The sequence below is a fragment of the Chlamydotis macqueenii genome, chromosome 13 (genome assembly GCF_036417535.1).
Source record: "Chlamydotis macqueenii isolate bChlMac1 chromosome 13, bChlMac1.mat, whole genome shotgun sequence".
NCBI classification, from domain to species: domain Eukaryota; kingdom Metazoa; phylum Chordata; class Aves; order Otidiformes; family Otididae; genus Chlamydotis; species Chlamydotis macqueenii.
Window position 1 is genome coordinate 5,230,696 of NC_141568.1, and position 138,187 is coordinate 5,368,882.

General features: G+C 39.6%; 7 protein-coding genes across 12 annotated transcripts; 3 read left to right on the forward strand and 4 right to left on the reverse strand.

Moving 5' to 3' along the window:
* Window positions 1–1,222: 1,222 nt before the first annotated feature.
* On the reverse strand, window positions 1,223–40,914 carry BCO1 (beta-carotene oxygenase 1). Its single transcript, XM_086758339.1, has 13 exons — window positions 40,899–40,914; window positions 18,091–18,163; window positions 16,945–17,103; window positions 13,513–13,641; window positions 12,646–12,775; window positions 11,050–11,197; window positions 10,137–10,284; window positions 9,245–9,465; window positions 8,151–8,408; window positions 6,913–7,015; window positions 5,975–6,069; window positions 3,798–3,909; window positions 1,223–3,134 (listed from the first exon to the last, which is right to left on the reverse strand). The coding sequence occupies exons 3-13, from the start codon at window positions 17,006–17,008 to the stop codon at window positions 2,962–2,964; spliced, it is 1,581 nt and encodes a 526-aa protein (XP_086614465.1). The 5' UTR covers window positions 17,009–17,103; window positions 18,091–18,163; window positions 40,899–40,914; the 3' UTR covers window positions 1,223–2,961.
* On the forward strand, window positions 27,308–66,930 carry PKD1L3 (polycystin 1 like 3, transient receptor potential channel interacting). The gene is made up of 43 exons (XM_086758451.1): window positions 27,308–27,695; window positions 28,261–28,425; window positions 31,178–31,363; window positions 31,448–31,558; window positions 31,982–32,129; window positions 33,803–34,023; window positions 34,682–35,086; window positions 36,191–36,289; window positions 37,009–37,058; window positions 38,181–38,298; window positions 38,933–39,140; window positions 39,869–39,989; window positions 40,243–40,384; window positions 40,864–41,064; window positions 41,280–41,425; window positions 41,893–42,087; window positions 42,945–43,070; window positions 44,462–44,644; window positions 45,704–45,828; window positions 46,629–46,755; window positions 47,928–48,062; window positions 48,757–48,982; window positions 49,392–49,585; window positions 50,013–50,243; window positions 50,464–50,565; window positions 50,778–50,956; window positions 51,291–51,437; window positions 51,916–52,115; window positions 52,237–52,454; window positions 53,010–53,226; window positions 54,210–54,438; window positions 55,200–55,413; window positions 55,865–55,961; window positions 57,339–57,479; window positions 58,192–58,377; window positions 59,226–59,553; window positions 60,236–60,369; window positions 61,284–61,411; window positions 61,753–61,913; window positions 62,644–62,854; window positions 64,494–64,595; window positions 65,716–65,847; window positions 66,685–66,930. The coding sequence occupies exons 1-43, from the start codon at window positions 27,308–27,310 to the stop codon at window positions 66,793–66,795; spliced, it is 7,488 nt and encodes a 2,495-aa protein (XP_086614577.1). The 3' UTR covers window positions 66,796–66,930.
* Window positions 66,931–67,212: 282 nt separating this feature from the next.
* GCSH (glycine cleavage system protein H) lies at window positions 67,213–73,179 on the forward strand. Its single transcript, XM_086758364.1, has 5 exons — window positions 67,213–67,449; window positions 69,409–69,488; window positions 70,676–70,739; window positions 72,328–72,459; window positions 73,050–73,179. The coding sequence occupies exons 1-5, from the start codon at window positions 67,323–67,325 to the stop codon at window positions 73,145–73,147; spliced, it is 501 nt and encodes a 166-aa protein (XP_086614490.1). The 5' UTR covers window positions 67,213–67,322; the 3' UTR covers window positions 73,148–73,179.
* A 13,424-nt stretch (window positions 73,180–86,603) lies between these two features.
* Window positions 86,604–87,920, reverse strand: PPP1R3E (protein phosphatase 1 regulatory subunit 3E). The gene has a single exon (XM_086758201.1). The coding sequence runs from the start codon at window positions 87,603–87,605 to the stop codon at window positions 86,655–86,657; it is 951 nt and encodes a 316-aa protein (XP_086614327.1). The 5' UTR covers window positions 87,606–87,920; the 3' UTR covers window positions 86,604–86,654.
* Window positions 87,921–98,080: 10,160 nt separating this feature from the next.
* ATMIN (ATM interactor) lies at window positions 98,081–113,280 on the reverse strand. 5 transcript variants are annotated; one of them, XR_015259998.1, is made up of 5 exons: window positions 113,067–113,212; window positions 107,743–107,868; window positions 106,567–106,766; window positions 103,625–105,595; window positions 98,081–103,403 (listed from the first exon to the last, which is right to left on the reverse strand). XR_015259998.1 is itself a non-coding variant. In XM_086758014.1 (4 exons), the coding sequence occupies exons 1-4, from the start codon at window positions 113,094–113,096 to the stop codon at window positions 103,765–103,767; spliced, it is 2,187 nt and encodes a 728-aa protein (XP_086614140.1). In that variant the 5' UTR covers window positions 113,097–113,280; the 3' UTR covers window positions 98,081–103,764. The 5 variants fall into 5 exon arrangements, 1 of the variants encoding a protein (XP_086614140.1); XR_015260000.1 differs by having other exon boundaries at window positions 98,081–100,592; window positions 103,324–105,595; XR_015259997.1 differs by having other exon boundaries at window positions 98,081–101,368; window positions 103,324–105,595.
* Window positions 113,281–114,049: 769 nt separating this feature from the next.
* CENPN (centromere protein N) lies at window positions 114,050–122,195 on the reverse strand. 2 transcript variants are annotated; one of them, XM_010123512.2, is made up of 11 exons: window positions 122,075–122,195; window positions 121,666–121,855; window positions 120,512–120,557; window positions 119,718–119,774; window positions 119,258–119,334; window positions 117,585–117,761; window positions 116,766–116,867; window positions 116,167–116,224; window positions 115,622–115,734; window positions 114,854–114,977; window positions 114,051–114,564 (listed from the first exon to the last, which is right to left on the reverse strand). In XM_010123512.2, the coding sequence occupies exons 2-11, from the start codon at window positions 121,834–121,836 to the stop codon at window positions 114,449–114,451; spliced, it is 1,041 nt and encodes a 346-aa protein (XP_010121814.2). In that variant the 5' UTR covers window positions 121,837–121,855; window positions 122,075–122,195; the 3' UTR covers window positions 114,051–114,448. The 2 variants fall into 2 exon arrangements, with proteins under 2 accessions (XP_086614141.1, XP_010121814.2); XM_086758015.1 differs by lacking the exon at window positions 122,075–122,195 and having other exon boundaries at window positions 114,050–114,564; window positions 115,622–115,731; window positions 121,666–122,058.
* A 270-nt stretch (window positions 122,196–122,465) lies between these two features.
* CMC2 (C-X9-C motif containing 2) lies at window positions 122,466–136,163 on the forward strand. Its single transcript, XM_086758248.1, has 4 exons — window positions 122,466–122,541; window positions 129,255–129,391; window positions 132,347–132,418; window positions 134,544–136,163. Exons 2-4 carry the CDS (start codon window positions 129,311–129,313, stop codon window positions 134,616–134,618), a joined length of 228 nt encoding a protein of 75 aa, XP_086614374.1. The 5' UTR covers window positions 122,466–122,541; window positions 129,255–129,310; the 3' UTR covers window positions 134,619–136,163.
* Window positions 136,164–138,187: the final 2,024 nt, after the last annotated feature.

A 138,187-nucleotide genomic window follows, 5' to 3' on the forward strand; every position in this document is an offset into this window, starting at 1 on the left:
TTAGAGCGCCATTTGTAACATCTTTTAAATAATTATATGTACGCATACGCATGGCCTGATTCTCTTGCCCAACTATGTTTTTTTCCTTTAATGGAGCTATCTATCCTTATTTTTATTCACAGTCACTAAATCTAGATTCTTTTTTATGCCTTTACAATAACTCCACTAGTTTTACTGGACCAATTTATTACTTAAGATGGTGCAAAGGAAGAATCAAACCTTTCTGTCCCTCCAGATTTCACTCCTAGCGAAGGATGTCAGAGAAGCAAACCAAATGACAGGCTCATTACCGTGTGTCACGTTACCACAACAAAAAACCCCACAGGCCCTGCAGCCACTTGGCAAAGCGTACATGCATTCCCCCTTGCTATTGTCAGCCCAAAAGATACAGTGCATTGCCATATTCAAGGTAAATGTTTCATCAGGTTACTGTTGTAACTGCTAAAAACATTCTTGAACAAATTTGTGATTGGCCATATGGTTTTATCCATATTGTCTCTGCCACAGGAGGATACTGGGATTGGCAAACCCAGATTTACATCACTGTTTTTCTCTTCAGGTCAACTACAGCGTTGATGCTAATCAAATCCTGTGTAGTGCTGACCAAGTGAATACAGCACACTTGGTTTAAAAAATCATACCAAATGCAAGTTCTTATTGATTTTCTACTGTGTTTCTACATAGAATCATAGAATCATAGAATGGTTTGGGTTGGAAGGGACCTTCAAAGGTCATCCAGTCCAACCCCCCTGCCAGGAGCAGGGACATCTCCAACCAGATCAGGTCGCTCAGAGCCTCATCCAGCCTGGCCTTGAACGTTTCCAGGGATGAGGCATCAACCACCTCTCTGGGCAACCTGTGCCAGTGTTCTATAACTCGCATTGTAAAAAATTTTTTCCTAATATCCAATCTAAATCTACCCCCCTCTATTTTAAAACCATTACCTCTCGTCCTATCACAACAGGCCCTAATGAACAGCCTCTCCCCGTGTACATGAACATAAACAACACATTTGCTTTCTTAGACTGCAGATAACAAATCTGATTTGCTTTTATGATGAATATTTCCCTATCATGCCATCTCTGCCAGTAAGAATTAGCTCCTCAGGAATCAGGTAACTCCTGCATCCAAACTCATGATCATCCAGGAACATAACACTACGTTCAAGGCCAGGCTGGATGAGGCTCTGAGCAAACACTGAAGATGACTATTTCTGCAGACACACCTTACTGAAGTGTTTATTTCCATTTTATGGAATATATAAACATTTGAATGCCCAAAACTGCGTATCTTAATTCTAGATCTGATGACAGTGACTTTTTAACATTAAAAATAGCCTGTATATTCTTTACACTTACAAACTGCAAAGACTTAAGCAGATAAAGGGAGGTATAGTTGTTACAGAGCAAAGAACTGTGGATGATGTTGGTTCAACTCCTGCTGTGCCATAAACACCTTATGTAATCATGAACAAGTCACCAAAGGCCAGATTCTTATGTGATGGGGAGACAGTAAATGACAATGATTTAATTCTCTTTCCTACCTGTAAAACAGAGTGAGGACCAGAGATACTGCAAGAGCGCGTATGTAAGAGTAAGAGATACCCGAATCGTGTGGTGATACGTACAGAGCAGATGAACACCTGAAATGGACGGATGGATTCCTAGTTTGCTCCATCAGTAAAGATGCCCCCAACAGCAAAAGTAGCTACAACAGGAAAATGCAATTCAAAGAAAAAAAAAGCTCTAATTTAAAGAAAAATCAGTGTCCCAAATCAGAAACCAGAAATATGCTCAGGGGATTAGGAAATGCCATTCCTATAACAAGAAACAGTCGCAGTATACCTGGCATTTGAACTCGATGTTGAAACTTGCTTTTAAATTGTGCCTACGAATGAGAGCTGTGCACTTTTATTAGGAAGCATCTGTTACAGGCAACGACAAACCCGTGTCAGAACATGGACGCTCCTAAGCAGACAGTAAAGCCAAGGCTTAGCTATAGCAACCATAGCGTGTAGTTTCAGCTACTGTGTAGTTCAGATGAGGCCTAAATTAGGTCTTTCACTCTTTCACCTAAACAATTTGTTGACCATGTGTATTTGAGTTCTGCTAGAAATATGCTGCTCTCATTCGTATACATACTGTTACTAACAGAGACTATTAGGAATATTAATAAATACTACATTCCTGTTTATCTTTTACACAATGTAATAATCTAATTACATGGAATGTGATGTCAGATATTCTCCTCAAGGAAAACTTACTTAAATACAAAGTGCTTAAGATTGCATAGAGCTAAGGTATAACTGAATGACAGACAAAACTATATATTCTATTTCAAGTTACTTGGTTTTGCCAACATAAAAGGGAAAAATACACCATGAAATTATTAGCAAAGCAAGTTTTTTTAGGTTCTAAATTAGAAAGTTGTAGCACCTCAATGTAATACTTTGGTTATAGTGGAGAAATCAAGCACCAAGAGAATGCATTGCCATGAATTATTACTATCATAGCAGATAGTTCAACGTGAGGTTTTCTGGTAGGAGACAACCTGCATACTGAGCTGCAGTCTTGAAATAGTCCATGAAAGTTGCATGAGCTGTAGACATGTGACTCATGCCATACATCACCGTCTGAATACATATTTCATTTTCTCAGAAAGCTATATTCCATTCAAATAAAACATTTCTTGTTACCTTTGTCTCCTATTCCCTGCCTCGTGAGCTGTATACAACATTAGTACTTAATACTGATCATTCTTCTTTTGGAATAGTCATGTTCCAGTTGTGCATATAATTATTTGCAATAAAAGTTATTGCTATCTCTTATAAGAGATTATATACAGTTATTGAAGAGATTATATTTTGTCATTTATTGTAATAAGATAAGGTTGTTCCTGAATGATATTATCCCACACTCAGTAGAAGGTTGTCTCATTCTGTGTAATAGGACAAACAGAATTTTACTCAGTCTCAGTCTTCAAATCTTTCTCCGGTATAAACATTCCATGCAGGTCCAGGTGCATTTCTACATCTACTGTGGCTCGGCCCAATTCTTTGAATGTTTTAGCATCCAAGACAAGTAGGAAGGGCGCTCGTTTTGGATCAGACATCACAACACAGGTCAAAACAATGCCTGTGACATACAAATGAAGAATTAGAAGCACGTACTAGTTACGCCAAACAGAAAAAATAACACAAACAAAACCAATTCTTGTTTCCCAAGAATTTTAGGACACAAACTGCAAGTGCTTACTAGATCAAGAAGTCTGACTGAGACTGCTAAAGAACTAAGGAATGCTTCTCTTCTGTGCTTTTTTCTGGTCCACTTGCAGTTCATTGGGAAGGAGAAAAGTAAACCAACACTAAATCATATGCCTGGCAGTCTTGGGACTTATCCTTTCAGCTATTTGCCGTGTGCCTTTGCAAGGAGTCACCTGAGAACAGAACTGGATTGAGATTACAGGGATACTTGCCACTTCACGTTCTCATCTGTAACAACACTGACTTTCCACAGCTTCAGCTGCTCCAAACGATTGATAAATCCAGCTCTGAGTGGCTCTCTGGAAAGTCTAAGCATTGGTTTTATCGTTTATGGCTACGTTGGGATGTTACGCAGGCTGATTTTGGTCTATTGTTGCTTTGTTTTTTTTGTCTGCAGGTGTAAAATGGCTGGTGCTAATTTTAATGTCACAGTGGAAGCATCAACCCAGCTTTCTTGACTGAGAACAATGAAACTTGTAAAATTTAATGCAAAACTCATGTAACCCCAGCTTTCAGAATGTTGTAATTATTTTACCATCATCCTCTTCTCTTGCATCAGGCCTGGGAACGAAAATGGGCTCAGATGGCCAGCAGTGGTCCTCTCCCCAGTGGAGCATCTCCTTTGTCTCAATATTAAATTTGACAATCTGAATTGTTGTGACCAGAAAAGAAAAATGTCAGTGACCCAGACAGTGGTTTATTCCAAAAGTACAACATGAACAGACTGCTGGCATGGGGGACCAAAGCTAAGAGTTAAGGAACAAGGTATGTGTCATCACAAGAAGGATACACCTGAAAAATGTTAAACTTTGGAGTCACTTTTAGTGGCTGCATAATCACACAATGTTATTTTCATTTTATTTCATTAGATTACAAGTGCATATTTCATTTATGGGCTTTAAGTATTTTACAAACTACTAACAGATCATAAATAATGCCCTTACTATATAGAGTAAGAGACCAAGGCCCAGAAGATTTAAGTGACTTGTGCCAAATCACTGCAATTCTGTAGTAAAGCAGGAAACAGAATTTAAACTTTCCCTTTTCTAATCCTGTGAATTATTTTCCCTTTATTGTGACCTCAACGTTTCTTAAGGTCTTCTATTGTTAAGTAAGGTATATATGCCAGAAAGCTATTAATAGTGATGTGTAAAGAGTAAACCAATGGGCCAAGAATTCCACACAGATACTGGTATTACCTGAAGTAACAGAGTACAGATTTACACCTCATTGCTGAGTCAAGTGCCTGACCAAACCAGTCGCCAGTGGGGATGCAAGGCATTTTCAGTTCAATTCTATTAAGGCCTTTCCTCTACCCATACAGATGCATTTACATTCTTTTCGGTTGTGACTTCTATTAAAAAAATAAGTTTACACAAAAATGAAACTATTCAGATTGCTGGAGAAAGAATTTGGAAGAATTCTCCCTTCTAACCAACATGACAGCAATTTTGCTGACAGACTTTACCTAAGGATTACACATGGCTGTTGCGCCTGCATTCATTAAAGAGCAACTGATGCGAAAAAAAAAAATCTTCTAATAGCATTTTTTATTATATTTAAGTCAAGCAGGGATTATCTGCACTGGAAATCACAAACTTGCAGATTTGTTTGAGCTACTGTCAGATGTGCTGCAATAAATTTTCTTGCACCATGCAGAAATCCAGCTTTATTTTGTAATCAGTTGTGGTAATTGTATATATAAGAACCAACTAAATTTGCTCTGCCTTACAATCACAGAACAAAATTTTGAAGAGTGAGTTTCTCTGTACAGTATCCTTACCTTCAACTATTAATACTTTTCATCTTAACCTACTGGTACTGTAGGCTGTCTCCTGAAATGTTGGCATCATGCACACAACTAGCAAAAGATAAAGCTTTCTGAAAAATTAGATATTGTTTTAATATTTTAATTTATTAGATACTATTGCAATAACTTATTTTTTTAGTTAGGTTTTCTAAGGGGAAAAAATATAATAGATGTATGTCTGTTTAGTACTTCTTTTTCCTACTCTCTCCTGCATAGCTCTTGGCACATTACAGAACTTCAGCCTAATTTAGCAGAAAACCGAGGGTCTCAGTAACTATTGTGTTCAAGGGACTTTGTGGAAATGTAAAGCTTATCAAATATAAGAAGCTGGAGTTTATTAATACTTTATAGGGGAAATGGTACAACATGAGCTTACCCTTAGAAGAATTTAGGCATTTCATGTTTCTTTGCATGTGAATGACCCACCAATGGGAAAAGTTTTGACAGAAACTCATTCACACTTGAATACTTGAGATCCCAATCTCAAGTCACATCTGTAAGAAAGCATTTGTTCTGCTGCCTATGGTAGTAAATGTTTTTAACAGCTGATAATATGTTTCAGATTTTCAACTAGTAAAATTAAGATATATTTTTTCCTACAGTTTGGCCCAATGAGGCTGTTTTAATTGTATGTATGTCCAACTTTTCATCTCCCAGCTCTCAAGTGCTGATGTTTATGAACATAGTACCCAACTGCAGTGTCACCATTCAGAAGCTTTAACTTGATCTTGAAAAAAGAGTTCAGTTTCTAGCCTCAGAACCATATGCTTTGAAGTTGCATGTGTGAATGCAAATTAGGCTACATTTTAGGTCAAACTAGAAAAACGTGGTCTACTGTAGCTGCTTAAATTTGAATTGTGTTCTATAAATACAGTTTCTGACTCTGTAAATGTTGATTGTACCTTTGTAGGAACCGGACTCCACTGGACTCCTGTTGCAAAGAAGTACTTGTATTTTTTGCTGTTGTAGTCGTAGTTGATGCGAGGCAGTTCTATCCCTGGGTAAAATAAAGTTCAAGACTTAGGAACAAGAGAAGAAAAATAACTCAAATGTATATTTACATATGCCAGTTTCAGGAAGTTTTGCTCTGGGAAAAACTTTGCCAGTATTTAAAAACAGGTGTTGTATAGGTTTTGTATGTCTGAATTTCTAAAGAGCTGCAGATGGACATTAACACAACATAATTAAGCCGGAGTTGTTAGTTCAAAAATGTTTTCATTCTTAGGGATTCATTATACTAGAATTTATGAGAGTCTGGTTGGTTTGTTTTGTTTTGTTTCTTCATAAATACATGAGATGTGAACATCTGAGATAAAACTGTAGGCTACTATTCTAAGAAATTACTTTCACTTTAGGTAAATACCTATTTATCTTTACCTATTCCTGTTACTGCCCCTCAAAAAAGTTTAAAAATCCACTTTCAAAGGCAATCTTTTTAAAATACAGCAATAACTGAAGTTACTATTTTTAACAGACCTATTTAACTAAAATTACTCTTCTAACAACTAGATTTGCAAGCCATATTAATAGTTCTAAGATCAGACTTGGGATCCTATATTAATATAAAACTAATATAACTTCAGACATTTAAAGGATTTCAGTCTTGATAAAAATACATCTGGGATGTTCAGGGCCCTAGATTACTGCATAGACTCAGAGGAGGGAAAGAAGGAAGAGAAAGAGATTGTCAATATCTACACTAAGCATATTAATTAAAATTTTTGTTTCTTTTAGCTTTATACAGATCTTACATATATGAACAGCTATTAGGCATTATTAGAATGCACCTATGTGTGTGTAAGAGAACACGTTTGAGGTTTGTATCATGGGTGTGTCTCACCTTCACAGAGTATTTCAGGCTGGCAATAGATGCTGCCATCTTTCTCTTTTACAGCAGTTGCAGTAGATGGAAATGTGACTAGATTAGAACCTACTTCGGCATCCTGAAAGAGACATATGCTGAAAAAGTAATGTGTGTCTAAGAATATGCTTATAATTTAGATCTTTCATCAGGTTTGGTATTAATATAGGCAATTTGAGGATTAAACAAATAATTCAGCTTCAAGAAGTTCCTTCGTATCTTGTAACATTAGATTCTGACCTTTTCATTAAAAATCTTGTTTAATATATCATAGTGTAATCATTCTGAATCACACTGAACCTTTTGAAAGGTTTAGATAGACATGGCTATGTTCCAGAAGCACAATTAATGGATTACATAGTTTGCAAATTTAATTAATGAAGATGGGTCTCAAGGAATTAGGTATCGAATTCCCGCTAAAAGTCCCCAAGGTTAGGGTTTTTTTGCACCTGCCGTAAATCAAGTGCAAAAATAGGTGTAATGCACTCTTGTTTTTAATATGCTCTTGCTGAATTCTTAAGATTGCAGGGAAGTTTGGATAGCTGGTATGATCCAACACATCTTTGGTCACTGCTGTGTAACTATTTTTGAGACATGAGCAAAGCAGCAAGATTCTAGGATGTAGAAAGAAAAAGTATTATGCATTCCAAATGTATCAGGCAGAAACTTGCCCAAGTTGCTGGGCAGTATAAAATCTGCCCTGCAAACAATGATGTAAAATGATGTTTTAAATTAAACTGAAAGATAAAATCTTTCCTCTTCCTGGTAAATCTCACACTTAAATTAAATCTTCTAATTTTAATAAAACCATTGCAACAGTCGGGAGCATGCGTATGTTATATATAGGCTTCCAGTAAAGTGGAAGAAACAGATTGTGCAAAACCTCACGCATGCCCTTTCAGTCAACAGCCAAGTTGATATATCTGCTCGTATTTGATAGCATCTTACAAGTAATCTCACTGGTAAGGAAATTACCTATGCTCGATAGCCCTGTTCCTCATAAAGGATGGTATCAGAACCTAGACCCATGTAACTCATTGCCCTTTCTCACAATACATACACAAAACAAAACTCCTGCACAACTTGTATATATGTGCTTTTTAAAGAATCAGAAAATTGCACATAAGGGCTGGCAACTAATAATTCACCAATTCTTCACACTGATGTATTTTAAATTACCGATCAAAGAACAGATTAAAAAGCCACTTTCTTTCTACCTTGTCGTACTGCAGAGGAACAACAAATCGCTTGCAGGTTGGTATGGAGGTAAGCTTGTTGTTCTTTTCAAAGTCTTTAGTCAGGTTTTTTAAATAGAACATATCATATAAGCTATTGTCTGTATAGGCAATAATATCAAAAATAATGTGTCCGTCCTCTTCATAAGCATTTATATGGTGAAAAAGCACCATAGCATCGGTATAAAACTTAGTGGATACTTCTTTTTTAGTCTTCTTGTCTACAAAGTGAAACCAAGTCTGAAAAACAGGAAACATTATTTAAAACCATTAATGATCAGCAAATAGTTATTTAGGAAATGGTTTTCTATTGGTAGCCATCAACATTCTATGTATTGTCTGTTTCTACTGAAGCATATTAAGTATTCAGGATTTGCTGCTAGGAGACAAGAGATTCCAACCTGAACACCAGAAAATACAGGAGTGAAAAAATGTGGAAGTGCTTTAAACTCATCTTACTGTTGCAAATTACTGTTTGGACTAGGGTGAGGATTGAAGTTTTCCGGTAAAACCTGGAAAATCCCTTGCTCTATTTTTAACTTAAATACATCTGCCTTAGTCCAGAGTTTCTGTGGTGGTCTGTGCTGCTGCCCTCTACCCAAGCATGCCCCACTTATTGATGGACAGAATATGTGGAAATAAGGTCCTTAGAAAATAGGTTTTTTTCCTCCTTTTGCTGGATGCAAGCTTTTCCACCAGTTTGGCTCTCCTATCTGATGCAAAGGATTTAGAGCTGATCTCATCCACAATATACAATGTTCTGTTTGGTCCAGGAGCAACTGTATGTGTCTGGGATGCTGGTGCAGTTTGGAGTTTCTCTGCTGGCAGACAACATTTCTAACAATGCCAAACTATCCTCTTTCTCAAGCACTTCAGCATCAGATATTTATTTGTGAAATTTTTAGGTATGGGAGATAGTATTAAAAAATATACTTCTAAAAGAAATGTGTAACATGAAAGTCAAGGGTTGAAGAAAAATGAGGGATTACTGAAATTAATGAACCATATGAAAAACAGAACAGCGTGGAAGAGGTTACTGGCCTGGCTGACTCCATTGCTCAGCGTTAGGAAAATACCTTATCTTCCTTATTGTAGACTAGGCAGGAAGCCCAGTTCACGCCTCGGATGTAAGCAGTTGCCATTTTGACAATATCCAGTTTGAATGGCTGCTCTACGAAGACAATGTAATTTTCTGTGATCCCAAAGCTATGGTAGTAGCTTGGGTGGAGCAGAGAGCGAGAAGGGATGGAGCACACCACTTCCAGATGTTTAAAACAAGATTTCTTCTTTTCTTTTTCTGAACATAAATGATAAGAAATACAATTATATTTATAATAAATGCCAATCCAATCTTCTTGACTGTTCAACCAAGAAGACAGACATCACATTAGCAGCTGATTTTAAACAACACAAAAAAGACGATTACCTTGAAGGAAAAAGAGCAAGTTATTTGCTCTGTGAACAAGGGACAGTATTTCAGCAAGGTCCAGTCTAGTCCAGGTTAGAGAGGAATTAACTCTATATTAGGTATTATTTGGTGTTATGCTTCCCTGTATTCACAGTATCAGCATTTTAATTTATGAAGAAAATTAAAATTTACAACTCCAAATTATATATACTGCCCTATAGATAAAATTGTTTCTGTTCACGCTCACTCTACACATCACAATATAGGGAATGGAAATTCTTCTAAAAGAGTTAGTTCACTCTAGTAATATTCTAAGTCAAATTCTTTTAAAAGCAATGTTCATCATACTGAAATACTCTGTTTACACAGTATTCAAGATGAACTTTTGTAATAGTACATGCCTGGACAAGGTAAGCAGTTAATATTAAGTTCACACTAAGTTAAAATTAAGAAAATGAATGCCATCAGTTTCCATAAGAGCTTTATCACCACCCCTGAACCTCAGAAGAAAACAAATTGCTAACAAATTTCTAGAAAATGCTGATGAATACATATCTTACCCGGCACAGGGGGAGGAATCTTAAATAGAATGTATTTTGTCTTCCCTTTATCAACTATTGAAGTACCCATGTTGAGAGTATTGCCAGCGCTGTCATAGTGGGGGTGAGAAGTTGCCAGGTTTACAGCTACATATTTGCTGTAGTCAACCTGGAAAATGATACAATTTTCAGAAATGTGTAAGAGAATTAAAATTTGTCTCAGCTAACACCACAAAGCCACCAGTTTTTTTAACACTGGCAGCCTTTTACTGGTACCCCATTTTCAAAAGGCCTTGAAACTGAAATAATTAAGCCAAATGAGTTGTGTAGGTACTCGCATGATTTCCTAATTCAAGGCTAAAAGAAGTTACAGAATTTGAATTACCTCCACCTCTCCCTTGCAGTCACATAACATAATGAGAGGATTGGCTACAGAGGTTACTCTGCAAATGCCCAGTTCATCCTGAATGCAGTTTATTTAGTAGGGCTCCGAGTCTAGCAATCTTCTTGAGCAAAGATATTTCTATTTGATTTAAAGCTTGGAAATTATACTCAAATTATACTGCATGCCAGAAAAAAAAAAGTCATTGCATATATCAATATGTCAAGATTTCATTTTAATTAGTAATATCTTGCATAAGGTACTTGAAAGTTATGTAAATCACTTTATAACTACAGATGCGTAATAATGGCAATCATCCAAAATAATCATGTCACAAGCTTAGCTTTTCCCAGACTACTTGGGAGTTAATTGGGAGTTAACTCATGAGTTCTTAAGAGATCTGATATCTTCACTATTTCACTTTACCATGATTTCAAAAGTAAGGGAATAGTAGAAGAGTCTCTTTCCAGGCTTGTGTCATGTTTAAGGAGACAGTCTGAAACTGTATTCATTAGCAGATAAGGAACCAGGATGACAGACAGTTGTTTATACCTTCTCTAGCGTCTCCAGAGTCTGCGGATTAATTTTCCTGATGAAGTTTGTCTCACTGGTAGCATAAAAATCATCCCCAGTTTTCATAATGTTGATCAGGCAGTTGTCTGTGAACTCAGGAATGGTGTGAGACAAATATGTGAATGCCCTGTACAACAGAGGGAAATTTGGTATCGGTTCACCGGCGCGGCCGAAGCTGTATCAGCTTTTACCCCAGGCAGAAGTGCCCCGAGCCGTGGGGGCTGTGCAGAGCAGTAGGGTCAGGGAGCTGGCTCTGCCTCTCCCCCGCCGCGCGCTCCTCTGGCCGCTCTGACATTGCCTGGGTGGGAACGGTGGAAAAGCAGAGGAGATGGACTTCTTCAACGCCCTTGGCCTGGGCGAGGGTTAAGGACATGCATGCACCTGTTTTTCCATATGCAAATAAGCATCCAGGTCCAGTCCTGCTGTCAGCTCTAACTTATCCACTGGTTTACTGGGACTGGGCTAATTACACGCTCTCCTGTGCACACACTGTGAGAATTTGACTTAACAGTTTCTGTCTAAAAGCTGGTAGGTTTTTCAGAGTATGCCTTCACAAAATAGATGGATTCATATACTCCCTGATGGAATATTTTTGTTCCCAGTGTTACCCCATATCACCATTATGATTTCAAAGAAGATCCAACTTCACATACGGGTTTGACAGTTTTCCTGATTAGCGTAGGATTTTATCAAATTCACTTGAAACTAAGGCAAAGTTGCTTATATCCCTTTTGAACTTAAAATGCTAGTGTTACCCTATTACTGCTGGGAGAGGGAAGAAAAGCATCTCATCTCAGGGTAACAACTTACATCAACTGTTTTGCAACGTGCTCTTACCCAGGATCCACGTGCTCTTACCCAGGATCAAATTTGAGGTCATTAGAGGCAGTTCAGACGGGAAGAAGAGATGGGTAAGCTACTTGCATTTGTCAGGGAATATTCACAGGCAACTTTGCACACAAGAGAGGCGATAACATGACAGCTTACACCTTGTCTCTCATGTGCAGCCTATCATCCTTTCTAACGGTAGGAAAGCAGCTACTGCAATCATCCCAAGTGGTTCTGATGTTGAACATAAGATTAGCTAAGGCTTATGGGTGCAGTCCGTTGAAGCACTTCTCATGACTCAAGAAACAATTGACATTTTTCATCACTTTCTTTTCTTTTTTTGTAAAAATGGTTTTTAATCCAGAAGTTTTTCTATTTTTTTTAATTATTGATGCTTTTCTTATTTTTGTTGAATTAACTTTGCATAAATTCCTTCCCCACCTCTTAATCTTTTCCTTGAAAAATAAAATATTTGCTTTTTCAAAATTACAACAAAATCTACTTGCAATAGTGAGCAAAACAGCCAATACTGCTGACAGAATGAATTTAAAATATTTGCCTTAGAGTAGCCCATAGAGCCTACAGTGCTGAATTCATCTCTTGGCCTTGTCAGTATTTGGCAATTGTAAATCTACAAAGTGAATTTCTGGTTTGTAAAGACATGTCAAGGGCAAACAGAAAGACATCTGTGCTGCAGAGAGAAGTAGATAGAAGTATCTTATTGGAAAAAAAAAAACCATTGCTTACTTGGCAAATATGTTTTTGCATGGATCTGGATAAGCCATAGTTCCAAACTCAGACACCACGATTCGATTTGCTTCTATATTGCAGTTGTATGTGTCACTTCGGAGATACTTACTTCTGTAGTAAACTTCACCTGACAAAGGCCAAACAGGTTTCAATCACATTTCAATCTGAGGTCTTTAGAAAATCATCATAGGTGAAGTCAGAAAAAGAGTTTCTCAAGCAGATGTATTTTAGCTGAGAAAAGTTTGCAATGAAGCCAAGAACACCCCTAACTCCCTGGTTTGGAAGGCTTTTTCAGCTCTCTGAGGAACCCAGGACTGTTCTTGTGACTGCTGACATTGGTAACAATTTGTCTAGCTGCTTTGATTCCCAATACATTTGGATAATTCCCATCCATAAAGATGAGAAGTAGGAGAACTGCTTGCGGTATACATAAGTCATGTTTGATATGTGAAGTGACACAGTGGCCCAGTTTCATTCCTGGCAGCTGTTATAGCTGCAACCAAATCCCAAAAGGGGAATGTTAGTCTTCCCTGAAACTAGGTTGTTCATCCACAACAGAAAAGCTTCCGGATATTACAGTACTTTTGGTTGATCCAGTGTGAAACAATAGAGGTTTTCTTGCGCTGGGTGGAAGGCAAAGGCTGCCCTGCAGTGCCCTGCTCAGAGCCGGTTGCGGGCTATCCTGCAGTGCAGCTGTTATTGAACTTTGGCACTCCAGTAAAAAGGACAACATAATCCATCTCTGATAACAGCCCTGCAGACACTCCTGCTGCTCCTGTGGAGAGTGAGGTGTACATGTGTTTGGAGAGACTTTCCCCAAAGCAGTCACCACCTCGCCTTTTAAACTGCGGTGCTACAACTTACCGTTTTTAAACGTAAAGCTATGCAGCAGAGCCAAGCCATCAAACCAGTGGTTATACTTAGTGTCCCCTATGGTGTGCATCCCTGGGCCATTTCGGAGAAGTGTCCCTTGCAACCAAGTGGGCAGCTGGCCTATAAATAAAAAGGAGATACAGTATCTGTTAATTTAGGTGAGGGGCGTGTTGCAGGACAATTTTCCTTGGGCATAGGCTTTGTATAAGCAGACAGACTATGGGTGTAAGTCAAGATTTGTCACAGCATATAGTTGTGTTGGTGTTTAGGTTAATGAAAATATAACCTGCTTAAAAATGTGGCAATAGTAATATAATGCATGAATATTGCTATATGAGATTACTGTAAGAAGATGAGGTTGCTGGAATGTAATTTGCAAAATATCACAAATTAAATAAAGTTGGACCTTTCTTCTCCACACTCAGATTTTAAAGTGATACATTTAAACCCTTTTACTCATGCCAGGAAAAGCTAGAGCTTATCAGAAAGAAACATATTTTATAGGTTATGACTTGCATTGGCCTTCAGCACATCAATTTAAAGTACAGGCTAAATGAATTCCAGTAAAAATTTAATTAATGAAATTACACAACATAACGTAATGTCATTTGGGGAGTGCTTTTGTGACACTAGTCAGAGTGTTGGTGGTTTGAACACAAATAAAGGGTAGGCATATTATACTGAAAACATATAAGTACTACTGAGGTGTGAATATGAAATGTTCCTCATCAAATCCCTGCAAGAAATATATTACTTACCATTGGAAACACAGAATAACAATTAAAGAATGTCATTAGAGCTGAACAAAAGCATATCAGAGATTAAATTAAAAGCTTCACTTCTTTGTGTGTATGCCTCCTGAGGGAATATTTAAGATCACACACTACTTTTCCACACAGTTCCTTCACTGAACATTGTCTCTGCATGAAAAGCTATTCAGAAATTTTAATTCTCATTATTTAGTTTGTGACCTCATGTTGAACATGTTGACACACTTTCTTACTCCTTTTACAACAGATAGAAATGTCCTCCCATGGTCAATTTTGTCAAAGCTGAGGCAGTTGCAGAGAGGTAACAATTGTTTTGCTGTAAGACTTTCCGAGATCCTAAAGGGCCACTCTCTAAGAGAATATTTCCTGAATTTTGACCTTTTTAGGTAAGGGAGACAAGGGCATTTGCCATTTCTTCAAACAAATTACATTAAGGGTACAAGAAAAAAACATCCAAATGCAAAGGAAGGATTTGGAGTAAATATCAGCTTTACCTAAAGCACATTCTCAGTCAGGCTAACCAACTAATACTGTATGCCACAATACTCACACAACTTCATTAGGGTTACAATTCTGGAATACATGAGGAAGATAAAAAATTATTGACACAATGGATGGACTATATTATTATTATTATTATTATTATTATTATTATTATTATTATTATTATTATTATTATTATTATTTTCTAGAAAAGCCTTGGAAACCAAACCTTACTTGCCTTTCTAACACAAGATGTTCCAGTGCAATAATTAGAGTACTTTTTAGTATAAGATGAAAAAGGTTTAACCTTTAACAGTTAATTGCACAAAACTCCAGTAACTAAAAATAGTTGGTGAGAAGACACTGAGGAAATCATAAGTCAGCAGAAGAAAACAATCCTTCACAGAGAATAGGATTATGATCTTAAGAAAGTATATATTAAAAATAGATAAATAATTTTTGTTTAGCTTACTGTTGAATTAATTGCTGAACAAGTTTAGTGTGCTCATGTAGCTAATGCAAGACTGCAGAAGATTGCAGGCTCTGCTATTTCTCCGGTACTATGGGCAACTGCAGTGTAGTGAGTGTGGTCTTGCGTGCTCCTGCCCTTCCACCGACGCTATTTATAAATGTAAATGTGTGCAACGAGCATGAGCTGCTGTCATGCCCCAACATACCTCTTGCTAGCCCTGAGCTGGGGCTGACTGCATACGGTCTTGCTGCAACCAGCTTTTCTTTCCCCGCCTTCTGTTTAAAGTGCTTAAAGCACTCTAAAGTGCTTAAATGGCTTTAAAAATGTGGACCTTGTATCTTTGTTGCTTCAGACTTTTATCTGAAGTGGAAATAATGATACTTTACTGTACCACATGAGGACACAAAAAAGTGACACAGTAGAATCTCCAAATATCTGGAAGTTTATTGCATCGTAGCAGCGGAGCCTCATACAATCACATGGCTGTACAGCATTTAGGAGAGCATGGGTTAAATTATGGCTGATGTTAGAAGTATGGGGTCATATTTACAGTGTACATATTGAGTGACAAGGAGCCAAAATACTGGCAGAGCTCAGGGCTAGCAAAATATTTAAAAGGGTCAAGGTTCTCTTTAGTTTTCATAATTGGTAAATATTGAATCATCATTACTGATGAAGGAATATTTTGTTGGCTTTTTTTTTTTATTTACTGCAATATGCAGTGTTTGTTCAAACAAATCATTCCATATCAGGTCTGATAAATGGTTTGTTTGCAAACAACTTCAAATGTTTCAATAATAAGTTTTTATCTTGACCAAAAAAAATGGAAAGGCATAAAACCACCACAAATCATAACAAAGCTCTTTGTTCGACTGGAAACAAAATCTTTTCCAGTTCAGCCACCGAACTGAAAAACAACAACAAAGTCATACAAGTTTTAATTGTCATCTTTTTAAGTGTCGTACTTGGGAATTGACTTTAAAATTGGTATTAGACACCTATCATTTCTTGGATTACATTATTACAAAAAAACCACAGCATCTATTTAATAAATAGGGGTCCTCAGCAACAAACTTCTCCCATAGCTGTAGCAAAAAACCTATTCTTTAAAGCAAAAAAAGCAGTAAACATAATAGATTGAGCAAGCATTCATCCCTAGAGAGCTGGTTTACACTATCCCTCCGAAGGATACTCTGCAGGTTTACTGGATTAACTTCTGAACGCTCTTTTAACGGTACACGATGGCATCCATTGCTGCTGCTTTTCTACTTAGAAAATCTATTATTGAAGAGTCTCGGGTTTAGGGACTCTCTCCAGGAAGCAAGGAAGAGTGTGAGCAGACAGAGGGAGGCTAGGGAAGGGTTACCGAGAGGAGAAACCGAAAGCCCAAGCATAGCCGTGGGGGAGGGGGTGTCACGAGATTAAATCCGACTTCGTCCCTCGCCACCAACTTCAGTGAATCCTGTTCAAATAGACTTAGCGGAAAAGTACATAGAAATGCCAATAGAGTGAAAAAAATTCCACAGTTGGGGCACAAATATTATTTGAGATCAGTCCTTTAAACAAAATTTGCTTATGTTTCTCACTTTCTGAGTTTCCCTTTTCAGTGCTGTCTTGGGTGAACAGATGTTTCGGTGTTTATATATTTCAAAACACCAAAGTAACTGCACATATTAGAACGAATTTTCTTTTCCTTACCTTGCACCTCAGCTTTTATGGGCTCTGGATGTTCTTCTTTATTTCTACCAAATATCATATCCATCTCTCATGTAATAAACAGTTCCCGTGTCCTCCACCCAGCTCCTGCTGCTGCAGCCGTAGCGGTCTGCTCCTGTCTGGGCTAAGAAGGGCTCTTTCCTGTTACATATAAAGATAAGGTCAAAGTGCAATACGAGCTACTGGCTAGTGGTTTATAGATTGACAATTTATAATAGCTGATCTTTAATCCCTAGCACATACACTGTAATTCTTGTACAGTCTCATTAAAGTTAACTCTTTCACTGATTCAAAGAAGAAGGAAGAAAAACGTAACTCGCCTTTTAGCTCCTTCAGAACCTGTGTGAAGCAGCCAGGCACACCCAAGGAGTCAGGTAAAACGAATCTGAAACATCACCTTCAGCATCTCAGAGAAATTTTTAGACACTGCGTAGTGGTGCTTGCCCCATTTGGCACGTAGGGAAGGAAAAAGAAATCTCTACCCGCTGTTCTGAATTTGGCTCTTCGAGAGTGAAAAACATTTCACAGCAGAGTGTAATGCTTTTCTTTCCATTCTGCGAAATTTAAACTGGGCTAATCTATTAATTAACAAAATATTATCACTGAACAGTCATTCAGTCATGAATGAGCTGTGGCACATCTTTGAATTAAACATCTTTTCACAAATAATCACTAGAACATACTCACGCATATGTGACCTGAATGCACTCTGTGAAAGTATGGCAGGAATCATTAAAAAGAAGGGAGATTTTTAACTTCACACTTTTGTTTCTAGATAAGGTACTTAAATGAGTTCAATGTTGTTAATTTTAAAATCCTCTGGGAAAAGAATTATTTCAATATAAAGCATGTGATTGCAGAGCAAATCATAGGCTCTATTGAACGCGAAGGATAAAAAGATTCTTTGCACAATTATATATTATGCAATTATATATGAGGTTACCCTGAAATCTGATTTTTTTTTCAGCTAAATCATCATCGCTCCCAAAATGTTTTAGCATCACTTCTTAAGGCTGACTGATCTTTTATAAATACATGTTTATTTTATTTAAAACACCATTTGTGCTATGCTTGACTGTTTCGACACACTGGTTATGCACGTACATTGCTCCTCTTTTCCTAACTTACTGTCTCTTTGATGGCCTGTCTTCACTTCCGGAGAACATCAAGACAGCATGCCTTTGTCTCTGTTTGGAAAGCACTGACAGAAACAGGTGATAACAAAATAAAAGGTCAAATTAAAAAAGAAAATATATGGGCTTTGTTGGAGTCATTAGCATTAATACACAAGCAGCAGGCTTGAACCAGAAGGCTTTAGGAGATGAAGGGTATCGAAGTGCACATGCACATACAATATTTATGTACGTATATCTATATACGCATATATGTGAAACAGAGCGTGTGTGTGTATTGAGATGTAGACTTGCACACACAAAGCCAAGTAAGGGATTTTTCAGCAATTTAGGGACTGAAAAGGATCTGGCAAAAAAACAAAGCCGTCTAACTCTACTTCCACTAAGCCATGGGGACATGTTCTCTGTCCATTCGGTTCTGCTTTGCTTTAATATGTTCTCTTCAGCATATCTTCATCCATGGCCACAGCTCTTAATGCTGCAGTTTTCATTATCTGACCTGTGAGTGGTCTAACCTGTAGCAGTACTAAAAAGATTTCCACAGAGCAAGCAAGCAATAAAAAGATTAATTCAGATCACTTTTGCCCTTCTCCACCATGAATGTTCATGTAGTTTAAGGTTCAGCCAAGATGAGATAACTGGAAACCTCGTTAAAAGTTGTTTTAATGGAAGAACAAGGAGTTGCAGACATCCAACAACTTTTGAAATCAACATAAATGTGTTTTGGTAGCTAATTTCAGGTGTCTGTGCCTGAAAGTTTTGTCCCATATTTTGTATAACTTAAATAAGGAGGCCTTGCAAAGGTACTTTTTCCTGCTTGTCAGTGAAAGAGACTTTATTTAGCAGTAAAACACTTTTTTGTTGTTGTTTTCATCAAGCTAATGACAAATAAGCACTTAGTAAGGTGCGGAGAGATGAATTTTCTGTCTAACTGTAATTTCCCCCATTTTACATTGAAATGGAGAAATATCAACATATTGATTTATAATTATAATGTGTAATTATCAGCAGAAGTAGATGTGGATTAGATGACTTTTCTAATTTTATTATTTCACAATGTTTGTTCTCTCTTTGTAGAAATGTGTTTGGTGGGAGAGAGTGGAGACGGTTATAGAGCTCCATGTTCTAGAGAACACAGAGAAAATACAACCCTCTCTGGAGAGACTACGCCTGGCTCTTTGATGCTGGCTTTACCAGACACATTCTAACTCATATATACAGTGTTTACCAAAAGATTATAAACTCAGGGAGACTGTGCCATCTTACTCTTCGCAGTAAGGAACATTGAAAACATACGCCTTAAGGCAAACGCTCCGGTCCCATGGTTTGAACAGCTTCTCCTGATGCTTGGCCTTATTTACAAACACTGTCCAGGGGCAGAATCCTTCAAATAGAGATTTTCCCCCAATCAAATCTAGCATTTCTCTCCCCAGTTTCCTCTCTCTATTCATCCCTCATGACAACATTTTTGAAGTTACCAGCTCCCCATCTAGGTAGGTTTTCTTCACTGTATTTTTTTTCTGCTTTGAACAATTCTGGTGAAAGCTACGAGCTGTTTCCTCTTGGATTCTTTTTGTTTTCACTTCTCTCCAGTCTCTGAGTGCCTTGAGCTTCTCTCCCAAATTTAAAAAGGACCATGAAGACATCTTTGGAGCAAAGCATTACCCTGCCCAGCATTGGTCCTGTGGCCGTGCAAGGCTGGGGCTGACATTCAGGGTGTGATCTCAATCAAAACAAAATTTCCGAAGGCAGAGGAGCTGGTTAGCTACGTTTCTACTATAACAACAATGTCATTGCCATGTGTCTACCTTTGTACTTTTGGTTCCCTTACACAAGAAGCAAATAATTGCCTTATAAATCAGAGAGAGACCAATATAATTCCTTATCTCTACGTTGAATTAATCTCAACCTTCCTATTATAAAATTTTACTTCTAATTAAAGCTCATTAACAAAGGTCAAATTACCTGAATATGACTTTAAGTTGTGCTAAGAACTTTCAGCTATCAGCTATCAACTGTTATCTGTTATTACCAAATAAAGACTCCAACAGTAAAACTGATGCGAACTGAAGAGCTGCTCTTGCTGAAACCACTCTGGTTGCTGTCTCACTGTGCCAGAGATGTACCTCTAATCTTTGCTAAATCCTGTCTTATTGGCACGATCTCATTTCAACAGAAATACCACCAGCGGTATCTACGAGTACGTCTCTCGCACTGTTCAAGTATAATTGCAGACACAAACTACTAATATTGTTTGTTCAAATTTAAATAACAGTAGTTTCCATATTTTATTCTGACCAGGTTTTGTTTGGATCAAAACAGTTTCAATCAAGTACTGTTTTGATCAGTATTGTTTGGATCAAAATAACTGGTTTTGTGCAGTTTTAATTTTCCTGATGAGATTTTAATTTTTGTGAGATTTCAGTATTTTTTTTGTGACAAACAAAAATATTATTTTCTTTTACTACAGTAATATTTTAATAGATATCACAAGAAATACTGATTTGTTCATTTAAATTAAAATAGAATGTAACTTAGTATTAAAGCACTTCAAGGGCTGAGGCACAGAACTGCTGGCCCATCCATGCCAGTATCTAACCGGCTTGTCCACTCATCATAAAGCCCAAGCATTTAAATGCCCAAGCATTCAAACAAGTAAACAGCCAGAGTACCCACATAAACTTCCTCCCCATAAGACTTTTATAATCTTCTCTGCGCCTTTCAACATCCCAGGGCTATTTACATGTTTTAATATTTAATACGTTACACAGTTTGGTTTTCAAGTGGGCAGAATGACGACATGAAGGTTGGCGCTCACTTCCGTGACTGCAAGCGTAGGAATGGTGTTACAGACGTTCACAGCGACAGAAGTTAATGCTGCTACATGTTGTCCTACATTTTAGCCTGTACATCTCTGTACATCTGTACATCTGTACATCTGTACATCTCTGGGAGAATAGAAAAGAAAAACTGATTTTAGTCAGGTGGCATCTGGGTGTAGAGTCCCTAACACAAAAGCAGTGTTCTTCAACAGAAAGACTACTGGACCTCCGGTCTTCTCATTATGGGGATAGTGGAGCTGATCTCTTCTGTAAGGTGTTGGATATCTTCTGAGGAGAGACATTACTAATGACAACAACTTGTAACACAGCTTTTTTTGATTTCTGTTTGCATCTCTGGTAAGATCAACAATAGCTTATAACAAGCAGAAGAAAAATGTGTAACAAAATTAAATGAAACAAACAAGAGGTAGAAACTGGATTGCCTTAGAAATCTGACCAGTCTTATGCTTACAGAAATCTGGAGTGGCTGCAGAGACACCAGTAGAGTTGTGATGGCTGTAGATTCAGATCTAAGCAATATCTTTTTGCCTCTCTGCGTGCACTAGGAAAAGTTCTGCCATTTGTATCTACCAGTTAATGTTTTACCCAAAGAGGGTACCTTTAATCCTTAGAACAGTTCTCTTATTAAGATATTAAGGTAATGGCATATCTAAATTGTGCCACTTAGTCAGCCATGATCATAAGAACACATGAGGTGTCAGCAGATGTTTCAGATAGTTCTGCTGCCTTCTATGTGAATTCAAGGCTAACCTCAGCCATCAATAACCCTAACTCTGATGTTCTTACAGAGCACACTTATCGTCTTCTTCCCAACAGTTGAAATTCTGCTGTGGAAGGCAAAAAACCATAGGAACTAGCTGGGAAAGAGGGAGATACTGAAGCATCAACCGCGTGGCAGGTGAGGAAAGCCAAGCTGTAAGCCCAGAGGCAATACTAGATGCTTCTGAAGGGACAGTTCCTAGGGGAAGACCCTCAGGGACTTATCCAGGCAACATTTGTGCCAGAAGGTAACCACACCATCCTATAAACAGAAATTATGTCTGACCCAGCAACTCCAGAATGTAGTCCTACTTATCTTCATCCTGACCCCATCATGCCAGGCATGAATGTCTAATTTAATTATTGCAGCCTGTAAAGATAAGAATTGTTTTCCCTGTTTTTCTAAACAAGATAACATCAACATTGAAAGTTGGCAGGCCTCACTGGTAAGTTCACTGTGTTGCCACATGGAAAATTAGATAGTAGAGCAACAACAAAAACAAACCCTTTTGAGGCAGCAAATAACTGGGTCTCGCTGTCAGGACAAGCAGCCCAGGAGAACAGCAAGGAGGGAAGTGTGATTCTGATCCATCTTCTTAAACTAATTGGTAGATGGGCTCTTCTAAAGCCAGCTGGAGAGATGTGGGTGCACCTAGGGGCTTTTCTCCATCCCTTTCTGGACAGTCTGCTCAGTACTCAGTAATAATGAAACAGATCTTTTCAAGAGGCAGTTCTGCATATTGCGGAGGCGTACGTGATGCACTGAAATGGATCACTCACAATCTTGTCTCAAGTTAATGACACCTGAAAATAACCTTTTTTCTACCTCAAAGCCAAAGTAATAGAAATAATTTTTTCCATGTATATGATTATTCAAGTAATAGAACAGAGGTATTTCTATTCCTGATAAAATCTGTACATTACATTCAGAAATATTCAGGAATGTAAAGATGGTAATATCCTCCTATAGAGAGTAAATTTACTCACTCTTCCTCAAGGCAAATGAACAATGGCCAAAATGAATGGGGGTGTGATTTTTTCCTTCCCATTGGCAGCTCTTCACTTCCTTAACTCTTCAAGTCTAGTACTTTCTGGCCTCTAGTAAGAATTGCCAAGCTATTCTTCTGTGCTGCAATGGCCTTTTGAATCACAGGATGTTCTTAGGCTGTCATGGTGCAGTTGAAATCTGCATTAGAGTGCAAATCCGGACCGCCCTGAGGTCCGTGGTGGCACCATACCTCTCCTCCTTGTCTACGCACCAAGCTCTCCAATAGCCCAGTGAAATTCTGGAAATTATCTTTCTCAGGTCTGGGACACCAAAGTCCAGAAACAGAAAAGTCTTGTGAATGAGCCATGCTGTCCTAGTAGCAGCAGTTGGTTATGGAGAAATTTGCAGTTGGATTCAGGGTGTCCTGAGCTACAGAGGTATTGATTATGTTGAACAAGAATTCAGGCTTGTATTTTTCCAATATTGCAATCCAGTCCTTGATGCCGAATTTGGGGCATGAAAGACTGATTTGCAAAGGTGTCAAGGCAAGCCTACAACACCCAAATGTGTTAGATAAGCATTGTGTGTGCTCATCTCCTGCTGTGTAAGAATTTAGGCATATAAAGCTAAACTTTCCAAATGACATATCATTTACAGATATAAGCTTAGATTAAAAAAAAATAATTAGTGATTTTGAGTACTTTGAGACTTGGCTACCAAAACTGCGCTGGTTTTAAGGGATTCAATTTTTAGGAGTGGTGAACACCATCTAGAAGGCTCCCTTACAGAACCTCAGTGTAGGCCACCATGGTTTTAACACCTAGTAACTTTTTCAACGTCATAAACAAAATACGCTCCAGATTTCTTTTTCTCAAGAGCTTCCACGTGCGACAACAACAAAAATTAATATACCTTGAAGGATCCATTTAAAAACTAGTAATAAATCATTCGTCATTGTCTTTTGTGATGTTTTATACAGCCTAATGCTTTTCTGAGTAAACTTGCTCTTGATGGGCACCATCAGGGCAAGTTCGGACTCTGTAAGAGATCTGCAGGGCTCCCTAAAACGTTTCTGAGAAAACTGAAAGACTTACTCCAACAGACGCAAGAGAGCTCACAAACAAAGGAGTTATTCATAGCTTTATTGCAGCTTGGAGTGAGGGTGTGAAAATATTGAGAAAGCTTTGTCACTGATTTCTAGTCGAAGCTTGCAAAACACAATTGCTTTGCAAGCCTTATTTTAGCTGGTGAGCACGGTTTAGTTTAAGTCACTGGTAGACAACACGTGCTGTAAGGGTGGTTGCTACAGCAGCCTCTCAGGCAACTGAACAAGGATTAACAAGCCTTGGCTATCTGCGAAGGGCTCACAGTTCCTTGAAAACAATGCTTATGTACAGTCCTTTCTTTTGTGAGTCTGCTGCAGTTCTTCAGAACTATGCAAAAGGCAAACAAAAACCCCCAAGTGAATGGGTTTGGTGTATTCAAAATCTATACAGCTGACATTATGCTTGACGCTTCCCTAAGATACTGGAGTGCCTTTACAATACCTGGCAGGGGTCAGTTACACTCCTGTGGGCAGCCAGCAGAGGAGAACTAATTGTAATTGCCAGCCACCCCCTTGAGACGATGAGAGAGGCTTAATTAAACACCTCTATGACTCCCTATTGAAATATGCAAAATGAGATTACGCAGCTAGCTGCACCATTTTGTCTCTTCCACACTAGCATATGTGACTATTTAAACAACTTCTTAAACTAGTTAAAGTATTTAAATTCAACCAGCTACAGAAAGGCAAATAGCAAAAAACAATTAATAAACAATTATCCAGTGAATCTTCCATGTGGTCTTCTGGCATAAGAAAACTACTTTTAAAAGATGTCTTTCTGCTGAGGAAAAATACAAAAAGCATATTTCCTACAAAATAGTAGATTCAAGGAGCACTGTTTATTTGCAATCAAGTCATTTTTCAGTTATGCATGAAAAGGAATTCTCTCATGAATTTTCTCTAGTTGCTAATATTGCTGCTTCTAAAGCAGTATTTTCTTTTCTATAAATGCTTTTCTCTTCCTTGTGGTAAACAGAATAAAAGCTAACATACTGCTTTACTGGCACTAAAATATATGAGGCCAACAAACTGCAAAAGAGAGAAACTGTCTTTCCTCCCTTCCCCATCTGCTGCAGGCAGTTGAAGAGTTACTTATAGCAACCGCAGACTGGGAAAAAAATTCACACTGCTGTAGAAATTGCCAGTAGCCTCTCTTGGAGAGCTTGGCTTTATTTGTAGACATTTCCAAACATTATTTGTTCTTTTTCAAGGCCTGTTTCAAAATCCATCACAGCCAGAGACAAGACTTCCATTAATTTCAGTGGCTTTGGAGCAGATTCACAGATAGCCTGTGGCACCTCCAGCTCTGGCATTTTTAGCAGTGTGTCCATGTCGTCAAATTCCCAGTTGCAGAGAGAGAACTGGATGATGCTACAGAATCCATTCATCACAAATATGAGTCAATGGCACCTGCTGGAAATGCATAGTCTGTATCACTGAGTCAGATACATTTAACTACCGTCTCCTTCATCACACCCATGTTTTCCGAAACAGGCTGTGTTTCTCCTATCTAAAAGGACAAAATGGGAGGGCTGGCTGCCAGCCTCTGCAAAGCCTGGCAAGTCAGCACAGCCTAACAGTAAGCAAGGACTCTGAAGGAAATGTCATTAAAACATACAGTGGCCAAGTAACTGACCAGCAGCTGCACACAGCTCTGACTTCTGCAATGGCTTGAATATAAAACAGTTGGGTTGGGGGTTCCCAAACTGAAGCCTATGAAGTTTTGTATGCAGCCCAAAAGGGAGTCCTAATTTGCAGACATCCTCAACAGAATCCATTGAGAATCACAGTTATGTGGACTCTTCCAGGAAGAGGATGGGTGTCTGGGCACTTACTTGGCCAGACTGGCCTTCTCCAGAGCTGGGAAACCCAGTCCGAATATTCAAATCTCAGCTGCTCCATAAGTCCTCCCTCCTAGTCAGTCAGAAATTCATGTGGGATCTGCTCCAAGGGTTCCATAGTTGAAATAAGTCTTGATTTTCAAGTGTGGTGGGAAAGGAGAGATCCAGCATAGTGTCTATCCCTCCATCACAGTGCATTCTCTTCCCCTTTCCTCTCCTCCCCGACAATTCTCCTCCCCATTAAACACTTTCCCATGAACTTAATCTTGAAAACCCTGATGATAGGCCTGCTTTACCCAGCTGGGCAAGGTGACTGTGAACTGGAGGTCCACAAAGGTCTTGGGACTGAAGATCACAGATCATTCTTAAGTGCTTACTGGACACAGTACATATACTTCGCAAGAAAGCTGAGTTAGAGTTAGAGTTAGAGTTAGAGTTAGAGTTAGAGTTAGAGTTAGAGTTAGAGTTAGACCTGGACTGGCGTACTGTGCAATACGTGCATTACCTTCAGCTCTGTAGTGCAATGCAAGTGGCATTTCTGCAACATAGGAATTCAACCAAACGTCACCACTGCCTGCATCTCTGTGATGCAGTAGCTGGCTCACTGCTCCATGCCTAAATATAAATGCATGTTCTTTCAGTGTCAGGTCATGGTGGTATAAATTAGTAATAACCGCATCAAATTCAGTGGAGCTAATGCTATGGACAGGAGGATCACAATAGCTAAAGATCCCTATCTGTACTGTATTTCTGCTAACCCGGTGGCCTTGTAAACCTGACGGGTATCTTTTGTAAGGAAGTTCAGAAGCTTTTAGGGATTTCAGCTTCTCAGTGTTGCTGGGCTGGCTTTCCAAAGTCCACCAGCAGCCTTTGGAACGTGCACTTAGGGCTCCCAAGTCTTTCTGATGATTAAGGCAATACTTTCGTCCTGTCTAAGTCACTGTTTTAACTTCTAGCCTTCTCTTCTGCCCCCTGGCAGGTATGAATAGTGTAGCTCTATGCCATTACACAGCTTAGCTTTTAAGGGATGATGGGAGCATTTCACTTTCGGTGTGGAGTTCTAAACACATACAATGCTTCAAAATGAAGCTTACTTGGGACAGCTGAGATTGACCTGCGTATGTGGAAACAGGGGGACAGGATTCATATGATACAACAATTATAGACACTGCATTAGCATCTAAAAGAAGCACCTCAAAGAATAATTATTGAAAACAAAGCAATTAAAAAAAATTAAATGTATCTAGAGGAGCACTGTGTGTTTTCCCATCTCATAACTCCTTGTGTTTCGCATTTTCCTCATTCTCCTCTCATTCTTACTATTGTATCTCTTTGCTGTTGTTGTAAAGACCTCCAGCTTTAATGTTCAGACAATGACGCCTTTGATGCAGGAGCTTTATCTCACTTTCCCGTATGTCCCATGGCACCATATATCAACTTTATCTCCTCTGCTCATGAGGAATGCAGATGTCTTCTCTTCAAACTGACTTCACATGGAATGACATTTATACAATAGGCCTCACAATGGCCATTGCAGTGACTTAGCATCAACGCTTGTTGTGTGTATCCTCCGATGCAAGCACCATTATATATTAGAAGCAATCTGTTCCGTGTTCTGCTGCTGCTGTTGTTGCAAGCAGCAAAGAGGAAGGAGAAATGCTGATGACATGACAAGGATGACATCTCAAGCTTTTGAAGAAGGCAGCAAAAAGAGTGGTGATGTGGTAAGCAAGACGAGTGCCACACAGGGCACTGAGCTGAGAATGTGGCTTGGGATCGCAGTTCTGATTTCTCTTGCTGTATGTTTGGCTATGGAGGAAGCAACCATTGATGATGGAATCCCTTGCTCAAAGTACCAGCTGGCTTTCAACCGTTCATGCTATGAGTTTGTTAGACTTCAGCGTACCTTCCTAAGTGCCCAGAGGTGGTGTGAGAGAGGAGGAGGGCACCTTGTCTTTATTGAAAATGCGGAAACTCAAGAGTTCTTGCAAAAACATATTGCTGAGGATCAGGAATGGTGGATAGGTCTGATCTCAAACTCCTTGCTGAATGAAACTACTGACGGTAGGTGGTTTTGAAATCTTTTAAAACTCTAAAACTGTAATAACCCATAGTGCTTACTTAACATGACACCAAATGCAATTAGTCCCTCTGTAGACATCTGCTGAAAGGCCACTGTATTTTGTTGCTGTAATTTCAGCTTTATATTAAGATGTTTTAATTGCCTGCTTTAGTTCCCAGTTGCAGTTGTCATCCTTTCCATCAGATCTTCTGGCTGTGTGAACACATGGTAAATTAGACCTGCTTGCTGACCCAGTGAAAAAAATGTACTGGGTTAGGTCTCCAGTGGGAGAGCAAGCTGAGCCAATCCATCACACTAGGGAGTGCTGCAAGATCTGATGCAAGCAAAATGGTGGAATCTTGAGGCTGGGAACACAGGGGGAAGTGGCGGTGTCTCTTTTAGTGGTTATATCAGGTTAAATATAAAATGTAATTGAAGATCCCTATGCAGACAAACCCACTTCTGCTTCAGTGGGAGCAAGGCTACAGTCTTGCTCTGCAGGCTCTGACTCTGTAATTGTGCTACTGTGGAAAATAAAGATTTGGGACATTATTACTTTGTTCACAGGGTCAATAACTTGGCTGGACACTTCAAATATAAGCTACAGTAACTGGTACAAGGATCAGCCATGTCCCTTCTCATCCACATGCGGGTACATCCTGAAGAACGCCAAGTATCAGTGGGGTATGACTGAAAATTGCAGCCAGGAACTGGACTTCATTTGCGAGTTTGGTAAGATACACAACAGCTGGAACCGAGAAGTGAGCATGCCGTGTTCACAACTGTGCATGAATTGCCTTATTGTTTTCAAAGTGGCTGCGCAATATCTTAATAAAGCTTGTTAAAAGTGAACGAGCAAAAAGCCATATAACCCTAGCAGGTGCTCTTTTTCCAGTTTGCTGATGTAAGATCTGATCCAAAGAAAGGAAGAACTCTGAAATCACTGGGTGATGTAGGGGCAACTAGCCATTAAGGTCCAGGAACAAACAGTTCTGGAGAGGAATGCTAGCAATATCGTCCCATTCAGCACATAGATATGACTGGAATTTGTGTTCCTCACACTTTGCACGTAAGCCGAGCACTCTAAACTGTGACTACAACTAAGGTCATGAGCACTGGAAGGACATTCTGGCTGTAGGCTCACTAATATTAAAAGTCTTTAAATCTGGTGTGCAATTACAGGTTTCCACAAGCCCTAGAATTGCTACTGCCATGGTCCAGTACTGTACTACTTCTGACATAATCATTCCACAATTAGCAAAACTAATACAGTTTTGTTTCCTGTCCTGATTTTCTTTTCCACATCCCCTCCCTACCCTCCTCCTCAGTCAGCACTCCCAGTTCACTCCCATATCCCCAGTGCATCCCACCTCTGCAAATACTTTTCCCTTCCTCAGCTCCCTCCCCTGCAGTTCTGCAGCTGCTCCAGAGCTCCAGCTGTATGTGCCGGACAGCTGAATCCATGTCTGCTGGACAGCTGGCTCTCACATCGTGGACTAGATAAACATCAGGTTATAATCCCTTCTAACAGACACACTGATGTAGCTCTTTCTCTTCTACTCAGCTATTGATTTTAATGAACTTTTAGGGTGTTTTGAGGTTTATATCTACACATCAAATTTGGCTGAAGATGACGAACACTAAAAATGATTGGGGGAGAGGAAATTGGCAGACAGCACACTCCCTTAAGCTTATTTTCCTTGCAAAAACAGACTAAAATTATTTTTCGATTACAACCATGGTAGACAATTGTCTGTTTCTAAGGAAGCTATCATCTGTTACCATAGGATCTGACTTGAAGTACATTAAATTCAAAGAGGTTTCATTATTAAGCAACCGTGTCCTACACTACATCCATCATTCCATTACCCATGAAGCTGAGAACGGATTGAGGCAATTATAGCCTGGTTTTCAGAATCTATAGCCCATGCCATTAGTACACATACATATTTTAATAACAGAGTAGATTCCTCTTTTATCAGCTTTGCATGCAAGGAATTAGATCTATTATCTCAAAGAAACAGGGACGATATTTTCATTAGTTTCCCTGGGTGTTGAATGTTTGGATGTTCCCGCAACCCAGCGGTGCATCAGTTTGTCTCTCCGTAAAACGGGCACAGCGATACCTCACACCTTCACGCACAGCTGCTGTGAGGCTTGGTTCACATTAACAGAGAGTTTGAAACTTCAAATGAAACATACAGGTAGATCCAAATGGTTCCACTATTTGAATGTAGTATCTCTGATTCCTGATAACTTATCTCACCAGTCATCTGACATAGGCATACATGTACAAACTAACCAGACAGTGTTCTGCCTTCATCCTTTCTTTGGTCATCTATCCTAGCATTATTTGTGTTTCTCAACGCAAGTAAAAGCTTTCCTTATTATTATTTGCTGTTATTCTGTTCTACCATTTGATGCTCTGTAGGTTATCAATTTGTTGTACCAAAAATACATGTATTGGAACAGGGTTTGTACATAGGAACACGAACCAGGTTCTGTACATTTTTCCATGTAAAAGTTGCTGAGATAGCAAATGCTAAGGGAACCCTCTACAAAGTAAAGAACAAGAAAATGCATGAGTTAATAGTCTGTATTAGAATTTAACAGCAAATTATTTGTCAAGCTTATTTAGAGAGCTCTAATCTGTAAACTGATCATGTTGCTATAGTTACAGCCAGGCTTAGATTTAGCCTTTAAATAATAGCACACAATTAGAGCAGTGTGCAACATTGGCACTGTTAATCAAGGTACTTATAAGGGGAATGATCAAAACAGCAACTGGAGTACAATGTATTTAAACCTGAGACAGCCGAAACGAAACCATTCTTTTGCAACACTCCCATAAGAGAGCAGGCTTTTGCATCCTCCTCTGCAGAGTATTAACTAGCCTGATTACTACAGGATACCAAGAATTATGAAAGATAATTCACTGTCCCAGATTAATCACAGATTGAGGCGTATGCATTTAGAGATATGGCCTTACTCATTTGAGCAGTCCTGCTGAATGAAGGCAGTCGAATATCCCAGAGGAACAAAGGTGTTTCGGTAGCAGAAACGGGATCAGGTCCCACACTTAATATGCAAACTGTTCTCCAGAGCAATTACCTGAATATCATGCACACACCTCCACGAGGCTCTTTGGAAGTAAGGAGTAAGTTTAAACCTTCCAGTACTGCAGGTCAGTCAAATGTTAAGTGTTTTCCACAAAAATATGTTTAAATTAAAATATTTTAGTTAATTAAAAATGTTCTATTTTTTTGTTTGTTTTTGTTTAAGGCAGTAAAACCCATAGATCTAGACTTTTGGATTTTAAAAATAGAAAAATATTTTATCTGTTGTTGCTTTTTCCATTTTCTTAATTGTTTGGCTTAAAAGGGAGAAAAAGGAAGAGAAACAAAAAAAATTTATATGCAGGAGAACTGTAGCAGAATTTTTCAGAAATTCAAAAAGTTACATTGGATTTTTTTTCTTCTGGTAGAAGCTGGCCAGAGCATTGCTTGTGACAATTACAATGCCACTGTACAGTGCGGATCAGGAGAAGTTATTCAAATTGGAGAGAGCTTCTATGGACGGAAAACCCCTCACTACTGTGTATCAGAGACTCCTCTCCAGTATGATACAGATGAAGACTGCAGCTGGATCAGTGTCAAAGACGAAGTAGCAGGTACTATCTTACGGCACTGCTTTTCAGAAGCATGCAGTAAGTGCCGAAACCCGTTAGTTCATATAAAACGCTCCTTCTTTCCAGGCCAGTGTCATGGTCTTCAGGCCTGCCAGGTGGCAGCAGATGGCACTTTCTTTGGAGATCCTTGCCCAGCATCCGGAAGCTATTTGTCTATTCAGTACCACTGCAAGGAAGGTAAGAGGGAGGGGGCTGCCAACACCAAAAGTCTGTTCTGCTCTTTGCTGTAACACTGTGACCGTTGATATTTATCCTAAAAATCACTGCTCCATCCTCAGGGAGGAACCTAGAAGAGTGGTGACCACTAAAAATAGGCACAAAAATGTAGCTTCCCTGTCCTAACTGAGGGTTTTTGAAAGGATATAGAGCCGGGAAATTAGACACATAAAACACACTTAAATGAAATTATGTTCCAACAAAAATCTTGACCAGTAGGTATGGAAAACAATCAGCTCCCTGTCACACCACTAATGCACTCAAATTCGCAGCAGTAGCAACTCTGTTTTGGAGAAGGCCTGCTCTCAATACATGAAAATTAATTGAATTGCGTAAGAAATGTAGACAAACAATGGCATTGAATTCTGTCATTATGTTTTGCAGGTCTGCAGCTGGCTGTAACAGATGTGTGCTTTGTCCTGGAAAATATCACGGTCCGTTTGAACTGGCTGCTCTCTCCATACTCTGGCAACCTCTCCTGTATCATTAGCACTGGAGATGGCCGCACTATCGATCCTTACTACCCTCCAGCGTAAGATAAATCCTTCGCGTATCATCAGACAACTGGTTAATTTCACTTCTGGCATTTTATTGAATGCTTCAAGTCTCTTAAATGAGATGTGAAAAATTAAGTAGATTAATAATAGACCATCCATACAGTACACTCGGATTCTGCAGAAACTTGTTTCGAAATGAATACAAAATTTTAAGTCAAGCTGCCAACCACGATCTTTCTTCTGCTTACTGACAAGTTATTCCTATTTCTTACTAAGAGAATTTATTCCAGATCCTAAGACACAAGATTTCTGAAAATGTCAGTAATTGCCAAAGAAAAGACAAGCACTATTTTCTTAAGAGTGAAGAGGATTTTCTGATAACATTTAAAATAATACAATGGCATTCTGGAGTTTTGCTTTTGTTTTAATTGCAAAGAAATTGTGTCTTTAAAAGATCAAACATTTTTCTGCTGGATTTAAAAGTCAGATTTTGTCGTAATCCTAGGAATGCCAGAGAATGGCTCTAGAAATTTGTCTACTAATGGAATCCTACCTGAGTCAACTTGAAAAATAAGAGCAGAAAAATGAAAACCAAAAAGGTAGTAATGTACTAAAACCAGTAAACATTATTTCAGACCTATAGACACATGCCTGTAGCTGTAAAGAACTAAAAAAAAATCTTTTATAGTAAACCTTTAGGTAAAATATATTTGCTAGCTGTAAGCAGAGGCTTGCTGGTTTTACGGGAAGCCCTTTTACTTCACCTACTAAATGGCTCGCAGCCACGCTCGTCTGTTCCCTGTGTCCACTTTGACACCCACTCTTACAGGAATTGCCTTTTCTGTTCCGATCTTGTCATTGGCATGTTTTTGAAGTCCAGTTAGAATGAAACCTTTTTCTTCATTAAAACAACTAATGAAAAAATGCATTATCAAGGATGATGCGTCCTGATCTTTGTTTGCATTTGCTAGGTGGTACTATGATGAGAATATAAATAGTTTAGAGAGAATAGTATCAGGAATATTATTTGCCTTCCATGGTGTATGTCATTCAAGAAAGATATCCTTAGGTTCTTTTCACCATCTCCCTATGCTTGTTAGTAATAACAGCAACTACCACAGACTTCTTCATATCCGTTCATCTCCTGTTGCTGTAATGAATGGACCTGCACCAGACCCAGGAGTGAAGACACATTTTTGCAAGGATGGGCAAGTACAGAAGCAGCTGCACATAAAAAAAAGAGCAAGGGAGTGCTCTGACAAAATGTTGAGTAGCCTCAGCTTCCACTGATCTATCTAAGAGAAGGTAAATCGTGAATAAAAGAAAGAATAGAGAATTAAGGGCACTGTTACAGGTTTTAATGTGCACAGTCACGTGTCTGTGCTCAGAGCCAACAACTCTCAAACTAGATCTAATGCCGCATGTTACTGAGCTGTAGTCTACTTGCTTTACAGCAAAATGTACCCACCCTCACAGATACGCCTTGAGAATGACCACTGCTGACAGACATACTTAACGACACCGTAGCTGGAACAAAGACAACCTTCAGCTCTAAAAATTCTATGTAAATAAATGAAGGTGACAGTGATTGCAGGAGTCAGGTCAGAAATTCGGGAACTGTGGCCACTGTTACCACGTAAGGCTAAGGACTGCCCAGGACAGTCTTCCACAATAAGCAGCTGTCCTCTTTCTGTTCTAGACTGGTCAGCAATGTCACACACAGATATTCATCTCCTGGGGAGTTCACTGTTTTTGTGGAATGCACCACCAACGAATGGCACGTGACGGCACAGAAGCGCGTGACTGTTCAAGACAAGATGGATCAGCTACGCATTACTGGGTGCTACAGCCAGTACGACTCTGGGAACAGCTCTCACTGCCGTACGCTGTATGGGGAGCTGTTGTGGATCCAAGTTGAACTCGATGGAGGTGAGGGTAATTACTCTGCATGATTTAAACGGCAGGCTAAATATTATGGTACCAAGGGTATAGAAGCAGAATTTTCATGATGCAAAACAATACTTTTTAGCGAATGCTTTCCCTCTAATTGTTGCATCCCTGCAACTGAATGCTCTCCGCTCCATTGGAGGGGTTCTTTCTCAGAGCAAACGTAAGTATAAACCCTTTTTCCCTCTACACAAAGCTGACAAAACATGTGCATAACTTTAGTCACATGAATCCACATGAAACCAGTAGGAATATTTCCATGTTTGAAGTTAGGAATCCACAGAAATGCTTCTCTAATTGAGAGTAAGAGGATTTCACGCTGAGCTGGTCACATTTGCTGATGTATATTTTGTTCTCACTTTAAGTTTTTGGAATCCACATGCACAGTTAAAAAATAAACTTCAGTAGTTTATGTTTGAATTCTCTTGACTGCCCTTACACTCCCAGCAGAAAACACATTTGGTAGACTTCTATAGGGAGCCTAAAGGGGCACAAAAGCAGTCAAAGTGACTTTATTAAAAACGACTGCATTGCTGCAGTGTTCTCATGACTCCTTTATAAATACCTGAATGCTGCACAAAGCAGCTAGAATTGGATGGCCTATTATGCAAGCTGTGAGAAATTTTAACTCTTTTTGCAGGCAATGGAGTCACCTACATTATATCAGCAGATAACATGACACTCACTGAATCTAGTGCAAAGGAAGGAACTGTCCCTCACAATCTGACACTCAACAGTGCCTCTCAAGAGCTGCTAGGTCCAGGGATACATCAGCTGGAAATCCGAGCATCCAGCAACACAACCGCATCAGAGATCTCGGAGAGTATTGCCGTTCACTTAATTGAGCCAATATCTGGTCTTCACGCTGCATTAGCTTCTCACACTCTGCAGCTGGGGGAGAATTTGGAGATAAATGTCTCTGTGTCTCATGGTGCCCCGGATAAGCTGAAGTTTGAGATGACTGGATTTAACGAAATTCACTCTCACGAAGAAGACAGCCCTTACAGGGAACCTCGAACGTACATCGTTCCCGTGCACTCTGAAGGTACAGCATGCTGGCGCCTGTGTTTCTAGGACACTCACAGCTGAGTAGAGGAGTTCACATAAACACTCACAGCACCCTAGGGTAGGGGACAATAACATACAGCTGAATTTGGTAGCTTTTCTAGCTGTTCAAACTTGGTCTGCAGAACACTAAGAACAGCACAGTCTTACTGACTTGCAAGTGAGCTAAAAAATTTGAACTGGCAAATGCTCTTCATGTGGAGGCTGAAAGCAAGGCTTCAACTGATTTTTGCAATAAAAAAGACATAGTGAACCAGAGTTTATTTTTTCATTGCACAATCTAATTCAAGTACAAATGATGACATCTTCCTGAATCACAAAGTCTTTTCCTCCTCTTAGTTCATATGTATAACTTTTCAAGTTTACACTCCTCTTCATTTTACGCTGCAGTAATTAATAATCCGAGTTCTCAGTAGAGATTACAAAGAAAAGGGGAGCTTTTCTGTGTGTCATTCTCTTAACACATCGTTTTTGTTGGACATACTTATGAATAAGCTTTTTAGTAATTTTTTATTTCCATTATTAAGAAATCAAAGCCTTTAAAATGTGGGATTAGGGAGATTGTCCTTAAGAGTTAATTCAGTGGCAGAAGATAAAAAAATTTCTCCCTCTAATGAACTATTCAAATCCCATGCCAAAGTGGGAACACTAGAAGCTAATTATGATTTCATTTTATGTTTTAAAATTATTAAATATTAAAAGCTTTATTGGGTCTCCCTATGCCCATTTGAACATCCCTTCCCTTCAGGCAGAAATTTTCAAACAAGACAGCTGCTCTCTCAAGATGCCTAAACTCCTCTGGACTCCAGTATTAGCACTCCTCTAGTTTCCTGTGTGGTAATATCATAGCCAGCTGACAAAGAACAGCATTGCAAGTGCTAGGACAAAGCAGCTGAGTTATTAAAAAGATGAGATAAAGGAAAAGAATATTCCTTGAAAAGCCTTTCAGCAGTGGAAACCATCAGAAAAACCCCAAAGCTCTTAGTAGAAAAGAGTAGGATTTTCTTTATGAATTGGGTTTTATATTCCAAACATGATGGACTGGTTCCACTGCTATTCTTAACTGGGCATTTGTTTTCTCTAGGTACTTTCCTAGTGAAAGTGGTGGCCATGAATGCCTTCTCAAACATGAGTCTGGATCTTGGGTTCATCACGGTGTTGGCAAACAGTTCTCATAAAGAAGGTAATTGCATAAATCTGACAGTGCTGGTTTTGATCACGTGTGTCTTTTTCCAATCAGCATTTCATGGAGTGTTTATGGTTTGCATCTAGTAATTGCTTTCCTTCCAGCAACAGTGCTGAAGACTTTTGTGGAGGCTTCTTCCTGATGAAGGCAGATTCCTTGCCTTTGAAGTAGTCATAAATTAGCATCACGCTGTATATGTTACACAATGCACATTTGCTATTTGTCCTAGAAATAATTACTGAAGTTTATGGCTCAGGATATAGCTCTGAAACCAGGAAATATTTGCATCACAGCAGTCTCATAAATTGCTGTCAGTACATGCTGCTAGATGGCTCATCCTTACATTTACAAAAGCAGATTATACCAGGAATAAAGTGACTTTAGTACTAATCCCATTGAGAATTTTCCAGTGCTTTCCCTCAATTTTTCTTTGTACATCAGTGAAACTCTATCACCTTCTGTGAATTTATTTTGTTTTACACCCCAATGTTTGAAGAATCAGGATCATCATCTTTATAGTATGCAACTAGCTTGTTGGTACAATTTTACCTATTGTAATTAGACTGTTTATCACACTCCTACAATCTGATTCTCATAGCCCTGTCTTTCAGACTGTCAGTAGCCAAATTCTGTGTATTTAAGTCATATTCACTGAGGATGTCTGAAAGCTTTACAGCTAGCACTAAAATATTCTGCTCTTTTTTTGTATTAAACAGATTCTGCTAAGGAAGAAGGCAGCTCCAAAACAAACACCCAAAAGACAAATGTAAGTATTATTTAAGGATCTTTCTTTAAAATCAAAATGCTTAGAATTTTTTCTTACCAGTAGAAGTGCTGCATAAGATATTGAAAAGAAGTATTTGTAGCATATTAGATTACGGATTATGTTTTCTGTGCCTCATATGGTTTAACATAAAATCTACACCAAAAGTCTCTGAGACAAATATGTTTACAGGCATTCGATCTACAATTTGTAAAAGCCTGCAAGTAACAATTACATGATTAGAGAAAATGAACTTTTCACAGTGATTCAGTTTTGGAAGTTGAAATGTGCTTAGATGAATTTTTAAATTATCTACTTGACTAATGTGGACCTCGCTTTGAGGGGCTGTCCTTCAAACAGAGTTTAATATATTTTTATATTGTTTCTAAGTGTTTTCTGCTTCTGTATTGAAATGTTTCAGTTACTTTGCAAAGAAGATATTGCCAGTTTATGGCAAATGGACAAACTAATGATACATCAACTGCTAGCAGCTGCAAAAATTTAAATAGTAAAATTGCCAGATATAATATTTTGTTACCATCTTAGAGGTCTAGTTTTTAACCATAACACTAGCAGACAGATGGCTGCTACAGGAGATGCACTGCTTCACAAGAAGGCAGCATGCTTTACAGATTGCCTGTAAGAATATATTCCATTGGAGGAATATAAATATAAAGTTTGTCACAATTTATGGCACAGAAAGACAAATTCAGCTGCCTTCTTCTTCTCTTTATCTATGGCTGTAATGTATCCAATTCAGATAAAAAAGGAATGTACTAGAAGATGTATTAGAATGCAAATGAATGGCCAAGAGTTAAAAGTCTTGGTCCAGAAGTGGAAAACTAATGGGAATTAGTTTCCTAAGTACTTGCATTAGTTTTGAAAATGGGAGCTGGGCTCCTAAGCCACTTACTTACGTGTTTGGGAGTATTTTGCCACACAATTTCTCTGTGCCATCTGCTTCTATTCCCATAGCTTCTACTTCCATACTACCACCGATCAGGGAAAGCTCATTTAAACTACAGATCTGCATACAGTGATTTGGGGTCAGATCTTAATTGTAAAGAGGCAAGACACAAATGTGTTTGTACATGCTCCTAACTGATGCATTTACTTATTATTTAGGATCACAAAAGAAAAAACAAAATATATATTAAACCGAGTCGCCATGTGGATCCTTTCACCACTGTAAGACTTGGCTGGTCAGATAACAACAACAATTCCAGTTTTCTCTGGTCCTGTGGTATGTGCATTTCCTGAACTTTTCCACCAACTTCTATTTGATGAGTAACAAACTCACTGTCACGTCAGACTAAGTGGTGAAAATCTCACTAAAGGATGGTTTACTCTCTGGCTTTAAAGTTTGCCACTCACTGTACCTGAAGAATGTCCTTCTACCTTACCCTGGTTTTAATACAAAACTAATTATGGTATATAATATGGCATAGTACACAGTTTTGTCTTTTCCCGAAGGCGGCTATTCCTAGGTTTCAATTTTTTGAGATCTGCCCATCCTAAGCCCTCACTCTCATAGCCAAGAACTAATCCCAAGTGACTTGCATAGTTAGGCATTTGCAAGGTACATGTATCTCAATAAAATAGCAATAATTAGCATCAAACATGATGCAAAAACATTTATGGCTGAAAACTGGATTGAGATTCAGGACATCTGTGTTCTGCCCCCATATTTATCCCTGACCTCGTACATTACTTTGAAGAAGTCGGTCTGTACACTGAACTCTGACTACCTACTCTTTAAATTGGGTTCAGGAAACTTGTTTGCTCTATAAAGTTCTTTGAAACCTATGGCAGGAAAGTCTTTTATAAGAGATGTGGGATGTTATGACTTTTCTAATTATAAAGGAAATGTTTTGCAGGAGCTTGCTGGCCTGAGTGGAACGAATGTGTGCAGCAACAGATAATCCTAACAAATCAAACTGAGGTGCAAATCCCACCTTCCTGCCTTCCTCCTCCAAAGTCAGTAGTGACCGTCAGGCTTACAGTTCGAAACCATGGCCATGAAGAGAGGCAGGATGAGCAATGTCTCTATGTGACTGCAAAACAAGAACTGCAACTAGAAATCAGGTCTGTTTTTAAACCATAGTAGTCACTGGTTAATATTATTGCTAAACAAACATAGTACAAGGCCACAGTTTTCAATAATAATGATAGTAAAGTGATAATGTACTTATTGTTGTAAATCTATTTATACCTTACCATTATAGGAATTACAGACAAAATTAGTCTTGCTGCACTTTCCAGTCCACATTTCTGAACATTATTCTTTTATAAACTAAATAATATTCTTCCCAAAACCATTTAGGGGTTTTGGCCCCATTACATCCTTCCAATGTTGAAGGTTTCCGTATGCAAACCTAATTGAAACAATGGGAACAAATGCCATAAGATATGTCTGAAATTTCTACTGGACACCCAAATATACATTACTGCTGTAAAAAAAAATCTGTTCTTCAAGATTCTAGTGCCTCATTACAGAGCAGTGGCATTTTAATGATTTGTTAATACAATCATTTCAGGAGCTTAAATAGAGGCAGGCTTCATTTGAGAGCCTGAATCAGTTTTGCAACATAGTTTGCAGGTCCTGGGCCTTAGTCATGTTGAAAATGGAGATGAAGGATCCTAAATCTCTTGCTTTAAGATTAAGTATTCTGCTATATGTGAGTCAGATGTTACCTGTTTCATACTGCAGGGCTTTTGCAGATTTTAATCAAATAAGACTAAAGCAATCAACACCAAAGACTATGACATCTCATACAGTTACTCCCTGTAACTCTCATCTTACTTCCCTATAGGTGTGAGGCAAACTGCAACCCGGTGAATGCTAGTGATGAAGTTGTTTTGAGTGTCTCTGGAGAGAAGGACTCCCAGGCCATATATTATAACTGGTATTTAGATAACACGTTCCAAACCAAGGTGAGAGCATCAGATTTGTCAGAAATACTGCACACACAAAATTAAACATCCATTCTAAGGGAAAGCCACGTGACCTCAGAGTGATACTTGGTCACATGGATGCTTTGGAAATAATAGTGAAGACTGAGACAAGGGGATGCCTGGCTTGGGAGGGGTTGTAATGAAGGGCACCAAACTGCTCCTGATAAATCACAACAGAAATCACGGCAAAGAGCCTCTACTCTCATGTTTCCTTTCCTATCTGGTTTTCCAGTCTACGCCCCTCCCTCTAGCCTGTGGCCTGACTAGTTTCCGGCAGAACTCTTTGAATTTGCTCCAAAGGAACACATCCATCTTGAAAATGAACAGCTCCTTCTTGCAGACACAGGGAGAAGCTTTTCAGATTAAAGTAACAGGTAGGGGCAAGCAGGGTTTTTCATCTCCTTTGAGACAGTCTTTGCTGTTGTGACATTACACTGACGTTACACACACACACAGACTCACTGAAAAATATGAAGTTAAATTAGGCCACAAGCTGAGAGCTGTTACTTTATATGTGAGTTCCTTAAAGTAATTAAGAGTTAAGTTTGTTCTGGGCTGGTGCACAGCAGGACAAATTCAGTTATCTTACTCCAAGCTGTTAATAACTTTGTTAAGGCTCACCTGGAAATGAAGTTATGCTAAATACTTGATCAAATAATACAGCTTTGCTTTATAATGCAAACACTATTATGTTTTTAAGTTCTTTTCCTCTTATGGCTCATTTAGTAATGGGACCTGATATTTCTGGTGCCTGAACAAACAGCATCGCTGCTAGAGTAGGCAAGATTAATGTCTGAAGATCAGTGCTGCCAGGGCACAATTACTGCTGACATTCTGCTCCCTCCACTCCCAGCAATGACTCAGCGTGGCTACGGGGAGGAAACATACCTTGTCAGCACCATGCCTCCGCCCGAGATCCCCAGATGTGCCGTGTCTCCCAAGCAGGGATCGGTGCTCACCACGTTCGCAGTCTCCTGCAGCGCTCCTTGCTTGGCAGATTCATGCCAATCCAGTCATAACAGGCAGCTCACATACTGCTTCTATCTGAAATCAAGTAAGTCCTGAGGTGAACTGTTTGGTTAACCACTTCTCTGCGCTTCTGGCAAGCACTGCTGCTAACAAAAGCAAAGGTACAACCTGCTGTGCTCCCCAGGGAGATTAATAACGAGTGAATTGGGCCTGCACAGAGCAAGCCCGGGTCCTCTGTTCTTAGAGAACGGGCGGTGTCTGTGTGGTGTCTGGTAGGTGATCCCTTCTTTCCTGTTTCAGATTATCTCCTGCACTGTGGTCCGGATCCTGAACTCTTCCCAGTTTATCTTCCACGTGGAGAAGAGGAAAATAATTTCATTTTACATATGACAATTACTGTTAGCAACAACTTTGGTGATACAGTTCAAACTAATGCTTCAGTGAAGGTACACAGTAGAATTGCTTTATTTCAAGATCTCTCACGTTGATATCTAGCCTGCAATTCACTTGGGACTTCTTCCCATTTTTATTCGTATTACTTCCCTCTGAATGTGCCGTAATCACCGATTTCCTGGCTACCAGAGACTATTCTCTGTGGACTCAAGGTAGTCAAAAGAATCTTCCACTGTCCATTTTCTAGGACAGAAGTTTAAAAGATGAATTTGGACACTGGGAAGCTGAAGCTGTATTTAGTGTGCCTGGAGTTACTCTGTGTAGGCCCCAGAAAACTCCTGCTTCTGCCCCAGTGCCCCAGAAAGGAGATCCTTATCAGGCCACTAAAAATAAAACATTAAAAACTGAGAACACAAAGTGTTCTCTAGCTAGGCTGTCAATTAAGATGATTGCGGAAACTGTTAAAAGATAATTATAACAGCGTTGGCAATGTTAAGAGCATATCTGATTTCTTCATCAGGTTGGACACGCAGTTATGATCGATGGGAACCTGACCCTGCAAGCTGTTGTATCTGAGAAGGCAAACACCATCCTAAGAGATGGGAACAACAGCATGAGTCTTCTCCAGCTGTATAAGTCGGTGACTTCAGTCCTGAACCAAGAGATCCAAGAGGAAAGCTCTAACTTATCTTTACAGATGAACACACGAAAAGAGGTCAGCCAGACCCTTGTTTTCTGGCAGTACAGTGCAATATAATGGACTCTTCGCATTCTTTGTCAGCTCTTAAGCAATAAAAAGCTCATATATCGCCCCCTGAAATCCATTGAGGTTTCAAGTTTTTAGTACCCATCTCAGTGTTTGGCACAGGTTTCAGCTATTTTTCACTATTTGCCCACATAAATAATTTGTTTTATCTTCCATCAGTAAAAGAATTCATTCTCAATTGTTATTGCATTAAGTTAAACTCATTCGGGCAGTGTTTTAAAACTTAAAGCCAACCTGATTTTCCACAAACAATCTAAATATTAATAAAATGGCCTCTCCTGTGGGAGGAATATCCTGTCCAATTTTCCCAAAAAGTACTAAATGGCAGGTAATTTCAGTTTGTTTATTTCAGGTACCAGCTTCCGTTTCAGTTATAGGCTTATATTTGCATAATGCTTTGAGTGCCTCAGATGAAAAGATCTAGAGAAATGCAATGTATCCTTCAATTATGATTCATTATTTGAGTAACATCAATCATACATGGCTCTGCTTTCTCTGGAAGTGACATTTATGTAGTAATTCACATACATGAGTACAAATTCTCACAAGTAACTCTCCTTGCTGTTAATGGATGTTAAGTGTATAAATGCACTGTGTTGGGAGGTAACGCAGAACGTGTGATTACACAGTTACTAAGGCAAGTGGCATCTTGTCAGTAGACCTCGTATCAGTTCAAGTGATCCTTGTTGCAGAGTCTTACACTACCGCAGAATTTACGGCAAGCCAGGCTGTCAATATACAGCACTACTTGCACAGTCCTAATTAGCATCTTATTCTTTTGCCTAATTATCCCTTTTCATCCCAAGCTCCGAGGGCTGATGCTGACAACTCTCTCTGCTGTTAACGTAACATCAGTGCAGACTGCTCTTAAGATGTCAGAAGTATTGAAAGAAATCACGTACAGGAGTGAAGAGCTGTCTGTCTCAGCACAGGTAGGAAGTAATTCACCTTCTGTCTCCTCTCACTAACAGTATAGACTCTATTGCACCCCACCGACCTTGGAAGAGTTTCGGTGCCTTACAGTTATCTGTTCTTTACCCATTTTTTCAACTGTACCAGCATGTGTATTTTGACCAGAAGGGAATACATGTTGCTGTTTAGAGTAAGCAAATTTGTACTCTCAGACATTGCCTGAGCAACCACCACAATCCAGGCTATTGTAACTACCCATCTGGCCAGTTACATTTTATGACACATCTTTAAGATGGAAACCTTACATTTTAGTCAGAGGTATGGTGGGAGGTGTATTTTGTCTTGTAAAGCACTCTTAGAATCCTGAAGAAAAAGAGCCCAGGAGGGTTTTTCTAGAATTGTCCAGATCCATTAGTCCCTGATCCATGCACTCTCACAAAATGCAGGTAGGCATGCTGTCAGCAAGGCAGCACCCAGAGGAACTGGGCACAAATTTCAGATTGGCCTCGCAAAATTGTTTCTTGGATCTGAACTGGCAACATGACATTATTAGTAGATGATGCTATTTATGCATAAATAGTGAGCAATGGGAAGACAGAACAAACTGTCACTGGGGAAGTTTCCCAAGTACACTGGCAATAAAAAGAGCTGTCTTGATTTCTGATGTATTACACGGTTGCAGCCAGACAATGGCTTGGGACTGTTTCAGCAGTATGCAGTTAACTTTGGCAAGACAAGAACACAGCTCAGATGCAGCACTCACCCTACAGTAATGCTGCCAAGTGTTTGCAGACTGTGGGAATGGATACGTCCAAGCTTGCAAAGAATTTCCTTGGCTCCATCACCATCCTGGGCTAAAGCCTGGCCAGTGTTTTCACAGTAACAAAGTGATCACTAGCTGCATTCAGGCACAAAATAAAAATTGTAAAACTCATTTGCCTTTGGCATGTAGCACAGCACAAGGACAAAGGTATTACTTGCTGATAATCCAATAGGGTTTGTGGAAACTAAGGCCGAAATGTATACACACTTCACAATATGGTAGTACTTTTGGACACATCACCCAAAGTACAGCCTAATTTACTATTTACTGTATATCGAAACTGTATCCCTGCCCAGGGTTTGACAGACAAGCTTCCTTCAGATGTTATTAATGTTTTTTATGGATTAAATCTTTAGAAGCAGGGTGCATTTTTCAGGTCTGTATTACATGTTAATATACCATCTGTATATAATCTTTATTGGTGTTTGAGGTATTACACCAGCACAAATAATTATAGTAAAACCAGTGTTAGCCACAAATAGTCCCATGAGATTACTTATGTTGCAATATTCAGTCAATGACACAAGTGTCACTTCTGTCATTTGCAGCACCAACACATACAAACTTTTCCCCTTGTTTCCCACGCAGGTGGAAGCTAGCAACACTCTAAAAGATGTCAGCGCTTCCTTGCTCAGTGTAAACACAGAGGACAGCAGAGATGATCAGAAGTTAAAAGAAGCAGCCAACTATCTATTTAATGCAGTGAGCAATGTCCTCAAAGCTTCCGTAGACATCAGAGCTGCAAACGCTTCAGTGCCAGAGGCAGAACAGGTAATTTTGGTTTGGTCCAGTTTGTAGTGTGTGAACATTTGTTTGCTTCAGAAGGTTTTTAAAAGTTCTGCTGCCTCTCATATTTTTAAATTGGCATTGGATAAGGTTCACTGTGACACCATGATGGACTTGAATATCAAAGGAAAATTCTCTCTGGTTAGACCTGTTAGACTGAATCGTCTGCTAATGAAGATGATAGAAGCCGCTTAAGATTTGTTACATCTAAACCTGAACAGGACAGAGCACTGGAGAACACAGCATCAGTGTACAACCTCTAATGGATGACAGGAACACAGAGATTTTTTCAGATTGGATTCTATCCCCTCCTTTTGCCCTATAATTCAAGGAAGCCACAGGTATTCAATATTCGTTATCAGCTCCACGACTTCAAAGCTGGAATCAGCTCTGGTTGCTGAATACACTTTTCCCAGAAAGCCCAGTCTGATTTTCTACTCAGAATTATGCAACATGTTTACTTGGTCCTATCTTTTCATATCTATATGTGAATTGTCACAATAGCCTTTGTACCCTTCCTGGGCTGAATATACCTTAATTTCCATGACTGGAAGGGAGTAGGGCATGGAATAAACCTAACCTGAGAGAAAAGGTTATAAACTGTTTGAACTCCCCCAGGATAACACACTAATAACACACAATTAATACATAATTAGGTCTTGCTTTTGTAAGTAACTAAACACTAAAGTGTGCAGCTAAAGGGTATTAACGTATAGAAGCGCAGGAATATATTGCATTACATTGATGTCATGTTTGTGGTGCTTCAACTTTCAATGTGTAGAAGTTATAAATAATAGAATACAAAAGTAAAAGCTGTAAGATATATTTATTTGCTGTCTGCAATGTTTTAATGAGAATCATAGAAACTGAATTGCTGATTAGAACAACTTTCTCTGAGGTTAAGAAGCACAACACCAAGTTTGCCAGATCTTAACGACACTGAAAATTAGTATTTTTTCTTGAAAGGAAGTAAAGGGCAATAACATGCAACTTGATGATTCTGAGGAGCTTTTTTGGAAGTTTCCTCCTCTAATCCTTTTCCAGAGTTCAGTGTCACACCAGCTCCTGAATACAGTTGAAAATCTACAGAGTGCCCTTCTGTTTGGGAAAGAACCAGATGAGGAACCTACAGTCCTTACCACTCCTTCTGCCACGATGTATATCCACAGGTAACAGGAACAGTGTCTCCCACCTAGGCTGCCCATAGTTAATCAAATTTGCCCCAAATATTCATTACATTGTCCTTAAATGGAACCACCCAACTAAATACTGTAGCATAATGACAACTTCAACAGTGCAATGAGGCTGTCATTACTAACTGATAGTAAGAACAGCTTGGACTCCAATTAGCTTCAATAAAGCCACCTCAGAAATTCTCACGCTGTGTCTTCATTGACCATCAGAGAATTTACTACTATTTTCTGGACGAGGTAGTAGCTGCTGAAATTATGTGTAAAACTCACATCATGCCAGTTAAGGGTTTTTTTTTTTCCAAGTTGCCAATAATGACATGTGATATAGAATTGTAACCAGCTTGGCAGAAGCAAATACAATAATGAGGAGCCTAACGAGCATTCTCCATTCCCTATAATCACCCCTAAATCATTCCCCAAGAGCCTAGCTTTCATCCACATTTAACGGTGCATTCAAATCAGGAGCATGTTCACACAGAACTCAGGTACGTATTTCACGTATGTACACCTAGTTGGGTACAACTTCCTACCCAGATACTCCAGTTCCACCCCTTTTTTTCTATCGTAGCATTATGTGGAGTACTACGTCAGGGATAGATAATGTACAAAAGTATTTACTGGTGGAGTTAGAAATAGTTTTCCAGCTAAGTTATATTCATGAAGTGAGAAAGCTTTTTCTCTAGACATTAAGTTCACACTGTTGATGTTTTTTTTTTTTTCTTTCTTTCTATTTCTCTTTTATTCTGTTTTGCTTGTGTCCAACCCTAATTGGACAGACTACAAACAGAAAACATGGATGGCACATCCATTAATATCTCCAATTCCAGCTCTGCCAGCTTTACTCTCCCACCTGCTTCCTCTCTCAGTGTTTCAGGAGTTGATGATGAAACAGTGGATATAAGGGCAAGTAAACAGCTTTTACCTGACTCAATCTGATCTATAACTTACATTCTTGGTCTAGTGGTTTTAGAATCCTTTCTCCTTTTACAACAAATACACAAACACACAAGCCATCCCTCCTGTTATGCCAAGAAAATAATTTGAAATGTTTTTGGTCAAAGAAGCCTTCACTTATCTTAATTGCATGAGGTTGGTTCAGTAAGCTAAGGAGGACTAAAAGCTTAAATTCACCATTCCATCAAGCCCCTCACGTACACTCCTGCTTCATACTCGCATGGCTAGAGAAGGCAATGGAATGAATCAATACCTATAAATCTATTTGCTCTTTGTTTACATCTAATGCTCTGAGGAGGATGCAACAGCTCAGAGTCCATATCACCATTAAAACTAATGCAGCAGTCCTGTTGCATCCCAGCTAGAAATAAATTATTTTGAAGCATCCAGGTCCTGTAGCAGACTAAAGGCCTGCAAGTGTCCTGATGATAACACATCCCTGACCTGATTTAGGATCTGGTGGGTTTTATTGTTTTCAGAACAACAGATCACATATTATTGTCATACCTTTATAATAAGTTTTCTAAAGACCTCTCTGGTTGATTTGACACTCTGAGGAAACCCTTATAATACCTGCAAAATATACAGATTTTCTCATTCTATCTTTTCCAGCTCTGCTAAAAAATGTCCAGAGCCCACTGAAACCAGTGGAAACACACTCATTGTCTTACCTGAGCGTTAGGAGAGGCTCCCGAATCCTCTAATTGGACTGAGGACTCTGATATACTCTTCCGTGCATTGCGATCGTAGTAGAAATAAACTTCTATTCCTAACTCCAAGAGGGGTGCCACAGCCCAGCTCTGGTGGAGTTAACTTTGAAAGAGGCTTATGCAATTCCATTTTGGTATCTGGTGTCTAAAAGGCAAGAGGGTTAGAATTAATGAAAGCAGTATACGTTGTTGTGCACACATCACATGTCAGAATCAAAATCACTTTCAAGGGTTGTTTTTGGCTTGCCTTAGAGATAAGGTAGCTTCTTTTTTACATCTGTGTGCAGGCTTCTTTAAAGTCAAGTACTGTTTGGGTCCGAGTTCAAGATTTATCTATTCATCAATTTAGAGTGTGAATATAATGAAATATTAGCAATAGCTCACAACTGTTTGTTAATGTCTTGCAAATAGATGGTGAGCTTTGCCGTGAATCCCTTTTTCTCCAGTGACACCAGTTTTGACATCAGTGGAACAGTGGGAGGTCTAAGTCTTACTGATATGGATGGCTTGACCATACCAGTCAGCAACCTCAAAGAAAACATTGAGGTAAACCCACTATTTTCTATCCTTCTCCCTCTTTTCCCTTTTTTCCTTTCTCTGTTTACAAATGGTCATTTTTGCTGCCTTCTGATAAGTGATTGCAAATAGTGGTCATGTTCATTGCAGCATATAATGGGATCATGGTGTCTGCATTGGTGATGGAGGGATTTCTGTGATTTAAATAATGAAGTAACAAATATTTATGTATTTTCTTAAAAAAAGAAGTATCATTCTTCATTTAAATGGATGTGAGAATGCTAACGGTTGTGGAAAATGACTCCAGATTACAGTCATCCTGAAACATGGTGCAATGTCTGATTTCATCATCCAACAACCGTACGTTCATATTACTACTGCTTGGGCTTCCTAGCCCGTGTATTAGCTGACATCTAAATCATTCAGACATGCACTTCATGTAGCCGCTATTTCACTTATAATCTCATTTCACTCCTAATCTCATCTTTCAGACATGCACCAAGGGTCATGGACTTTGTGATGAGTCTACATAGGTTTCAAATGAACTTTTCAGAGGTTAGCTGACTGTATCAAGAAAATAACTTTGAAGTAAATATTTTTTGCTGGCTATGCTTTCCCTATGTTATGAAAAACATTATCCACTATGTGGCTGTATTGTGCTTACAGACAATAGAAGCAAGATGCTTTGTTGTTTTTAAAGCTATGTCTTTCTGTTTAAAAACAGATAATGTTACCAAGGCTTTCAGCAGCTCAGGAAGATAGGATTCTGTTGAATCTGGGCAATTTTAGCACTTTCCAAGTCAATGTTACCTCTGAAAACACATCTATAGTGATCTACCTGGAATCTGAACATGATGTTCCACTAATACTCTACTTAGGGTACGGTTATCGTCCAAATGAAACTAACTATGATATGAAAAATCATCTGTTCTATCAGAAAACTACTGGAGGTAAGGCAATTTGTTAGTGACCCACGAACTTGTGCATTCTGGGCTTATGTAACCAAAAGACTTCCACCACCCATAGCAAGTTAAGGGCAGTCAGTACTGGGAGTGCTCATCCTCAGCTTTAGAGCGCACGCATGTATTTGTAGAACGAGCCTTGACCATGAGTTCAGACATCTAACTGGAAAGAAACCTCTTACAAGGAGTGTCAATCTGTCATGCTTCAGGGTTCCAGTCTCTAGTATACAGGGATCACTAACAGGAGCAAAGAGTGGGATGCTTTGAACAATGACTTGCTAAGGATTGTTTCATACCTGTTCCTTCAGTTTGTTTATTTGATTATATGCAATACAGATGCATACTTCTGAATTAGCATTTCTATATAAACGTTGAAACTAAAATATGTATGTTCAAGGTGAGACAAACACATGGGTTCTTAGCCCAGAAGAACTCATTTTTGGAGAGGGAACCTACTATTTCATGGTTTTACAAGATGTGGGAATGGATGCCACAGTCTACGACAGGCTAACCATAGCTGTCACTTGCTTTGCATCCCGCTGTGTATTCTGGGATGAGCACCAGCAGAACTGGAACAGCTATGGATGTCACGTAAGTAGAGCAAAACAAAACAAAACTATTTATATTATATACTTCAAAGCCAGCCCTTATAACCACCATCCTGTAGTAAACTGATAGCATTGAACTCACACCATAAAACAAGATTATTCTCAGATGTTTTGATAAACTCAAATTCAGTCATACTGGACTTCAAATGACATTTCCATTTCAATTTCTTGGGATGAGCTTCTATAAAAGAAGAAATTGAAGCATTCTGACAAGGCTATATTATATTATAATGCCTGTTTCTGGCTAGACATTAGAATTAATATTCCTTATTGGAACTTGAACGATTCTTTTCTGTATAGCAGCTCTCCACACTACCTTAGCAATCCCAGCACTGTCTTTTCATTTGCTTGGTAAGTTATCTAATACTCTGAAGCCAAATATTTCATAAGGAAATTTTGCCACTTTTCAGGTAGGACCAAAAACAAATCCTAGAAACACACAGTGCCTCTGCAATCATCTCACCTTCTTCGGAAGCTCCTTCTTCATCATACCCAATGCCATAGATGTCAGCAAAACTGCAGAGCTATTTGGTACATTTGTGGACAATCCTGTGGTGGTGACAACTGTAGGATGCATCTTTCTGATATATGTGCTTGTAGTTATTTGGGCTCGAAGGAAAGACATCCAGGATGATGCCAAAGTAAGTCTTGAGCTAATAAAGACCGAATCAATTTAGGCCAATTCCCGCTTTGCCTAGCCTGTTTTAATAGGAAGTTTTCAACCGATCCTACTCCCTTCCCTGTAACTCTGCATTTCCTAGTAAGCATATGCATTGCTCACAAGATGACAAATTCCTATCCACAGCTTTAAGGAATCCATACTTACAGAACAGCTAACACACTGTATTGTGTGCTCTGCAGGTGAAAATCACAGTACTGGAGGACAATGACCCCTTTGCTCAGTATCGTTACCTTGTGACAGTTTTCACAGGACACCGCCGAGGGGCAGCCACAACCTCCAAGGTATCGATGGCACTGTGCAGTAAGACAGTTTATACACTCATTTAGAGAACTGGATGAATAATGGAGCACCCGAGGCTATTAAACAGGATGGCTCAAATGAAACACCTAAGCCAGAAAGTCCTTAGATTTGATGAAAGCAGGAAGAGTATGCCAGAGGAATTACCGTACACAGGATTGAGCTGTGCAATGAATTTTGACATCTTATTCTCCAGGTGACTCTCACCCTCTATGGACTGGAAGGAGAAAGTGAGCCACATCATCTAACGGATCCTGATACACCAGTCTTTGAACGTGGCGGGGTGGATGTTTTCCTACTCTGTACCTTCTTCCCTCTTGGGGAACTGCAGCGTATTAGATTGTGGCATGATAATTCAGGGGACAGTCCATCCTGGTAAGTGGAGATCTGGAGACCCTGGGAAGTATCCACCAATACTTTTTATAAAGATAACGATTTTCCTTTTCTAGCATTTGAAAATTATCCTTTCTACAGTTCTAGAAAGGAAGGAAGTGTTAGTTTCTCATTTTTGCAGATTAATAATAAGTGCAGGACCAGGAGTGCTTCCCATATCCTGCGTCCAGTACAGGATGGGATGTGTTCTGTGCCTTACAGTTTAGACACAACTTAAAAAGCCAAAGGCCAGAGATTGTCCTCCATAGTCCTGATGAGTCTTGAATTTCATACCACTCAGTTACATGTGAATGTGCCCTGTATGTTTTTCTGACAGGTATGTCAATCGAGTACTGGTCTATGATCTGGCATGGGATCAGAAATGGTACTTCCTCTGTAACTCTTGGCTAGCCATTGATATTGGAGAATGTGTCCTTGATAAAGTGTTCCCAGTAGCTACAGAACAGGACATGAAGCAGTTCAGGTACCTTCTGTCTTATGGACTTTTTAAATCTTTATAACAATCAGTCTAGAAAGGCAAATACATAAAAAAGATCAAAGCCTTAGACAAAAATTAAAACAAAGGAGGTCTTTCCATTGCCCTCAGAAGGCTCTGAACAAGGCAAAGAGGAATGACGGTTAGGTAAGTCCAATTGTTACCCTAACAAAACACTACTCTGGAAATACTGGTGTTAAAGGAGGACAGCCTGACAAGACACAGAAACCCAAGCACCTTATCTTCTCTTATGTGTAGTTTCCCTAACAATTTATATAGAAACTGCTCATGATTACCTTTCCCTCCATAGTGTGGTCAGAAGGAAAGGACATAAATAGCTATGACGATTCCATGCAAATCAAGCCATGATATTTTGTAATTTCTCATAGCTATGAGCTGAACTTTATTCTTCCCTTCTTCTTCTTCTTTCTAAGCATCTACTTGATTTTCCTCTCCTCCTTCCCAGCAATCTGTTTTTCATGAAGACCTCCAAGGGTTTCCAGGATGGGCACATCTGGTACTCGGTTTTCAGCCGCTCCCCACGAAGCTCCTTCACACGAGCCCAGCGTGTGTCGTGTTGCTTCTCACTGCTCCTCTGCACCATGCTGACCAGTATCATGTTCTGGGGAGTGCCAAAGGATCCAGCTGAGCAGAAAATGGATTTGGGTAACATTGTTCATCATTGCTTAGGCAGGGGAACAGAAAGCAGAATCTGGGCTTTTTCACAGGAAAGAAATCTGATGGTCCCTGGGGTTATTTTTACTCCTCCCCTGTTTGATCTTGACAGGTAAAATCGAGTTCACGTGGCAGGAAGTGATGATTGGCTTTGAGAGCTCCCTCCTCATGTTCCCCATCAACCTGCTCATTGTGCAGATCTTCAGGAACACACGATCCCGGCCAGCCACACAGGGGAGAGAGAAGAAGCCAGGAAAAAATGGTCGAGTGTCCCCAAGCCTACCTCCTACCCCACAGGTCACCCAGGCTGTCTCACTCACTCCAGAGGCGGTGATAAAGGCAAGTCCCTGTGGCTGCTCCCCAGTGAGCCCTGCACTGCCCTCTGCTGCCATGCACCACTGACACCCCCACTTTAACAGCAGCAATCTTCCCTGCCAGAGGCCCTTCAGCTTGTCTGAAGTGAAAAGCCAGTCACACGCTGGTGCAAAGCACTCAGTTACCCGTCTACATGGAACCCTTCCATGGGCCAATGGGCCTCATCAAGATCTGCCTATGTACATCCCAGCCCTCGCACAATTATTATGTGCGACCAAAACCACTGCGTTCAGGGGTCAAAAGCAAACATGAAGCAAAACAGTGAAGATAAAAGGTATCACAGACCTCATCTTTCTCAGCTTAGGCCCTCAGGCAAGTAAGCTGTATTTTTGATTCTTGCTGAACTCATTGAGATCTGCCTGTCACATCCAGCCCTGTAGGATGTGCTATCCTTATCTGTTCTGGAGATTTTAGCAATTGGGGCAGCTCCCAGCCAGTGGTGCCTTCAGATCACATCACCTTAAGTCACCGCAGCCAGGGTCACTGCTGTGTTGCTGCTGTCTTTTCTAGGACATAAGAAGAATTGCAAACTCACTCTTTAAAGCCCTGAAGACTCCACTTCTCACTTCAGTATCAGATCTTGGAAAATCAACTAACATCAACACACTTTTGGCACTGGTTGAGGACATCATCTGCCAGCAGAACGGAGTTGGGCAAGAGTTTTATGATGAAAGCAAAAAGAAGGATGACTCTATAATTGTCACATTAGGTGCTATGGATGTACAAGGTAAACACCACCATGTGACATGCCTACTGAAACCTTTGTAGTGAAATGATGGTAACACTGGATGTGATGACCCAAGCTCTTCTCACATTCTGACTCAGAGGCAATTACAGAATCACAGAATAGCTGAGGTTGGAGGGGATCTCTAGAGATTGTCTAATCCACCGCTTGCTCAGAGCAGGGCCAGCTGGAGCAAGTTGCCCAAGATCACATCCAGTCAGATGTTGAATATGTTCAAGGATGGAGACTCCACAAATTCTCTGAGCAACCTGTTCCAGTGTCCAACTGCCCTCACAATACAGAAGTTTTTCCTTATGTTCAGACAGAACTTCCCACACTTTAATTTGCGCCCATCACCTCTTGCCCTTTCACTGAACACCACTGAGCGCTCAACCAAGACACTGTGAACTTTCTGTTTCTTAGGCTGTAGAATTAAATGTTAGCTACCAGCCTGGCCTGGCAGCAGGATCAGTATTTAATAGCATAAAGATTCACAACTATCAGTTTTTTCACAGTCTTTTTGTCCTGTTTTTTTTTTAATTCTTGGCCTTGTGCTGTTGTTCCTTTCAGTCTGACTCTTAACTTAGACATTCATTTATTTTCAATTAAACAATAATGTATGAGTAAACAATCACACTGATTTAAGACTTGCATTTGGCTTTTCCAATGAGCATAGCAAGCTACTAATTGCACAGGTAAACTATGAACAAATTAGCACTTGATCTTATCTGACTTTTCTATTAATGTTTAAGACCTCTGTCTTACTAAGTTGCATTCTGGCAACAATTCCAGCCCATTCCAGCAGAAAACCGTTAAAGCTCTAGTACTAAAGCTGCTTTTACATGTCCCTTCAAATGTTACTCTTCACTTTGTCACATTCATAAGCTTGAGTTCCAGTTCTGCTAACCTTTGTACTAAACAGTATTTTAATCTGGGGATAGCTATGCTGATTTTCTTAAAAAAAAATATATATTATTTACCCGCAGAAAAAACGAGAACCCCAACTCCAGAGAAAGGAATGTGTGAGCGACTGAAATACAGTGATTACAACCGCTGCCTGTACATGCAACTCCAGCATGTAGAGATGGAGCTGGAATTACTGGGGCCCCATAAATTTCAGATGCCTCAGAGTTACACACAAGCTGTTCGGCAGGTTCAGCACATGAAGAACCTCCTGGAGAACCGGATCTGCTCATCAGCTTCCATCAGTGAGAGGTAACCTAGTTCTCATCTCATTCTCAGTATAAGTAAATTCAGGTCGTGAATTAAAAACTGGTCAGCATGGCGGAGCCCAAATAATTACTGCTTAATATCGGCTAGATAACCATTATTATAGCTGTAGAAACATGTTTTACTATTATATTATTGTAGGAGCAACAAAGAACTTTCAATGCACTGCAAACCGCACACAAAAGCAATAATGACAGATCATCACTCTTTGTCATTTTTGCCTCCAAAATTGAATGTTACAATACAATGCCACATGGCAGTAAAGGGCTGAGATAATCACTGAGCTCCAAAGTCTCAGATGTTAATAAGCAGACAAAAATATTTCAGTGAAATACAAAAATTAAGTTGGAAGTATTGAAAACAATAGCACTGATTATCTCTCCGGCCTTTATGGTGATCACAAGAGATGTATCCAGCAGCTAAATTGCAGTCATGGTTTTATTTGTCAATATTTCTACTGGAGGTTCAATCACGCATGAACTGAGGAGTAAATAAGCCCATCATATTTGTTTTGATTTCAGCTGATCTCTGCACATCTCCTCATATTTTTGCTCACTGTACTTTTTGCTATCCATACATCCTAGATAACTGCATCAATTAAAAGAATTTAGAATAGTTTGATTGTAATTTTAAATCACAAGGTGATGATTTAAGCTGAACCCAAAGACTGTGATTTCGGCTTCTGTTCCACTGCAGACTGATTTTTTCTCTTCTGACTGACTCTCAAGGTGGTCCCTTACTCCAAGCTTCTCTGGTGACGGCAAGAAAAGTTCTTCCTCCAAAGGGCTGCCTTGGTGGTTTGTGTACATTGCTTGGTTCCTTGTTGCAGCCACCAGTGGCGTATCTGGGTTCTTTACCATGCTCTATGGGCTGCATTACGGCAAGGAGAACTCCATCAAGTGGCTGATCTCCATGGCCATCTCCTTCTTGGAAAGTCTTTTCATCACACAGCCTTTGAAGGTGAGATCCTCAGAAATACAACCACTGGCCAATATGAACTCATTCTGCTGCCATTTCAGGATGACAATGTCATGTGTTCTAAAGAACCACAGGATTTATCATGTAAAATGAGAAGTCTTTGCTCTTAAAACAAGAGCTAGCAGGTGGTTTACAGAGTTCTGTTGTCTTTTGCTGACATTAACTCCGTTTCATCTCCCTTGTTTTGTCAGAGTTTAATAGGTGATGAGGTTTCTGACCAGGGAAGATGTGTCAGATGGCAAAATCAGTTTAGCTGGCTGGACCCCAGCACCGTGCACTGTTCTCTTGTTTATGAGCTTCAGCTGCATGAGTTCAGCAAAGCCGAAGCACAGTTATTCTCCTGCAGTGCCTAGATCCAAAGGGATCCGGGTCAAAGCCTGAGTTTCTTTATATGAAATGGGTGTATGGTGAATCTATGGCTAATTCCTTCCAGGTGCTGGGATTTGCTGCTTTTTTCGCTCTGGTTCTGAAGAAGGTGGAACATGAGGATGAAGAAAACACAGCTATTGATGGGCCTTTATCTGTGCCAGGTAACTACCTGTAAAGTGAGACATTATTAAAGAAAGCAAAGTGTTCTCCAAGCTTTTGGAGTGCTTTATGCACAAATACATGACTCAGCTCAACTGAGAACTTCACTGGTTCTCTGTATGAACCTGATCTGAGCTGACAAGGTTAGCAGAAATCACTAAATTCACAGGTACTCTGTGTATGTGCCTACCCATGAGGATTCCCAAGACCAAGGTGGAAGAGGAAACAAACCTAAATATCTGATTTTGTGCCAGCTGGAGAAAATATAATGACCACTGTACATTTAGGTTGGATAAATCTTGCAGAACATTTAATGAAAGAGACCACAAGTTCAAGAAAATATAAGAGAAGTTCTCCATCAAAAGAATAACACCTCCTTGTTTTATCTTTTTACCACTGCAAATACAAACATATGCACAATCTCACCTAGCCCTGTTGTAAGATTGTTACTGGAGGACCTACTTGCTGCCAGGATACTGATGTTTGACTCATTCCTTCCCTCCATCCCTGGCTTGCCTGTGTCAGGAAAAAAGAAGTAGTCTCCTATATTGATTCATACTAGATCAATAATTGTGCGAGTGGCTAGTCAATCACGTCTCAGTCCATCAACATTCAAGGAACATTTAGAAAAGAAAATAATAAAACATGGCAAACTGACCATGTGGCAAGCCAGTATAATAAAAATTAATGAATCAGTGCTATTAGTATGCAGTAACCATACTTAAATATTTTAGTTCTCATGCCAGACGTAAGAAAAATCAGATATACAAGGAGGCTTGTTTTGGCTCTGTGCAGACATCTCAGTATTCATGGCACGGCTTGTAACAAAACTTGTAACTATTCCACAACCAAGTGAAAATAAACACCTGACTCGGTGCAAAATGCACTCTTCATCTAGATTGGCAGATCTTTATCTGACAAGCATATCTAAAACTCTCTCTCTAGGAAATTTCCCACCTCCTTTAAGTCTTATATGAAAGTTATCAGTTTACATACTTTTCCACAACCACAAACCAAACACTGGCTTCTGCAATCACAATCATGTCTAAAAAAAAGCTGGGAGCCCTAGGCCATGGCAAAAAATCCTGATCTACAGCTTCCTCCCTGATCAGCCTCAGGCTCTGAATACATCACCCTGGAGATGCTCAGCCTAGAGAGAGAAACCTGGACTACACCTGTGCCTAAACGTAACACGCTGTGCTTGTGAGCTCCTCCTCCCTCCACAGTTTGCTTACCATACTGATTGTTTAAATCACAACCTCTGTCTTCCTAAGGGAAAGCATTAAATAGAAATGTTTCCTTATAATCTCCAAAGAAACAAAAAGCAGGATATAGACAACCTGTGGACTAATTCTGGGGTTCACTGCTCTCACTCACAGGTGATTCAAACCCTCTCTTTGGAGCCCGACGAGACAGTAGAAGCAATATTTACCGGCCACCTCCCGCAGCTGATGTGGAAAAAATGAAAATCAGCTGCCTGAAGGAGCAGAAAGCATTTGCCCTCATCAGAGAAATCCTGGGTATTATCCATACGTAGATTATCTTGGTTTATTCAGTAGTATTCATCAGTATTTTTACATCAGTGAAAATATTTTTATCTTAGGTGAAAAGGTTTTGGCATATCTTTAGCTTTCTGCCAGCCATTACGGTGTAGAGACAGGCTGTTCCTGTCAGCTGGAGCTGAAAGGAGGTGGGAACGTCAGCTGGAGATAAAAGTGTGGCTAAGGCTTAATTTTATGGTAAAGAAGCACATTACAGACACATGAGAAGTTAAAGAAAAGTTAGAAGGTGTAGAAGGACGAGGTCAACAGTTAAATGAAGTCAAAATCAAAAGAGCAGATGGAGGCCACCTTTCTAAAAGCAGATAGTATCTATAGACAATGATTTATATCCCAGTTTTATTTCTTCTAAAAACAATGGAAAAAATTACCTCCACTTCACTTGGAACAAAGCCAGACTACTCCTTTTATTTAGAGCTGTCATCACTACCAGTTTTCAGCCAGCCTTCCCACTTATTTGCTCGACCACTACTCATATTCCCAATGCGATGTGCTTAAGCTGCAGCACACTGAAGTAGCTTCTGTAAATTCATTAGCACTGGTCAGCCAGAGTCCAGCAAAGCATCTCCTTAACCTAATAAGTGATGACAGTAGAAATTATTCATGCAATCTATTTTGAACAGCGGTGTTAATTCTGAGCTCACATGTGCTGCCTCTTCTTGGTTTTTTCCAGCCTATCTGGGATTTTTATGGATGCTGTTACTGGTTGCCTATGGGCAGAGAGATCCCAATTCCTACTACTTAAACAAACACATTGAGAACAGCTTTACAGATGGATTCCATGATGTCTGCAGCTATCGGGATTTTTTCATGTGGGCGAACACTACCTTAGTCAAAAACCTTTATGGATCATATAAAGGTGCAGTCACATTGTTTCACTTCAGCTTGCCAGATTCTAAAACATTATCTTTTATACATCTCCCTAGCTTGCACATGCATATTTGACTGAAGAAAGAGACTGAGGCGAGTGTGGATTCTTATGGATACCAGTGGATAACAAAGACCCCACAGCCTGACCCCAAGTTTACTGTGCCCTGTCATTTTCCCTATCTTTAACATAAAGTGAAAGTTCTGCACTGTAACTTTACTTTTTTTTTTAATTTTACATTACTTATTCCAGATATTTAGATATATGCTTCAGTTTTACACAAGTTTCTTCCCATAATTAAAAAAAAAGAGTGGTGGATAGGTGCCACTATAAAGCTTTTCCTCAGGAGAGCTCTGTTTGCGTTGACTTAGGTCAATGCGAAGGCTGGCTACACAGTATCACCATGTTTCTATCCAGCCATATCCAGTAATAAATATGACCCATTTTCCAGCTCACATTCAAGAGTAAATATTGCAATACTTTAGCAGAGTTGTTCATTGGACACGACCAGCCCTGACCAACTCTGGCCAAGTGAACACTGCATACAGCTACTCTGCTGCGTGACTCAAAAGTAACTTTTCTCCTCTGGGCCTCAGTTCCCTTCTGTATAAAATACAGATATATAATGGTGCTGCACTCTGTTATCTATGGATGTTCTCTAAGAACTCAGCTCACATTAACATGAGGGCTTCATTTTCATGACTATTTTGCTTACAGTGTTTTTTAGAAAAGAATTATAGCAAAATACTACTGCATCAGTGCATCACAACTGAGATGAAGAAATATTATTAGTAATTCTGTCGTATTGCCAGTGCTGCTCTTTTCCATCTCCCGTTTAGGATTCATTACAGATGGCAATTCCAAACTGGTGGGTAGTGCTCGAATTCGCCAAGTAAGAGTGAAAGGAGACACTTGCCCTATTTCTCCCACACTCCAGCATATGATTCAGGAATGCCATGCTCCATACTCCCCACAAACAGAAGATACATCAGATTATGGGGAACACTGGAATACTTTGGTCTTCGATAACTCCTCTGACTTGAGCTCAGCATGGCAGTACCAAAGTCAGTCCAAACTGAGAGGACAGCCCAGCTGGGGAAAACTTGCCATCTACAGAGGAGGAGGATACGTGATTCAGTTGGGAACTGATCCTAAGAATGCCTCCAGGTACCACTTGTATTCTCATAAATTATTAGTGTATCTGCTGTAGTGCCAATGATGCTCTTTCCCCTACCCTATTTAAGATTCATTTCAGATTGCATCCTGAGTTTTCCTGCTGTGCATTGTGCTGGATATCGTAGATGGCACTGTTGTGCCGTCATTGTAGTCTATGTTCCTATCGTCTTGCCCCATGGTAACAACCAGGATCTAAAATTAGAACCTTTTTCTCCTAACTTACATGCAGATTCCAGATTTACATAGCTGCAGAAATATATAATGTTGTAAAAATAGCAAAACAATCCTACAGATGTATCAATCCAGTGTTGGATCTAGTCTAGCCTTTAACTTCTAAAATACCGAATTTCTAAGGGGATATCAATGGTTGTGAAAAAATAATTTAGCCTAAACCTTGTTACGTTAACCTTACGTTATCTTGTTACCATGCTTGAACTATGTCTACTACAATATCTGGTACCTGCTCCTCCAGAGGGGCCAAAAAGAAACTTACCACCTAGACTCATAGAATAAATATCCCCTATCTCCAGACTTGACAGACCAGACATCCTCCTGAACATCTTACCTCTGGTTTACTCTTTCTCTATTATAATATCCAAACACTTTTAACTTCCATGTGATACTGTCTCTCTCCTGTATGAGTTAGATCACTGGCTATACATTTTTTTGGCAGAATTCTCCAGTACCTTTTCAACAATGTCTGGCTAGACACCTTCACGAGAGCAGTCTTTGTTGAATTTACAGTCTACAATGCCAATGTGAACCTGTTCTGCATTATAAACCTGATGTTTGAAACCAATGCTTTAGGTGAGAACCTTTTTGAACTTACACGTTTCTGAAGACAGCAAGCAATGCACCTACAGAGTGCAGATTTACATGCTGTCAATGTTTACCTGGTTCTTTATTCAGTAAACAGAAGTGTTTTAATAAATCTAATAATGACAGAATCAATGCAAAATTTATAAACAATTTAGGAAAAATGTAGCACCACAGTAACACAGACAACAATGGAATATCTTATGTTTGCTTATGCTGTGGGCATCTGCTGGTGAAGAAAATACGTTACTGAAATTTAATCTCCAGAATTTACACAACAGGAACAAGAAAAATGATGTTTCCTAATCTTTTCACCCAATCAATACAATATTAAGACAAAAAGTACAAATAACACAGTCTGTCTTTTTTTTGTTCTAGAAGACTTCTGATATATAGTCATGTAATCATATAATACATAATCTGGATACAACAAAGAAAATAGTGAAACTAGATTCTGGCTTGAAAGCCACAGAAAAACATTTAGTCTGAGCAGTAGCCTCAGGTCTCTCCTGTTGGAAAACGCCCGAACCAGACCACAAAACTGAGCTTATTTTCTTTTCAGAATGAGATTCAGATTTACATCTCCAGGTTCCCCTGCTACATTTCTGCATTTGCAGTCCAATCCAAACTCAGCCCTGCTGGGATTAGTATCATACTATCATACAAGAGAGCACCAGCACTCTAAAAGCCACTGACTGCCCAAAATTCCTATTTGAGGAAAATTTCAAAGAACATTTATAAGGCTGTTCACATAATCAATTCCAAACTTTAGTTTGATACTGGCATTCAGTCTCACATTGATGTGAATGTGAGAACGGAAGTCTTATTGGTAAACTAAATAGTTTGAATGACAATAGAAAGATGTAATTATTAGAGCACTGAGGTGAACACTGTTTGTTTTTTAGGGGCCTTCTTCACAAGCACAGAGCTGCAAAGTGTCCGGCTGTACCCGTACACCAACAGTCTCCACATCTTTGTGGTTGCAGCAGAAGTAATTTATTTCCTCTTCCTTTTGTACTACATGATAGTACAGGTGAGACCCAATGGAACGCTCAGCTGACAGCATCACCTTGTGTCTGGTTTCGATTTCACTTACAAAAACTTTAGGACTGTACCTGGTTTCAGTAGTACTGCTGCTGACTTGCACCGATGGAAGATTGAATCAGATATGGTATCTGTATTAAACAATAGGAAGGCAACATTTTATTTGGCTGGAATGCTTCTTTTGAGAAGATAATGAGAAATTAGTGCAAGATGTAGTTTTATTGATGTGCAGTCGTCTGCTTTATTGCAGAGAGGATAGCCCTGGCCTTTAGAGGATATTGTATGATATGGAGTCACAAGACTGAAACAGTAAAACTCCTCTTTTCACAGGGAAAACTGATGAAGACTTTGAGATGGAGATACTTCCACAGCAAGTGGAATCTCCTGGAAACAGCCATTATATTGATTAGCTGGAGCGCCCTGTCAGTGTTTGTGAAGCGGACAGTCCTTGGGACCCGAGACATCAGCTACTACCAGGAACACAAAGAGGAGTAAGCACCAGTGCTAGTTAGTGCATCCTTTCTCTGTGCTACTTATGCAGAAACAAATCCATTTTTCTTCTTCCCAGACAGCAGCTTCTCTGTGCTAGATAATGCTACCCTATATGGCTATATTCTTGAAGCATGTAAGTATTCCAGGGCTTAGATGTGCGTCAGCATAGGATTTTTGTTTGGTATTGCTCTAATGAAATCCAGCAGACTTAAGCACCAATTTCCCTAGCCTAGCTGCTTGTTCCCTGTCTGCATCACTCTCTTCTGAATCAACAAGCCTTTCTGCTACAGGACATCCATCCAGATAGTACATAATCTACCTATGATGTACTATGGGTTATTTTATACAGAATGGAAAATTATAACATCTGTTAAAAAACGAACTACACATGCATAGAAGAACCCGTCTTCCTTTCTATGGGTCAGAATTTGATAGTAAGTTTGCATTAGCTACCTTTAAACTGTGACTTGCTAAAAACAAGCAGCATTTGGGCTACAGCCTAAACCCTCGCTCAGCTCTAGCTAATGCTAGTAACAAAACTCTGCCATGTACAACTGAGCTTTTTGTGTGCACACAGCAGGAAATACAGACAGGAACGTTCAAGCAAGAACTCGAGTCAGCTCTCCACTGAAAACAAGGACAGAGTGACAGGCTTTTCCAGCATACTCATTTATGACTCCAAAGGCTTCTGTGTGCACGGTCTATTACATTTTTTCTTTTTTCTAACAGCTGTATAAGCTTCAATGAAACAGCAAGAGCTGATGCAGTTCTTGGCTACCTGATTGCGTTCCTAGTGCTTCTCTCCACTGTGAAACTGTGGCATCTCCTGAGGCTCAACCCTAAACTGAACATGATCACTTCAACTCTAAGGAGGGCATGGGGTGATATCTCTGGATTCATCACTGTTATTGCAATCATGTTCCTCGCCTATTCCATTGCTGTGAGTACTACTGTGGTTTCTGTTGTCTGCAGGATTATCTATGTGTAACAGCTGTGACAAAGAAAAAAAAGTACAGAAAAAATAATTTTCTGGATAAAGCTTAAATTGGTGAGAGTGCAGCAAGTGCCATTTTCTGTTTGGCTAGTTTTTAAGTGGGAAATAATTTTTCTGCCTATTACAGGAATACTTATTATGCAAATAAAATTATATTTTCACTCTAATGAGATTAAAGAATTATTGGACTGCAACTATAAACGTATATTTACTGTTGTAACCAAAATGTTTTGTGTAAATCTTCTGGCAGAATGATGTGGGAAATTCAGCACATCTCAGTTGCAAAATCAGTGGAAAAGCAGAAACCATCAGAGCCAAATACAAACTGTCCTGTAGAAGGCAGTCCTGTGACAAATGGGACCTGCTGCAGTCTCACGCTACCTGGTTTCATGTTCCTTATCTCTCCCTCCAGCACTGACACTCTAGCAACTGAGTAGCTTTAGGCACTGGTGTGGCCGCAAACTTAACAGGTAAAATAAGTGATGAGACCAGTTCCATGATCCAACCTGTTGTCACATCATGCGAGTGATGGAGCTGTGAAAGAAAGAGGCAGCGAGATGGAGAAAAAGGCAAGAATGTAGCAACTCCCATTTAAATCAGACAGAGTAGGCCACAAGATACAAATTAAGAAAATGGCACCTTGGTTACTGAGGGCAAACAAGGAGGTTCCCTATTTGGAAGGATCCATACACTGAAAGACAAGTGTTTGTGACTATGATTAATTTGGTAAATTATGCAGGGATAAAACTGCTCCTTGGAGGTGGGCTGAATTACTTTCACAATTTCGTCACGTATTTGTAAGTTTTTTATATATCTCATGGCAAGCTGAGCAGGCATGAGACATTCTCATATCCATGATAAAAGATCTTACAGCTAAACACAGTGAGAAAGTGTGAATCCAGTTCTTAGCTGTAGGCTAGTCTCCTGTGACCTTGTCTGGTGTTTCCCCTGTGTCCTAGTTCCGGCTGGGATCAAGTTAATTTTCACCTGAGCTGGGAGAGGAGCTGGAGCTGGTGGCCCTGTGGCTGGGGGACACAGCTGGGACAGGTTACTAACCAGCCAACAGCTGAGACAGCTTGCCCAAATTGGCCCAGGGGCTGTTCCACACCCTGTGAGGGCTGCTTAGGGTATAAAGTGGGGATGGTGCTGAGGGGCAGGTTTTGCTGCTTGGGAGGGAGCTGGGCATCAGGATCCATGGTGAGCTATTGTACTGTAAATTACATGCTTAACTATATTACGTTATTATTTTTGTTTTCTCTTCTTCTGTTGTTCTCTTAAACAGTTTTTATCTCAACTCAGGAGTTTTGCCTTTTTTTTTTTAATTTCCCAATTCTTCTACCCATCCCACTGAAGGGGCAGTGAGGTGGGAAGAGAGTGAGCTACTGTGTGATATTTTGTCTGCTGAGTGGGGCTAAACCATGACACTCTGTCTGTAAACAAAAAAAAAAAAACCCAAACCACAAAAAAAAAAGCTTCATTGCTCTGATAGCAAGCTAGGAGGGCTTTTATGAATACAGGAGTCATTAGCTGATTTTGCAGCGAGGACTCTGGTCATGACACAAGATATGCCTTCTTTCCTCTGCAGACAAACTTGATATTTGGCTGGAAGCTCTACTCTTACAAAACTCTGTTTGATTCAGCAGAGACCATGGTCAGTCTTCAGCTGGGAATCTTCAACTATGAGGAGGTACCACTTCTAATTTTGAAAAGTTTATTGCTGTATAATTAATATCTCAGCTATCAAATACGCTTTGACACAGCAAATAGACTTTCAATTAGTGTGAAACTTTAGTCTAATTTTGCAAGCTCCACGGCTTCCTAGAGCAGCCACCTTTTCTCATCAAGGAGAAGACAACAAGTGAAATATATCTCGCATCCCATTTTGTCCATCAGTAATGACCATAATGAACCTTTCATTAAGAAAGGTGCTCACATTTTAACTAGATATGTTACTTATTGATTACAGGAAGTTTTGAGCAATTTCCTTAGAAAGCTACAGACAGAAATGTGAGCGATGCCCTGCAGTTGTTTTGAGCACCATCCCAAGAAAGGGATGCTGGGAACTTCATGTTACATTTGTTTTTATTATTCTTGACTTTTTTATTAAGTTATTTCAAATATTACAATATCCTTTGAACAGCTGCTTGTGAATTAAGCTAGTTCTCTGCTGCCTCTGACTGTTAGGTCTTCTTTGGTGCATGTTTTTAGGCTATGGATCCAAGAGAGTATGGGTAGCTTTGAAGACTAGCTATTGGACACAAGGTTTTTCACCTCTACATTCCACTCATGTTGTTAATAATGAAAATATGTTCCTATGTTATAGCTTACATGAAAATTAGGTTTTTGGATTTTTACACAACCCTTAGTTTATCTGTGTCTGTGACAGTCTGGCTGCCTTTGTAGAGCATACAACAAAATAAAAGCAAACAAGTTCATCTATACTTTGAAAGCTGAGGCATGATGGAGCTTCAGCTATGCTGTGGATAAACAGATCTCCAGGCTTGTCAACTTTCGTGTGAAACTTTCACACCATTACAATCAAATGCAAATACTTAAAAACCCCCAAAGATTGCCCATATGCGTGTATCAAATATATGAAGTATTCTGTCATCTTTGTACTATATTGTGTCAACATACGAAAGCAACTAAAGGAGAAAATTTATATATAATACATATAGCATAATTTATTAGCCACAAGGGTTTTCAAAGAGACAAACTCCTTATTGTGTCTTAACTGTTCATATGTATGCTTTTTTTTGTTTGCTTTTACAATCAAAATATGATGTCTTACCTTATGAATACTACAGGTCTTGGACTACAATCCTGTTTTAGGCTCCTTCTTAATTGGATCCTGCATAATTTTCATGACATTTGTGGTGCTGAATCTGTTCATTTCGGTGATTCTGGTTGCTTTTAGTGAGGAGCAGAAGCACTACCAGGTGTGTTCATCTAAGCTCTCCTGCTGTTTTTAACATTTATTGTGCGGTGCTTACTCATGGTTTAGGTATTCCACCATGGGATGAAACCCGTGTAAATTCAGCCCAACTCAGTAAGTCAACATTTACTCATAAAGCATACTTCAGATTTTCCAGATTTATGCTGTCCATTCCTGTTCAAACGAGTCCCTGTTCAGATTTAGTGCAAGATTTGATTTGTAGCCTTCTGTTCACACACTAAATCCAGAAAAAGAAGTCTTAGACTTGTGCCTGGTTCCACTGAAATTGGTGCCAAAACTGCTACTAAAGTCCATGAGGACCTTACAGCTCCTAAAAATGTTACTGTGAGTGCCTGACCTATTCAGGTATGTGATAGCATGATGTGAAATCTAGCTTAGTACTCCAGTACTGTCCAAAATTCCTCTATGTTTTAAATAAAGTCGTGAGATGCAAACAAAGGATGTGATCAATTGAAAACAATACAGATTTAGTTTTTCTCATGGACTTCATCTAGAAATGGTGAGTGGCTCATGGTACGTACCACAGCTGTATGGTACCTGGCAAGTGAACTCCAGGCTCCTGTAGCAAGGTTTCCCTGGCCTTTGACAGAGCCAAAACTTCTCCTGTAAGGTCCATGCTCCCCCATGCTCATCTGGGACTTTTGTCTTGATAAAAACATTGGCATGATGTTTTCCTTTGGCAAAATGTGCTCTGCTTAGAGGGAAAGTTGGCTTCTTTCACCGCAAGCTGAGATTTTCTGTTGTGACTTTCTCTGGCTTCAGCAGAGACTGTATCCGTTTCCAGTGCATGCATCCGAGTAACTTCTCGTTGTTATTTTAGGCTTCAGAAGAAGAGGAGATTGTTGACCTCATGCTCATGAAACTTTTCAGTTTCTTCGGGATTAAATGCAAGAAGGAAGAGAAGCCAGTCACTAATGATCAGCTGGAATAAGCTGTCAATGATTAAATGATAAAATAGAAAGTCACTTTGTAGGCAAAATATTTCTTTTCTTTAATTATCAGTTGCAGCGGCTAGATGTACGTTATCTTGGCTTCTGACTAAAATGCTGTGGAGTTCAACCCATAAACTGTTGCTGGCTGATGTTGTTATGGAGTATTAGTGAAAAAAATAACGCTAAACCTCATATAAAGTGTCCCACGTGTACTCTCTGTAGACATACTACCTGTATTTAATAAACACTGAGCGCTTGTCGCACTCGCCTTCTCCCATGATCGCCATGAAAAGATGGCGGCGCCCCGGGGCCCCCCTCCTTCCCCGGGCCCCGCCTGTCCGCGCTCCCGCCCCGGGCCCGCCGGCCGGCCAGCGGAGCAGGAAGGGGCTCCGCTCCCGGCTGCCAGCCGGCTCCGGAGAGACCGCAAACCCCTCTCACCGACCGCCCCGCTCGCTGAGGGAGCCCGGCCGCGGCCGCCTCCTCCCGGCCGCGCCCCCGGGAAGCGGGAGCTCCGCCCCCGTCAAAGATGGCGTGGCGAGCGCTGCGGCGGGTCGGGCCGGTCCTGGCGCCGCGCTGCCCGCGCTTTTCGCCGCCGCTGTCGCCGCGGGTGCCCGCGGCCCGGGGGTTGGCCACCAGCTCGCTGGTGTTGTCCGGTGAGTGGTACCGGGGGGGCGGCGGGAGGGGCAGCGGCCCGGTTGCGGTGAGGAGCCCTCGCTCCGTGTCCCGGCAGGGGAGGGCGGGCTGCCGGCCGCGGCCGGGTGACCGCTGTGCGCGGAGCGGCCCCGCGCTTTGGATCCCCGCCTGGAGCCTTGCGAGAGCGCGCAGCTGCGGGGGCAGCGCGGGGTTCGCTTGTCCGTGAAACAGCTTGCTGACAGTGCTGAGGGGGACGGGCCGGCAGCACCCCAGCAGGTAGCGTGCCAGGAGCCCCGAGCCGGGTTCCCTGGGCCCGTTTGGGCTGAAGGAGCCCGGCTTGGTCCCACCGGCTCCCGCACGGTGTGGCTGCAGGAGTGGAAAAGCAGGAGATGGACTTGCACATCGGTGCTGGTTTTGGACTTAATGCCGTTCATTCTGAAAGTATCTGCTGCTGCCGAAGCTCTCTCTGAATGAAAGTTAGTCTGAAAAACAGAATCTGTGGTGCTCTACCAAACAGAAAGGTTGGAAAGGTAGGAGAGCAGGGGAATATGCTGTAAGAGCAACGACTGCTACTCAGAGATCATACATTTCCTTCCAGATAGTCTTTTAACCTATCTGGTCAACTGCCTTCTGCTGCAAGTGGAAGAAATAACATTTATTAGCAGTCATGTGCAAATTAAGTTATTTAAATGTAAGCTTTTTCCACTATCCTAATTGTTTAATGTACCCATTGCTTTTCTATAGATATAACTTGAAGGAATAACGTAAATTATGCTTTTGTTTTAGGCAGACAGGAAAACTTTTATATGCCTCTTTGTGGAGGTGTGAGTTTCCCTTCACTCTTCAGGTATATATTTGTGAAATATCTAACAGAGGCAGGCTAAGCTAAATGAGGGTCTGAAATCAGAACGTGCTGGTTAGGCTGAAACCAAAGTCAGGTGGAAATGAATGAAGCTAGAGTAAATTTGGCTGCTCTTCTGAAAAAGGATGCTCGCAGAAGAGATTTGGTGTGCTTTAGCATTTCATATTTGCTTAATTTCATTTATTTCATGAGCTGATAGCATAAGCTCAAAGTTCAAATTTTGAGATTACTTATTAACTCTTTTTAATTTGACCTTTACTTTATTTGCAGTGGGTTTTGTTACATGTTTAGAATTTTTCATTTTCACCTTTTTTTTCTTGTCCTACAAGAAGCTTACGCGCTCTTCTAACCATTGAGAACACTTTACTGCTGTATTCTAAACTGATTGTGGAAGTTGTCTGTTTCTCTCTTTTTTTTTTTTTCCCCAACCTTGCTTTATAAAAAAGTCTTATGCAGTATTATTATCCTACATAAAAAAAATATCGGTTGGCTTCTTTGTGATGTGTAATGTCACAAGCGTTCAGCTTGGGTGGCCCGTGGCACCGTTAAACAGGGAAAAACGGACCCTAGAGGAAGTCAGAAGGGAATCGGCCACTTTTGCCAGCTAGGTTGCAACTTTTTTACTTCAACCCATGGCTCTATGTAAGTACTTTGAAAGGGACGCGGTGATGCTGACACTGTTTCTAACGGGTCATTAACAGTGGAGTAATAAAGTGGTTGTCGAAACAAACACTAAATACGCTTGAAAAGCCACTGTGCTATTATAGAAATGCATAACTATCCTTAAAGTACACGCAGATGCTTTAGATTTATACTTTTGTTTGCAGTAGAACTACTCCTTTTGCTCCTGTACCTTACCAGTCTCTAGAGGATTGCACAGGAACCAGTAATGCTCTCAGCAGAACCCTGGTGAGCTTCTGTGTGTCACTGAGCAGGTCACCGGCAGAACAAAATGCTTCTGGAAATTGTATGTGCTGTTTAAAATATTTTTCCAGAAAAACGAACAAAACTAAGCTCAGTAAAAAACTCCCCCCGGTTTAAGTCTGCAGATGTGTTATTGTATTTGAGAGAGAAACGTGCCACTTATTTCTGAAATACCAAGTTTGTTTCGTTTTAGCTCGCAAATTCACAGACAAGCATGAATGGATATCAGTTGAAAACGGCATTGGAACAGTAGGAATCAGCAATTTTGCACAGGTATTGATCCCTCCCTCCTTACCTAGGTCTGCAATATTTACGCACCTGCTCTTGTCCTTGCTCTTTGGACAGTTACTGGTTTTTATTGTTCTAATTGCCTATGCTATACAATGAGCCTGATTTTTAGACTTGGATCTATCACATTATTTGTGAAGTGAATGCTGCTTCAGCATTCTGATAAATTCTTAATCACTTCAGATTGAGCCACCGGAGAGCTGAACTTGATGAGAAACTTAATGGTTCAGCAGAACTTAAAATCTCCTTTAATCCTTCAGTTCTTACAGGCCTGAGGATGTGAAGAGGATGTGCGCTTTTTAGGCCAAATTTCCCTTGAACTTGAATACAGTGCAATCCCTCTGGCTAAAGAACAATTGTGAATAGAAGTACAACATGGCATTTGTTTCTTGCTCAAGGATAGGAATTTCTTTGGATTTTTTGTTTTGTTCTGTTCTCGTGCAAGTATATGATTTGGAATAGTCACAGGCAAATGTAGGATAGAAATGTGCATGAAACTTAAAAAAATCAAATGTGAGAAGCTATCAGTGAAGTGGAATTAATGTTTGTTAGGACAAGCAGCATTTCCCATCACCTCAGTTTTCTGTAAATAACATGAACACTCTGTAAGGTCCCGAGCCTTTTGTGAGACAGGGTACCTTTGTCAGCGAAGAGGCAGAAGCCTGTTCTGGGTGAGCCGATTCTCATGGCGATAGGGCTCCTCATTAAGTCAGCAAGGATTCGTGTCTCTGGGGAGGAATCACTGCATTTTCTTTCACATTGCACTGGAAGTAAATGCTCTGTGCTTTGTAACAAAAAGGAAATTCCCTCAAATCATTGGGAACCTTGTCCTTCAGAACAGTTGTTACTCTAGCTGATGCTAAGAAGATCAGCACGTGTTAATTCTCATTCTGCCTGAAGAAATCTCTATACAAACCTGTAGCTCAGCCTGAGGGTTATTAACACTGTAATAGACAGACAATAATTTGACATTTGGAGCATGATAGCAAAACAGTTTTTTCCAGTTAAATGTTTAAAAAGAAAAAATGAAGAATATGGAGTCCTTCAAGAATGAGAACTACATTTAGAGACAGAGATTACTTATGTGCAGTGATTCTAGAGTTACTGTATCAGACCTCTCCTATGTATAGTTCCTTTAATGTGTGCTTTGATGCTTTTGTTTTTCTTTTAAGGAAGCATTAGGAGATGTTGTTTACTGTAGTCTTCCAGAAATTGGGACAAAATTGAGTAAACATGGTAAGTTTCAGCTTTAATTTCTAATGAAGTAATTATTCAACTCATCCCACTCTCCCTTTGCAAAGATAAATTTTAAGAAGTAATCTTTATGTTCATTAACACCAGTATAAATCTTCTGGATGCAAAATAAATTCAGGTATTTCTACAAGAGACAGCTTTAATTTCAAATTCTCACTGTCAGACCGTGCATGGTAGCAGAAAGTGCCTGCTTATAAAACTGTGAAGACATTTATTTAAAAACCAAATATCTGAAATATATTTTTGTAATAATTTTATCTATACTCTGTTTTTAAAATACGCTTTGATTTGGACTTGCTAGTGTTTAGGCTGGCTTATTTGTAAATCTGTAGTTGCGCACTTCATGAGCTGCATGATGTGAAACATCTAATTGATATCAAGCTCTACTTTTTCTATGAATGTACAGACTTAGTAATTTTAGGGAATAACTGTAATCATAGGTTTTTGCTTGTTAGCAATGTACATAACTGAATGATTAAGAATGTAACAGTTTGTAATTTTCCGCGTTAAAGAAGGGTGAGCATTAACGGGTAGAAAGGAAAAGCCTATTCCTGTATTTACATGGAGAGCTGTCTCGCTTGTATATGAAGAAGAGATTGTCATTAGCTTCAGACTTGGCAGAACGAGAACGTAGATTTAGTGAGGTAAAGCAGCAGGGCTTTCTTTAGCCATCCTTCTTGTGGAATAGGCCTGTGTTGAACTGTTTGGGCCAAATCTATTACTCACATTGAATGGTGAGTGTTAGACAAAAGGTCTTTCTGTTTAGGTTTTAATTAACCGACTTGTAGTTTAGTTTTATTTGAAGGAATTTCATTTCCGTTTAGTTCTTCTCTTTTCTCCCCGTTCTGGCCTTAGTCTAATTCCAAGCTTTCCCAGAACAAGCTTTCTCTGATTACTTGTGCTGATGCCTATCTACTCTTCGGACAGCTTTGTGTTCCTCCAGCCTCTGTTTTGTTGGCTTGTGGCTTAGAGTTATTCTGGACTAACGCTGTTCTGGGCACTATTTCCACAACTGCCTGCAAAATAGAAGAAAGGGAAGAGCAGCTGGGTGATTCCAGTGCAGTGCTTCTGAATACTAATGTGTGTTTTCCAGAGAGTGCAAATGTAACAGTTGGTAGTTTTTCTGAATAAAAACTGGGATTCCTGAAATTGTACCTGTGTCTATTTTGTAACCAAATTATGTGTGAAAAGGTTTGAATTGTAGATAGAAGGCATATTTAGGTCTCCTGCAGCAACAGCTGGATGTGGTTCCTTCTAACCCGATAGCGTATCATATGCTGTAGGGCTTTAGCCAAAAAATTAGCCAACTGTAAGGAATTTCTGTCCTTTGTGTAGCAGCCAGCTAGCTAGTGTTATGCAAGTTCCCCAGAATAATTCAGGAGCCAAAACATCAAATTTAATCCTGCTGATCATTGTCATAAAGTTGGTGACTTCAGCCTCTTAGACGGTTTTCCTTGCTCAAGATCAAGACACTTTTTGAATGGCTAAGTCATCACCGGAATGTCTGACTGGAAAGCTAGAGTGCTTTGTATTTTCCTCTTAAAGCCATTCAATATATTCTGTGTTACAGATGAGTTTGGAGCTTTGGAAAGTGTGAAAGCTGCTAGTGAACTCTACTCTCCTCTCTCAGGAGAAGTGACGGAGATTAATGCTGCCCTTGCAGATAATCCAGGGCTCGTCAATAAATCTTGTTATCAAGATGGTAAGATGTAATTTTTCTCTTTCAATAATGAATACCACCCGGATCCTGGCAGTGCTGCTTGCTATTGCAAATGGCTCTCTAATTCCTACTTTGAGTTTAATGGTGTGGAGGCTTAAATGGAGTATATTGAACATAGTTCAAGCTCAATAAAATTTAAGTCTTACTGTAGTCTTGTCTTTGCTGTGACAGCTGCTTTACAATGTGTTCTTTTCAGATCTAGACTGTGATTGAATTTAAATCTGTTTCCCTTTATTGGATTTCTCTTTTTTTTTGATCTTATAACAGCTCATGATACCAAGAGGTCAGGCTCTTTTACTCTTTCTAGACAGCGTCTCCTTACTGCCACTGTCAGAGATGGTACTAAATTAGATAGCTAGTCTGCCTCAAAAGGCTGTTTCTTATGACAGATTGTTTGTTCATTTTTTAAAGTACTGGAACATTGTTTGGCCTGCAGAAGAAGCCCTGTTGATTCCACCAGCATTACAGAGCTTTTCTGCCTACTTGGGAGTATTTTTCTAAGGCAGTAACGTGAATGAATCTTTCTTGTAGGATATTAGCAACTGTTCTTCTTTTTAACTTCCTCACTACAGGCTGGCTTATCAAGATGACTGTGGAAAACCCTGCTGAACTTGATGAACTGATGAATGAAGAGGCCTATGAGAAATATGTAAAATCAATTGAGGACTGAGCTGGAATAATGAAATAAATCCATATAAAATATTTCAGTGTAGTTTGTCATCAATCAGTGAAGTAGAGAATATCCAGCTTTGGCAACCTGAAAAATACCACTTATGATCACATAAACAGGCCATAAATAATTGCAGTGATGAAAATGTTTAATATCTGCATACCTGCGAGGGTTTTTTATTCTAGTTTGTTTGATTTATGTAACTTCAAGATATTGTGTATTATACTTTTGGAAACAAAATTTATTTGCTAAAATATGTACTTTCTAAGATTAATTTGACAATCAGATTTAGTTACAACAGCTTTAATATAGTAATTCTGGAGTAGGCACATGACTGCCCTTGTAACCTGGACTATAGCTTTCCCTGAAATACTTTTCTGTTGTTACGAGGTACTGAAGAGCAATAACCTAACCTCCTAGTATTTTTCCTAATTATAGTTGCAAAGATGATAGCTCCATTAACTACCTCTTTGCATGATTTTTACTTCTTTGAAGAATTTATTAATCCTTTGTTTTCCTCCTTCATTTTATTATGTGATCAAGTAGTTCTGCCTTTGAGGCAGAAGGTATGGTCCTTGACTTCTGATTTGTGTGCTTGCTTAGTATGCAAAACTCATGATAGTTTTTCAAGGTTCTAGAGCGGATTGTTTAGGCTGTATTTCTTTTGTCTAGTAAACAGTACGTATGTCACAAGTAATTAGGTTGATTTCAGGAAAGTAGATACTTTTGAAAATTGGTGATCAGTAGTAGTTTGACATATAATGCTTCCATGTGTGTTTGTTTTTAAGACTGAGTAGGTACAGTACTGTAATGACATCGCAGGAATGAAACTACAACTTTTGCTTTGCAAACATGTGAACTAAAGCAGCTGATGCCATTAGACAGAATATTTAATGAATCCACAAATGCGCACTCAAAGTTGATGTGACATCTAAAGGGTAAGGTTGAGTTGTACAGACCTGCACTTGGGGAAAAGACAACAGTACAGCAGAGTTTTGGTCTAAAACTTTTTTCCACAATTTTAAAATAGCAGTTAGCAGTTAAGCACCAAACAGGAACTGAAACCTAAGTATCTCAAAGTTGATCTAAGAGGAAGCAGGGGAATGTTTAATCCATATAAGATGACAAAGGCAAAATTCATGTTTCTTTGGAAGTTCCTTTGAAAAGCACAGCCCTTCTACAGGGCAGAAATACACTGCAGGTTATACAAAAACCTTTCTAATGTATAAAAATGTAGGGATTTCTTTTATGATCTCAAAGGATGTCAAAGTAATTGGTGCTTTTTTTAAATCCTAGGAGCTAATTTTTCCCAAACAAGTCACAGATAAAAGTCCTGCCAAGAGACTCCACCGTGTATGTAAGGCAAAACTGTCTTCTCCGTAGGAGTTAGACTGTAGTGACTAAGAGAAAAGAGCAGGTTTGACTGTTCCACAGGAGTCCTAACTTGGCAGTGGCTAATAAACAAAAGGCTCCAGTAAATCTAGTGTAAATGCTTTAAAAACTGTCATTATTCACAGTATCATGCAGTATTTATTGTGACAACATTCAGGGCCCGGAGAGCTGGGAGCTCCATCCTGGCCTTTTACAGATTCCCTGCGTCAGTTTGGATCTCTGACCTCCCTGTGCACTTTCCAAAGGGAAAGAGAAAGTTTGTTTCAAATTAGAATGAGTGCAGGCAAATGGAGATAGGAATGCATGAAAATGTTTCAATTTGGTACTGTTTCTTCCACCCTATTTTTTTTCTAACTTTATTAGAGAGTAACAGGCCCTTCATTCATTGCCATGCAATATATGACCCTTGTGGCTCTCCCTTTAAAGGGTAGTCTGGAGCACTGTAATGCATTTTTATACAATTTTTCCCTTAAAGTTTGTAGTCTTTCCTTTTGATCAATGACATATGAAATAGTAATTTGGGTAATCCCCTGAGGAACCTGAGGAATAGTAAAAACTGGCAAAGCTGATCTCTTCATCAAGGTTTGCCCTCATCTGTGTATTAGCATTGTTTAAGTTTACACATGAGTATTGACAAATAACTTTCTGGAGACGCCATCTGAAATCGAATTCAACCTTTCTTTCATGAAAAGGTTTCATATAGTTGGAGAATGGATGTTATTTTGCTTAGGAAGGAGGACCAGGAATTTCCATCCCTAGTTCTTTTAGGGTTTTATATGACCTTGAAGTGATTTATTTAATTTCCTAATTCCTCTTAAAATGGGAACAATAATACTTAGATGCTCTTCTTGTATGGTTTAGGCCAAGCACGCTGGTGTTCTGCAGTTGCTTAGGCCAAAGGATGGCTATATATAGCAAATATTTTTATATCTTTCTACAACCCAGTCAACTACCTGAGTTATGCTGCCAAAAGAACGTATTCCTGTTTGATGTATGCTACCCACGCAGAGCTCCTAGCTTTCAAATAATCCCATTGCTTCACTATGCCCAGCAGCAGCAGGAAGCCTCAGGCAGACCACCAGAGCCAGACCCTGCAAGAGCATGAAGGCAGAACTTGCCAACCTGAATCCATGATGAATGTCTGCCATCAAAATAAAAAGATGGAGTGAACGTGTATCATTGTTGGGCTGTGACACAATTTTAAGTACTTTTGTATAAATCATAGGGGAAAACATCAAACTTTTTCATCAGTGTGCTGCTACAGAAAATGAATAAAGGAGATTCTTTTTTACAGAATAACCACTTTATCTGTGACCTCTTAAGTGTTGATGCTTCGGAACTTAACACTCAATTGCTGGATACTAAACATTACAGACTCAGTAGAGAGATTGGTTTTATGGCAAATTATGATTTCCATACTCCTCTCACAACCAATAATTATCCTCTGTATCTCCTAGGGGTTAATTATATCATCACCTTTCTTCTTGCCAACACTTCCTTTCTGTTCCACAAGTACCAACCCCTTTATCTCTCAAATTATCTAAGTGGATAACATAAGCTAAACTTGTAACTGATTTCTTCAATCCATATTTCATTTTCTAAGATTTTTATCAACATCAGTCCTGGAAAGATTACATACCTAAACTTTTGTCTGTTTTTCAACCAGTGAAGTGCTGCTTCTCCCTGTGAATCTTGGCCCATCGTGTATATAAATACAAATCATGTAATTGTTACTTCTCACAATGGGGAAGGGGGGGAAATAATGGTATAATACTAAGCGAACAAAAAGCATAAATAATAGTATTTGTGGTGTTTTGATGAGCATAAATAAGGGCAATGTCAACTTCACTGTCATTAAATTCGCAGTAAGACAATTACCTAGGCAGCTGTGATGATTAGAAGTGCAGCAGATCTCAGTTTCTAATGCTCCCCTTGACCGGTGTCTCCAGATAGTTGACATCCTGTGGATAAGGATCCTCTTTCCTTTTCCTTCATACTGACAGACTGGGAATTTACAATCTTCCTGTAGCAGTGCCTCCCATCAAGGGTTTTAATATGCCAAACTGACACAGGAAGGACATAGCATCTATCTTCACATCAGCCTGGTCATGTGAATAAATAGAACTGCACCAATAAATCAAGTAAGAAAGCTCCTCAGCTGAGCATGTAGGCTTTGCTGTTGTGATGCTGGGAGACATCACACAGCAAGAGACAAAGGAAATGATACTAGTTGCACTGCATGTGTTGGAGAAGAGAAAGAAAACCCAAGAACAGTGAATAATTAGTGAATAACACGAGTTCCCCGGTGGGTGGAATGCTCCGGGTTGTCAAATTGTGACTTGCTGATATAAATAATTACAAGTTAAAAAATAAATTATTGCATAACTTCCCCACACGGTGGCACTCCAGACGTTAGAGATGGGAGCACAGGGGCACGGTAAAGGAAGCGCAGACAGCCCTGTTTCCTAACTCAGCTGCATAGTCGCTGAAAGATGGCATCTCGGCTGCAGTGTCAGTTAATTTCCTAGGTCAACTTCAAGATCAGGAAAAAAAAAAAATTAAAAAAAAATTAAACACATCTTGCTTCATTTAAAATGTTAAAGACCGCTCCTCACTGCACTCTAAGCAACAAAGAAATTCACTTGAACCTCATTTCATTGTATCCATCATCTTATCTTTCCTCTTCCCCTTTCTTGCAGCACACCTAACATTTTGCCTGATGGGGAAGGGGCGTGCACGGACACTGTAAAATTTTACCAAGTTCCAAACACAGTGCCAGACGTTAAGTCAATAGGAGCCTTTCAGCAACAGAGCAGGGATTGACTGGGAGCTTTGGGAAAAACGTTCTTCCACCAACACTGCAGGCAAAACTGCCTTTACATTAACAAAGCTGCATCAGATTTAGAGAGACTGTAAAAGTTATCTACGTAACACAGTGCCATTTCCAGACAAAGGTGTTTGAATGGGGTGAAATGGGACTGGACTGATGGAAAACTGAACATCCTTTGCCAAGCCACTTCCAGGGAATACGACCTCATGGATATACAACAATATTAAAAGACTCTTGAGCAATGTCCATCAGCATAAATTACCAGCAAGATAAGCTGCAGATGGCACAGACACATTTTGAGAGCGGCTTCAGAGTGTCCTCAATGTAATTTTCCTCCACTTTCCCCCAGTACTTCAGAGACAGTCTTAGAGGAGCAGTCCTTGGCAGGAGAACTCGGTCTGTGCTATCTGGACTGGTTAGATTTTGCCTGACAATACGCCTCTCTTCCTGACAAAGCATAACTCAATCACTTCAGACCTGATGTATCTTAATGCCGTACAAGCATCCCACATCCTCCGCTATTAGGCTGTTTTATTTGTGATTTGTTTATAGTGTTTAATTATTTATGCTATTGAATGTATTTTGCTTCGAGATGTATTTTAATGGAGCTACAGCACTTGTACCTTTCTCCAACCATGAAAGTCAATCTGCAAGATAGGAGAATGAGTCTGCACTTCTTAGGAGTCAAGAGTACTTCTGTTTTTCAGCCATCACCCCTCTCCCTCCTTCACTGCATGGGGCTGGATCAAGAGATGACAGAGAATTTAGGATTCTTGGCAACTCCTGTCTGTCCTGACAGCCACTCACTTGTGCCACAACTGGTAAGGTAAAGCCAGTGATAAAACTGGTGTAATATCATTGCATGGCTCTTTCCCCACAATGTATCATCCTCATCTACAGCTGAAACATTTTTTGGCAGCTTTCTGTTAGCCTAAGGCACATATCTTACATAACATTGGCCTGGTAAATGCGTTAGCAAAGAAGGAAGAACATTCAACTGTTCAAACCTTGATAGGAATTCTTTTTTTTTTCTACATCCTGTATCTTCCATAGACTTAAAGAGTAACTGAAGGACAAGATTCTCCTCTAATGCACGCCCCTGCTCCTATGGGATCCGCAGCAGTGTTTCTAACAGGGAATCTCACAGAGTCTTGTGAGGGGCCACTCCTTAGAGCTAGCACAGACAGCCCCTCTTTCTCCTTCCTACCTGCCCCTGTATGCACAGAGTTGCAAGGAAGAAGACGCATGGTTTCCAACTTTTTGCCCTCTTCAGGCTAATGTGAGGATAGATGCTATGTCCTTCCTGTGTCACTTTGGCAAATTAAAACCCTGTGATGGGAGCCACTGAAGAAAAAACCCTGAAATCTGGGACCGCATTTTAATTACTCTGCCCTTCAGAGGAAATCCATGAAAATAATAACGTAGAGATAACTAAACAGATGTTTCTGAAAGAGCATAGAAAAATAAGTTGTACTAATTACATGAGAACAAACACGTAACTTTTATTCTCCTTATGGCCACACGGCTTTTATCTGTATTATAAAATGCGGCTTCAAAAGTGTTGGTTAAAGAAAAACTGAAATTTTAAGGTAAGATCTACAGTGAAAGACTGAAAACTAGTGCATTATAACAATTCAAGAAACAAATATTTGAACTCTGCAATTAACAGATAAAGAATCTGAGTCCTTACGATTCATTTAGCTAATACCTAGATAGCCTCAGTTCTGCATTACTGCTGGAGGAAAAACCAGGTACTGGTTAAAGAAACAGCCTGACTGCTGTTACTGCTGAATACGCACTGGGCTTAGAAACCTTCCTCCTAGTCCTTCAGCACTGAAAAATTTAAACTGTTATTATTTTTTTATTACTAAAAATCACAGTTCTTTTCACATATCTCGTACCTTCCATCTGTGAAAGCCACTCCCCTCCTCTCCTGAAAGACTGATGTTTCTGTACGTTCTACCACAGGCTTTTAGCAGCTAAATGTTGAATTGCACTTGAGAATTTTTGACTGTTACTAGTGACCATAACGATGCAAAGCCAGGGACGTATAAAGCCATGAAGAGCTGAAGCACAGGCATCCCTTTCTGCACTACGGACTGCTGCGTTACGTCTGATGCGGTGCTAATGACACACAGCTATAAGGACAGCCACACACATTTACGCCCACCGATAGGATGAGACTATCTCCCTGAAAGATGGTCACACCTCGGAAGCCCACATTACCAACAGAACTCCGTGTACTGCAGCTTCCATGGGGAACACTGAATGGAGACTGCCTGAGGACAAGTTGGATGGAAAATACGGCCCAAATGTTAAATATTTGTCTTCAGATGTGCGGGCATGTCACATCATGTCTTCATACATGCACTCATGGTTTGTTAGTTAAAAAAAAAAAAACAAACAATAAAAAAAAGGTTTATATTCACCATGTGCTCACAATTTGTATCATTAATCTTTAATGACAGCTAGAAGCTACAGGTTTATAAATATATTTTTTTCATAATTGTGACAACCAGTGACTAGATGCGATTTTGGTGGAAAATTGTCTGAAATACTGTAAGGCTAGGTAAATTACAAGGCATTATTAGAAAACATTGATTTAGAACTTTCGTGGTATTACATTACTTCTACAAACAATACTTGGTGAAATATAAATGTTGCAGAATAAACTACAACAAAAAGTCATTTACTAGTTAAGTACACAGTTAAGAAACTTTTTTTTCTTTTTAAAAACAAAAGTCAAAGTAAACCAAAGAAACAGTAATAAAAACTTGCATGTTAAAGAACAGTCTTCAACAGACAGCATCTCCACTGCAGAGAGAAATAATTTGTGTAACACTAAGGGAGGAGTTAGGTTTGTTTAAACCATTCCAGGAACAGCAATTTTCTGTCACTGTAGCCAGTTTCCCTGCATTACACCATGGATCCCAGTCCAGACAGGGCAGGGTTCGCAGCCAGGTACAGCTCATTTTGTATTAACCGTGACATGCAGAACTTCACGCCAGGCTGCAGCCCCATGAAGCCAGTCACAGGACACACACAAACGCTTATCATAAACAGGTTGGAAATCAGACTTACAAGTCATCTCAGTTTTAATTTTATCACTTTTTATCAGCTTTAAAAACATATGTATTAGCTCTTTGAGCCTAAAAGTGTGATACAATTTGGCTTCTTTTTAACATACAGAAATACAAAAATTTTAAAACCCACAGTAACACAACTTTTTGTGCTAGAAGGTGATGGATAACAGAGTAAAGAATAACACGTGAGATTTCGTTATGCTATTTAATGAAATATTGTCTTGTTGCTATGATTATGATTTAGTGAAGTCAGATTGGACAAATCAAAAAAAAAGCCTAAAGCTGTAACACTATTTAAGACATACAGTATCCTTAATGACACTTTTAACAAAATATTCTACACACAACACACCAATACATGAACTATAACACTCGAGTTAATCCCTAAAAAAAAAAAAAAACCACACACACAAAAAAACCAAAACAGGTGCACCATAATATTGCATAGAAGGAAATCCCTGGTATTAATACACTCGCAGTGGTGACCAGGACTTTCTGCCTGCCTTACTACATCAAAGCACAGACGTTTTTACAGCAGCACATCTCACATTTGACATTTTTCTTAGCTATACTCTTTGGAATTGCTAGCGCATGTGTTATTTCAAGCACATTTTAATTCTGTACGCTATTGTTTAATATTAAAAAACTAAAGTCAGAAGGAAAACAATTTCCCTGCCTCCCCCCTTAAAATATAATGTAAAAATAATCTTCTAGTGTCGTGTAAAAATAAAATGAGACCTTTCTCAACAACAGAAAGCTCAAAAGCCAGGATAGTTGAATGAAGAGGATACTCACACAAGATTGAGAAATCCAGGGTCAAAAATTCTCTCTGTAAAATAATTTAAAATTTGGATAAAGAAAGAGTCCAACCAATCGCCAGAGGTTTTATAGCTCAGCATTCACTTTGATCATGGAAGACCTCCATTCAAGTCCATACACTGATCTAAGGAAGTACCCTCACCACTTCACTTTCACAATTCTCTCATACAAGCTGAACCTGAGAAACTCTTCCTATTGAAACCGGTATGCTTCCCTGAATGGGTTTCATTTTGAAAAATGTCACTGTCTTCCATCTTAGAAAAATACTCAGCAGCTCTATGTAAGGCTAGCGCTTTCTATTTTACAGCAAAATTGACTATATTTACTTCCTACCTTAATCTATTTATGCTTGAAAAAAATCTTAATTTCAGTGCTGAAAAATATTTTTATTTCAGTAAGTAATCCTTTCATATATTCAGAGCACGTACATGTAAAGTGCATGAAAGAAACAGAATTACTGATGATCTGCCAAAAAGCCATGCAGTATAATTGGAAGGTGAAAGTAATTTTCTTCAGATATTCCTTACAGTGAGAGGTTTTATTTCATTATACAAACTGCGTGAAGAGATTAAACCCATCCAAAAGTGTTAGTGATATGCATTAAGCAGCATCAGATAAATAGCAGTAAAAGCTGAAGAGGCTATACCTCCACAAATAGATTTCATAAAAAACTAGAACATCTGATAGAATATATATTTAGCATATCTGTGTAAGAAGTGAATATATACAATAAATGTTTTGTTACACTAACTATAGTCACCGAACTTTTTACTTAACTGCATAATTGCAGAGGTGCATCAGGAAGACACATTTCTGACCGCAATTTTTCACTGTAGTATGGGAAAATATTAAGTTATTCTGGCTGCTACAGATATAGGATTTCTGGCACAGCTGAAAATGTATCAGGAATTAGAGTTGATTGATTATTATATTTTTAGTATAAATTTCAGTTTAATGACAAAGCCATTACTGGACTTTTGTTGAGAGATCTAAGGAGCACGTGAGATTTCTTCCTAGGAAATGTTGAAAGGCACATGAAAATGTCAATATATACTTAACAGTATGTTAAAAAGCAGATTCTGAGTCCCTTCATACATTAAAACATTGAATGAGCAGATGTTTGCCTGTTGGTGCTATGGAGAAATGTCACATGTATCTGTGAAGAGATCATGCTTACGCATGAACAGACATTTGTTCATGCAAGTGGTACATTTTCCCCACACATACACCAAAACAGAGTGTGTGCTTATTCTGCTGTTTACTCAGATACTGAAGCGCACACCTTCACATCAAAAAGTTACTTTCAAATGGTGGAAGAAGAAAAAAAAATTAATTTACCTGAAATAATGTACATTTATGGAAAATGAGTACGACCGTTTCAGTTACTGATTTTATGGTAATAAATAGTAATATGTTTAGCTAGCTGAAATTCCCTTTACACTCACTTAATTGTTCCAATTCCTGTTAGGATTTCTAACAAGTAGGGTACATTTCAAGAATATTACCATGAAGGGCATAGAATCACATGCAAAAAAAAAAAATTAAAAACAACTCTACCAGTTGAAGTGTGAAGCAGCAAACATCAATGCATACCAGACATACAGTACAATTTGACTCACTGTATAAAGTAGCATTATATTGCACATAAAACAACATGGCACATTTCATAAAGCTACAATTTGCACAATAAATGACATAATTTTTACATCTGCAGAGATACAAGCCATGAGTAATTCACTTAAAATGAAGCACACGACCTAAGGATTACTGCCTTGCCTAAACCATTCCAGTATCACTTGGGAAGGAAGGTGGCATGGGCTCTACTCATGCAAATAAAAATACAAAGAGCTGACATTTTTTCCAGAAAAAAAAAAAAACTGGCTTGAAAACTTTTAAATATTTCACTTTGCCTTGAAAGCTCATTTTGTGGAGCTATATTCCTTAGAAATGTGATTTTTAAAAGTTGGTTTGCTCCTGCTCCCATTAAAATGATCCATGTCCCACCAACTTGAAAGTTATCCTCTTTGACACAGGGTTTTGCTCCTCAAAGTCACCATTTATGTCAAAATCCCAAATAATAATTATATAATATTAATTTCACCTCTATTTATCACAATGGTTCTAGCAAGCACACAGATAGCATCACACTGAAATCTAAAGGATTGGAAACTGTATATGAACATTGCCAGTGAAGAAACTACTCACAGTCATTGCAATTGAACATCTTTTTGGAAATCTGATTAAATCTTGCTTGGAAATCTGAATAAACATGACAGAAGTGAAAATGTGTAATCAAAGTAGTGCAGCTTTGACATATACCACTGATAAATTCCTATTAGAACACCTCAAACACCTTCCACAGACTTAATCAATATAATTCTTTACTGAAAGTTGACTGGGTGCAAAGCCTTTCCAGGCTGTAGGCATTCATAAACGCTTCCAGAAGACCATGCCTTTTACTGGACTTGCACATACATCATTGATCATCTGTGACCAAGTTCAAGCCCATAAAATTACCCACGACATCCAGCGTTGAGGATAAGCTTCACTGCTTGAAAGCTCAGGAGTCTCAGCTTTGTGAAACACCCTTCCAGCACGCTGCACCCTCAAAAGGTTTAACTCTCACATTTATTATTTGACAAATGGGGCCAAAGAGCAGAGCATTAACATCTGAAGAGTATTATAAAGCCATAGCCCCGTTCTTCCTAAAAAATTTCAACCAAGAGCAACAGTAATTTCACCTAAGTCCAGATAAAAAGAAAAAAAAGGGATAATACAAGAATTTTCTAGTGTACTTGATTCATGTACGTCCATTTAGGTGTTCTAAATTTAAAGAGTTTGAGACACAGTTGCTATAAGGAGATTTAAAAATTATTAGAGACCTGCAGATGCTGCACAAATCAAACCACAATGAAAACTGACATTCACTGCACAATAATTTCCAGGTTCTAGAATTACATTTATTGACTGTCAAAAGTGACTTTAGCACTGTTCACATTTCTAAAGCCATTAAAACAGTAAACAGGAAATCTTGTTAAATCTCCATAAGCAAAGTTGCAGCATCAATTAATCTAGAATGCATTTTTTTTTTTTGCCATGTGTTTTCATCAATCTACAGAACAGTTGTTGGTTCACTATTTGGGTAAAAAAAGGTCAAGCAAAGAATGTTTTGGAAAGCTATAACACATAAATAAAAAGATGTTTGGCTGTATTTCATCCAGATTTCAAAGTGCTTGCAAATGGAGACAAGTCCTTTTCTTTCTCTCCAGTATTAAGGCTCTTATTAAAAAAAAAAGTTTAACTAAAAGACACTTGGGCTTTCTTTATCAAACACAACACTTAATACGCTTTAATCATGAACCTTTGAAGACACTAGTTCTGCAATTCTAGCTTCATAAACGTGTACTAGCAACAGACAGGATTATTTTGTTACAAGACTGGGGCCTTAATATTCTCAAATGTGAAACACCAAGTAGATGCTGACAGTACATTTCTTTATATTCTGCTTCTATCAAAAGCAGGGGGATTAGAAAACTGACCGGGAAATTAAAACCAAGTTACCCATACTACAGAAAGGCTACTCTTGCTATTATTTCTATTAAATTACAAACAGTGATCTAGAGAAATTAAAATTAAATACTCTTTTTCCCATGAAGTTTCCAGACCTTTCTTCCCCACCCACCCCCCCCAGAATTTGTAAGTTCAGTCATTCTGACTGAATAGACCCTCAGGAGACAAAAGTGCTCTCAACTCCCACTGAAGTCAAAAGGGTCTATGAGAACTCAAGCTGTTTGGGATACTTAACCCTCTGGAGGGACACAGAAATGCAGTTAAAAACCACATTTCATTCCTAAACAATCTACAGAAGATCCAGAACGTTCAAGTCTTGATCTTACAGCCCTTCCTAATCGGAAGACCACACTGACGTAAGTTTTACCACTCTCAGAAGTCATATTTGTGCAAACACATACACACCTAAATCCTGGAAAACTAGCACCCAGATTTGGCACCAGCACAACCTGTATCCAGCTGAACTCCTGAAAAAGCAGGTTTAAAAAGGGAAATACTGTGTTTACTGCTAGTATAATTTAAAACATACCTTCAGAGGCAGCAGTTGGCATGCTCTGTAATTTGTATTGATATATTTTTATATGGCAAGATATGACTTCTTTCAACTTGTCTAACTAAACTTAACTAGCTTTGTGAAAATATTATGGAAAATTTTGAGCTTTTTCGCCTTTTTTTTTTTTTTAAACAGAAGGTAGGGTCCTGCATTGACAACTTAGCATAAGGAATTCAACTGAACTTTTAACAGAAATAAAACTAAGCGTTGCTCAGGATGCAGGCTAAAATTATAGATTCAACTCTTGCTATCTCTAGCTCTTTTGGTGCAATTCCATGACTTTCCTGCTGACCTGAACACAACTAGCTTTACGGGACCAATCCTACGGAAACAAACATCAGATCCTCACAAACCTTAACACCAACATACTGTATGACTTTTAAAACAAACCACTTACTTTTTGAAATCTCTCAGTGGGCTGCAGTTCAATTAGTATGTGACGTTATTTTTCTTTTTCTAAATACGTTAAAACACATGAAACAGGGTTCAAAATTTAAAAAAATAAAATTTTTTATATATATAATCTTTGCTTTAAACATATCAATCATTTTTACAGCATGATGAAACACAGCTACACCTGGGGGCATCTATGCCCTTGACTTCTGGGGTTCAAAAATCACCATCTGTGCCTTAACCCTGCCCTGCCAGGCCATTAACCCTGCAGGGTAATTAACACGGGTGGGTCAGCGAGGCTCTGAGCACGGACCCAGCGCCTTGCCAGAGCCAGGCTTTGCTTAAGCAGGATTAGGCCAGCAGGACAGATGCCCATGACACTGCCCTCCTGACTGACCCTGCGAGGTGACAGCAGCTCCTGACCTCTGGCACCCGGCAGTATTTGTTTCCTCCCGTGGATCCTGGCCCTGACTTGGTAAATTCTGCAGACACCCTGCGGCCGCTCGCTCCAGAGCCTGCCTGGGCAGCGGCCTTGGTGGTAACCACAGTGCGCTGGGAGATGGAGGCAGACAGCCTCAGCTCCCTGTGACAGCCCGGAAAGTTTCCCCTCAACATCGCTAGCGAGATAGAAAACATAAGTTATCCATCTGTAAACAGAATTCGGGAAAACAGTGACTTACAGAGAAACGGCCAGAAACCAGGCCTGCGCTGGGCCGCAGAGCCCCGGGCGGGCAGGGCGGCTGGCGGGGTGTCCAGGCCCCCCATGGGCCCCCAGCCCCCTCAGGACGGGCGGCTCCCTCGGGAGGCGGTGGCTCCCTCGGCGCCGGGGCACCGGTTCCCTCGGGAGGCGGCGGCCCCACCCGCGCCTCAGATGAAGTGGATCCAGGCGGTGCTGTCCGGGTCCTGCGTGAGGGCGGCGGGCGGGACGCGCTGGCGGCCCCGCAGCCGGTAGTTCGCGCCTCCGTTGTTGTCCCAGTACTCGGAGCCGGCGACGCGGTAGCGGACAGCGAACTCCAGCGTGGCCTCGGCAGAGGTGGCGGCCAGGGGCAGGAGGAAGGCGAAGCGGTCGGTGAGGCCGTCGGCCGGGCCGGGCGGCTGGTAGGCGGCGGGGACCTCGGCGCAGCTGGCCCAGCGGTTGAGCGTGTAGCGCACCGACACGGCCTTCTCGTAGGCCAGGTTGAGGACCCGCACGGCGCCCCGCAGCCCCGCCGGCTCGGCCCGCACCCACTCGAGCCTCACCTTGTGCTGCCGCACCCGCTCCGCGAAGCCGGGGCTGGCGCCGGGCTGAGGCGGGAAGAGCGGCTCCAGCAGCGGCGGCGGCGGCCCGAACAGCACCGGTTCCAGGTCGCCCAGCGCCGGCGGCTTCCTGGTCTTGAAGAGGTCGGCGGTGCGCGGCGGCGGGGCGGGCAGCGGCACCTGCGGCAGGTCGGCCTCGCAGAAGTGGCGGACGGAGGTGAGCTCCAGGCCGAGGGAGTCGGCGAACCGCACCGTCTTGCGGCGCGACGGGCTCTGTTGCAGCGCCGGCCGCAGGCTGCGGTCGCCGGGCGTGGGCAGAGACTTGGCGCGGCGGCGCTGCGTGGGGCTGGGGGGCACGGCGGGCAGCGAGGGCTCCCGGCCGCGGGCCGGCGGCGGCTTCTCCTCCGCCGCCGCTTCCCGCACCAAGGGCGGGGGCGCGGCCTCGCCGTCGGGGCTGCAGCCCCCCTTGCACTGGTCGGCCAGGCTGCCATAGAGGCAGGCGCTGCAGCTGAAGTTGCGCGGTAGGTAGAGCCGGGGCGGTGGAGTGGGCACCGAGGTGTGGAGCGAGCCCGCCTTATCCATGGGGGGGGGGAACCGGCGGCCAGCGCCCGGCCCGGGGCCCGCCGCCCAGCTCCCTCCCGGCCGGGACTCCCCCTCTCGGTTTTAGCGCCCGGTCCGCGGGCTCTGCCTCTGGCCCGGCCCCACGGGCGGCGGGATCACCTCGGCGTCGTCCCCGCCGCGGCCGGCCCGGGTGGGGGAGGCCGGCGGGCGCATGTGTCCGCGGGCGGCGGGACCGCGGCTGCCGCTGCTGGCGCGCCGGGGTCAGGCGGCCGAATGCGCCCCGAGCCGCGCTTCCGCCCCCATGGCTCCGCGCTCCCCGCCCGCCCCTCCGCCGCCTCCCCCGACTACACCCCCGGCGGCTCCCCCTTCCCCGGTACCGCGGCTACGCCGTCCCGCTCCTCCTCCTCGCCGCGTTCTGGGTCTTTCCTGGAGGATGTCATCCAAAAAGAGGAGGCGGGAGGGATTCCCCGGTGGAAGCATTAAAATTCATCGCGGCGCTCTCCCTCGCCCCAGTCGTTACAGAAATAGCTGCTGAAAGGAAGGGGCAAAGCCGGGGAGATTAAAGGGGCCGATAAGAAACAGCTGGCTTGCAACTTGCATCTCGCAGTGTACATTTAAAGGAAGAAATCCGGCTAATCCGCTGTAATGCGTTTACTGTACATCTGCCGAATAAAATACACCTGCCGCAGCCCCGCCACAGCTCTCCGCCTGCGGTAAGAGCAGCTCCAGCCTCGACACGGAGGGCTGCTTACGAAACATCAGCCGCCTTTGGTCTTTTCACAGGAGTATACAATAATTGCCCGGCAATATTCAAAGGAATTACAGCGTAATGAAAAGCAGACTCCCGTGCAGGCGGTTCAAGGAGCTAAAACGCTATTTTAGCCAGCCGCTTCATTCCAGACTTTCCGTAATCCGGTACTCATTTTTAATTAGTAAATTGCATTAAAAACAATGATCCTCCCATCCTGCCAGAGACTGAGCCTGAACCGTGTTGACATGTGATTCTGATTTAGCTTCTGAGCAGGAGGTTTTACACCTTCATCATTTTATCTGCAGCACTTGGTGCTCCTTTGAAAGTCTAGGCAGTGGAAATGCGGCTGATGAGATTAGGAATGGGACAAGTAAACCCGATAAGGACCAAGAGTTTAAAAAAAAAAAAAAAAAGCCACCAGAACACTGAGAAAAGCTCCCCACTGTCTTACATTAGAACTATCAGCCTTAATTCCTTTATTAGTAAGTATGAAAATAATTCCTAGGTTATTGCCGCTGGGTTCCAAATCTTTTTAATGACAGATGGTTCATAAGTGGGGAGTGAACAAAATATGCCCAGCAGTGTTAAATTTGACACCATTACACTTTCCAGTGATTTGTCATGTCATTGTCTTACATTTGCAGGATGATCACAGGTTTTATTACATCCGAATTCATAAAACTGTCTCACTTGTCCTTTAACGCACACTGCAGGAAAGATTTATTAGGCCTTTTCCCTGTGCTTCCCTCCCAAAACCGAGTATTTCAGGAAAATAACATAAACTCGTGTTTGGTTTTAATCTATTCATATTAATTTGGGACTGAAAATTTTCTGAAGAATTAACGCTTGTTTTTGCTGATGTTAATTAAAATCAGTAAACTTTTTTTTTTATAATAATATGCAAAGTCTTTGCATTTTTAAACTATTGTGAAACTAATAAACTAAATTCGTTTAAACCTGGTTACAGAGTCAGTCAGTTTTGAATATGTCTTTGTGCTATACATGGGGAACACAACTTTGGAGTAATTTAGCTTCTGCTGTACTTTACACAATAGGGGTATCTTACTAGAGTTCAACTTCCTCTCTTCTGGTAATTTTAGTTGCCAAACTGCTTCTTAGCATAAACTTGTGTAATACTCTTGCTTTTTGGCTTTTTCAGTCCTCTTCTCCCACAACCTTGGTAATATTTCACAGAAAAAAAGAACAACAACAACAAAAAAAAACCAAACTCCTTTCTTCACTGGTGACTGTAGGCAATGTAGTTACTGTAATGGAGTTGAAAATACAATTTTCCAAAGTTAGTAAACCAAAAACTGGCATAAAAAAAAAGAGAAAATCTTGTGATAAGAAAGGAAAAAAGAAGCCCACCATGGTGAGCTTTAGACTAGCCAGGTCAAGGCAACGTAAGATGCACAGGGACACTCATATACACTGATTAACATGACAAGAACACAGTTCAGAAATTTCAGTTGCGTTCACCTCTTGTCATCATCAGGTAAAATGTGATGGTTCTTTAGCCTTCAGGGAGAACAAGAATACTGTATGGGCATGTGGGTAGTGGGGAAAAGGGCAGAAAGAGACTTGATATAAATGCATGCCCACTGTAAATAATTTTACAGACAGTCCTTGTGGAACAGAGTTGAAGAAAGCCATTTACAGGCTTTTAAAATATCCGAATTAAATGGTACTGAAATCATCAAAACATCAGCTCACCAGCCAATCCTGGAGGTGCTCACATTTTCACCTGCCATCTCCCCCAAACACCTCAAGTTCTGGCACACATTGGGGCACCGCAGCCTTGCCTCTGTTGAGCACTGTCACCGTGTAAACTCCACCAGAATCCATAACAAAAGTATGTCTCACTTTTCATCTGAACATGTCTCGCTGAAAACACCGTGGGTGGTGTGCTGCTGCTGCTTTCTTTTTACTCTCTTGCTCGCTTGCCAAGGGTGAAGCTTTGGGGACCCTTTCCCACATCGTTCACTTCTGCGAGCATCCTCATCCGATGAATTTAAAACAGACGTGGTGTGTCAAAGTTTTGAGCACTGAAATTTAACAAACATACACACAAACATTCCCTCAAACAGCCTGCAGCCTTGTGCATGCTTCTGTGATGTGAAAATTGTGGAATGAGTTCAAAATGGGAAGTATCAGACACGATTTGTAAAAGGAAGTTCTTTCGGTTTTGCCTACTGTAAATATTTGTGCACAGCAAATGCTTAAATCCGTAGAAGCACGCAAGCACTACCACACATACAGAAACTATAGCTTCATACGTGCGGTGGTAGGCATCCATACACTGCCCCCTCTCCGTCTTAGTTCAGTTCACAAAATTTTGAAGTTTAAAAGTCTGATGTTTGTTGACTTGAGTGCTATATTGAGGACGTTATCCAAGGCTTTTCTAAATAATACTGTCAGTAGCAAAGCTGATAAAGAAATTGTTACTACTGACCTAGCTAGCCTCTTTAAAGAGATACCTATTATCTTTTCACTGGAAAATAGTATTTTTGTGACAATAATTTTGAAGGTACCAGCAGTCATAATGTAAATTCTAGAGCTATGCAGTGTTGCTGTATTATAGGGTGAGAAAAGCAGGCGGTCTTACATTACAATTGGTGTCGACAGTCTTAGGAAATGGCACTCAGGCATTGTGTTCATTCCTACAGATTCCTCTTCCTGTGCAGATTTAAATAGCGTGGTCATAGGATAAACGTTTGTCCTGATAACATTGTCCTAATAACTTCTTGTTGACCCGTCTCTGCATCTTTCAGCTGACATCAAAAATTTTAACGGCAGCCTCTTGTTCTGCCGATGTAGTGCTGAGTGACCCTGACACTTCTGCCGTGCCAAACCGCACCGTCTGATGCCTGAGAATTTCCAACTAACCAGAGAGGTCTGGTCTCCTCTTTCATTAAGATTTAAATGATTTCCAAAGGAAAAGGCAAAATTGATGCAGGCAATGAACTGGGAGCTTTCCTCTGTTGCATTTCTTAATCGTCCTGACTCCAGGTAACCTAGGAGAAAGCAGGTGCCGGCACTGGGGAGCATCAGGCAGAACTACGATGGAACCATTAACCGGGAGGAGCGTCTGAGTGCTGGGCCTTATCCAAAGTGGCCACCGTCACATGTCCACTTCAACTTTCCAGAACAGGTTTATTTTTAGTAATGACAATTGTAGGAAGATAAAGTGGATGTAAAGGCGAAGTGCATTGCGATTACATCAGCTTCTGAGACGAAGTCGTGACTCAGTATGTGAATTGGAAAGGTCAGCTTCCACTCTCATTTGTATCTGTGCAGCTTTCCTGAAGCTGATGAACCATGTAGGTGTTACACTGGAACATCACCCGGGGGTTTAATAATCATATACGACTACGTGAATCTGACAACGGTATTTACACTGACAGTTTGTGAGCCTTGCATGATACACTTACTCTGCATGCATATACTTTGAAAATACCTTCCCCATCTTACCTTAAGATGCAAGTTGTGTGATCCGCAGCGTGGTATCAAGGACCTTTGATGTCAAACAAAGATCAGTGAATCATTTCCAAAGGGCTGCATGTTCTGCTAAATGGAGATGTGACACTTGAAAAGGTTGCTTTGTGGTTGGTTTTTGGTTTGTAGGGTTTTGGCTTTGTTCTTTTAATATCTGCATCCAAATGATATTAAAAAGAAAACAGAACTGTAAGAGTTCGCCTCAGTTCATGACCTTGACTGTATGATGAAGCTCACGCACAATTTTATTAGTTAAGCATTAACCATCTCTGTTGACTGTAAGTGATTGGCTTAAGACTCCTGGAGACAGCGTAAGCTAAAAAAAGCTCCAATTAAGACTACAGTGCAAAAGGAAAAAAGTCAAACAGATACATAACTTTGTGAAGAAGATGATAAAGACCATTTAAAGTATTTTTCCTATATAAATAGTTCTGCTGTTTTTAAAAGGATTGAATGTTTTTAACAAAGATTAAGTAACAGGTAGCAGGACTAGAACTTTTAACATAGATTTTTATGCAAATATCAGAGTAAATGCACTTCAGGATGTCCCCAAATTCCATCTCCTAGTAAAAGTGCTTGTGATTCCATTTTCATGCCATCCATGTTATAAAATAACCACAGGACTTCCTAGCAACTGCAAATAGTCTCAGTAGTGCTAGTTAATGATTTTAGACATAAAAATATGCTCACTGTGTGCTTGATTTTCCTCTCCATACTTAAAGATCCATGGGTTAGGCAGTGATTCATTGTAAGAGATTATTTTGATTCCTTATATCATAAGATCTGTTTTTCTCCTCATTTTTTAGTTTGTTCTTTTCTTCACCTTTCTCAATTTTTCTTTTCATCCTATTTGGTCATTTCACATCCATTTTTCTCATACGCACTAACTCTCTTCCTATTTATGTTTTTAAATCTCTGTATAGGCACTCTCCTTCCTCGTGTCCCTTTCAGCACACTCCTCATTTTTTCTTTCCAAGCTGCCATTTCTTCCATTTGCCATTCTTGGCTGATGGTTCCCAGAGTCATTAGGCTTCAGAGTTCTTCGCCACTGGCCAGCTTCCAGCCACCGCAGGCCAGCGCCCAGCTTCTGTATACGAGGCTCTGCCATATCCATGCAAATCCCAGGACACACGGGACAATTTGAAGTCGGGAGGGAGCATCTCACTGCCTGGGCAGCTCTCCCGAGGCCAAGACTGTGTGTTCCTCTCACGGAGCAGCCCTGCCATGTTCCCCACAGAGCCGTGCACCCCCCGTGTTGCCTGTGGTCGAGTGGCAGGTGGGAGGAGGTAGCAAATGTCAAGTGCCTTGGCTGACTGCTTTAAAATAATTTTATAGAGAGCTGGGGATTTTTTTGGTAATCACTTGTACACCCATGGTGAAGAAAAGATGTGAAGAAAAGTGTCCTCCAAGATACTGAAGGAGTGAGCCATGTTTACCTGTCACAAATGACCACATCAGAGGTTAGATTGATCTGTTCTCTCTGGGGATAAACCTGAAAACACCCTGGGAGGAACTACGGAATGCCTCAGTGCCTCTTCCAGTCCAGGAGGTCTTTCACTATACAACAGTACAAAACTGCACCAGTGAGGAATTACTATTACTTGTTATCTTGTACTTGGAAGAAAACGGAAATAGTGTGAGTGTTCAGTTAGGTCAGCAAAGACTACTTCTTTACACTTTTTCTACAATGCTCTAGCTTGTCTGAGATTTAACATGTTTCTCTCTTACCAGGTGCAAGACTGGGGTAAAACTGATCCACTTGCCTGTTTCCAGCTGCGAAAACAAGCTAAAAAATGCAAGGCAAATGAAACTTCCAAAAAGCAGAAATTAATCAATCAGCGTTTTATCTTAAGCCATACAAAGGTAAAAAAAAAAAAAAAATAAAAATCCTTGTGAGCAATGTGGATATTTGTAGTTTTTGTAGATGCTATTAATAGAATTATAAGCTGATGAATGCCAATTACTTCCATGTAGGTTTAGTTTCTTCCTGACAATAAGATAGATTCATTAGAACCTTAAATAGCTGGGGATGAAGTGCAACCTCTTCATTTAGATTCACTCTGAATGACTACAGTAGCCTACCACAGTAATGAGGTATCTGAGCACTGAAGCAATGCCTAACTTTAGGAACATTCTTAAAGCCATGCCTACTCTGCAAGGTATTTAATAGTTTTCTTAACTTAAACAGTGCTAAATCTTATTGAGCTTCACCGACAAACATTTGCATATATTCCATGCTAATTTGGCACCTAAAAGAAATGGAAACAACCTTGAAAGCAAACAGCAGTGTGACTGACAGTTATTTACAATTTTTTTTTCCTTACTTGTAAGTAGGTTCATTTAAAAAATTCTGTTAATGTGTTCTTTGCTTGTTTCTGTTTAATTTGTATTCTGTGCATTCTGGTATTCACTTACTCTTGTTTCATCTCATACTAAATGAGGGACTTTCAGATCAAGTTCTCTTTTGCTTCTGTGTTAAGCAAAAACCAAAGTAAAATAGCAGTCTTTCCACAGATACATAGGTAACTGCAATTCAATTTATCATTCAGGACAGAGATCCATTGCAACTTACCCTTCCTCTCTTTTGATCCTTAATAAAGATTTGGAATAGGGAAAGATAATACCAGTGCAAGGCTCCCAAGAGCATATGGTTTTCGCTTTAAAAGAGATGGAAGAATTCAATGTCTTTTTAGATTTATTTCTTTACTAATAAACATGTGCATAAATGTAGTTTTTAGTAGTCTTCTGGCATTAATTTGTTAATTGTGTTCATCTTCAGGTATCTCAACATCAGAGCTAAAGAATAATCACCTCTAGAGGCATAGTTTCTGTACAATAGGTGATATGCATTCTATGTGTCTCAAGAATTACATGTTTTTTCCTTTAAAAAATGGAAGGATGACACGGCTTCATCTCCTCACCCAAAACTCACATGAAATGACCTCTAGAGAAGAATGCAGGAGCTGAGAGCTAAACAACAGTTCCAAGCAGTTTGCTTTGTCTCCTAATAGAAATTTTCCTGGGAATTGCTTAGGGAAATTTGGAAATCCTTTAGAACACTAATTTTTATGGAAACTGTGTCACCATTCTTTAAGAAGCATACCTTTAAGCACAGCATATCAGCTTGAGGTGCAGAGCATGAGAGTTGTCACACTGGAGGTTAGAACAGGGCCACCATTCTTCTGGCAGCAAATTTGATTTTTCAAGCGCCGGTACCTCTGTACCGGCACAAGAGGAGTGCCACCTGCTGAACGGCCAACAAAACAAGCACCCACGCCAGAAACAGCACAGGGCTGCCGACAGGATTTCTGCCTTCTACATTCCCTCACTCGTCCTGAAGAACAAAAGCTAGACATTTCTATCTGAAATGGCTGTAAGTTTTTGTACCTATTTGGTTATTTTGTTGCAAGTCAAGAAGGAGTTATAAAGGACTTATTAAAAAGCTATAAAGATCTTTTAAAAATAGGTCATTATAGTTGATAATATGATCTATGTGCATCTTTTATCTCAGTACTTTAGGTATCTGAAAAATCACAGCCAGTGACTATCTGAAGCCAAGCTCTATCTTGGTTGTTAATTCCCAGGAAACACAGTTTTGTTTTGGTTTTTTTTTTTGTTGTTGTTGTAGTAACTTCTCCTAACTGCTATTCAGTTATGGTGCTACAGTTACCCCAGTGCAGTATCATTCTGACAGAGCAGAGACAGTCTCTAACATACCATTTTGTACCCTTCCCCCTATGTTAATATATTTTCTAATCCTGTTTTTCATATTTAGATATAAAATGCAAGCTCTACAAAAGAAGTATCCTTCACAAATAGCCCCAAGATAAATAAATCCATATATACTTGTTTTAGTCCCATTTTCCACTCAATAGACAATTCAAACATATAGATATCTGTGAAACTAGTAACATTTTCCATAGTCTAGAAGAAGCTAGCTTCTCCCATGCAGACAACTGAAAATACTGCTGCTCCAGTGAGAAACTGAAAATGAACTGCATTACCAATTAACAGTAAGTACAGCCAAACATGTTTGTTACAGTAATTGTAAGCTGCAGACAGGTTGTACATTCTTTAAGACTACAGAAAAAAAAAAAGTTTAAAGTTGCAGGGAAAACTATAAACTTTATTTCTATGTTTTCCAGTGCTTCATGCCAGATAAGATCTTTGCTGAGGTTTTTGAAACTGTCAAATCAGACAGATTAGACAGAGGTTTTACTACAACCTAATACAAGATAATATTTCTAAGAACCACACTTGCAGATTATTACTACAAGACCTTTAGCAGAAGACCGGAAAAGCTGCTAACTAAAGGCCTAGAACATAAAGAAACAAATACACAACACTTCAGCCGTTGTAAGCTCCATCAAGTTATGTGCCCTTCAATACCCTAGGTTCTAGGACAGGAAACAGCAGCTTCTTGTTTACGTGTAAATTTTCTCAATAATAAAGCCACTCCTGTTCAAGGAAAGGAAATAAACTTACGGGCTAGATCAGCTAAAAGTGCTTCCTGTATTCAGGGTGCCAGAACAAAACAAGTGAAAAGGGAATTGTTGACAACAATGTAAAAATACAATGATGGAACACCTGAAAAATAGATCAAGGTTTTTTCAATTTTGTTTTAGGTCCAGACTTCCAAAGGACTGATTCCAGAGGAGTCACTGTCAAATCCTGGGGCCAGAAAATCCGCTTCTGTCTTTAATATCCATTGTTCTGACAGAAAGCCATCAGCTTGCCAGCATGCCATTTCTTTAAGTGTAGGAAATTCAGGAACTAAAAACAAACTGGTCAGGGATGCTTTCACTGCCAGCAGAGTAAGTGAATTCTCAGCAACAAACAAGAACATAGTTCAAAAGTACATGAGGCTTCCCTTCTGAACAGCCATTATCATCTTCTCAATCTGTTCTCAATCATGAGTTAAAGTTTGTCCTGCCTTTTAGACTGCTTACCATTTGTGAAAGTTTCATGAGCCTGTCAAAGTGTCTGACTTTTGTCCATGGGCCAAATCTGTACTGAATAATGAAAAACCTGAAATAACAGCCTAAACTAAGTAGAATCACCCTACGATAGGAATAGGGCTATTATTGCTAAAAGTGTAGTCAGCATCTTATACATTTGACTCTTCATAACAGGAATTTAGTTTCTAGATACTTATGACACGCTCCCCCCTGGACACACCTTCCGTATTTTCCTACCACTAGGGCTTGACGCTGCCTTGTGCAAATACTTACCTCAGAGTACGATGGGACTGAAAGCAGCAGCCTGCTGTATGTCACAGAATGCTTCACTCGTGGCTACGGCTGATGTATAGCACAGGTGAACTTTCAGTCAATGAGCATCTGCTCGTTCACCTACTCTGAATTATATATAGAGGTAACAGTAGAAATCAGCATTTTCATATCCTCCAACTAAGAGAAAATGGTGGGAACTGTAAAGCGACAAAGTATGATCCATACTCCAAATCAACATACTCTAGCTTTTTAAAAAATATTCATAGTGGCAAAAATTATTTTCTCAGTCATATAAAATATATTGCAAACTAATATACACTGTGAGAGAGGAGTGTAATTTTCTAGTAAGATATTTTGAAAACTAATCATCATAATGCAGGTAAATTTCTACTTGACGTTACTTACGACTCTAGAGATCCTGAAAATTACAGAAGGGGTGGATGGTAAGGTAGAGGAAGATGTAAAGTAATCCTTCTGTCCTTAGAGTGAGTTGTAGAAGAAAGGCATCCATCAGTGAGCTGAAACTGTAGAGGTATTCCATCATGCATACAAGGTAATTAAATTTTGCATGCACTGCTGAGAGGTTTGAGATGGAGCAGCACTAGTGCAGCCAGCCTACGTACTGCTGGTCAGAAGAATCCAGCTGCGCCGGTATGCATCAGGCTGCACGCGAAAGTCTATGCATAAGGTTCACTTACAGCAGAGAACCTCTCAAATGGATTTGTTTCAGGTTTATGAAATGTAGCATCTTGCCGTTCTGATTACATTTGCGCCGTGAGTTTAAACTTCCTAGGATTCCTTGCGAAGTAGGACTACAGAGGAAAACTTGCCGCCTCTGGAGGTCAGACTGGCATTGTAAGACAGTTCTAATTTACAAGATTCTACCAATTCAAAAGACACCTAGCTTTCAAAAGGCAAGATGTAAAGGAGCAGCGGGTGGTACTTGCCAATAGGCACTGAAAACCCCACCCATGCCTCTGTGGGCAGGAGATCACAGCCATTAAAACAGAAAGCAAAAAGTGGTTGAAGTCAACTTTATTCCAAAAATTTACAGGACCAAGTAAGTGCTTCATTTGTGAACAAAATGTTTCCATACTTGTGACTAACTTACTAGTAGCTTTGTGTAACACTTCAGTTTCCAACAGAGGGAAAAATGAAACAGTATTTTGGCACAAGGTTTTCTCTGCATGCATGAATATACTTTAAAGTTTCACAATTGCTAGGACAACATTCCTTCTTTGGGATTGTCACTTGTAAAATAGGTCTAAGAAATTAATGCTTGCTTTTGTCTGCTCATTGCAAGTTTACTGGCTTAAATAGCAAGAATTAAACATGGACATCCTTTGAAAACTAAATTTGTTCACTAGATCAAAAAAAAAAAAATCTCACCAGTGATGAGAAAAAGAATATTTTTAGGATATTTCTCAACCTTATTGATATTAACTCACACATGCTTTGAAAAAGACTCACCCATGAGATTTATTACTCATCCATTCAAAACAATTACAAGTTTAAATTAGATCATAATCACGTGTTGAATTCTGTAAGCTGAAAAAAAATATGGCTATCTTTCATACCTAGCTGTATGATAGACAGACTTGCAAATATCTGTACATAAAAGTACTGTCAATCTAGCTCTGCATGCAAGTGCTTGAAGCATGCATGTAAAGCATTAGTTGTTATGTAATGTACAGTTTACATCATCACAAGTCATCTAGTACATTCCATTGCTAGTTATGTTGAAGATACTGCTGTAAAGCCAGTATATGGAAAAGGATCAGAAGTAAAGCACTTCTGTTATTTAACTCAGGAGTTTCCGCTGTTTCAGGCTGTCCGATTACATTTTCGGTGAAGTGGAAGAGTCGCACGCACAAATACAAACATCCCCTCAACCTGACTGCAAAGCAATGCAGAGCTGAACAATGCAGTTCCTTGATTCTGTTCATTGCATAGCAATGGCATTTTAAACAAGAAAATTCAGTCAAGTTCTAAGCAGCAAATCCTTCTAGCATACATTTAAATTCACATCAACAAAAACAACAAAAGGAACAGAAGACGCATGTTTGCACCTCATCCTCATAGTGTTCAGATAAAGTTACTAGGAAGTCTGTTTACAGTAGGCCCATTTTACTGGGAACACAAGCATAGCAGCATCTTACACCAAACATGAAAGAAAAAGCTTGCAAGGCCCAGAACGTTAACCACATTTTGGTGTGAATGTATTTGGAACAGTGAATTGTACATTAAGATCATGTTTAAAAAAAACAACCCTTCAGAAATACATTAAAGCAAAGGAAGCTGTACAGCCTTAATGATAAAGGCAAGTACGTTTGGTTCACCTCTGAGTTGTCATTTCAGTAACATATTCTTCTGCAAGCTGAACACCCTAAGTTGATTCAGTATGTTTTAGTCCTATTGACTTACCCTGCAGTTGAAAGGCTATTAAAAAACCCCTAACACCCTAAGATCCCCATCCTGCCAACACTTACATCTCTACTCAGCCTCATAAAAAAAAAAAACAAACCAAACAATTCAGATCTGACTGAGCACGTGAGCATGTGTTGGCAGGATAAGGATTTAAAACGGTGGAAGGCAGTCATCTTTCTTTGTTCTGTCGCCTCTACACAATCAAGGTACATATGACTAACAGGGAAATTCAGCCTTTTGTTTTCAACAGAAAAAATGACTGCGTGTGTGCCTTGGCACAAAAATTTGTAAGAAGTGTTAGCTAAACACATTAAGTTACAGACACTGATTGAATTGTTCAAAACTAGATGAGGTCTCACAAGGCTTGTTTTACAGCTGTTTAGTTTACAGCTGCAAGTATATATGTATATTTTTAAGATTTCATATTCTTTGGAAGTGAAAATTCTCTAGACAGAAGCAGATTTGCATAGCTAAGAATACATAGTGTTAGTAAACTCTGACTTTAAACTACAGATTTCTCTAGGCTGACATGAAGAGTTGGGGGGAGGATTCCCTCCTCACTCAAAGCAGAAAGAAGTATTTACAAGCATATTAGTGGAAACAGATGCAAATAAAGCCAAAAGTAGAAGAAACATACATCTATTGTCATACCAACTTTTGGCATTGTGACAAACAAACATGGAAGGCAACAAGACAGACCTCTCACTTTTCAGTTGTTTTGTGCTTATGTTCTCATAGAATGTGTGTCCCAAATTTGCTGTTTCATTTGTTTGATTTTTTTTTATATACTAAAGAAAAGCTCAAGTGAAATGACAAAACTACTAATTCAGTTGTACGGTAGCATTATACAGGCATCCAGACCAAGATCCAGGAATTGCTGCATAACAGAATTAAGCAGGAAATGCAAAGAGTAAGTACAAGTAACATTAGTATCACTTCCAGATAAAAAATAGTGCTAAGAGGCTGTGGAGAATCTGATGTTACTTTTTGTATAGCAGTTCAAATGGCAGCAGAGGATACAAAAGAGAATAAGCAAAGTAATAAGTCACTGCTGACCAATACTTACAACAGAGACAGTGCCTTGCAAATCAAATCAGAGACAAACTGCAGAAAAAGGGAGATAAGTATCATTTTAGTACTACCAAGAAATAGTTCTGACTGAAGTTTATTTTTAAAACAACAGCCACAACAGAAAGTTGGCCATTTTAAAGAACTTGTTCAAATTTGAAGAATTTGTTAGCTTCAGCAACAGTATTTCAGATCAGGTTTCATTAGGCTTACTGTGGGATTCAGCGAACTATGAGGTCTGGCTGCAGGCTTCACATTTTCACAAAAATACTTAGTAAATCCAAACCGAGTGATATATGCCAGCAACACGGGATCCCAACTTGTTTCTCACTTTTAGGAATAATTTGTGGAGAACCAAATTTGTGAAGAAAGAAGTTAATTTTGGTCAGAATAAGCCACTTCCCTAAGACAATGCAAAAAAAATTTAATAATTTCTTAATACTGCACTTTCAATAAATAATTTCATGTTGTAGTACTGTGTTCAACTAACTAAAGTTCAAACTCTTTTAAGCGCACAGGATGAGGGAAAGGAATGGTATTTGCATGTTCTAATGAAACACATAAAGCTCATAAATACTTTTAAATACAAAGTACAATAACGGTTACATTGTAAGACTGCATCCACACAAACCTTAGTTTTTCATGATAGTCAGTGATGTTAAAGAGCTTTAGGTTACACCGTAAGAATGTGGCAATTCTCATTCTGATCTGTAAATCAGTTTCAAGGTTCTTTAAATGCTAGCTGGTCTCTCAGATGGCTACAAGTCAAAGCCTTCTGTAATTCTGCTCCTCGTCACCTAAGATTCCTTCTCCTGCAGAAAAAAAGACCAACTTTCTAAATTCAGGGGTAATTCACAGTTTCTCACTTCTGCCTTCTACAGCTGTGGAAAATGCAGTTTTCCCCAACCAGATTTACAGTAACTGCTTCTCTGTCATGCATCACTACTGACAACTTGCACATGGGAAACACAGAAGCCTATGTATAAAGAAATGTTCTCTGGTATTCCAGCCAGGGGAAAGAAAGAAGGAAAAACACTTAAAAGCCTGGCAATGCAACATTACTAGAAAAATATTGCAACAGAATAAATTAACCTCATATTGTCATTTATCTTATTTCCCAATTTCAAAGTTGGCTGGTAAATATATATCAGTCATATCTTCAGAAGAAACAGAATTACAAGTGATGCCTTCCTTTTTTTTTTTTTTTTAATATATCCCACCTTTAAGATCAGAACTCTAGGCACTGTGAAACCTGAAGGGACTTCCCCCAGAGCAGAATTACTGTACTCCTGAGGAAAACTGCAAGATTGCTTTCTGCAGTTTCTTCACCCAAAGACTGGAAGTGTCTGAACTTGCACCTAGAAATGCTGAAAATTAAACAGGCAACAACAGCTGTGGTTTCAGGAGGAAAACAGGAGTTTCAGGGTTAATCTAAAGAGATTATTTCCAGTAAAAGTAGAGATGCTTACCATATTAGCGTGCTAACTATGGCAATTTAAAGAGTGGTAGGAAAAGACAAAAAAAAAAAAAAAACAACCAAAAAACCAAAGAAAGGTATTGCTCATTTTCAACAAAACAAGCTAGCTGCAATGGATGAGTAACTTAACTCCCACATCCTTCAGATGAGGATATGAAGCACAAAGCATAGTGAGCCTTCAAAAAGTAAGCTTGGACATACATTTACTGATGGGCTGCCTAGCAAATACGCAGCCAATACCTCTCCTCTCACAATGGAGGAGTAACATCTGTTACGGGCCCAGGAAAGTGATGTGAAGAGGTTTCTCTTTTCATTTAAGGTAACAGAAGCTTAAATCTGTCCAGGACAAACCCTGGCCTACATTTTGTAGGTATTATAGTAAGAAATAAAAATCAGTTAAGGCCAAATTCCAACATACATTCACAACTGGCTTAATTTTTTTTTCACACAAATGAAAAATACTGCAAACAATGGTATGAGGGGCAAGATAAAAATTAAAAAAAAAAATAAAAATCCAAGAGGTCACACTTTTCTTCTCTGAAAAACCAGTTTGTTTGAATTCGACTATACTCAGAAAAACTCTAAAAGCTGCAGGAACTGAGGGCTGCAGACCAATGCACAAAAGCAAGATAGAGCTGTCCCAAAAGGGCTTCTGTGAGCTGATCTCCCAGCTTTGTTGTACGGATTCCAATTGTTTTTGGAAGCAGGGAGTCCAAAACCAGGAGTCTAGGTGACTGAGTATTTTTCAGAATTTAATTTCCCATTTCTAAAGATTCCTGCTAACTTAACAGAAGTATAAACCACTCTATCATTTCTCAACTTATATCTTAATAAAGCTAGGAAAATTCAGGCGAAAACAAATTATTGCAGTCTTTGAGGCACACACATTTCAACATTTGCATCTTACACACAGAAATAATTTAAGCAAATCCCTCCTGAAGACTCTAAAAATGTTAGTCCAATTTATTACACTAGCTAAAAGGACGACATACTAATTTTCCCTATAATTATTTATTCCAAGTTCTTTTCCTACCCTTCAAAGGGCATCAGTGCCACTCACGGAAAAAAAAAAAAAGTAGTACTGCTTTCTACATATTTTTAATAATAAATATATTCAACAATTCAAGAGTCTTTATGCGTCTAGTGTGTTGGACAGGTATTTGGAAAATGCCAACTTATGCAGAAGAAAGAGCTGTGAAGGCATAAAGTAAAAGAAGACAATACAGCTTATTATGTTCATGCCGGATTTAAAATACAAGCTGCTAAAAAAAGTAAACAGAAGTAGCTTACACTAATAGAATCCTCCCCCGTAAGTTCAGGGAAGCATCTGAATTGGACAGGTCAGGGTTTTGGTCCAGCGCATTGGAACCCTGTATGTAAGCCAGGAACACAGAGATATATATAGAACAACTTCTAAAGTTCTTCCATTTAAATTAAAGCAGTATCAGCTTTGTAAAGAAGTTTGAGGAAAAAAACATAGGCACCACATAATTTTTTTATAAGGTTCAAATGTACATTAACATGTTAGAGCCTCCCCTTCCCTCCATTTCTACGCACATAGCTTATCAAAGTTACATATTCAAGAGAGTACCTTCAGCATGAAAAGTCTCTTCGGCCAACCGCTCATGCTAATTACATTCAGTAATGCAAAACTGTTAACTTCATCAAGTCATCCCTCCCATCCCAATAACTTAATTTCAAACCACAGGAAACAGTTATATTGTGTAGTGCTCAATGGCTGGGCTTGTCAGAGCTCTGAAACAAGGAGCACAGCTCTTCACAGGTCTGCGTTTCTACCGAACTGAACTGGGACTCCATTGTATTCCAGGCTAAGTCAGCCAGAAGAAAGTCATCCATTGCTGTCTGTGTCTCATTGCTGGTAAGGAATAAACTCCCCAGATTCTCAAAGCAGCTATCCATAGTCTGTGTCTCAGCACTACTGAGCTGGACCTTGTTTTCAATATTCTGAGCAGGTATATTTTTAGTAGCTGGATATACTTCTGTCTGGGTTTCTGTATCAGATGAGTCAGTACTCATGGAGAAACTAGACTGCTTCAGAATACTTCCTAAAGGCAGATGCGTATTACTCTCCAAAAAGAAATTCAAGTCTGTTTGCGTCTGCGTGTCAAACATCTCCAGGCCTAAGAAGTTAGAATTTCCTCGGCAGGTATATGATTGAGTGGCACTATCTGAAAATAAGAAATCAGTCTGAGTTTCAATGTCCAGTGACTCCAAAACTGGCTCAGAGTTCAGGGTACCAAGCTCACTCTCTTCAGTCTGAGTTTGGATATTGGATGCTGAAAAGAACTCTTCAATATCAAAGTCTATTCCTGTGCTCTGTGATGGACCGGATGGCAGATGCGTGTCAGCAGTAGAACTTGTCTCAGACAAAAGGCCACGATTATCCAGTGTCTGGCCAGCCATGTTTCCTGAAAAGATGTTTTCCAGATCACTTAGCAGGTCCATTGTCTGGGTTTGATTATCCATCGTATTTTGAGGTTGAAGTATATTAGTCTGTGTATTGAAGCTGATAAGGGATTCAGACTTAACTGTATCTTGATTCAGGCTCTTGCAATTACTCCTTTGCAGCAAGGCTTGATCTATATTTGCAGGCATTAAATTGTTTTCTGGAAGTTCAATGTGAGTAGAAACATTATATGATGAATGAACATTGTCAAAGATGTCACTGCACGTTACAGCCTGGTCCATTTGCACTCTTGCATCAATAGAGTCCTGTGCCCCACTGGTCTGAGTCTCTCTAGAAACACCACACGTTGGAAAACAAACCTGGCTAAAAGCATCAGTCTGAGCAGCTATGGATGAAGTCAGTTTGGAAGCAGGCAGCAGCGTCTGTGTTTGTACACTGATGGGTAACGAAACCTGTGAACTGAATGACAGATCTGTCTGAGAGCAAGAGGATACAGAAGAACTAGGAGTCCAGGCTGCAGCTGGTACAAAGTTCTGTGAAATATAAGATAAGTCAGTCTGTATATTTATTGAAGAGATTTTGTTCTTGTGACAAACACTCCCCAGTTCTTGTCCTGTGTTATTCGATGTAACCTTATCCAAGTCAACTTGTACCCCAGTACTTACTGGTCCATGATCACCAGAATTTGTCACTTTTGAAACAGGCATACTATCTTTAAATACAAGTGTTTCTGCCTCCAGTGCCGGAATCAGAATTCCTATAGATTGAGGCAACAAATGAACAGTACTTACAACTGAGCCTTGATTATCAACAGCCACTACAGTAGGTTTGACAGAAGAGTCTGTTGCAGACACATATATAGGCAAGTGAGCAAGCTGCATCACTGGAAGTTTAACCAAAGCCACCTTGGGCTTTGGTAAAAGCATCTTCGGCGTACATTTTGGCTGCATTTGGTTCGTGAAGTTAGAATTGCAGGAGCCTTCAAGAGAAGCCACTAGTTTCACTTCAGAGGACTCCAATTCCTGAGTGCCAGGATTATTATTGTGTGTACTGATGAATGCTTCATTTGCTTTCTCTGCCAACTGCTGATTATGTACAGAGGTTTCCATTTTCCTTTTCTTACTAGGAGGATCCCTGTGAACATGAGATGAATAATTTATATTCCTTTCAAGCACAAAACATCTGCCTTCTATTCTTTTGAGTCACTGAAGTCACTGATGAGGTTGGATATGAGAAGACAACTAATCCCGATTAAAATACTGAAAGACTCTATAAACTTCAGTTTTGTAAAGTTTCATTCCTCACTCTCCCATTTAAAAGAGGAAACAAGGTTACCTCTTTTATGCAGACCTAATTCTAAATGGAGATGGAAGTTTACATGGTTTCCTCACCCTTGTACATGAAGCACTCTGATTTGAAGACGTATTTGTTACTTTGATGCTAACTCAGACTGAGCACTGAAGGGACAGCACTCTTAAAATTAGCCTACAAGTAAAGGTCTCTCATGGAAAATGAAGACATAATTAGCACTCCTTCGCACAAAGCTTAATTTTGCAGCAGTTACACCTCCAAGACAGACAGGCTAGGCCTCAGGAAACGGATTACCCTTTGTGAAATACATGTCCACCTTCAGACAATTATAAATCTAAACATACATACATAGGCATTAAAAAAAAAAAAAAAAAGAATCCACTAACACTAACACTTGCAAAGACAACTAGACTATAAAAGAAAATAAACTGAACTGCATTCCATGCCATGGTTACCAGCTGTAAACATTTCTAAATCATCTCTACTGTCACAGAACTGTAACAGCAGACGCAACAAGAACTACTAGCATTTATGCCATGCAGTGCAGTGTCATCATTGCTTTTTGTTTTATATGTGGGGAAACCTGATCTTACTGATTAGACAATCATCACTGCCTTCAACAAACCAGAAAATACTAAAAGCAACAGAACAAAGAAATAGCAAACTGCTGTATAGCTAAAACAATGTAAGCCTATTTCAATTTAATAACAGAAAGAAGACAAAAAGCCAGTACATGGGAGACAGAGGACTAGGTGATGAATGTAAGTATCATTACTTAACTACGTCACTTTTACCTGTGTTCTGCAGGAATTTCATGGCCAGTTCTGTAAATATGAGACAGTAATGCTGTTCTGCTGGCATAAGGGCACCCACAAGTACACTGGAAAGTCTTGCCACAGACCTCTATATGCCGTTTCAAATACCATTCTGTGCCATAGGAGTTACTACATTTATCACATTTGTGCTTCTTTTCAGCATGCATTTTCATAAAGTGCTAGAATACACAATGAAAAGTAAACATCAGCCTTCAGCTAAGATAAAAAAAGAAAATCATGTTTAGGGAAGTCATTAATATTTGCATTTTTTTTACTTGTTAAATAGCATTTAAGAGAATAATTAATTTTTTTTTAAAGTTTCATTAGGAATAAGTTACAAGCTTAAAGAAATAAACAGAAATAATTTAAAGTTTACAAATCTGTTGTGCTGTGTGCATCTTAAAATGCAGATAAATATTTATATGTCCTAAAGCTATAGAAGGTTTCCTATGGACATTGATAAACCTATAGATTAAAGAGCTTAGTAAGTATATGTTGGAACATGCACACACTCCTCAAGATCTACAACTGAGCAAATAGTTTCAAGTCAAACAGCTCAACTTCAGAGCAAACATCAGAATTTTTCCTTTCCCAAGCGCTAGCCACTCATCTCCTATGGTCTCTCCAGTTTATCAAAGGTAACCAACAGCAGAAGAGGGCTTTTTTTATTCACTCATGCAGAAACAAGTATTACATGTTTTCTTAAACTAGGTAACTAGTAAACAAATGCATTTTGATACTAAAACAGAGAAAACCTCTTAACTCTTGACCACTTGAAAAAGCCACTTAAAAACATGTCGTAGTTCAGCCATATTTTAAACCTTTACTGGTTGCTACTGCGATTTCTTTTTTCCCCCCTCTTTGACCTTTCTCTATCTTTTTAATTTGTGGAAAGTCACTGTCTTTTAGTTTAGCAGAACATACTGGCATCTGCCTGATCAAAAGTTTCTCGTTCTCCAATACTGACATGCAAATATGCAAAATTCATTAACCACATGCCCATATGGAGTTTCTGCATAGAATTCTCGAACTTCTGGATATGTGCTGTGGAGCTTTGCTCATAGCTGAATGCAGAAGTATACGCTTGCTGGAGTACAGACAGTCAGGACCAAATCAGTATGGAAATAATACTTCAGGAAAAGGAAATAGAAATACCTGTTTTACAAGAGAAAACTGGGAAAATGGTCTGTTTGGTCCTCTAGGGCAGCCTTCAATAGGACAGCAGTAGAATTTCTGTGAAGTTTTCAAACCCTTCCTTACTGGTGCCTTAAGTTTTCCACCCTGAAAAAGAATCAATTGAGAAGTTGGCAGTTCTACAGGTTTGCATATCAAAGACAACGTTCAGAATACACATCAACTTTGGCTCATTGAGTTTCCACACCTCAATGAGTTGAAGGCACTTTCCTAAGTGATTTGAAAGTTCAAATGGAGTTTTTCACCTATGTGGACATTACTTTGCAAATATAACATCAAAATTACAGGGTGAAATCACAACAAGCCCTACAGAGTAGTGGCACTGTACTATTTACTTTTATGAAGATACTCACTACCTCAAGCCAATTATAGCTGCCTTTCATGTTATTTGAGCCAAAAAGCTTTCCCTACAGATACTACACTACACGGCCAATTCAGTGTGGTTTTACTTGTTAGTAGCACAGTCTACTTGAAGCTCCATTAAAATCGGTCACACACTTTGTAACACAACACTTTCCTGACACTGGAATTCTGCTGGGCACTGTTTAGAGTTTACTTGTACTAAAATGAAAAATTCCAAGTACACTCTGCCACGTAATTCAGATCATAAAACAAACCTCACTTAAGTTATGAAAATAATAAGTGGTATGCTAATTCTGAAACTCCAAGCATTAAGGGACTGATACACCTGTGCTGTCCATGTGATCTGCCTCACTGACCATCGCATGTACAGAACAGAAGTAACATAACTTGCTCAAAAAGGACCTCAAAATACATATAAAAAGGACACACTAGTGGGATTGTCCCAATTGTTGTTTCCTATTCCTATTGAGGACACAGCCACGGAAACCAGACAAGACATATCCCTCTAGACATATTATGTCTGAAAGAGTCTCAGTGGAAACATCAAGCATCTCTATCTAAGCGAAAAATTAAAAGTGAACTATTAAAAATGTTCAGAGTAGCTGTGAGTCTCCTTACATCCTGAGACTGAGTAGGAACCCAACCGAGTCCCAGAACCAGTTACAGTAGTCCATGATGGCATTCCTAAAACGATTACTCGGGAAGAATTACCGGAGCGTGCTCTGTTTGAGCTCTGCCCCTGATTTTCCTTAGCATGACAGCAGCAATAGTAAGCACAGTAAGAGCTGAAACAGCGATCTGACACCAGGCACTCCCTAACTACCCTCTTTGGGCAGATCTCCAGCTGCTTCGTGTTTACAGAGGTTACACCAAACACAAAGAATCCACAAAGTGCAACAGGTGTCCCATGTGAAGCAAACAGAAAGTATCTACCGCAGCTGCCAAAGGGGTTCACTGCTTACACCCTGGCTTCTTACCTATCCAGTCACAACCCAACAGTTCAGTGTTCTGAGATACTCACACCTTGTTTTTGAAGTATTCATTTCATTTGTACTTCAGGAATAACATGTAGCAGATGAGCTGGATACTTCAATTACTTTGTTTTTCCTCAAATCATCTCTCAATCTAAGACACTCTGCGTAAAGGTAATCCCTTCAAGCGCTATTTCAATTGTATTTCCACACATTCAACAATCCCGGTTGCTGACGTTGCCACAAGTTCATTTTTGTTTATGACATACTATACTCAAGCAAAGCTTAGAGCCTCTCCAGCAAAATCATCAGCTGCCATTTCATCAAGAAAACTTGGAACAATTCTCTAAAAAGGGAGTTTCATGTAACTTCTTAAGCTTCTAAACATCTTTATGTACAGCAGTTTACTCCTTGGAAAAACCATTCATAAACAGACCTGTTTTATCCCTGTTGAATAATTACTGTGATTATTTTTGCATCTCCTAGAGCCACTACCCAAAACAGGCACATGACTCAAAGAAATCTAGTTGTTCCAGCCCCACTACCCCAGTTATGCTTCTTAAAAACACTTTGTCCAGATGCCAGTCTCAAAGTCTTCAGAAGAAAAGAAGATTTTCTGTTAAGTCAAAACTATGTTTGGTCTCTCCCACCGCAGATGAAATTTGAGTCACTTACTCCTAAGTAAACAGTTATTCAAGGTGTTTTATATTTAATGTTGCAACCCAAGAAGTGACAGGGCAATATGGCAAATATGTTCAGTCACTGAACAGGTAAACTACTTAGTACTAAGGTATAGAATAACACCAAGTGCTTAAAAGCTCATAGACATGAGCAAGATGCTTTTTTAACAGCTGGAACGTAGACTTTTGAAGCAGAGATCACAACAAATTTGTTGTGACAAGTTGAGATACTCTACACATATAAGTAACCCTATCCAGACAGTAGTCTTGTTTTGACCATCTTCAAAGTCCTCCTGGCTCTAAATGGTTAATCTTACACCTTCTCAAGAACTGCCTGGCCAGTCATATTTCAGAGGCTCACAAGTCTTTTCCCTGTATGTCTGATTTAACTTGCCATGTTTCTACAATACCCACTCACCACAGTTATTGGTAGGTCTCACAACGCAGACACCTGCATTGTAAGGAATACTGGCATTCAGACAGGGCTTGTGGCACCAACACACGAACCGGAAAGTAACAGTCCCTGCTCCTGACTGCAGCAGTTCAAGATGAACTTAGTGACATCTTGCTTTCCTGCAACAGAAAGGCTTACTCCAAAGGATTAATTTAAAACAAGAAGTTACAGTAGACTATTTACTATTTAAAACTTTTTTTTTGCAGCAGAAGATCATGCATTTCTTTACTAAATAGCATGGAGAGAAGTGCATTCATTCTTATTATAAAAACTGTTACAGCAGTGTAATATTTGCATTTGGGTAAGCTACCCTCTCCTGTCCACCACTGACTGCAGCCCCCCTGCTATCACAGGAATCCACAGAATTCTCTCCTTTACATGAACTCCTTTAGCTTGATTTTTAAGCTATATAGAAGTCCTCCTGTTCTCTCCATTAAAAAATACAGACAAAAGAATTTTAAAAAGTTTTAAGTCTAACATATTAAAGTGCCAGTTTATACCAAATGTTCTCGTTTTTATAGGCTTACTTAAGCTAAGGAGACAGAAAACAAACATTTACGTATCAACACCTCATTATACCTGCTTCTGTTAGGTCAAACAAGCCAAGTTCTCTAATTTCCCTTTGTCAGACACACTTGCCATTCATCACTCTTAGTAGCCCTTTTCTACACCTCTTCTGGGTTCATTCTAGCTTATTTGAATGAGATTCCCACCCTACAGCAGTGACAGAGAACATCCTTTCGATGTTGTTTAGGATTGCCCTTCTCACAGCAGCATTACCCTAAATGCTCATGTGTCTATGACCAAACAGCTTTTGCAAGTGCTTCCCATCTCAGTTATTTCTGTTACAAACCAGGACTGATCAAATTTTCTGTTACCAGTTCACAGGACTATAACCTTGTACTTCTGCACTTGACTGGTTTTACAGGGTAATCTTGCTTTCCTATGTAAATGTCCTTCCTCTGCAGCAACAATACCTCATAGTTTTTGACAGGAGAAGATGCTACTGATGCTACTTTTAATAATAAAAATTAACCAAGTCAACCTCCCTTCTCTCCAGCTTCCCCAATAGTTCTTTGCCATCTCATTTGCAAAGTTGCATCTCCACTAATTCCTCATGTTTCACTAACAAATGCAATCTACTAAATTATTTTTGTCTGCGGAATCAGTTCCCTCTTAAAACGAACTACTAACACTGAAGTATTAGTCCAAGTCCCTCTCTATTTTATCTAAGACATAGTACAGAAAAACTAGCCTCGCTTAAGCCTCGGTAACATTTTACTCTCAACTACAATGCTCTTGGAATAAGTCAGATGTCATATTTACCCAAGCTATGAAATGTAATTCTACAAGGCACCAACAGTTAATAGCTATCTAGGCAACTGGTGAGAAAGCAGCATTTCCTCACCCACCACACCCCAGACACCAGTTCTACACCCGCTACCTGAAGTTCTCACCGGCTGCTGCGCGCGCTCAGAGTACAAGCTCACGACTGAAACGACTCTCTGCTGAACGGGAATGAACGTTTTCAACCTCTGTTGTATCTCCACTCATACACACATGTGAGATATAGTGCATAACACCACACAAGTTGTTATTGCACATTCAGAAATGAAATAAAGCAGTCAGAGATAGGAGATCACAAGTATGCTTGAGACTACTTCCATTTGCCCAACACAAATGACCATCTGTAACACACACACTTGATTCTGTAATTAGCCATCTCACAAAACAAGTACGTTTATTGTTTGCCCCCTGCGCTGCATTTTCAGAATGCAGCGGCTGAAGTTTTCCAGGAATAGGATTTGTCCTCACACACTCGGCATTGTGATTTTGAGAAAAGTAAGGTATCTTTGTGAAGCGCCCACACTCAAATATACGCTTGCTGAACTGTGGCTCTCCTCCCCTCAGTACACGCTGTGTTTTCGCAAGAGCACTATGGTAATCAGGGCTTGTTTCCAAAACGGCATCCATGTAGGCTTTTTTCAGCTCACAGACATTGTTAAAAAACCAAACAAAAATCCCAATATAACAGCACTCGGCGTCTGGATTATGATGGCGTGTCAACTGCTAAGGGTAGCAAACGCAGTATGTTCGCACAGCACCTCACAAGGGGGGCTGTAATGGCTCTTACTGCAGAAGGACAAGGAATAAGCAAATTAAATCACAAAAACTGAGCCCCAAAGAACTTTTAACTGCCTTAGCTACGTTGAACGCTGGTATGAAATTCGTTATTTTCTGTAAGTAATTTTAGCGGAACTCTCAGCGCGAGCGGTCAGCCTGTGCACAGGCGACACTCGTGTATTGACACATAGACTTGCACACGCTTTTCACGTGGGGGCGATTTAGAGAAGAGACAACGAGAAACGCTTCGTTATTCCCATGTGGAATACCACCCCCACCCCCCGTCTTACTACGCTCCACAAAGCAAATCCCAGCAAAGCCGAGCGCTGCAGCCGCCCCTGCGGGAAGCCCCCGGGCCCCTACACGCCCGCAGCCCTCCGAGGGGCCCCGCCTTCCCGCCGAGCCGGAGCGGGTCCCCTCACCCGCCGCAGCCGGCGGCCCGCAGGTCGGGGAGGCTCCTCGCAGCGGGGCAGGGGCGGGGAGGAGGCCCAGGCGCCAGGGCCCGGCGGGGCGAGGCCGGGCCTCCGACAGGCCCCGCGGTGGCCCAGGGGCTTCGGCCCAGAGCGGAAGAAGGCGCTGCGCCATGACGGGGTCCCACAGACCACGGTGAGGGGCGGGCGGCCCGCAGCCCCCGCGCGGCTGAGCCGGAGGGAGGCGCCCGGCGGGCCCGAGTCGGGGCGGCGGCGGCGGTACCTGGACTGGGTGGGCCTTGCTCAGGTGCATGTTGAGGGCCGGGCTGTTGGGCAGGACCTTGCCGCAGCCGGGCACCGTGCAGAGGATGTTGGTCCTCACTTGGGACAGCTCTGTCACCGAGGGCCGCACCAGCTCGCTGGCGGGCGGCAGGTCCCCCACGGGCACAGCCGCCGGCGCCGGGGGCCGCCCTAACCCCCCGCCACGCCGCCCGGCCGCTGTCGCCGCCGCCATGTTGCTGTCAGCGGCTCGGCCCCCCACTTCCGGGGACGGCCGCCAATGGGCATCGCCGCTGTTGAATATTCAGCAGGCGCGTGGGGCGCTCCCGCCCCCCACGTCAGCGTCCCGCCACGGCGCGCACCCGGCGCTGGGGAAGGGATGGGCCCTGCTGCGGGGTACGGCCCCGGGCCCCCCATCCGTCTGCCTCCCGCTGCTTGCGATTAACGGCTGCGTAGGCGCCAGAGTAGCCTTAGCCACAGGCAGCGAGAGAGGAAATGTGTATCCGAGTCAGAGACCCACTTCTCGGCTGTAAAAATGGGGATGCAGACTGCGTTTCCCAGAAACAAGAGGCAGAAACGGGCAGTAGGTCACGTACTCAGGCTGCTCCAGAGCCTTCTGGAACTGTACCTTTGTGGTAAATCATTATCATCTTGGGCGCTTAAATTATTTGGGAGAGAGCATTAGGAAGGGCATTGCAGAGTGAAATGCATACTGGAGGCGCCTTGGGTCCGATGAGGGTACGAGTGAGAGACATTAAGGGCCAACTCTTCATGCCTACTGCACATGTTGTGTATCACACAACCTGGAACTGGTTCAGAATCCGAACATTATGTAAATATGTTGTCAAACTAACATTTCAATCACACAGGTGGAAGTCCTAAAAATACATCATTAGTAGATAGTCTGAACCGAACTTCTTTCTAAATGGGAGTTGTACAGATATGCTGAAGAACAAAACACACCAAAAATCAGTATGTGCTATGTTATGTTTCTAGGTCAGGCCAAACGAGCTTCTATAAGAAGACTTAATTTACACATTTATTTACAGTTTGAAAAAAGAAATATTCCCATACAACCTCTCAAAATATTTACACAGTGCTATGTAATAAAAATACAGTTAAGCGCAGTCATCACATTTAAATTTAAAACAACCATGATCTCTGTTTAAAATTCACATCTAACTTTTTTTATTTAAGGAATGGGCTAACTCTTCTGTCAAAGACAAATGTGGAAAAACAATTCAATGAAGCCATAATTTGGAAAAAAACTTCAAAGGGTTGTCAAAGATTAAGTTATTTTTTAAAAATACATTTTACAGTTTATGATGATTTAGATTAATACCAATAATAAGTGACTTGTATATTTCTCTACGAATCAGTTTTAAATCAAGGGCTTACGATGCTTCCTGGAAAGAAACCTTTCTTCTCTCTAATTTTAAAATAATTCCTAGCTTTTTGTGGTATACATGTAAGTAGTGGTGAAAGTGGTGCATCAGCCATACCTGGAGAGAGAGAGAGAGACAGATAATTATAGCTTTACTCAACCTATATTTACCTTTCATAAAACTGTTATAAAACTAAAAACACAGCTGGAGTATCTATATACAAGCTAGTCATTCTAAAAACAAACTAGTATGTATGTAAACATAAGTTTTTTATTCTAGTAAATTTCTATGTATTTCTAAACAAACTATGAAGGTTCTCCCTTATGCAAGATACAAGCAGAATGTAAGATGACAAAAATACTTAACTGTATATTTTTCCTCTACTTTATAGAGTTGGAACACTTACCTGCTGGTGCCAAGGATTTCAGCGATTCTAAAAGATGTGGACTAGAGAACTTGACCAGACATCTGAAGGGTTCTTTTCTGTCCAAAACATCCATTTTAGGATCACTTCTAAACATCGTCTCAAGCTGTTAACACAAAATTTAACCAGGGAGTATAAGCAATGAATGTATTTAGATGTTAGTATTAAAACATTACGTTAAAAAGTAATACATAATAAGACTGTATCTTATTTGTCTGTTTTTGTAATGGTAACATGATTCCAGCTGGAGGAGTATTTTAATAAAATCAGAGGCTGCCACCCTGTGGTAAACAGTTCTCTGCTGAAAGAGGCAGCTTGTTCAGTAATATTGTAAAATATTAAGTATCTCTTAGAATTTCCAGTATATCTGCTAATCAGATAAAATCTGTGCATCCTCCAAGAAGTTACATTATGTGTTAGATGTAGCGTGAGCTTTGTATGTACTTCAACCCTAATTTTTCATGCTTCAACGTACTGCTGGTATATGTCTACCTTTATTACAAAAACAAGTCAAAATGGTTAGTACACAAGGCTGAAAGACTGAAACACGATATAGTAGTCTGACCACATCTCCATGCAAATCTGTTTCTTTAAAGATACTTCTTTTTATTATTGCAATTTATTTTTAAAATGTCCTCCCTAAGGTTAAAAAAAAAATATAAATCTAGTATTTCTTCAACTTGCAACTTAATGTAGCTACCATTACATTAAAACTATTAAAAAAACCCCCAAATTTGTTGCTTTTACTACCTTATATTGTGCAAATTCAAGTTTTGGTTGGGGACCATCACCAAAGACTTCCTGATTCAGTCTTCGTATTCTTTCTTTCTCATTTCTGTTTTCTTGAATTATCCTTATATCTGCTGCAAGGGAAAAGAGTAGGGAAGAGAAGGTTAAAAACAGAAAGACAATTTGTCAGCTAATACAATACTGTTTTCCTGATCAGGTGATTATTCCGGTGAAAATCTGAAAGTTATAATTTTAAAGAATTCAGAGTCTTTTTTTCATAAGCTAGTTGTCTCCATCATTTCTATTTTCAGTTCTTACCAAGAGAAAAACCCAAGCTAACATGAAAGGAGATATTGGGCACCGAGTATTTTTGGTTTCACAGATGTGCCCAGTGACAGTCACGGGGAAATATTTACTGCTCCTGCTGACAGCCAGTATTCTGGCACCCCACCAGGGATGGATAATATAATGTGCATGTAACATATGTACATTTCCTATCATGAACCTCGTTTCATAAGCCAGCAGTAATGACACTCAAACTGCTGTTTAATTTAAAATATACATACCACTTTCTGGTACTACATTCCTTTCTTGTAGAGGTCTTGGACAGTAAGTTTGGAAGTGCTAAATGGAGGGAGGAGATAAGAAGTTTTAGTTCACTTTCATTTCCAGCTGAAAACAGCTTTCCAGATTTCTCTTCACTTCTCGTTCTAAAAGTGAGTATTCTTCCAATTTTTGACCATTACTAGAGGTCAAAAAGACCAGCTTTGTTTTGAGAAAAGAATGCCTGTCCTGACATGTGTGAACATTTCCCTATTTACAAGTTTTGCATAGATGAGCAGAGTAAGTGCCAATTCTAGTAGCCTTCAAAATATTGTTCTAGGAAGCCTAGTGAAATAATGCTAAAAAATCCTAGGACTGAATCGATCATACAATTTTTAGACTGAGTTTAACTATCAGGAATAACAGTAAAAGAGAGTAGGTGGGATACCAAGTAATTACATCCCCATTGTCATGTTACCTTAATGAAAGGCTGTCCACCTCAGTAGTTCAATATTATTTTTAACTTGATGGGCTCTTGGAAGAGGTGAATTTCCCCCCCTGAGAACTAGGCCTGAAACAAAAAGCAAGACTTCTCTTAGGATGTACTTCTGAAATGGCTCACCTGGCTATATCTCTTAAACACAATATCTTTAAGGGAGTTTAAAGAATGACTTCGAAGCTCCATTTCACGGATGTCATGGTAATTGGAAGCAACAACCAGGGCCTTTAAATAAAAATTGAAATTGTTTTAACATCAGTCTCAATCATCACTGTTTATAATATGGAAAGAAATAGTATTTCTAGACAATGCAATGTTTTTGTTTCAAGGTAAGCAACTTCCCTTTAACTAGCAGGATTCTCATGTCTGAGAAAATGTTGAATAAACTGTTATTAAGCTTAGGTTATTATTTAAAAGCACTCACAGGATTAACCAAATAAGGCTACAGCCTTATCAGCTGTAAGATAAATAAACAGATGAATAAAATAATTAAATTACTAGTATGGAAGTATACTGAATAGATAAGACTACCAACGCTGATCACCATAGCTTGACAGAAAATATCTTTTAAAACTAATTAATAGCATTGCCTGATGAGCTTATACATTTAGTTGTTGAAGTTAACTGTGTTGATGTAATATTCTTCAACTTCTATGAGGCAATTTAACTGAGTATTGCCTAACACTTGGTTAAGAAATTAGAGCAATTCAAGGGCAGCAAAAATCCCAATAAACTGAACTTATTCACAATGCACCATTCCAAAGGTCACAAAGATTGTTTTTTGCCCCATTTTTATCACAAGTTAAGGAAAAAAAAAAAAAAGACTATGTAAACTAGTAAATTACAGTAAGTGTTAAATCTTTACCCATCCCCTTAAAAGCAAACACAATTATAGCTCTGCGTGACTGTGGTGAAGTCAGGGTCTACAGTTTTATTCTGTACCTGACATAGCAGAGGCAAGTTGCTCTTAAGCGCTGAGGCAGAAATGAAGGCATAGGGAGTCTGTGAATGGTATACAGCATAGCTGGTCTTGTACTGGTTTGGTTTTCTGTACGGTGTTCCCCAGGCAATTCTAATCCAGATTGCATTATCCTCATATTCTTTAAAGTGGATAGTAACCTAAACAGAAAAAGAAAAGCTTTGATTTACCAGCGCATTCAGGTGTCTAGAAAGATTTTATCTTAAACCTGTGTTCACAAGACCCATACATAATTTAGTACACCACTGCTTGAATCCCACTAGTGTGGTCAGGATTGTATTGAAATCAAATTTCCACAGGAAAACGATAACCTTATAAACTGGGGGGGGGGGGGGGGGAAGTCGTCTTTCAAACTCTAATACAACTTTTGTTCCTGTTGATGTACATTTTCTTCTGAAGGTTGAAAATAAAAATAGCTTATTACAAAAGCATTGGTTCTCTTTTTGGAAAACACCACAACAAAAAGGTGTCTATTTAGATGGAGGGCTACTAATGCTATTTCCAATATGTCCAATTCTTGAGAAGCTAAACTTTTGATCAACTTGTGATTTTAGATCGGAATATATTTATCACTGCTCAAGAGTACGCAATCAGAAATTCAAGGAAGATTCCCTTTCCTGTGCTTGGACATTTGTTCCTCGGTTACTTCTTTTTCACTTTGGCTCAATCTGCATGACTTAAGAGTGGGAAAACTTCCTTTAAAAAATAGCCCTCCCTTTGACTAAGGTACATGTAGCCCAGCTTTTAGCTGCTGGACCAACATCCCTTCTCAAAGTTTTAGTGGAATATTTTTTTTTTAAATGAAAATATTGCAAAACTTTACTACAATAGTTATATGAACTGCAGCTGATTATCTTTTAGTCTGATTTGTATTTGTTGCTCTCCGCAGTTGTCAATGGGAATCCAAGAAGTGACACAGCTAACTAGCCAGAGGCTTCTTCTATTACCTTGCTTAAATGAAGCTGGTCAGCTAAAGCAAGAAAAGGCTTCTGCAAACTGCTTCGTAAAAGTGAGCTGATAGTACTCCTTCCCATTTTTTTTCTTACCATTCTCATTTCTGTAGTCCAGAAACAGCTTCTTGCTATTGATGATAGTCTTTCAGTCATTATAATATAACAGAATACCAGGGACAAGTTCTCACAACCATCACAAAGTATAATTTCAAAACCAGAACTAAAAGGAAACTGATATAATTTTGCTACTAATCTAAGTAATAATAACTGAACTTCCTTGTCCTGCTTACTAGCTACTTCATATTCCCTCAATACTCTGTTTGATCCAATTTTTGTTGTGTATTGTTACTGGGTAACAGGATGAAGCAGTATCAACTTACCTAGGCAAGACGTACACTCAAAAAGCACAAGAAATTGATAGAAAACACACACACTGCCTTTCTTGAAGCCTGTCATATTTTAAGGCAAACTTACATTTTATTTCACTGCAGCATAACTGTGGCGTTGCTCAAACAGGTATGCAAGACATTTTTCCTATTTCACATACAATTCTTAAAATTCCCAAATGAATAATTCCGTTTAATTTTCAATGAAGATCATAAGAAAAAAAAATACCATGCCAAAGTTAGGAAAGCAATCTATTGACACCAGAGCTAACAAATTTAGAATGGCTTTATTCTTACATTTTTCAAGGCTGACCGAAGTCGTCTTTTAAATTTTTTTTTGAAATCTGTCAAGTCAAAATATTCCGTTTCTTCTCCTGTTACACAAGGAAAAAAAAAAAAAAGAAACTAGAATGGCGTTTATAAGAACTAGTTCAGAAATGTTTTTACAGTTTTGCTGAAACAAAATTAAGCAGAAGCTGAAGCTGCATAGCCTTATAGGAAAGCCTTATATATTATATGTGTATTAAATCTGAGCATCATTATTGCTATTTAGAGAAAAGGTTAATATTTAATTAGTAGTTACTAATTTCTAATAATTGCTTGAGAAGTTAATTGAAAGTATTCTAAAAACATTAACGATATCTCTGTTAAAAAATATCCGTACTAGACTATATTTGTACTTAAAATGGATGATATGAGGCGGCATTGCAGTAAATTGCTGAGAACTGTGATATTATAGCAAGGAAAGGTATTTTACCTGTTTTCTTCATCTGGTAAACACTCCACACTCTTTTGTTTGGGTAGATATGGTTGTCTAAGAAAAATAGAAATTGCTCAATAACATAGTTTATTATCAAATGGTAATTAAAGGAACAAATAATTTTACAATACTTTATGATCAGGTTATTTCCAAAAGATTACTTCTGATAATGCTGAATAACTTATATTGCATTCTTAAACTACTAGTAAATCTAAAAGCAAAATACGTTTTTTTATGAAAAGAGACAGGAAGATTTTTAAAATTCAGTTAATCAACTAAATAAAAGGATATCTCTGAGGTTCAGTGTTTAAAGAAGGATTTTACCTAAGATGACTGAAACTCAGTCTAAACTCAAACTAAGAAGTGTAGACTGTTAAGAGAAACTTTGAGATTTAAACCATTATATAATCCAATGAATTAATACTGGAGTTGAGTTGCACCTGGAGCACATGCCAATAGCTTTGCCTTCGTCACTCCCTACTGGAGCACGGTATTACTGACTTTAGGGTTTGGTACCTACTGGAGACAAACATATCTCTCTACATTTACAACTGTATGCTGGATGCAGCTTACAGCAATTTACATCTATTTAGACCTCAGAAGAAGCAAACATGCTTTTGTTGATTTAGGGCTTTTGAATTTTTTTGAGAAAGGTCAGATCAAATAAGATCCGACATCTAAAATGTAATCTGTTTACACTAAACGCATCTGTACCTCGCTGGGGCAATTGCTATGTAATTAAGGGTGTTATCAAGTTACTTAGATGCTATTTTCATTCATTTTTTACTTACAAATTATGTCTAGGACAGCTGCTTGCTTTATGCCTGCAGAGTTTTCCTGGAAAGAATAACAATGCATGGTGAACTGCAAGACTATTAAGTGAAAAACCTCAGTATTGGTAGTTTAAATTACATGGCGCTGAAGTCCACAGCATGCCCACTCTTCTCAACGACACCACACCTGGGCCCAATGTGCACGCGATACAGTTCTGCGAAATCAATAGCTAAAGCTACTTCAGCAAGGTTTAAGTGCTTCTGCAGAGGCAGCAAGAAGAACGTTGTCCTTGTAGTATGATGTACAAGCAATTAGAAAGTAAAATTAATAGGTATTCATGCCATTATGCAACACTGACTCGTATTTTGCCGTCAGGAATTTTAACATGCTTGGTTCATCCTTTATTAACTTTTATAGCATGAGAAGATTTTAAAGAAACTTTATGACACCACTTGTTACAGATAAGAATGTTTCAAAAACAAGTGCTATTTTAAAATATGACATTTGCTATCTTACAAGAACAAATTAACACTTTCTTGCCCGCAGTTTGATCTACATCCCATGTAATTAATGAAATTCATAGGGAATAATAGAAAAAACTATAGAATTTAATATCTATCTGGGTTATGATACTATATATAAAGACTATTGATACATAATAAAGATTCCTGGTACACCAAAATCAGAGTGGGTAAGTAACAGATTAGAAAACTTTTTTTGCTTACAGTATGCAGAACAAAAGTAGTTCTGGATAAGGAATTTTTTTTTTTTAAATCTGAAGTCTAATAAACTATTGCTATCGTTACCCATACTAAGTAGATTTAAATTAGCACTATGTAATGAGTAGACATCTCTATTTATTTATTTCACAATTTAGAAATAGACTCGTTTCTTGAAGGTTTAACACACTGAGCTTTCATCTACCATGTGCAACTTAAGAGCTCAGAACAGGTACTGCTATACTCTGTAAGGGTCAATCCTGCACTCCTATCAATCAGACAAAGCTGATGGTATTACCAGCCCAGCTTTACATTTTCCAAACTACAAACTGCCATTTGATGCTGTGTTGTGGCCAAAGAAAATTAATTTCTTCACAAGAATGTTTTTTTGATAGTGTTTCAGCATGCATCCCGTATGTCACTGATGGGCAGTTCCCAAAGGAAAGGATTACCTCACAGAGCTGAACAACTTCTTGAGAAATGTTGTCTTTTATCTGATGGAAGTTTATGGATTGCAGCTGCGCCTCAGAAAGAAAGCCCCATTTCTGTAGCATTGTCTTGATTTCATCTCGTGGGATTTTTAGTATAGTTCTTCGGATGTACTCAGCAACGGTTTCATCCATGATGAGGCCACCTGAAAAGCTGAAACGTTGAAGAAGTTCAGGCCAAGGCACAGGCAGGCTCAGGAGATTTGCTCCCTCAGCAAGGCGTACAAAGCCGCATCTAGGCACGACTAGCAGAGCATTGGCATCAGTCCTAAGCGTGGCAGTACCACAGGTTTCGGCGGGCCCCAACGGCAGCCAGCTAAAGCGCTTTCTACTGTAATTCCTCCCCGGGCCCTCAGAAGTTTCCCTCACTGACCGAGGCCTGGTGCGAGCTTCTAGAGGAAGGGCGCTGGGCCGCGCCCAGGGCTGTTACTGCCTGTCCGGTCCGATGAGCGTCCCGAGGGGGTCTCAGGCAGCGGACATGGGCGCAAAAAGAACAGCAGAAAACGGCGGCCCTGCCTGCCCACTGCCCACTGCCCACCGCCCGCCGCGGCAGCAGCCGCTCTCCAGCCGCCCTCAGGGCCGCGCACCGACCCTTCCCGCCCGCCCGCCGCGCGCCCCGCCAACCGCCGCCCGCCTTTCGAAAGGCCCAATCACACTCCGCACGGCGCCCGAGTCGCCCAATCACAAGACGCCCCGCCTCCCGCTGGCGCCGGCGCCGTGAGGCTCCTCCAGGGGTTGCCGTCTGCGCTGAGGCGGCTTCCGGTCGGGCGTGTCCGGGTCACCCTGGCCTTGCGCGGGTCTTGGTGCCGGCCTGGCCGGGCTCGTCCGCAGGGGACTGGAGTAAGTGCGAGGCTGGCTGAGAGGAGCGGCTTTGGCCAGAGCCGAGGAGGCTTTGCTCTTTTCTAAGCCTGAAGGAAAGAGGGGCGCGTAGGGGAGCCCCTCCTCCGGTCACCGCCAGCCCTCTCCCCCCACTGCCTGGCTTTGGGCAGCCGTGCCCTGCCTGAGCGCGGGGCCGGCTTTTGGGACCCTCCGCCGGCCTCGCGTCGGGGCTCCAGGAGGGCTTTCAGAAGGGCTGTTCCGAGTGGGGACGCGGGGCTCTCCGTTGCGACTGTCGTGAGCTTGCTTTGCCTCGCGCCTCGCCGCATCCCGCCGCGGTGTTCAGGACCCCGGGAGCACCGGGAAGCTGCGGGCTGGAAGCAGCGCGGGCTGGTTCAGCGGGGCTCTTGTGCCGTGGCCGGTCGTAACTGCAGGTGCGGCAGCGCCTGTCTTTTCACAGCAGGGGAGCGTGAGCTGCTTGGTCCCTTCCTTTCTCTCGGAAGGGGAAAAGCACTTCTGCAGCAGGCAAGAAAATTCTGCTAGCAGTGCTGAGTTTATAGTGTCCTTACCTCCAAGATCAGGAAATTAGTGAAACGGCGGTGAAATGAAGCCTGGTCTGGAGGATGCAGGTGAAGTACAAGGGCAGTTTGCAAAATGGGAATTTGGAGACAGCACCTCATCTGCAGCGTGCTTCACTTTTATACAGGGTAGGGCTTGCCATTCTCGGCTCTATGGCCTTGTCTTCGAAGACTTAGCAGGAACAGAAAGAGATTGTTTCAGTAAGCTTTTTCTATATAGCGTTTGGAGAAGAATGCGTACAATCCAAACAGCTCTTTGTTTACTCAGATCATTAGCGTTTTCTGTAAGATCATACAAAGTTTTAGCATAAAAAAGGATTCAGCTCCATGCCGAAATGGTTGGTGTTACCTGAAGATACCATTCATGTCACTTCAACAGAACTTCTGCATTCCTAGTATTATCTTTCATACAAAATGTGAGAATATTTTTAATTATAACTATATTGTGCAGTGTGATGTGCTGCATATTGTAATAAAAATATTTCACTGAATGTCCCATAACTATGCTGATGTTTGTTCTATGAATACAACCTTAAATAATTACCAGGATGTGAAAATTCCTTATTGTCCTTTAGTTGATGATTTCTTTTAGCCAGAAATAAAACTGTAGAACTTATTTGATATTCCAGTTGGTCTTCAACTTGCTGAATAAAGCACTATTAGCACTGACACCTTAACTTGCTTTGTTAAGTATGAAGTCAGGTATGATGTAGCTTTATCAGATAGCACTGAAAGCAGCAGGTGAACGCTCATTCTGCTGAAGTGCGGGATATTGAATTGTTGGCAGAAAGCGGTCATGTAAAAAGACCGTTAAAATCAGTGTGAATCTTATTTATCAAAGGTTTTTTATTTTTATTATTTAGGTTCAGGGAAAGTAAATGCAATCTACATAATATAAAAACATTTTTAAAAAGAAAAGTAGACATAATCTCCCCCCCTTTTGCATTTCCTTACTGTTTACGAGTCTTCATAGATATGTATCTAAATTATCCCCCCCCATTCTAATCTGTAATATTGGAAAACTAGTGCTTAGTTTTGAAGACTGAAAGAGGTTGTGACTAATTTTTATAACATTTAGCTAAACTTGGTTTATTAAAGTGAATGTGTCTGGCTAAATTTCTTGGAAACTTTGAAAAGTTAGGGGTCATTCTCAATGTGCCTAATCGTAGAATGCTTTGGGTTGGAAGGGACCTTCAAAGGTCATCTAGTCCAACCCCCCTGCAAGGAGCAGGGACACCCTTAAGGATAGCAGCATAGAGTGGTACTTTAATATCTGACCTGGAATATATTAACCATGTTACTGAAAGCTAGAAACAGAGTCTTTAGTTCAGAGTTCCCTAGGTTTTTGAAGTGGTGTTCATCAACTGATTTCTCATTTCACTCTTCTGAGTATTCTAAGCTGTTATAATCAAAAATATTTATAAATTGTGTATGAAAGGTAATGCTAGGAATGCAGAAGTTCTGCTGAAGTCACATGAATCATATTATCAGGTAAAACCAACCAGTTAGGTGTGGAGGTGAATCTTTTTTTTATGCTGACACTTCAGATAATCTTATAGAAAACATTAATGAGCTGAGTAAACAGAGAGCTGTTTGGATTGTAAGTATTTTTCTCCAAAGCCAAACAGAACGATATTATGTAACTGAGAACTTAAACCCAAAGTGTCTGGTCTTACTCAAACGAGGCAGTGAAATGAAGTGCAAAAGTAAATGTTGCCCATGGTGAGCGATACAGGAATTTGCAGATAGATCTGTTCGCCCTTCCCTCTGTTAGTACGTGTTCCCCTTCGCTCGGTCGTGCTGCCGCCTTGTGGGTACGGTCTGAGTGTTTGCACCAAATGTGTGTTCTGCCGTTCTGGAGAAAGCTCTGTGTTTCTAGTTAAGGAGCTTAATGGTTAGCGATGTAGATGCTCAGATGCAATTTTTCGTCTTCGGAGTTGGTACACAAGGATTTGCATTTTGCTTTAAGAAGGCATTTTTCTGAGCAATAGGGGAATTCATATTTTTTTCCTATTGACTTTGAGACCTTGAAAAAAAATATTTTTGTGTGCAGCTTTTTAAATGGAAAAAAATAGCAAAACTTGATTTAAAAAATAGTCTTCTAACATGTTGTAAAGAAATATGGAAAAACCGTTTTAGGAAAACAATTATCTAGATTTAAACCTTTATTTCACTGTTGTCCCCCAATCATGTAAATATTAAGCATTACACTAATCAGCGAGACTAAAGCAACCTAATTTAGTTTTCCTTCTGCATCAGGGAAACTGGTTAGTTTTTGGGAGATTCTGAGAAAAGAAAGGAACTTCCCTGGACTCCTGACATGCTGATCTCATGCTTCATTTTGGAAACAAGTAGGAACGTACCAAACCCTTTCTTTCTCCACACAGCTAGTTCCTTTTGCTGCTATTTCCCATAAGGAGGTCAGGAGGAGAAGCAAGCAAGTGGAGAGAAGCACTTTGTCCTGGATTTTGGTGTATAATAGGAGCGTGAATGAAATGCATACGGTGTTCTCGCCTGCTCTTTTGGGACAGCCTTCTGGTTTCTGCCTACTTGCTAGGTTTCTGCAGTTCTACTGTGAATTCTATCATATGCATTGGTTCCTTTTGCACAGTAATATTAAATATTTAATGTATTGAACATGTGTGTGGATAGGTTTTTAGATTAGGGTTGAGTGTCACTTCTTGATAACTTCCGTGTTGATTCCTGTTAGGAAATCTTTAGCAATTTGATATACTTAGTGTTCAGGATTTCTTACGCAAGGAATTACCTTCTAAGTATTGTTTTTCTAAACAAAAATATTAGCATTGGAAATTCAGTATCATTGTCAGAGAATTTCTAAGGTTAGGGTTTTTTTGTTTGTCTGTTTTTAAAAAGCAGTTTGTGTTGGGAACCATAAAGCTGGAACATCCCCTATTTTTCCTACTTCAAGATAAACTACACAGAACGTGATAGTGGAACCAGATAATTTCTTAATTCTTTTTTTTTTTTTTTTTTTCCCTGAAGGATAGTGTAGATTTAGAAACTGATTAAGGAAGTTGAAAGATCAGTCATCTTTATCCATGTCTTCTATCTTCAGAGGCTAGTAGTTTATAGAAATTTGCAGTTAGTTCTTAAGGCATTTCAACCAAATAATTTCCATACATACATAGTGCATTTTTTAACAAGGAAGGAAAAACTGCACGGAATTAAAAATCTCATATAAAACACATTAAAGGGCAGACCATTTTTGTGCAACTCAGTGAAATATGTCAGTGCCTTTATGTAAGGAGTTCATCTAAATACTTCTCTCCAAATAGTCGCTTCAGATATTAATGTTTGCCTGGCATTTTGCAATCCATTTTCCTCCTAAAGCAATTCCTGTATTTTCTTAATATTGTTCTTCTACTTTACTGCTAGTATTTCTTCTACAGCAATTGGATGTTTACGTTGACATTCTTTACCCAGCATTTCTGTTAGTATTTTTCTCAGAGAAATTTATATTGTTTATTCCCCAAATTTTTTTTAATTTTATTTTTTCATACTTGGATTCCTTATGAGCTACCACCTATATAAAATTCTGTCCGTGTGGACTTAAATTCTGGTAAGATGGCAACTTGCTATCTTTATTTTCGATTAAAACATTATTAAAAAGAAACTGAGGAAACCAATAGCTCATCGTGTCCTTTTCTCGTACATGTTTTTGTTACTCTTGAAACTCTTTCATCTATCAGAGTGATTCCCTTCCAGCAAAAACATTTTAGCCTTCTCTGGTCATTTACGGATCACTATCTAATCTGACACTCCAAAACATAAATATAATACTGAGCACTGATAACACTGTTCAGTCATGAACTTCAAAAGTACTTAAAGGCTCCAGTTGAGCCTTCCATGTCCACTGTAAGATGTTTTGTTACTTTAATCCATCGTAGTCTACGTGAACTGAGTACCGTGTCTGGTAATTGAACTTGAAATATTTTAATATTGAATGTTATTTGTAAATGAATTTCAGGAGTACTGATCTATGAACTGATGTGACAGTTAGGGCCTCTGATTTGTAGCATCTATCCTGTAAGAGATGCCATTGGAAAATTCATTGGAGTCGTTACGAGGCTTTTAATTGAAATACACCGTCACCTATCTATTTGTGGCATTTATAACTTTTATCAGCTTTATCTGAGAATAATTTTGTAAACAATGGCAGTGATCACTAATCTTTATTTAGAAAGAATTATTTTTTTCCTTGAAATGCTCCCTTTGACTTTGTGGCCTGTGCTGATGTGCGTGCTACCTATTCACTAGAGCATTTCTCCTTCTGACTCAGCCAGCTTAGATGACAGTTCTAGGAAGAGCGGTTGGAGGCTGAATGATGAAGAGATTTAATAATCAGCTGGGTTCACACATGTTAAAGTAATGTGCAGTCATTGAGCAGGTCACCCTCTCAAGGGAATGCTAACTCTGGTGCTATCAAAAAAAATTTACTGATAAATTTAAAACATATTGACTTTGTGTGGCATGCAATCAAAAGCTGGTGGCAATAACACAGCAGGGTTCTTAATCACTTTGCTGTTACAGTTGTGCTCCTGCTGTCATATTCCTAAATGTTCATTTGTTAATTTGTTGAAGAGAATGCTTAAGCAACTTAAACGGTTGCCGACTTCTGAGCTAAGAGTATATGTAACGTAATATCAGACTTCCAGGTAGTATGGGGGAGATTTTTGAAAAAAATTACTACATGCATTTGCGACACTTTGTGGAACATATTCTCATGGGTCTCAAGAGGCTTTTAAATCTGTTTGGATTTTTCAATTTTGTTTGCTTGTGGGAATGTAACTCTTGTTAAGCTGAACGCATGATGAGAAATACTGGGTAAGTTAGTGTACATACCTCTTCAAGCTGAATATATTACTTGGGTATTCTAGGAATAGCAATGTAGATTATAGCTGCCAGCACTGCAGCTGAGTACTGGGATTTTGCGCTGGCAAAATTTAACTGCTGACTTAGCTCGTCTGTTTAGCTGGAGTGTTAAAACAGTGACGGCTACTTAGTACAAATTGTAGTGGTATTTGCCTGGTGTATTGCAGCTAGAAAGGTGGTCTCTTTGGGAGGAGGGGGAATGACAAAATACTAAGTAAACAAGCAAAAAAGCCTCTCTTTAATTCAGTAACAATATGGCTCATACAAGTAGAATTTGTCAAGATGAGCCCATTTGTTGTGGTGTGAACTGGACTTTTCTTCTTCCCTCCCTGGTGAAGTGATCTTCCACAACAAAGATGTCATCTTATTTCAGCCATTATCATATGATGCTTTCATCCTTTTCAACAAAAGATCTTGGAAATTACTTATGGGAATATATTTTTTTTAACAAGAAGTAATATAAAAATGTGTTTCTAGAATGGAGTTTGCTCCTGCTCCACAGAACCCTGCAGAAAAGGACCTGGGGGTCCTGGTTGACATGAAGTTAAAACGTGATTTAGCAGTGCACCCGTGCGGCAACAAAGCCTGACAGCGTCCTGGGCTGCGTTAGAAGTGTAGCTAGCAGGTCAAGGGAAGTTATTATTATTCCCCTCTTCTTCGCAGCCTTTAGGCCACATCTGAAATACTGTGCTCATCTTTGGGTCTAATAGAGACGATAAAAAAAAGATTCCAGCAAAGGGGAAACCAAGAGGGTCAGGAGGGTGGAACAGCTGGCACACGCAGCAAGGTTAAGGGAGCTGGGCTGCTTTAGCATTCAAAGGAGAAGACTCGAGGGAAACCTAAATGCTGTCTTCCACCACCTGAAGGAGTGGGGGATTGATGCAGAAGACAGGTCTAGATGCTTTTCAAAGGAGCTTTTTTTTTTAAAACCTAGAAAGAAGACAACTGAAGTAGGAAAGTGAAAAGATAATCTGCATTTCAAGAAACATTAATGCGACTAGGGAAGCCCTGAGAATGAAAATCCCAAATGCATGCTTATGTCCATGACAGCAAAGAATATATACTTGTAGTTAACTTTTAACATTTGGGCTGTGTAGAAGAACAGACATGTGCTGGTTTTAATTACTTTAACTGTGTAACATATATTATACATAGTAAGCTGCATTTTGAGCTAAAATATTTTTTGTTAAGGTAATACTACATGATAATGCCTTAAGTGGTTAACTCAAACCTTTTAGTTATACTTTCATATTTTAATGTTGGCAGGTGGAAGTGTTCTCAGATTGTTGTCCTTGTACTACTAAAATTATCCCTAACTAAAGATGCATCCAGACCTGTCTCCTCATCTGCACACTGAAGAATGTAACCTAGTTATCAGTCTGCTCAAGAAGTGTCACAAGGAGGTAAGGAGTTTTGAGCAGACAAAAGAGTGGGTGGGTTGGGGAAATGAGTGTCAGATAAATTAGTGAGAATATTATATGATCATAGTGAGAAAAACCTCCTCTAGGCAGAACAGCCATGAAATGTAGCTAGTATGTTTTCACTGAAGAGGTATCTGACAGCTGTGTGTAAAATTTTGCCAGTGGTTTCATTAGGAAATAAAACATGCCTTAAAATTTCTTGTGCTACAGCTTGACAAGTATGGACCTATTTTAAGAACTGAAATTTCTGCACCTTTTAGTACTGTGTGCCCCTCAAAAAAACAGCGAGAAAACTTTTCTTGCACATTAACTACTATGTCATCAAAAGGATTGCCAAATAATATGACGATCAGTTAAGATGAGAATAAAACTTCTATAGGCAATAGAAAATTAAAGTTTTCATTATTTTTTCATAATTGTGAAAACAAAGCCAATCAGGAAAGAAAATGCACTCAAATTTGTCCTGCTTTTTGGTACATACATAGCTGGACTTGCTATGCTTTGATGAAAGAATCCAGAAATATTAATTTACTACTTGATAGTAATGGTTGACTTTTTTTTTTTTTTAAATAAAAATGAATGTTAATATACAAGCAGCATAGGCTTTTTTTGTATAATGTAGCTTATTAGACTGCCTTGAGTTGAAGAGGGAAATGAAGCTAAAAGGTGTACTTGAATTCCTTGGCAGCAAGTGATTCAAATGAGTGTATTGCCAATCTGACTTAGGAAGGGACTAGGAACAGCAATAATACAGTCATGCACAGGATTATATTCTCTTGGTTTTGTTTGAAGTTCATCTTTACATGAAGAGGAATTACTTTTGTCAGTCTTGTGCTCAATTATGAAAGATGAGAGGGTATTTGTGCTAGCAGTCTCAGAACAGAAAGGGTGAAGATAGCTTCTTTCATACTCAGTTGAAATGAAGCAATACCCTTTCGTTTAAAATTCAAGGGGAATGTACTGAAATATTCTTTTAAAATTGAAGTCACTGAAATCTGAAAAGTCAGTGATCTTAATCAGTTATCAGTGACTACCTACTGTTTTGTTGTAATGCCAAAATGTCCTAAGAACCTTCATCTACAAGTTAAATTAATATTCCTGAGGGATGTAAAGCATTATTTTTAATTGGGTGTCCTGTATGTGCATTTTCACAAAAATCAGTTTGATTTACTTTATTCCTAATCTAGAACCTGCCCATTATATCAAGTTTTACATCTAGTGTGGAGAGGTTAATGAGATTAATATTTGATGTCATTATTTTGATATTTTGTTTTTTAACAACTCCACTCTGGTGCTAAGTGTGTGCTTTAAAGAGACTTATTTTTATGGGTGACAGCTTAAAAAAAAGCATATTGTCTTGCAACCATATCACTGTAATAGCGTAATAACTATTTTTGAAAAACTGATTCTTTTTTCCTCATAATCTGAACCAAAAAGCTGACAGCTTAGGAATCTGGCTAAATAAACGTATATTCATCTCACTGTATGCACTAGTAAGAGTGGAGAGCCTGGAACATAAGCGCTCACCTTGAAATTTAACATGCAGGTATGGGAATAGAATACAAAATTAAATCTTTATTAGCTAAAATGAAAATGTTGTAAAAGCAAGATCAGCTTGCAGTAAAGTGACCATTTATCACAGGCAACTGCTTCACAGTGTCATCTGATGCCCTTTCTAAAGCAGAGAGGTATAAACAAGCTAATTATAGCACTGCTGTAGTTAGGTGTTTGTCATAATATTTATTAACCCGCTCTTACTTTCAGTCATGTTCTATTGGCTGAAATCTTGTCCACTGTTTGAATTCTTAATAGTGTTCCTGTATTTGTTGTTGTACACTTACTTGTACATTCATCTAGCTGCTCATCAGCTACAGAAATGTGTATAGGTTTCCTTCTGAATTACAGAAGTGACCTCATTCTCACCTGGTTTGTTCTTCATGGTCTTTGTGGGGGAAAAAAAAAAAAATCATTAGGTCTCTAGAAGAATGGTCAAATTGTCTCTATTGATTGTATAGCTGTAAATATCTACCAAAAGCTCCACTCCTTCAGGTCTTCTGAATTGCTTGAATGCTCTGCTACCAGATTCTGTGGCACTTTAGAAGAATGCATTCTGAGACTGATTTGATGGCTGATAATATGAAATCACTTCAGGAAATCCTGGCTAAAAGGACAGATTTTTATGGTGAATATCGTCAGGTTAGCTGGGGAATGCTTTCATGAGGTCAATGCCTGCAGTTTTTCAGAAACTAAGTAACATTTCAATATCCATAAGGCACACAGTTGAGCTGTGTCATAAAGATGGTAAATGCATCTTATTTATTAACCTCAAGATCTGGAGAAACTTAATCCCCCATTTTTTATGGTGGTTCTAACATTTCAGTCATTTAAGCCTAGTGCCTACACCTTTTGGACCAACACCACATTTTTGATGTGGTTGAGATGATGTAGCATCAAGTCCTTTGCCTCTCTAGGTCATGAAGAAATAATGAAAACTAAAGCAGAGACGACCTTGCCTCCAGGATGCCCGTAGATCTCCCTGCATATTTTTATATCGCTAAATGGAGTTCTGAATATTTATTTTTTGTATGCTATTCAAGCTAGTGTCAGTGAAAGTTGTAAGACTGATTCCTAGATCAATAAAATGTATGTTCTATATTTAGACTTCATCGCTTCAGCTTAGATATCTTATTTTAGCCTGGTTATACAACATGATGTGTACCTTCAACTTTCAGCAAGGTGATGATGGTTCAGATGAGGTTCAGGACTAGCTCTAGCTACTCAGTAAAAAAAGTTACAAAGCATCATTTTTTCACAAAAAGAGAAAAGGAAAAGAAGTCCAGGATATGTTGCAAAATGCAAGTGACTTCTAAGAAATTTAGAGCTTCAGAGGAAGAAACCTTTGAATTGTAATTTTTTTTTCTCTCCCTAACTTATCAGCACAACATTTTGAAATTTTTTGGCCATTGCAATGATATTGACCGTGAGATGCGGAAATGCTTAAAGAAAGAGGTAAGAAACAAATTTACTACAAGTTAAATACTTAATTAAAAAATAGTCCCGTGGATAGAAATAGAGTTACTTTTTACTAAGTAGTACAAATCAATAAATAGGCCTTGAAATGCAAGCACATTTTGGAGTGGGCCTTCGAGACAAAATTTAAACTTTTTTTTGATAAATTTGTCAGGTAAAATCTGTCTTTAACAAATGGCATGGTCTATTTTTGGATATACAAAATAGGCAAACACACATTTTAACCAAACAAATATTGCAAATAGGAACTGACATTTCACAGGTTGCTTCTGATTTTGTGGTAATTTTTCTTTTGTAGCGGTATTTGCGCAGAATAGAGTATAAAGCAGCAACAGTCGCTTCTGCATGAGTAACACTTAATACTGAAGTCAGTGATGCTGACTGAAACTACTTCATGGGTTCCTGAGTTAGGCCCTGAATGAACAAATTGCTGCTTCGGACCTACTCATTGCCGTGCTACATCTGCAGATACAAAGGAAGGGAAACTCTGGGGGTTTAAGGAGATTAATTAGCTAATGGGCACATTTTCAGAAGAGTATCAGCTGGTCTTTATATTTGTGATTTTTGGTTGTCATACCTACATGACAGAACACATAAATGAACTTCTCACACACCTGTTGACTTCAAATTGTACTTATTAATTTTGATGTAATCTTCACACTTGTGTCTAAAAAAAGGAGACTTGAAGTGCATGATAGCCAGTTTGAGCCCCCTCTTTTCCCTCTGTCAGTCTATGGGAATTAATTTCATCTGCTTGTGTCAAATACCTTTTTTTTTTTTTTTTCCCTGTAAAAACTGTAGCACAGATCTGGAAAATAAAGAAGTAAAATTTCTTCCCGTGTAATCCTGTTTTTCTTTGTTCCATTGAAGCCTTCACATTAAAAGGAGTTCTTGATGGCTATATTTGTATGCCTTCTTAAAATATGGCTCCATTGATATGCCATTACTAGGAAGCCCCTGGAAGGCTGTTTGCAAGTATAAAATAGATACAGATGCCACTTTTAAAGATCCATTGTTCTCATTCTATGTAAAAACATGGATGGGTTATTGAAAAATTACATATTGGCACGGGAAAAAGTTAAGCATTCCATAAATGTTAAGAACTGTTTTGGGCCACTGAGTTATAAACCAATCAGTATAACGAGTGAAAAACTGCAAATTCTTTCCAAAATCAATCTCCTTAGTAGTTTATTACATTCTGTAGAGAGCTAAGTATTGGTGGGTTTCTTTGGTTTTATTCTTGATACCAATTATTAAAAAATTGAACAAATATATGCTCTAACTTAAGGCAAAAAATAATTTGCTTCTCATTAAATATATACCAAATCATGCATTGATTTTTAATTTGTCATTTAGCCATGAAAAGGTTTCCTTTTTGGCTGCAATGAAAGAAAGTCAGGCTCCTCAGTGTTCAGGATTTTGCTAGTGCAGGGGCGTACTTGAAAGCATGGTCTTCCTATGCATGTATGTAAACTGTGAAGGCTTTCTTGATTCCCTTTTACACTGGAGTCCTGTCTCTGTTGTGTTTCTTTTTTAGATTGTAAAAAAGCCCAAAACACCTTACCCTCATTCAACCCAAATTTGCCTTTATTCCTTTCATCTTGATATACTGCTTTATCTGTGCATATAATTAATGACCAGGATCAAAAATAGACTGAGTCTGTGATGACAAATTAATCTTTCAGAAGGCAGGCACACTTACATTAATCAGTTTATTTTAAAAGAAAAAGAGCCTGACCTGTGCTCCAGTATAGCATCAGTGCAATGTTTTTCCTAGTTCATGTGTGAAGTGTAGCTGTCATACACAAGATGGCTGTATAATTAAGTTCCTCCATAAGACTAACAGAATCTTCTTTATTAGAATGTTCTAATACTCTTTAGCTTAATAACCTCAAACTTAGAAACATGTATTTTAATCAAATAAATGTTAATTTCAAAGTACATATGAACCAGTATATAGTCATTAAGAAGAATTGCATTTCTAATGCCTCCGTGAAAGGTATTGTTTCTGTTCCAGAGTAATAAACGCTCTCTATACTTTTAAATTTGATTTATCTGTTTAATGATAACAGCTGATCTATTAATTTCCTTATCTGTCTTCCAGTATGAAGAAAAGAGGGCCAGGAACCAGGAGACGCGACGGAGGCTAATTAATGCTCGCAAAAACTCAGAGAAGTGAGCTGAACTGTAGTTGGACAGCTGCATCTCAACAGGGACACTTGGTTGAAAGTTGACAGAATACTTCCTTCCCATCACCAGTGCTCAGCCTGTGGTTTGTGAAATGGTGAAAAAATAAACGCACCTAATACATACTCATTCCCAGCAAGGCAAACAATGTGGAAAAAAATAAATACAATAAATCATCACTCACAATTTAAGTTAATTTTTTGACCTCTAAAGGAAAACTGTTACGGCAAGTCTTTGTTCTGGCATAGTTTTTTTTTTTTTAATGATTGTTAAGTAATGAGGAACCAGTGTGTGTGGAGTATTATGTATTCAAGACTCCTCTATTCCCTACCTTGTGTTGAGTTGCATTTATTTCTTTGTGTTTAGCAGTTTTTCTTTCATCTCAGGTTTTTTTTTCCCTCTTGCAAAACACTGAATGACTTTGCCACCACTTTGTAATGTGATAAAACTGCTTAAATGAATTAGCAAAAAGAAATTTTAAACAGATGTGGCTTGAAATTGGAAATTGCCTATCAAGTAATAATCGGACTTCTAGTATTTTTATTGGAGCTAAAATGATGAAACTACCATCTTCCACGGAGAAGATTAAAAATCCTTCCAGCCAACCATACGTACAGTGTAGACTGTTTCAAGACAATTTGTTCATCATTTTCAGTGGAAGTTCCACCAAAAGCTGAAGCAAATGTTTCTGTGTCGTTTGACATGCTGTCTGCTTTCTTACAACAAGTAAATGAGGCATTATTTGAATTAAATACTTGAGTGGTTGGAAGTGGTGCAGTCTTTTTATTGGTACTCTTCAGAATACTTTTGAAGAGTACTTCATAGTGAAGTTCCTAACTGGGAACTCTGCCTCCTTGATCCTTTTTCCATTTGTGATGACAAAAATCTATTTCAGGCAAGCTCTTAAATAGGATTTGGTGATGCTTTTAATCTTTAAGTAAGTAAATAAATAAATAGAGAATTGTCCTAGAGATTAGGTTGAGAAGCTGGTATCTGAGTGCAGAAGCACTGAAGCTTTTCTTTCTTTCATCAGCTTCTGTGAGTCCAGATCTTTCACTAGAATAGCAACAAAATAAGAATCCAGGGGCCACTTAACGCAGCTCATTAGTCGGAATCATGTTTTCAGAGATCAATGTGCTTAATGAATGAAAGACCAAATGGCACGCACAATTTCTATTGATACTTTGGACTACATTTAGCAATAAATCTATGTACAGAGAAACGTTGTTTACCTAGTGAAAGTATGATCATATTCATCCTCTGTTTCTCTTTGCTAATTGCACACTAATAGTGTGATATGAAATTGCCCGTTGATTCCTGTGGTTTTGTTCCTTTTTTTTTTCAAGAGGGGTTGTGTTGCTAATTTGATCTTGAAGCTGTGAAACGCTGATGTAGTAATAGTTACAATTTATCTGATAGAGAAAGAGGGTAAGGGTGAAATGGTAAATGCGTTTTTTTTTTTAATTTCCTAAAGTGAGCTGTGTGGTGTGTAGGGGACATGTTGGGTGAAATAAATCTTATCTATAAGGACTTTGAAGACACTTTATTTAATGTCATTTGTGTATAGAAGCATTTTCCCAGTTGTTCTTTCTGAAACAGCAAGTTTAAGAGAGAAGAAAAAAAGAAATTTAATGGAAGTTTCTGTTGCATCAGAAAACAACAGAACATGAGAAGCTCTTGGGCACTTCATGTGGGAAAGTGAAGAAGGAGGAAATATAAACAGAAAGGGTGAACAGCAGCTATAATACAGACCTGGCCATAGCTGTCAGGTTTATCCATATTCAAGTGCAACAAAAGTCTGTCGAATACAGGGAGAGGAGGAGTGCAGAGCAAGGCAGTAATAACTATCCAGCAAAATATCTCTAGCCTTACCAGAAACAGCTGGTAACACTATCGGTAGTGTACTTTCTCTTGCTGGGAAATGAAATGCTGACATCTTGTTTTCTTTTTTTCAGTAGAAGGAATGATATTCTGCTGAATAGCAGCAGTATAATGTACGTACCGCAGGGCTAGTTCTTGCTCTGGTGTTAAGCTCTTCCTGCAAAGATCACTGTACTGGTGCTCAATTCTACTAGGAATAGTTTGAAACATTAGTTGTTTGTCAGGGGAAATTAATGTGAGATATATTCCAGTGAGTGCTCAGTGGCTAGCTTGCCATAAATTAACTTGGGGCACCCTTAACGTGCTGTGAGTGCCCTGGTGCAGCATAGCTTTCCCTCACAAGCACAATACCAGAGCATAAGCAGCACCTATTGCATACATGTTGGTGGGCTCCACGCTGATGGGGAGGTAAAAATTCAGTACATCCCCATCTAGTCTGTATCCAGTTCATCTGTGCTTTCTTGACCTTAATTTAATAATTAAGTTGATAAAGAGCTGTAATACTGGCTTGCATGTATTATTTTTTACACCATTTTGCGTCTCATCCCATGTATGACCTGCATCTATTTTGCCTTGGTTTTGGACTTTAGGGCATCAAGGGGCCAAAATGTGCCATATCTGCATGGTTCTTTTTACAACAGGATTTGAATCTGGTATTACTGTTAAGCTGCAGTGCTGAGAGTTAATATATTATGAATATACTGTTTGTCTCTCGCTTTTTCACCCTAGTTAGTAACACGCCCAAGGAATTATGGCAGAGGCATTTGTTGCAGATAAAGTCTATGTGCAGTTTCTACACCTTGCAGTAAAACCTCGGTTCAGTTGAGCTGACCATTTGTACCATTTGGGTGAGGACTGTAGTGCTGTGAGTGTTCTGGCCACTTGCTTTTTCCCAGCTATTGAAACAGTTGGGGTAATTGCTCACAAACACAGGGGTGGGCCGATTGTGAATTTTATAGGTATGCATATCTTCCTGAATATCAGGATGTACTCAAAAAAACTCTGTTAGAAATGTAGTCATGGTACGCACTCCACAGGAATGATTAATATGAATAACTGTTACTAAAATATGCAGCTGAAAAGTCAGTTATGCCTGCTGTAATTGTGAATCATTGTAATGAATATTTCTGATATGTTATACACTTTGCTAAAGCTCTACACCACATGAATAAAGTGTCTTCAACAGTCAGACATTTCTTAATGTTGGCACTGCCTGTGCTTTAAAAGAATGCATGACATCTAATATAAAACATTCCTGACAGAAATGAAAACACATTTATGTGGAATACCTAAAATGACATGAACAACAGGAAAACTATGATATCAGAATCTGACAGTTTAATTAAAAACGAATTATTAACATTTGTGCTTAAGCAAAGGGTATTCTCTACCTGGATAGCAGAGTGGATTTTAGGGCTGTAGATTTAAGTTACACATTCAATTTTATAAACATGACAATGTATGGAGTATCATAGTAAATCTTAGTGGTCCCCGTATATTCTCTGTTTATTTTACAGAGCCTTTCACTTGTAATTTGCTAATTCTAATTCTGCTTGGTATAACAGGAGAAACCTCATTAAGTTAATAGTCTGTCCTCTGTTGTGGAGGTGTTTGTATCACTCAAAGTCAGTCAGTATTTGGTATAACTGAGGCTTGGTGGTAACCATGCTGCTAATCAAC

Bases quoted from the DNA above. Each gene is read 5' to 3' on its own strand.
- BCO1 (XM_086758339.1), bottom strand. From the start codon at position 17,008: ATGGATATGATATTTGGTAGAAATAAAGAAGAACATCCAGAGCCCATA. The intron at 13,642-16,944 runs GTAAGGAAAAGA...TTTTATTTATAG, and splicing joins CATAAAAGCTGAGGTGCAAG to GCCAGCTGCCCACTTGGTTG. The intron at 6,070-6,912 runs GTGAGACACACC...TATTTTACCCAG, and splicing joins GCCTGAAATACTCTGTGAAG to GGATAGAACTGCCTCGCATC.
- PKD1L3 (XM_086758451.1), top strand. From the start codon at position 27,308: ATGACATCTCAAGCTTTTGAAGAAGGCAGCAAAAAGAGTGGTGATGTG. The intron at 38,299-38,932 runs GTATGTGCATTT...AATGTTTTGCAG, and splicing joins CAGTTTTCTCTGGTCCTGTG to GAGCTTGCTGGCCTGAGTGG. The intron at 45,829-46,628 runs GTAACAGGAACA...CTAATTGGACAG, and splicing joins GCCACGATGTATATCCACAG to ACTACAAACAGAAAACATGG.
- GCSH (XM_086758364.1), top strand. From the start codon at position 67,323: ATGGCGTGGCGAGCGCTGCGGCGGGTCGGGCCGGTCCTGGCGCCGCGC. The intron at 67,450-69,408 runs GTGAGTGGTACC...GTTTCGTTTTAG, and splicing joins CAGCTCGCTGGTGTTGTCCG to CTCGCAAATTCACAGACAAG. The intron at 70,740-72,327 runs GTAAGTTTCAGC...TCTGTGTTACAG, and splicing joins GACAAAATTGAGTAAACATG to ATGAGTTTGGAGCTTTGGAA.
- PPP1R3E (XM_086758201.1), bottom strand. From the start codon at position 87,605: ATGGATAAGGCGGGCTCGCTCCACACCTCGGTGCCCACTCCACCGCCC.
- ATMIN (XM_086758014.1), bottom strand. From the start codon at position 113,096: ATGCACCTGAGCAAGGCCCACCCAGTCCAG. The intron at 107,869-113,066 runs GTACCGCCGCCG...ATTCTTTTTCAG, and splicing joins GCAAGGCCCACCCAGTCCAG to GGTGGAAAACTTAAGGCACC. The intron at 105,596-106,566 runs GTAAAAGTGACG...TCATGTTCACAG, and splicing joins GAAATTCCTGCAGAACACAG to GGATCCTCCTAGTAAGAAAA.
- CENPN (XM_010123512.2), bottom strand. From the start codon at position 121,836: ATGGATGAAACCGTTGCTGAGTACATCCGAAGAACTATACTAAAAATC. The intron at 115,735-116,166 runs GTATGTATATTT...TTTCCCTTGCAG, and splicing joins GAATGTAGTACCAGAAAGTG to CAGATATAAGGATAATTCAA. The intron at 114,978-115,621 runs GTAGTAAAAGCA...TTGTGTTAACAG, and splicing joins TTGAATTTGCACAATATAAG to CTTGAGACGATGTTTAGAAG.
- CMC2 (XM_086758248.1), top strand. From the start codon at position 129,311: ATGCATCCAGACCTGTCTCCTCATCTGCACACTGAAGAATGTAACCTA. The intron at 129,392-132,346 runs GTAAGGAGTTTT...CTAACTTATCAG, and splicing joins TCAAGAAGTGTCACAAGGAG to CACAACATTTTGAAATTTTT. The intron at 132,419-134,543 runs GTAAGAAACAAA...TCTGTCTTCCAG, and splicing joins GGAAATGCTTAAAGAAAGAG to TATGAAGAAAAGAGGGCCAG.